The 126,594-nt window shown below is 43.7% G+C and overlaps 4 protein-coding genes and 1 non-coding gene across 13 annotated transcripts in view; 2 read left to right on the top strand and 3 right to left on the bottom strand.

The window, feature by feature from the left end:
- tnmd (tenomodulin) overlaps positions 1-10,244 on the top strand; it is a 44,849-nt gene extending 34,605 nt beyond the window's left edge. The window contains exons 5-7 of the mRNA XM_056291941.1: positions 4,065-4,224; positions 4,707-4,813; positions 9,449-10,244. Of these exons, the coding sequence (XP_056147916.1) occupies positions 4,065-4,224; positions 4,707-4,813; positions 9,449-9,658 (477 nt within the window). The 3' untranslated portion in view covers positions 9,659-10,244. The remainder of the gene's footprint in view (positions 1-4,064; positions 4,225-4,706; positions 4,814-9,448) is intronic.
- Positions 10,245-16,094: 5,850 nt separating this feature from the next.
- Positions 16,095-74,517, bottom strand: elf1 (E74-like ETS transcription factor 1). 3 transcript variants are annotated; one of them, XM_056278168.1, is made up of 10 exons: positions 74,274-74,517; positions 55,395-55,647; positions 32,509-32,892; positions 27,276-27,447; positions 26,220-26,324; positions 25,896-26,057; positions 25,641-25,724; positions 24,630-24,822; positions 24,006-24,368; positions 16,095-19,765 (listed from the first exon to the last, which is right to left on the bottom strand). In XM_056278168.1, exons 3-10 carry the CDS (start codon positions 32,578-32,580, stop codon positions 18,958-18,960), a joined length of 1,959 nt encoding a protein of 652 aa, XP_056134143.1. In that variant the 5' UTR covers positions 32,581-32,892; positions 55,395-55,647; positions 74,274-74,517; the 3' UTR covers positions 16,095-18,957. The 3 variants fall into 3 exon arrangements, with proteins under 3 accessions (XP_056134143.1, XP_056134221.1, XP_056134294.1); XM_056278246.1 differs by having other exon boundaries at positions 55,395-55,637; XM_056278319.1 differs by lacking the exons at positions 55,395-55,647; positions 74,274-74,517 and adding an exon at positions 54,135-54,460.
- A 188-nt stretch (positions 74,518-74,705) lies between these two features.
- Positions 74,706-82,848, top strand: ube2a (ubiquitin-conjugating enzyme E2A (RAD6 homolog)). Of its 7 annotated transcripts, none has more exons than XM_056278522.1 (7): positions 74,723-74,809; positions 75,807-75,899; positions 76,938-77,018; positions 77,256-77,281; positions 79,636-79,725; positions 81,368-81,456; positions 81,724-82,848. In XM_056278522.1, exons 2-7 carry the CDS (start codon positions 75,856-75,858, stop codon positions 81,850-81,852), a joined length of 459 nt encoding a protein of 152 aa, XP_056134497.1. In that variant the 5' UTR covers positions 74,723-74,809; positions 75,807-75,855; the 3' UTR covers positions 81,853-82,848. The 7 variants fall into 7 exon arrangements, with proteins under 7 accessions (XP_056134735.1, XP_056134497.1, XP_056134419.1 ...); XM_056278444.1 differs by lacking the exon at positions 74,723-74,809 and adding an exon at positions 74,832-74,850; XM_056278680.1 differs by lacking the exon at positions 74,723-74,809 and adding an exon at positions 75,308-75,494.
- On the bottom strand, positions 74,949-75,020 carry trnae-uuc (transfer RNA glutamic acid (anticodon UUC)). Its single transcript has one exon. It is a non-coding gene; the product is annotated as a tRNA-Glu (tRNA).
- Positions 82,849-82,909: 61 nt separating the features above from the next.
- On the bottom strand, positions 82,910-87,553 carry nkrf (NFKB repressing factor). Its single transcript, XM_056285543.1, has 3 exons — positions 86,913-87,553; positions 86,338-86,462; positions 82,910-85,896 (listed from the first exon to the last, which is right to left on the bottom strand). The coding sequence occupies exons 2-3, from the start codon at positions 86,444-86,446 to the stop codon at positions 83,630-83,632; spliced, it is 2,376 nt and encodes a 791-aa protein (XP_056141518.1). The 5' UTR covers positions 86,447-86,462; positions 86,913-87,553; the 3' UTR covers positions 82,910-83,629.
- Positions 87,554-126,594: the final 39,041 nt, after the last annotated feature.

Below are 126,594 nucleotides of genomic sequence, written 5' to 3'. Positions count from 1 at the left end.
TTCAAACCGAGCATCAGAATGGGGAAGAAAGGTGATTTAAGTGACTTTGAACGTGGCATGGTTGTTGGTGTCAGACGAGCTGGTCTGAGTATTTCAGAAACTGCTGATCTACTGGGATTTTCACGCACAACCATCTCTAGGGTTTACAGAGAATGGTCCGAAAAAGAGAAAATATCCAGTGAGCGGCAGTTCTGTGGGCGAAAATGCCTTGTTGATGCCAGAGGTCAGAGGAGAATGGCCAGACTGGTTCGAGCTGATAGAAAGGCAACAGTAACTCAAATAACCACTCATTACAACCGAGGTATGCAGAAGAGCATCTCTGAATGCACAACACGTCGAACCTTGAGGCAGATGGGCTACAGCAGCAGAAGACCACACCGGGTGCCACTCCTGTCAGCTAAGAACAGGAAACTGAGGCTACAATTCGCACAGGCTCACCAAAATTGGACAATAGAAGATTGGAAAAACGTTGCCTGGTCTGATGAGTCTCGATTTCTGCTGTGACATTCGGATGGTAGGGTCAGAATTTGGCGTCAACAACATAAAAGCATGGATCCATCCTGCCTTGTATCAATGGTTCAGGCTGGTGGTGGTGGTGTAATGGTGTGGGGGATATTTTCTTGGCACACTTTGGGCCCCTTAGTGCCAACTGAGCATCGTGTCAACGCCACAGCCTACCTGAGTATGGTGCTGACCATGTCTATCCCTTTATGACCACAGTGTTCCCATCTTCTGATGGCTACTTCCAGCAGGATAACGCGCCATGTCATAAAGCTTGAATCATCTCAGACTGGTTTCTTGAACATGACAATGAGTTCACTGTACTCAAATGGCCTCCAAAGTCACCAGATCTCAATCCAATAGAGCACCTTTGGGATGTGGTGGACCAGGAGATTCGCATCATGGATGTGCAGCCGACAAATCTGCAGCAACTGCGTGATGCTATCATGTCAATATGGACCAAACTCTCTGAGGAATGTTTCCAGTACCTTGTTGAATCTATGCCACGAAGGATTAAGGCAATTCTGAAGGCAAAAGGGGGTCCAACCCGGTACTAGCAAGGTGTACCTAATAAAGTGGCCGGTGAGTGTATACACAAGGAACTGACTCACTAAAACAAGTTACACCCATTCGCCAATGTCAATAAAAGGCTGTTTGTGTTCTAATAATACATCATTCGTCAATACTAAAAAAAAAACATGCGTGTAGATGCTGGAGGACTGTAATCATGTTATCTTCATGCTCGTCAACTGGCATTCATAAAACCCTGCTCCATGCTAAAATACTGACCTTTTCCTCTTTCCTTCAGGCGGTCTCCCCTGTAAGTTATTGGAGTCGTTCCTCAACTGTGAAGTCAAAGTCATGTTGCAAGCCCTGTGCCGTGACCTCCATTTTATTCTTAAGACTCGGTTGGCTTCAGTGGTTAAGAGGTCCAATTAGAGAGAGCTGTTTGTGTTTCATCAATTTGATTTTAATTTCTGCAGCTGTGGGAATGGAGAGCCGGGTAACTAATACCAGAGCATCCCCACGGCTGTACCACCATCCACAACAGCAGTCTCTGAGTCGTCGTTAGTTTTTTATGATCCAGCCTTGGCTTAAAAGGGCAAGAAACTGTGTCAAAAGCTTGGCTAAGCACAGGCACCACCTGGGCCCAGCCACAGCCTTTGATCGAGCAGAACATGTGTGAGTTATTTTGTCTCGGCAGGTCCTGACCATGTCACTATATAACAAACAAGAATCGGTACGTAGAGTAAATTCTAATATAACACAGAGTGACAAGCAGGGAGTAAGAGGGAGGGGACACGACCTAATATAAATGATTCTTGCTCCTGCTATAGCCCCAGGATTCTACATCAAGCTTAACTAATGTGCAATTAAGCTTTAGACTGGGAGAAAATCACCTTGTAAAAACATTTGTCAAGTGAACTGTTTCTCTGTTCTGTGTTGCTAATGAACAAGGGGATGGGAAGAGGGCTTCGTTTGCTTATGTATTTACATATACAGGAGAAAATAAATTTTTCTTCACTGTTAGGGGAGAGTATTACAATAGCTGCTTCATATATCTCTATTAGACAACACTGTCGTGCAGTCCCTATCATTAAACAATAATAGTTTACTTTACAGCTCATGAACTACGGTATCAACAAATTAAGCACACTGATAGTGCTGGGCACCGACCGAGGCATTGTGGGTGGGTGGGGGGTGGGGTGCAATGCTTTATTGTGTCTGTCACATTTAACGATATTGCAGACATACCCGGAGTAATGAAGACCACTTCTAAAGTCATTTAAAAGTCAAATCATCACTGTCTGTGAATTTCAATGATCTATCATAGAAGGACCAGCCTGGAGGCTTGAGAAGAGGGAACAGAAAGATAGGAGGAAGTCAGTGTAGAAGAAGTCAAGAGTCAGGAAGTTGCCAACTTCCCACTAGATGAAAAAAGAGGTGATAGATAAAAAAAATAGAGCTTCAGCTGCTCCACAGCTTAGAGAAGAGGGGTGCAAATTCAGGGTACAAGCTTGCACTTGGTGTGTGGCCTTAAACATTGGGTGTGGCCTTAAACATTGGTGTGGCCTCTGACGTGTGTGTGTGTGTGTGTGTGTGTGTGTGTGTGTGTGTGTGTGTGTGTGTGTGTGTGTGTGTGTGTGTGTGTGTGTGTGTGTGTGTGTGTGTGTAAAAGAGTTTGGAGACCAGGAAACAGCTCTCCAAACTTGGGGTACTACCCAAGTTTCTCTACATCCTGCAGAAATGGCATGATGGGATGCAATCCATAGTCCTTACGGCAGGACTCCAGTAAGAGTCCTTCAAGGTTGACATTGGGGCAAAGCAAGACTGTGTCTTGGCACTGGTCTTGTTCAATCCCCTCCTGTCAGCCATCACCCACCTCTTCCACCATGCCCTGGTGATGGAGAGATGGCGTTCACCTGGACTACCGCCTTGACAGAAGTCTATTCAACATCCGACAGCTCTTGACCCATACAAAGGCAAAAACCTGCCAAATCTTTGAGCTTCAATATGCAGATGAATGTGCTGTCTTGACACATAGCCCAGAGTTCATGCAGCATGCCTTAAACACACTTTCTGGCCTATGCAAGTCCTCTGGTCAGGTCAACATTAAAAAAACTGAAGTCATGTCATAACTCACTATACAGTCTCCTTAAGCCCCCAGCTTCCAAATCAATGGTGTTTCACTCAGAGTAGTAGACCAGTTCACCTATCTTGGCTCTACACTTTTCCTTTGACTCCACTCTGCTCTATGGGGCAGAAACTTGGACCCCATACAGACAGCATATCACAAACTTGGAGGCCTTCCACATCCAGTGGCTTCATCCTGGGATGATCAAGTCCCCCATACTAAGATTCTTTCCATGACCAACTCCACCTCCATGGAAGCAGCAATAGCTACAATATATCTTCGCTGGATAGGGCATACTGTCCGCATGCCTGACCACTGCCTACCCCACCAAACACTCTATGGGCAACTCAGCAATGCAAAATGAGCCGCTGGTGGACAAAAGAGGCTTTGTAAGGACTATACTTAATACCTCCTGAGGTGCTGCAACATAAACCCCATCCATCTTGAACCACTAGCCATCGATAGATCGGCCTGGCAGGTCACCTGTGCCAGGATGACTGAAAAAATACATTACACTAACCAACAGAGGAGGACTGAAAGACATGCCCAATGACACCAATGACACCAGAGGGCTGTCGGCATAACCCCAACATCTGGGCTCCCTTGCCCCACCTGTGGACGAGTGTGTGGCTCAAGCATTGGCCTCCGCAGCATCATGAAGTGGCATCAGCGTCAACGGCACTGGACTGCCCCCCCAGCAAGCATCATCATCGGACACGATGGACAGCTAAGAGAGAGAGAGAGTGTGTGTGTGTGTGTGTGTGTGTGCGTGCGTGTGTGCGTGCATGCGTGCGTGCGTGCATGCGTGTGTGCGTGCATGTGTGTGTGTGTGTGTTTGGGTTTGTATGTACATGGGTGAGTGCGCAAATATGTATATATATATATCTTTTTGTATGTGTACACGTGTTTGTTTTGTGTCCTCTGGCAGATGGGTGACACAGAGGGCATGGATGTGAGGGTGGAGGACTCCCAGGTGTGGGTGCCTGCAGAGGAGCCTATTGCAAGCACAACCTTCCTCCTCAATTCCAGGATTTGGGAGATCTGCCAAGAGCTGCCTATCCACTGGATCCATCCAGCCCCCTTGAGAGGTAAGGGCGTTGGGGCAGCTCTTCTTCTAAGTGAAGCCTATTAACATTCTGACTGGAGGACACAGAAGTCTATAGAGACTTGTACGCATTCATAACCATGTGAGAGGCCTGACTTGGCATTGTTCCTCGTTGTTGCTTAATATTTGAGAAAGATTGATTGTCATCTAGAGATTCTCTATTTACAATTTTGTTTTTACTTCTGGTACTAGTTAGAATCCACAGAAAATTGACCGTTTGTATTCTGCACTGCATCAAGACAGCAACACCATTGTTTGAGGGAGCATGAAAAAGCTCGCACTGAATTCTGAATTATCCTCCCCCACAATGTTAGTCATTGACATCAAGCCACAGGGAAGGAGAAAAAGGAAAGCCAATAAGAGATTTTTCATTATGGTTCAAACAATGGAGTGTTTGGTTAGTGTTGCAACAACATGTAGTGCATAAAAACATCTGATCTCTTTGCCAATGCAATGTTTTTTCAGATGCTGAGATGCAGGAGGGGGAGGAATGGGAGGCCACATCTGATACCCAGGTCACAGGAAAGCGCTCCACTCGCGACGTCATGGACCAGCTTCCCGTGAATGACTATGTGAGTACTATACCAAGCCAGCCAAGGACCACACTTGGATATAGAGCCGAGCCACTTCAATGGGCTCCGGCTGTGCTTAGACTCTTCCTGCATATAAATCACTCACTAATTAATGTTAAAACGGACATGGTGCACCAGAGGGCATAGCAACTGCTCTATATATCTGTGTAAGTAAGGCCAGTTCATTGAAGACTCCCTTAATGTCTCCTTGTTAATTGAGAGGAATATCCAAGACTTTCAAAGGCAGCACTTCTACACCCTAAGTTAATGCTTTTCCTGGCTTTTTGTCTGAGGCAGCAGGAAGCAGTGCACCAAGGTCACTTTTTACTGAAAAGAAATATTTGTTAATTATGCGGTAGTTTTCAAAAGCACATAAAAAGTTGTGGAAAGATCCAATGCCATGTTTTGGTGCAGTGCATGTAGACTATTCAGCGCTCTATAATGGATTATATCCTTGCCTCTTAGAGAAGCTCACATATTTACGTGCATTATACATGGAGAAGTGATACACTTACAAAGGTATCCAAAGACAAAAACATATCAATAGATGCATATGCAAAGACACCACACACATATGCAAACACACACACAAACATACAATTTTTTGGTGGGGGGGGGGGATTTTCCTCCCTTTTTCTCCCCAATTGTATCCGGCCAATTACCCCACTCTTCTGAGCCATCCTGGTCGCTGCTCCACCCCCTCTGCTGATCCGGAAAGGGCTCCAGACTACCACATGCCTCCTTCGATACACGTGGAGTCGCCAGCTGCTTCTTTTCACCTGACAGTGAGACGTTTCACCAGGGGGACATAGCACGTGGAAGGATCATGCTATTCCCCCCAGTTCTCATTCACCCCCAGAACAGGCGCCCCGACCGACCAGAATAGGTGCTGGTGCAGCGACCAGGACACATACCCATATCCAGCTTCCCACCCGCAGACACAGTCAATTGTGTCTGTAGGGATGCCCGACCAAGCCGGAGGTAACACGGGGACTCGAACCAGCAATCCCCATGTAAGTAATAGAATAGACTGCCACGACGCCTTACATAAAAATATTAACACACTCCCTCACTCAACCCAGACAGTTTTCTCAGTGGCCACTAAAGTAAAATTCAAGGATAATGAGTTAAGTTCTGTCTCCATCTCAGAGCTCTGAGAAACCAAAAGCAACATGCAGAGAAATGAGACACCTTATAATATTAACATTTATCAGGCTGGTCCCAGGGACACAGCCCATTCAACTTCTCAGTTGCACCAATGATCTCGGTCTCCTTCCTAATCTTCTGTGGCTGGGACTGCAATACTTGGCAATTAAACATACCGGGGGAGGAAAAACTCAGCTTGCCTTTTGATATGTTCTGCCTCTAACAGTTGAGTAATGCACCCCGCTGCCATCCATTCGTAGACCACATCCAGCCAGTGTTTATGAGTCCAGAGATAACAAAGGCCTTTGTGACCAAGCACAGGGCAGGCGGTCGACTGCAACTGAAGGTCTGAGCCCCTCACCCCTGCCAGTAGGAAGCCGAACGTGTTATCCATGACATTTCTTTCCTCAGGAGACACAACTCGAGCACATGGGCACACAAATCCAGATGCACACACCCACAACTCATTATACACAGGCAGCATACGTGTGCTCAACCTGAAAAATTGTGGAAAAAAATGTACGCACATTATCTCTCATTCCCAGTTTCTCTTACTTTATCTCTCGCTTTACTCGCTCTTTATCTGCCTCTTTCACACACATGCACACAAGCATCCCTTCACCTGATGTGCCGCGCCCTTTCATCTGTGTTTCACAGGTCGGAAACCTATTCCAGCAGAGCCTCTCCTCACAGTGCACCGGTGCACTTTTTTTTTTCCTGTGGATAATCATTAGAGTCCATGTGACAGAGAATGGCAGATATATAGGGATGACCTTTAGCCATGGCTGCCACATTGGAGCCTGGCATGTAGGGGAGGCGGCCCTGGAAATCTCCAACTGAATAACTATCATCTGACAGTGCTGGAGGAATGATACCACAGACCTTGACCCAAATAGCCAGGATGCGCTTCCAATATGTTTGGACCTTGCAGTAGAATAAGATTACACACACATACACACATGTAAACAGTTTTGGCAGTTGGTGTACACACACGAGTGTATGTGCATCAATGTTTGTTAGCGTATATATGCATGCAATGTGCATTAGGTTAAAGTTGGGACTTTAGATAAACCATGAATGCTCCACACAGGCAAATGACAGCCGGTATCAGGGTAAGGTCAAGTATGCAACATGGCTGTCCTTGCAGGATTGGAAATGGCATTTTCAGTAGCATCACCATACTGATAATTATTCCTATCCATGTGTGCACCGGGAGTTAGTTTACATGTCAGTTGCTGAGTACATCACACAATACATTTTTTTTAAGAGGGCAAATACAAAAACCTAAAGAATACACAGCAAGGTATGAAAACAGACATTTTGCCTCGGGTGTTTTATTATTTTGAAATCAGAACAACTAGGATGAGCTTGGCAACAAGATTTAATAACATATCCAGGCATGTACTTCAAAACCGTGAAAGGTGGTAATCAGTGTGTGTGAAATAACACCGACAAGTGTGGAAATTAAGGGAGTCATGCTTTGATTCGCTACATCTTATTGAATGACTGACGTTATCTACTCCGAAGACTCATTCATATCATATCCTATGCCTTGTATCATGCATGAACCTGTGTGTGTGTGGGGGTGTGTGCATGCATGCACGTATGTGTGTGCATGTATGATGATAGAATCAGATGCAGCAAAGGGGTAATGACTTTTACTCTTCATTATTGCTGCTTGTTTGTGAGTGACTGCCGGAGATTTCCCAAGGTGCACCATTTTTATTGCCAGAATATCCCACAAGAGATGAAAACTCAAAGCTAGAGTGATTAATATGTGCCCCCCGTTTTGAAAGGATGGCTTTGATTAATTGTCTTTAAGGTACAATGTTACCTATTAGCTGTTTGTTTTGATAAACACAACATCATTTTAATAAAATATTTTCTTCATTTTCCAGGCTGAAGATCAGGATTTTTGTAACATCGCATTTTGGGCTGCGGGGAGCATATAGTGTTAGTACTGGTCCATTGACAGCGCCTGTTCTGTTTTCCTAACAGATTTTTGCCTAGAAGCTGATGACCCCAAACTTGACTGAAATAATAAATCATTAATGCCCAACAGGATTTGTCAGCACAATAAATCAAAGCCATCATACATATCATATTTCGCTTCCTTTCTAGTGAGTGTGTGTTATAAGTGTGTAATTTTGCTCTATGTATCGTCCTCAGGGCAGTTGTCATGATTTGTTGTCTTTGCGTGTCATGCTGGTTGTGAAATTATTCATGGATGATTGTAATCAACCGCCAGCTGCAAAACAATGGAGGCAACGTCTGTAATGCCAGGCTATTATCTCGTATCTGTTTTGATCGGCTAGCCACTGCATCTACCTAAAACGAGTCGCTGCAAGCACCCCCTCCTTTTCCGTACTTAATGTAGGGGAGAACTTGGGGTCACAGCCCGGTTTTCCACTGGGTACAAACTGTAACATTTTTCTCCACCCGACAGATGACTTGTTTTGACCCAGCAAGTAGCTGATTCATGGTACACGCTAGGAAGAAATGTGGCAGCTCGCTCTAGATACGAGGGCTGGGTAGGCCAGCAACTCTTGCACCCAAGCTTTTCGGGGAGGGGACAGTGAGAGATTGTCTCAGTGGATTCACTTGCTGTGAGAGATTGAAATGTGGTAAAATGTGAACCGAGCATAGTCTCTGGTAGTCGCTGGGGCGAGTTAAGTGGCACTTCTCCGAACCCCATTTGGAGTTGCTCTTGATCAAATACAGGCACTCATCCCCAAGAGACCAAAGAGGGCATGAACCAACCGGCACAATGAAAAAATCCAAGGGCCATTAATTCTACCCAATTTACCTTTCGTTTTGGATTTCATTTGGCCCCTCTATAAATTCAGAGGCAGCCAATGAGAGCAAATGAAAGGATCCTTGTTTGGCAATCATTACTTTGCTAATTGCTTTAGGAATGTGCCATCCACTTCAAGTCAAGGTCAGAGGGAGGGCACAGAGACATGGAGAGCTCTAATTTGAATGCTCTAATGAAGGAGGGGTGGCCATTTTGGTGCAGAGTGTGGGCTGCAGCCGAGGGAGTAAAGAGGTCAGAGATGAAAGAAATAGTGCAATTATTCTAGTAACCGCCAACGTCGAGTCCCTCTGATTGAAGACGGACATAGCAGAGAGGCTGAGAATGCTGGGATCAGAGACGGAGCGCCATACGCGGCTAGTAACAGTGCTACCTCTGGCATAATGAAAAGGTCAAGGATAGCTATTATATCATGTTTTATGCTGCCGGAGTTTACATCAAGCAGGTCCACTTTCACCACTATCTCAATCTCTTTGTCACAGCCATCAACTTTTCCTGTGCATTTCTACAGACATCACTTCTGATCTTTTCCCTTCTGTTTAGCTTTTTCACATATTCTCCTCACTCCCAACCAAAGTAAGCTGATCAATTCACAGAATCAAATCATCACTGGGAGAACTGGTATGTGTCATGTGCGTGATTGTGACCCTGTCCTATCTTGTGTCCGATTTTTTTAGAGAGACATTGGGCTTGAACTGGATAATCGCCTGGATGAACAAGGCTATTGCTGCCAGTACTGTCGCCATGGTAACCGCGTCTGTCGCCGCTACCACGAACCCCTGGGAGGTTTCAACCCATGGCCATATTACTACCAAGGGGGGCGAGTCATCTGTCAAATCGTCATGCCCTGCAACTGGTGGATCGCCCGTATGCTGGGGAGGATCTAAGCTAACCACAAGTTGGGATGTTTGCTGTCTGGGTTCAACAATGTTTATGCCGTTGTTGATGCAATTTTCCCTGCAATCAATATTTCCAGACCACTTGTGATGCCAAAGCAACCCATTGCACACAATCATCATCCCATCTGAAAACAGGCTCACTTGTGGTTAGTCTGCTTTGATAGTCCAAATGGAGATTGTTGCATACTAATTATTTCATAAAAGGTATTGGATGTGTCAAAATGTCTTATGTGGAATGCTTATCTAGCCAGTTAATCTAGTTTGTACTCTGACCACTGGATGCAATTTAGTTTCTAGCAGTTATTGATAAATCTTTGGAAGAGAAATACATCAGTACTGTTTTTCAACACTGCTGTGTTTTCATGTTTTTCTGCCAAGGCTGAAAATTGGAACAGTTGGTTTAGCTTTTTTGTAGTGAATGAATTTCGAACCTGTGTGTCAACACCTCAGTCCCCTTTCTACCATCTGTTTAGAACGTATCGCATACATACAGTAGATATTATAGACATTTTGAAAAAATACACGTTTCTTCTTTGTTTTGATATCAGGTTAAGTAGTGTTATCATTAAAGATTCGTTGATTTAATTCAGTGGTTGCTGTTTGGTGTGATTACCATAGCTTCATGCTGCATTGTTTTCACTACGATTTCAAGCTGTAAAACGTCTTGAATAGTGCAGCATTTTATGCAGTTTTATCTTCACTTATTTCAGGAACAGTCTGTACGTGGTGAATAGGATTTAATCTGGAGCATGGCATCGCCAACTGTCAAGTTGAAATTTTTCCCTACAAGCGACAGACAAGCAAACGGGAAACATTCAAAACATAATTGATGTTCTGCCATCAAAAAAATAAAGCAGAGATATCAAGCAAAAAAACAAAAAAACAGACAAACACAATAGTGGCAGAATCAAAAGTGCACAGCATGTTTTGCATAACGATTTACTTTCCCATCCTCCATACGTTCCAATTTCTATCCAGTTCATTTCTACCCGAATTAGATTTGTTTTTCTTTGTCAGAAATTGTAGGAGTGATCTGTTATTTCCTTTTTAACACATGTAGGCAATTACTCTGTTCTCATAGTGCAAAACATGATGGTCATGATCAGACATGATGCCAGCACGTCAAAATTAATTCCCTGGAAGATTTGCTGAAAAGTTGCTTCATATCCTTCGACGACATGCCTCATATGCCTTTTTCCACTACTGGTTGGTTAATTTAGTACAAAACAGAAACTTAAGGGGGCGTTCAGGTGGCGTGGTGGTCTATTCCGTTGCCTAACAACACGGGGATCAACAGTTCGAATCCCCGTGTTACCTCCAGCTTGGTCGGGCGTCCCTACAGACACAATTGGCCGTGTCTGCGGGTGGGAAGCTGGATGTGGGTATGTGTCCTGGTCGCTGCACTAGCGCCTCCTCTGGTCGGTCGGTCAGGGTGCCTGTTCTGGGAGGGAACTAGCGTAATCCTCCCACGCATTACATCCCCCTGGTGAAACTCCTCACTGTCAGGTGAAAAGAAGCAGCTGGCGACTCCACATGTATGGGCGGAGACATGTGGTAGTCTGCAGCCCTCCCTGGATTGGCAGAGGGGGTGGAGCAGCGACCGGGACGGCTCGGAAGAGTGGGGTATTTGGCCGGAGAAAAGGAGTCGGGGGAAGAAAAAGAAAAATGGCAATTAAGTTTGACACAAATATAGTTAATGCAAAATATTATCCATGGTATATTACATAAAATGTTCCTATAGATGAAAAGTTTTTCGAATCTGTTGAAAAACGTCGACCTTGACCGTCTTCCTCTCTCTCGAGCGTGGAGAAGCGTCTTTGATTTTTTTGGGGGCCTGGATTCATGAAAGGTAACACACTGCAAAGTACATTCACTTAAACTGAGGACATTTGATAATGTCTGTGAAGGTGGAGGTGTTTTCTTCTTTTGCAGCATTTGAGTCTATGAAACAACTCATCATGGCACTAAAAACTTTATTGTGAGAGTTTTAATACACCGATATTTTGTCATGAAATTCTCCACAACGGCCGTTTGAAGACACCTTGCTCTTTATACATTTCTACACAAGTCGACACATCTCAACCTGCGTTCGATTGAATGTGTTTTTCATGTTTACCTACATGTTACATTTCGCAAAAGAAGGACACATAAATGATAACAGACATAATGCACCCCCTCACCAAACTCCCAAAGAATTGCCCATAAACTGTTTCCATCTCTCATCCACCAAGTCAAGCAACTTGGTATTTGATGAAATTCAAAGTCTTACTTTTTATGGGCAAAGCAATTCCTCACCTTTTAAAGGTGTTGTCATGCTGTGCCCAAAGGCCACTTATCAATGACGTCAATGACACCTTGCAATGATGCATCTTCTCTGAAAATGAGGGTAAATCTGTATCATAGCATGCGAATATTTCATGGATATGTTCCGAACTGGTAGAGCTCAGACCACAATCATACTGTAGTTTTTTAATCAATAATGTCAATGGCCTAAAGCAACATGTCAAGTGAAAAATAGTGGCATGAGTTAACAAAGGCAATAATTGCAAACATTCTTCAAATGAACTGACAAGTGTGCTGCCAAGCCCCTGAGGCGACTCTGAAAAGTTCATAAACTCAGTGTTGAAACAGATTTTGTTTCTGCCCATTTCTGCCCCCTATCGCATCAAACATTGAAATGTTTATTGACGCTGACACGTTCGGTAGGCCCTTGCTCTGGAGTATTGTCAATGGTAAGGTCAGGAAATGGTATATACTACCAGTTTTATAAGATGCTGTTAGTTGTTACAGCCTATCTGGCAAGGTCTCAGAGGACATTCGGCAGGCTTTTGTGTAAGTCATGAGGTAAATTGTCATGGGAGCCTTGAGAGTCATTTTGAATGGGACGGCTAGCCCTGACTGCTGGAGAGTTTGATACAGATTTTATGTCTCAGCTATAATATCTGAGAGCTTTCCATGCTTGTTGGGACTAGAGTTCAGTTTAACCCACAAAAGACAAACTCCAACATGGTTATCACAATTAAATCAAGGAATGAAAGTATCAGAGAACACTTGTTATTTTATAAGATTTACTCTCTGATATTTATACAATTTGCTGCCATTTGCACTATTGTATTCTAACCGAGTTGTGTACTGCACCACAAGGCGACATCGCTAACCGCTCGACTAAAGGGGCCAGTGAGTCTTTTGGCAGGTTACAGTAGTCACTCTCTACTGGAAGTGCGCCCTCGAGCTTCGTTAAACCCGCGCTCTGAAGAGACTTATGCGGATCTACACACTTCCGGATCCCCAACGCTGCCACCAATGTCCATCCATCCATTATCCGAACCACTTATCCTGCTCTCAGGGTCGTGGGGATGCTGGAGCCTATCCCAGCAGTCATTGGGCAGCAGGCGGGGAGACACCCTGGACAGGCCAACAGGCCATCACACAAGGCCAACACACACACACACACACACACACACACACACACACACACACACACACACACACACACACACACACACACACACACACACACACACACACACACACACCGAGGGACAATTTAGTAATGCCGATTCACCTGACCTATATGTCTTTGGACTGTGGGAGGAAACCGGAGCACCCGGAGGAAACCCACGCAGACACGGGGAGAACATGCAAACTCCACACGGAGGATGACCCGGGACGACCCCCCCGCTTGAACCCAGGACCTTCTTGCTGTGAGGCAACCGCGCTAACCACTGCACCCCTGTGCCACCACCGATGTAACTGAGCTATTTTCTCACCCAGTGCGGGATTCGATCCGGGGTTTATTGCACCACAAAGCGACATCACTAACCAGGTATAACATAGGCCATGCTTAGTGTGAGTACGCCCTAAGAAACAGTCAGTGATATCTCTAGCACCATTGAGGTCATCTTTAAGTTTGAAAAAAAATCAGATTTGATTTAAAAATTTGTAGATTTTAACAAAAGGCACAGTATCCAATGTATCGTATATTCCACACTGACCAAGTTAAATGTCAAGCAATTCAGTCATCAGCCATACCCTCTCTTTTAAAGCAGAACATCAGGATCTCATTTTAAAATCTTTGTTATTCACTGTCTAGGAAAAATTCCTCCAGCGCTTGTTTATCAGTGTGTTGATGAGGTAGGGATGAGAAAAAGAACGGTTGCGCTGCAGGATGTAAGTACAGACAATGTGTATTTGTAGGTTAGCATGGTTCAAAGGATATTGCCTCCCTGGCCTTAGGAATGGCCACTATCTCCAAAGTTCACCAGAGAATTAATTCCTTTTTGTTATTGCTTTAAAAATGCAGCAAAACTTTACCTCCAGCTGTTTATTTCCATTTCAAGTATTACTGATCCTCCCGTTTATGTCTATTCTTTGCTATTGTTGGGCTGGTGAGAGAGAAACCCTGAGTATAAGGAGTGTCTGTATTCAGCCGAGTGACTCGGAGAAACACATCTTTGAGCGTTAGTAAAAACTGTAGGCGGATTGCTTTAAAGACATGTAGTACTACTGCCATCTAGTGGAATATTGGGTATGTTGTTTCTGCAGGTATTAGTTTGCAATGCATGTGTGAACATTAGTATAACAGAGACAGACAGACAGACAGATAGACAGATAGATAGATCTAATTAATTTAACACAGAGACAGTATAGATAGAAGTTAAATTTCATTTTCGGCTTGCAGTATCTGAAAAGGATGTTTTAATTCGTTGAATAAAAACATTAGGGCAGACACCACAGAAATGACACAGCATAGGCCTATAAGCTAAAATTTGCTTCTATCTACATCTCTGTCTGACTGTCTGTTCAGTTTATTATTTTATTTAAACACAAAAATGTCAGATGTTGCAGGTTGGAGTGTGGATTTATGAGTCTGTTTGTAGGTCTCTATGCAATGCAGACAGCAAGATTAGATTTAAGCGCATCAACTCTTTTTCTGTGATGTTGCAGTCTGTCTGGTGACCCGGTGGTTAAATAATCCTTCTCTGTACCATTCCTGCAATGGGCTGGGGGCACAATAATGTCAGCCATCATCCTTCAACAGTTCCCACTGTGAGAGGCAGCATGGCACGGCAGTAAACAGTCGCGCTGTGTCACTGGCTGCAGGCGACACCGAAATAGTCCTCATCTCCCAAGGCTTAGCTATCACTCTTACTTCAGGGTCTGATTCACTAACCAAGGAATAGCAGCAGACTTTACAGCTGTGTAAGAAGCTTTTCATTATTTTTTTTTCAGTCCATTAAAGCCTCCATTTACCATATGGTGGACTTCCTTTGAACCACTGAACAGTAAAGGACTGTGTCTATTTAGATACATATTAAGCTTATTTGTTGCTCACTGAGTAGCTGTTGCTCTGATTTTAAACCAATTTTGCAAAGTAGGCTGATACTGGGCCTCCTTGACTGCCATTGTCACAAAATTTGTTCATCTGCAAAGAGTTGTAAAGTTTGCTTGTATAAAGTAGCTAGTGGTGGATGTTGCTGCCACTGAAATTCTGGCTGTGTGTGTGTGTGTGTGTGTGTGTGTGTATGTGTGTGTGTGTGTGTGTGTGTGTGTGTGTGTGTGTGTGTGTGTGTGTGTGTGCCCACCCTATGGTGGGGTTGGAATACTGTGGTACACAGCTGTTCATGTTGGTGTAGAGAGAGAAAGATAGGCACAGCAGGCAAGCCCAGCTGCCAGAAAGCTCTCTCAACAGACCTTTCCCACTACCCTCACCTTCTAACATGCACATGTACACACAGGTACAGACACACACACACACACACACACACGGCGGCTGTTCTCCACACACATACAAACAGACCAACACAGTGCACAAACACCCACATGTACACACTTACACACTCTCTTCTTTACTTGCTAGGGCATGGCGACAGACATGGCTATCTCCAGCTCTGGGTATGCCACATGCAAATGTATTCATCCACCCACAGCAACTGGAGGAAGGCAGTCCAATCAGTTTCTGGCCTGCTAACGGCTTCATTCCAGTTTTTTACTCTAGTTTTTCCCTCCCCTTTAAACTCTTATGTTGTAGATCATCTCCGCACACCAAACAAAACTTGAAAATATGCACCTGGCTCTTCAAAAGAAACAGCACCTCGGTGGCTTTTTCTGATCACTAAAGACATATTAACTCAGTTATCCAGAGAGGCCAGCTGTTTTTAGCATTTTTAGAAACTGTAAAACAACCTAACGTACTGCACTGAAATTCACGGGGGCAGGCGTTCCTTTGCATTTAGGAAGGCAGCCTGTCTGTTATCGTGGGATACATGTAAAAGTATATGAGTTAATTGGAGACTACTTGTTGACTCATCCTGACAAAGAAGATGTACAAGTAGTTCAATTTAAAAAGTGCTGTGGCATTCATCTGCCTTCTGTCACTTACTGTTCTTGCACAACAAAAAACAAGTTAAGCAGGGCATCCAGGTGGTGTAGCGGTTTATTCCATTGCCTACCAACATGGGGATCGCCGGTTCGAATCCCTGTGTTACCTTTGGCTTGGTTGGACATCCCTACAGACACAATTGGCTGTGTCTGCAGGTGGGAAGCCGGATGTGGGTATGTGTCCTGGTCGCTGCACTAGCGCCTCCTCTGGTCAGTCGGGGCACCTGTCTGGGGGGGAGGGGGAACTGGGGGGACTAGCGTGATCCTCCCACGTGCTACATCCCCCTGGTGAAACTCCTCACTGTCAGGTGAAAAGAAGCAGCTGGCGACTCCACATGTATCGGAGGAGGCATGTAGTAGTCTGCAGCCCTCCCCGGATTGGCAGAGGGGGTGGAGCAGCGACCGGGACGGCTCAGAGGAGTGGGGTAATTGGCCAGATACAATTGGGGAGAAAAAGGGGGGGAAATTCAAAAAAATAAAATACAAGTATGCAAGTTGGGCTGCATTTCATTAAAGAAAATGTCATTTCAATTATTACATCAATTTTATTTGAAAATCTATTCTATTTTCAGCATAGGGGAAGCCATTGACAACCAAAGATGATGGAAACAATAAAACATAATAGTCAGAAACAAACAGCGGACATACCTCAGCATCTAACAAACAACAGTTCTTTATGGTCAAGGCAGAATAGACACAAAAATATACACAACATAAAACTCTGTAACCACTGTCAAGAAAAAAAATTTGCTTAATCGGCACTACCGTGCAGTTTGATTTGAATGAAACAGGACAACACAACCCGGTGTAAATATCGATTGTCAAAATGTTTCTATTCGGATATACCTGTACAGCGCGTATACATTCAGATTGTCAATGCAGATATGGAGCCCATTGGCCGTCATAGGGGTTGTAAAGCAGCGTTTAACTCTTATCCTCAGGTGCTGGGCAGATGGAAGTCAGGTTGTCCAACTGTCTTCACTCTGCAGATATAGCCCAAGTGAAAATACAACCAATTTAGCCATGATAGCACTCACAATCAATATCGCTTCAGCACTGGCAGAACGTCTATGCCAATCACATGTATTGGCTGAAAGGTCCTTAACAAACTGGGACAGAGAATACAGAAAGAATAAACTCAACTGGCCAAAGAAAAGGAGAGAAGAGGAGAGGAGAGGAGAGGAGAGCACCAGAATGGCAAGTGCATCACAGAAAACCACATTGGTATCACATCAAATAGCTCCAAAAAAAAAGAAAAAAAAAAGACGTGATTTCCAAGAGATGCTTGGATTACTGTAGGATTATTAAACATGTACACATACAATGTACACATACGATTTAGTACACATGTATAATTCTACTACGTGGTGCCCACCCGCCTGACTGTTGTAAAAAAAAGCAAAGAGGTATGTCCGCTGAAGAGAGAAAAACCGTACATGTCGAAATCAAATGCACAGCATAGGATATTGACAAAGACATCAACAGGATAACCGCGCTGCACAACGGCTCCAGTTCGAAGCTGTGAAAATATGGAAGCTGCACTAATTACATGGAATGCTTTGAAAATAAAACGTTTCGGTCTTAAAAAAACAAAAACAAAGAAAGAAACTGCCAAATAAGCTTCCTGGTATTACTTTCATTTCCTTTGTAATGTTCCCTCGTGTTTACATATGTAAATAGATAAAAACAAATGTGCCTTTTTATACAGAATTTCGAAATTCAACAAATAAATAAATTCATTATGGCCTTATAATTGAATCTCAATTGTATATTATGTGCATATATATGTATATTCATATATATTCCATTTCATATAAACATGATTTAAACTGTGGAGATATAGGCCTCTGCAGCTGAGGCTGATAGAATCTATTTTATCTTTTGTACTCTCTTTCTCTCTCCATTTCTCCTGCCCTATCGCTCTCTGCTTTAGGTCTGCAGCTATATACAAACAGGTCTGATATTGGACTGTCCTTGGTGGACAGAAAATGCCCATTTCCATAGTAACACAGTGTTGCTGTTTTTTTAAGGCTAGAAGTAATGGAGGGGGGGGAAACACATACCTTATTGACAATGTGAAAATAACAAATAACAAATTCTGAAAAGTTGCAACTCTTTGTGTGGAAAAAAAAACAACAACAACAACATCCAATCCATTTGAACCTTTTTCCCAGACATCTCCAGAGAAGAGTCTTAAGCTGTTTGAACTTCCTATAAGGCACTCTTCAGTTTAGGTCAGAGGTGATTTTTCATCTGATTGGATGCCACGATACTGCACCCCTCAGCCCTGGGGAAAGAGGAACTCGAGTGTGGGTTAAGAAAAAAAGAAAATATGAAAAGAACAACCACATACCACACCGAGTTTACCGTAAGTCTCATTTCATTGCATCATTTGGCGTTCAGTCTGCTGTTTTTGGTTTGCTGCGTTCTCCTACTGGAGCCAAAGTCTGACACAAATCAGATGAGGTGTACAGGTAGGAAAATGACTAATCTGACTGGCACAGTTGGTATTTGGGGATCCCTGGTTTATCCAATGGCTGTTCTCCTCGAGTGGAAGGTTGTGTGTGTGTGTGTGTGTGTGTGTGTGTGTGTGTGTGTGTGTGTGTGTGTGTGTGTGTGTGTGTGTGTGTGTAAGGGTGTCTACAGAATGTAGTCTCTGGTCAATGATATCTTTGAAAAATTTAACATTCCCTTGACGGTCAAAATCAGGCACATGGTCAAAAAATATGTGAGTAAACAAAAACTATCTGTGGCCAAATTGGCCACCTTTTAAGAGCAACATAGCGCAAGATCCCTTAACTCAAAGATCAGATTACTCTGGAAGGAAAGGGAAACCTCTGAGTCTATGATCAAAACTGATGCTATTGTAATTTTCGTTTCACCATGTATGGAAATGTCCTGAAGCCCTAGGCCTCTGCGGGCTCTGTCTTTATCTGAATAAAGTTTGCCGGGAGCTGGATGGAGACTGGCAGCTCCTGAAGGCCCTTGATCCCCAGCTCAGGCTGCAGGGACATCTCCCCACGCACTTCAAGCTCCTCCACAGGGGTCAGGCCCTCACTGGGACTGCTGCTTTGGGAAAAATGTCCGTTAACTGTAGTCTCATTTGCAGCCTCGGGCTCCCGGCTTTGACTGGTATCAATGATCACAGTCCTATAATTCAGCTCGGCATCCCCTACCACCATCTCTTCCTTCTCAAAGGTACTTGCCACCAGTGACGGATCACTGTTGACCAGGGACTGGAAATAGTTGGGGTCCAGCATCTCCTCTTTGACCTGGAGCCCATGGAAGTCGCCGGACTTGAGCACAGTGGCTATTACGGTGCCAGGCTGCTGGGTCACCATGGTCTGACCATTAGCCGCATTGAGGGTGACCAGGTGGGGGAGACTGTTGAGACTGGAGGCAGAGGAGCTGAGGACTCCTGCTTGGGAGGTGTAGGAAGACGGGGAGGAGGTGGTGGGGGAACCAAGGCTGGTGACTAGAAGCTGCTGGCGGAGGCTATCCGGGAGGTTGCTGGTCCCATTTGTCAGAGAGGCCGTCTGGATGGTGAGCACGTCTTTACCACATGCTGCGGTGGAGGGAGCAGTGTGGAGGATGACCCGTGGGGGAGAGGAGTGGTTCGAGTCCCCATTGGCCAGAACAGTGGTGAGAGGCACAGACTGGAGTGAGCCAGAGGATGTTAAAACCATGGGAACTGAGGCAGGAATATTGATCGTCCTTAAAAGAGAAAACAGATCTTTTTAGATAACCCCAAAATATCAATTCATACCAGCATCCAGCTTAATCATCTTTTTACATTGTTGTCATACCTGAGTCATACATATGCAAAACGGAAATAGACCGATATAGTAAGTCATTTTAATGACAGCCATACAGAATTCCATTAAATCTGTACGGTTTATTCCACTCGATATGGAGTTATGATCCAAAATTCCCTCCTTGATACAGCAATGCACCAGTGAGGTTTGTGAGGTGAGAAGCAAGCAGGAGAAACTCAAAATCAAACACAAAATTCAAAAGCACTGAATAATGATTTCCAAAACAGGTCAAATTGTGTATCTTATTCTGAAAATGTATTTATGCATGCTCAGTAATCTAGGTAAGAAAACCACTGATATTCTGAAGATGAAATGTAGTTCAAACATATAGACCTATTTACTGTTTTGTGTTACCATCAAATGCATTACATAGCTGAAAAAATTATACTGTCATTATTTTCATTATCAGATGGCACAAGCATGAGGAGTTGAACCCAATGAATTATTTGCATTTTTTTTTTTTGACGACACGTCTAACCTGCCCTGTTTCTACCGACATATTTCCCACTAGGAGACGATCATTCTTATCTCACCAGAGTGTCATCTCACCGAGATTATTGTATCTGAGCCCTATCCGGTGTGGGGGTCCCACAACTTGCTTTCTCAAGGAGCCTCTGGTTCTACATCTCAAGGCCATCACGCCCCCTTAGCATCATTGTAGCCTTCTAAGGTGCCTCCGTTGATGGTTGCACGTGTCTCCGGGAGCAACATGGCTAGCCGGGCATTCATTAGGGGCTAGGTTATTTTTTCCGTCACTTTCTTCATCATTTCAGGATTGCACCTGCTAAGGCAAGTTTGGTTTAGGGTAATACCAACCTCCGTGCATCCCCTCTCCTCCCACAGTTAACTGATACACCCCCGGTCCCTCCATTAATTTACAGTCGTCCGGGTCCTGCCTCACGACTTCACCAATCCCCATGGGGAAACTCCTCTCTGCATTTAACCCATCCTAGCTCTGTAGCTAGGAGCAGTGGGCAGCCACTGTGCAGCGCCCGGGGACCAACTCCAGTTCTTCTTTCTATTGCCTTGCTCAGGGACACAGACAAAAGTATAAACCCTAACATGCATGTCTTTTTGATGGTGGGGGAAAGTGGAGCACCCGGACACAGCCCACCGCAGACACGGGGAGAACATGCAAACTCCACACAGAGGACGACCCGGGATGACCCCCAAGGATGGACAACGCCGGGGTTCAAACCCAGGACGTTCTTGCTGTGAGGCTAATCACTGGACCACCGTGTCACCCATGCCATTTTTGTTATGCTTAAGTACATTTCACTTAATATAGAGATGCATTGCCCCATTAACTGTCTACTTTAATGTGTTTTTCCCTATTGTTTTTCTTATCATTTTATAACAGTTTGAGATTTCTGTCAGTTTAAAAATGCTCTATGATTAAAATGTATTGTCATCATTATTTTTATTATATGTATTTCTGTCGCCTGTGTCTAGAGAGAAAATAATGATATACTGATGGACAGCTCTACAGAATTATTAGAAAAGTTTAAGTAATGACAGGGCTAAATTGAGTTTCTGGACGTCTGTATATTTTCTGGCTGAATACCGTTAGCACTGCCGCACTGTGCTTCAATATGTACGGTTGAAGCTATTTTGAGAGGAACAACTCAATGCATCTTATGCAAATTGAGTTCATAGCGAAGATATTAGCTCTTTATCTGTACACTTTACTGAGATTAAACAGATTTCATTTTGTTGTCCCTGTTTTTCACGCTCGATGGTGTTTTAAGCCAACGTACTCTTCCAGGCAGCACTGCATGGAAGGCACTCCCCGCCCCCTACAGTTTCAGCCAATCACAGCACTGGTGCTCAATGACATATGCTTCGAAATATAGCCAACACTAGTTGCTAGGGATTTTCTTTGCTGAACGGACACCTCAGCTAGCTAGCTAACTGTAAACAGATTGCAATGGTAGATTTTAGCTAACTATTTTAAGCCAAGGTTAGCTCAAATGCAGTCAATCTGTTCAAATAGCTGGCAGTGGTGCGCATTCAGTTTATGTTGGCATGTACTACTTTTAAACTTATCCGTGCAGGACAGAGTTTACTTAGTAATGGGCTAGCAGTTACAGTTAGTGCTAGCTAAGTTCCAGGCAGTCAATTCATTTTTTGGGTGGTTATGAGAGCAACTGAGTAGTGCTCTTGCTATGTAGTTAGGCATTAGCCTATGTCTCCCAGTCTGCTTATTTAAACAACTACAAGACAACCTACTTTTAAGTGAGCTGCACGAAGGCATGGTTGAGTGGGTGTCTTTCCAAAACTCCTTTAGGCATCCAGTTGTTGCTAGATAAGTTGTAAGACATCTAGACATAGCAGCTAAGTAAGTTAAAGCAAAACTGTCGCCAAAATGCAATCTAGGGTCTTTTTGTGAATGTACACGAGTCAAACTTTTGTTTAAAAGGATATTTACGTCAAACGCTGCACTTTTAAGATTGACGTTTGTTTGAGTCGAACTCCTTCACTGCAGAAGGAGGGAAAAAGTTGAAATCTAGCGCCAGTGCTGTGATTGGCTGAAACTGTAGGGGGCAGGGAGTGTCCTCCATGCAGCACTGCCTTGAAGAGTACGTTGGGGGCTTAAAACATCATCGAGCATTTTCACCTTATGCAGACATCAGAGCAACACTTTATCTCACTGCATTATTCCAGTAAATTGACCTGTCCAATGTATATTCCATCCATTATCCATACCGCTTATCCTGCTCTCAGGGTCGTGGGGATGCTGGAGCCTATCCCAGCAGTCATTGGGCGGCAGGCAGGGAGACACCCTGGGACAGGCCGCCAGTCCATCACAGGGCCGACACACACACACACACACACACACACACACACACACACACACACACACACACACACACACACACACACACACACACACACACACACACATTCACACCTAGGGACAATCTAATATGGCCTATTCACCTGATCTACATGTCTTTGGACTGTGGGAGAAAACTGGAGCACCCGCAGTAAACCCACACAGACATGGGGAGAACATGCAAACTCCACACAGAGGATGACCCAAGACGACCCCCAAGGTTGGACTACCCCGGGGCTCAAAACCAGGACCTTCTTAATGTGAATCGACTGCACTAGCCACTGTGCCACCGTGACGCATACTAGTAGTAGTAGTAGTAGTAGTAGTATCAGCATAGTACATATTAGAGTATTTACACAGATGTATTATATACTCATATTGTTTATACTTTTCCATCAATTAATACATTGAAATAAAGCCAAAGTTTACATTTATCTAGTGACTACATAGTCGTTTTGTTTTTTTTTGGGGGGGGGGTTGGGCTGAGGAGATCCGTATTCAGAAATGTTACGTGCTGATAGCAAACATCACTATTCACAGCCCAGGGACATCACCAAATCAGTGGCAGCACAGTGAGAACTATAACACACCTATGGGGATGGGCTGTTTTTCTCTCAATTACTGAAAAGCTGTCTTTTCCTAGATGCAAGGTTTACACAGAGAAAAGATCTTTGCCATTTAATACAAGGCTGACAGAGAGAAACTGAGTCACTCTGACACTGGACTCTCCATGACGCACATGTATGGGCGTGTGTTTGTGTGAAAGTTTGTGTATTAGTGTGCGCATGCTATGCCACACTGTGTTTTATCATATATGTGAGAGGATCCCAAACCTTTTCATGTCTCACACACACACACACACACACACACACACACACACACACAAACCCCAATAAATATGCACCATACAGTAGATGGTTTTACCCCTCCAATCTGAATACATTTTGTTGTTTGTTTACTGTAGGACAAGAGGTAACAGTGGAGAGAAGGAAATTACTGATTATTACACCCCTTCTACATTTGCCAATTGTGCTAACCTCCACTACAAATCAGCTACAACATTAAAATCAGTAAGTAAATCAGCTAAGAAATTCCCTAACATTACTGAGAACCCACTGTAAGTGCCTGGGTCCACGTTTTTCAATGACTACCTCATACTCATAAATACAGAAAATTGTATTCAGACAAAAATGTGCATTCCTCTGAAAAAAATACAAGAAATCCCATGATTCGGAAAGTGTACATAGACACAAGTCTGTGCATTACTTTCCAGGTCGCATGATCCTCTTGCTTCATCTCTCACCTCATAGTTTGTGCTGAAGCCGACATGGCCGCCCCCTGATGAGGCTGCAACATGTGAACCGTCTGAAGAAGCTGCTCTGACTGGTCACCATTGGCTTCGTAGTACAGACCTTCATTGCATGGCTCTTTCTTCACCTGCTTCAACGACACGGGGTGTTGACCATGGGACTTCCCGTGCCCTCTGGAGCTTCCACGAACCACTGATCGCCCGTGGCTGGAGGATCTCTGGTTCCCGTACCCAGCATTGGTGTCAGAGGCTGGGTCTTCATCCTCGATTACCACCAGGTCCGATGGCATCTCCTTGAACTGGTAGACGAGCCGCTGCCCTTCCACCTTCGCCAGGATACCTCTCTGGTAGTAGTACCTGCAGGAAAGTGTGGATACAGAGCTAATACATTATATAAGCTAACATGATGAAATTATTATAGACCCCTCTCTTCCAGTGTTCAGTTACTATAACAGTATATGGTTATGAACCTATCTGTGTGTCTACATACGTGTATGTGTCAGCAGGGTTCAGTGCTGAAGCTAATGGAAGCTAATGTGCATATGAATAGTTCTTATGATGTGGTAATGAAGTCTTTCGCTTGTTGGAAGGGAGAGCCTCTAGACATGAGCCTGTTACCTGAGAGCTCTTCCCATGGTCTCGTAGTTCATGTCAGGCTTGTTCTTGTGTTTGCCCCAAAGCTTGGACACAGCCTTGGAGTCCACCAGTTTAAAGATACCTTTCTCCCGTTGAGTCCACTTGATATATTTGGGACATGTGTTTTTATCCTGCAGTAAAGCCAGGAGGAATTCCCACAGGTAGATGGTGTTGCCTACAATTTAGGGGAGAATAGATCAAATCACATTTTATATATGCAAGCCTATTAGAATTCTACTGCGAAGCCTCAGGGTGCCGCTATGAACCTCTATAATTTATCTAGCATTTCAGACCGTTAATTAATAAACGCAACATGTCAACAATGCAATTATACCTGGCACTGTTCTTATTCTTATAACCTAAATAAATCAGTTTTCCTTGTGTGTCTGTTTTTGATTGTGTGTGTGTGTGTGTGTGTGTGTGTGTGTGTGTGTGTGTGTGTGTGTGTGTGTGTGTGTGTGTGTGTGTGTGTGTGTGTGTGTGTGTATGTACACATTTGAGAGTGTGTGCACTTGGGCAGCAAATTTATTACATGGGGCTTGGCAGCAGATTATTCTTGTTTGCTAGACGCTTTGGTCAGAAGTGGTTAAAAACAGCAACCCTTCCAGCAGCCACTCATGTCCCAGACATCATGACAGGGTGATGTATATGTGTGCAGTTGAACCGCCTGTCGCCAGTCCCCTGCCCCCACCCCACTGTGTCTTGTTCTCTATGGCACAAAGACGGGTCACATCCAGAAGAACCACTGTGGTTAGATCGGTAGTGCATCAATGTGCCTTCCGGCGCATAATCACTTCTATTTCCCTGTGAAACGCAGCACTCTGAGAGAACCTCATCAATTAACTTACCCGGAATGCACTCCTGTTGGACTGTAGGGGTTAAGGGCTTGCTGTTTGCATGCCCCCACGAGAGGAAACATAGAGGGTGCACAGGGGGGAGGAAAGACCTCGCTTTTCGTTGTCTCAGAGAAGCACACTAGTTAGTAAGGCTCACCTTTGCCCTCTTTGCTCTTCTTCCTGAGTGGCAGGTTCGGAGTGGTGATTGGAGAGCAGGGACGCACTGCCCGTGGCTTGCGCACTGTGACAGGAAATGAAGCACAGGGCATTTTGGGGTCAAGGGTCACCTTCAAAACACCCAATTACCTGCATCGCTGTTAACCACAGAAAACATAATTCCACTGGTACAGAAGATAAAATTGTTGTGTTCTAACAATGCCACCCATAGGTGAAAAAAAAATGGTTGAATCACCTTTGTTTTTTTTCTGGGGCTTGGAGGGACTCTTTTGGGGAATCTCATCCATGGATGAGGTGTCCTCATCCAGGGACACCTCGAGGCAACTGTTGTCTATCTGGTCAGGTCTCAGTGGGATGTAACTCAGGTCTGACTCAAGCAGAGTGCCATAGGCGTGAACTGAAATTTAAAAAAAAAAAAACATGTAACCAAACCTGTGAATGTCTTCGATGAATGTCTCTCATAACGTAACTGTTGCAATACCTCAACAACAAAGTAAGACCAAAACTGCTGTATTCCTCATTGCCTCTGATGAACAAACAGTAAAAAAAAGAGACTTACTCATGCGTTTCTCATCCAAAATGTTGTTTGGTGACTCCATATTAAGAAGAGCTGCTGCAGCCTCATTGGTCTCCATGCTATCCTCTGTGCCAGAGACTGGTGTTTCTATTAGGCAGATTAGATCCATGTGGTGACAATTATACAGGCTGTGTTGTGGAGGCTTGAGAAAAAAAAAATCATCCTATTCATGAATAGATATACATTGCCTAGTTCAGCATTTGTTGGCTGCAACTAACTGGCTAGCACTGCTACTGGATTTTCTTTATGCCCGTTAACATTACAAGTTTGCCGTCTCACAAATCTGTTGACAGTGGTGACAAACCCTTATATAAAAGTCAAGGCAGACTAACAGGAAAGGTAGACAAAGCCACAACACAAAAGTGAAGATGTTGACATTTGGTCCATAGCTGACCTGTGACAAAATGTGAGCGCTACTGGCATGCCTTTCCTGCAAAGTCCTGCCTGTGTGTATCTGTTCTGAGTTAAGTGTGCTGCCCATTAATTTTTTTTCCCTTTTTCTTCCCAATTGTATCCGGCCAATTACCCCACTCTTCCGAGCCATCCCGGTCGCTGCTCCACCCCTTCTGCCAATCCGGGGAGGCCTGCAGACTACCACATGCCTCCTCCAATACATGTGGAGTCGCCAGCCGCTTTTCACCTGACAGTGAGGCGTTTCACCAGGGGAATGTAGCACGGGGGAGGATCACACTATTCCCCCCAGTTCCCCCTCCCCCTCTGAACAGGTGCCCCGACCGACCAGAGGAAGTGCTACTGCAGTGACCAGGACACATATCCACATCCGGCTTCCCACCCGCAGACACAGCCAATTGTGTCTGTAGGGACGCCCGACCAAGCCGGAGGTAACATGGGGATTCGAACCAGTGATCCCCGTGTTGGTAGGCAATGGAATAAACCACTACACTACCCAGATGCCCTGCCCATTAATATTAAACGTACTGTTTGTACATTACTGAACACATGCCGTTCGCCTTTATCAACAATTAAGAAAACAATGCTGTGATTAACTGTAGCCTCCCATTTTCTCTCCTTCCTCACCTGAAAGGTCCACATCCCCCACAAGGATGGGCTCCTCCACCACATGAAGGCTGGTGTCCACCATGATGCCATTAGCCACCTCGTCAGACTCCAGACCTGAATAGACCTGCATCAGGTCAGCTGCGGGCACCTGCTCCACGATGACTGCTGGGAACACTGACGGGTCATCCAGCTGAACAGAGAGGGGCACCCACAAAAGACGCCGAACCGGAGAAAGGTATTAGATATTGGAACACAGGTAAACTCTGTGTGTGTGTGTGTGTGTGTGTGTGTGTGTGTGTGTGTGTGTGTGTGTGTGTGTGTGTGTGTGTGTGTGTGTGTGTGTGTGTGTTCAGCTATATTTGTGAGGACTAATTTAACTTTGGAATCATAAGAGGGAGAGCGTTTTTGCAAAGCGGTGGCATTTTGGCTAGTCTTCTGTTCTTCAGGGGTCTATTTTGGGTTTAGGGTTAAGAAAAGCCATGTATTTCTGATGGCTAAGGTTAGGGTTAAGGGCTAGGGAATGAGTTTAGCCAATGAGGGTCCTCGCATATATAGGACAACAAATGTGTGTGTGTGTGTGTGTGTGTGTGTGTGTGTGTGTGTGTGTGTGTGTGTGTGTGTGTGTGTGTGTGTGTGTAACTGTCCAGAAATACATAAATAAGTATATCTCAATTTTCAAAAGAAAAAACAAAACGTTTGCCAGACAATACCAGAAACATAAAAAAATACCACAATCAGACTCTCTAGTTCCGTATTATAAACTGATTTGAACGGTCCCTCTTCTTTTCATTTTCCTGTAAGCTATTGTATATTCATACCCACTCTTGTCGAAGGAGATCTCATTTCAGCACGGTCCACTGAGACCGACTTGAGGAGGCAGGAATCAGCTGTTTGATTAGGGCCCTGCTTCTCCTGAGAGGCTAATCCTATGCTAAGAGATTATATAAACCCAAATGAATGTTAACAGATAATCAAAAAATTCAGATGAGCAACGCCCCCCTACCACGACATCGACACCCCCCCCCCTTCTTATCATGCCCCCATCTTGCTCTGGCACTTCCAGCCTGGCCTTCTCATTTCAAGCATGGAATTGCCTCATACAGGAAGGAGCAGGGCAATGGAGGAAATTACCATAGCTTGGGCCAAACCGATTGGGAACAACATGAGAGCTATTGAAGAACACAGCATACCTGACAGATCCTCCAGCACAGACAGTGTGGAGTGCCCATTGAGTAGATATTACAGATTCAGTACAAATAGCCTACAGAATCAAGCTTAGTTCTTTGAATAAGTGAGTCTCAGGACGCTTCTGCAGCAAACAAATTCTTCCTCATCTACCAGGACGTTTTATTTTCCTGGCTCCAGCAAGTTTATCGAACCATTTTCCATTCATCCGTTTTCTAACATTCGAAAAGTATGGCAACACAAAATAAGCATGCAAGTGGAACGAACTAAAAAAACAGTTGGTAAAAGACATGAAAAGGTCTATCTTCCATCTGTTTCCCCTCTGCATATGACAAAAAGAAAAGATTCAGAACTAGCATTTTGATGCCATTTATTCACACAGTGGAATGGATATGGGTTTCTATGCAGAAGGGCATTAGCAAAAACTACTAAACCAATGGATTACCAAGAGATGGCAGCAGACTACGCTTCAAAGGTTTCCTGTTACTGCAGAAATGGTACGAACCAGCAGATGACGCTGCTCCTTTCCTGCAGGGTTTATGCTGCTTGGATGTGTTTCATGACTATATCAAAGCTAAACATATAAAATGTATATACTATGTGATGACAAAAAAGCTGCTGCAGTTCCACAGCAGAGCACACTGCTACTGTAAGAATACTGCAACAGCTATGATACAAAGCAGGCAATCCTCCCCAAATAAGGGGTAAAATAGCCACTTTTCTATGCAAAACATAAAAAAATATAGAATACATTGTTAGCAAGGCAACTGATGGTCTTACAAGAGGATGTCTTACTAGGAAAAAGGGCTACAGAAAAATATTGTAAGCCTAGAAGGATGATTATTTTGGATAAAGGCTTATCTGTCTCTTCACACAAGTCTCCATTGTTGGTTTGAACCCCCTGGAGCATTCCAGGTGTCTGGGCCTTGAGCCGTGGGGGTGGGAGGAAGCGCCAATAAAGTCCAAGGCTACACTCACAGTTTGTTACACTTTAACTGGGAAATTAATTAACAGACAGACAGAGCTTGGCCCATTATTTCTACACTGTGTGAGATGGTTACATCTCCTGAGCAACGCTAAACGGTGTTAACCAAGTAGGAGTTTAATAAAAGTATGATTTATATTTACATCCTACCTTGATACTGAATTTCTGAGTTTTAAGCTAGATAGTTAAATGGGATGAGTACCAAATCATGGAAGATCAACACAAAAGTATTTCTGTGGTATCAGCAAACGCTGCTGAGAGAAAACATGAGGCCTCTCGGGGCACATGAAAATTGTGGCTTTTGCTTTGACCGTGGAAACTATCAACATCTCATTGACATCCACAGTATGTTTCTCGATTATCAGAGCCTGTTGCAGACATGTTATTAGATAGCTCTGAAAGGGCACCATATCTCCCCATGTCTGGGATTATTGATGCCCGTTGTCCTTGTGTGTGTGTGTGTGTGTGTGTGTGTGTGTGTGTGTGTGTGTGTGTGTGTGTGTGTGTGTGTGTGTGTGTGTGTGCATCAAGGCATTTGGACTATCATTTCAGTCTGTTTAATTCCCTAGGTCTGCATGCTCCTCTCCTCTCTTCTCCCCCTCCCCTTTCTTCTCAACCACACACATACACACAGACTGCATCCCACAGAGTCTGCTGACAGAGCAGAAGACGTCTGAAGTTTTGTCTCCGCAGTTGTTTTTTTGTAACAAGACTCTGTTTTTGCTGTGAACAAACTGGTCTCGCGTTATTGTATAAACTAGGTGACGTTTTGACCAGCTAAAGGAAGGCTGCAATGTGTAAGGCAACAACTCTGACAACGAAAAAACTTGACTTAGGATGTTTTGAAGAACAATACAATGCAACATATTAGACATTTTGCTGTGTAAAACCTATGCTATGCAACAAAATGCGATTATTTGCATTGTTTATGCAACAATCCTGAAGATTTACATACAAAAAAATGTCACCTTTGATAAGTTCTATTTGCATTTAAGACAATAGTTAACGCACTAATATCCAAATGATCAATGCTTCACTAGTTGCTCGTTCTGATGATTCTTGACAGGTAGGACTTTCATGCAAATAACATGTTAAGGTGTCTATTGGTTTCAGTCTTCAACATGACAGCTAAATACAGAAAAAGAAGATAGGTTTCAGGAGGAAGCAAAAATGGCGTGGCGAAAAGGTAGATATTGCAGAACAAGTTCTTAAAAGACCTTTGTCAACAGATGTTACAACATCAATAACTAATACCCCGGTTCAGCCCTGTTTTTGTGCAGGATGTAGCAGCACTGGATCTCTGTGATCTGAATGGCTCAAACACCCCTGCAGTTTCCACAGCGTCCATATGTGTTCGCAAAATTACACAAAACAATGATATTCAGGACTGTAGCTTTGGGTTTTTGTACAACTGGATATCTGTTTACTATGGGTGTGAATGCATCTTCCTGTTTGTTGTCTCGAATACTGTTTGGTAGAGAAACAGGGGAGATAAGAATCAGGCCCCATTTGCATTTTTGACTTCCCTGTTCCAGCAATGAAAGGGACACCATCTAAGCAGTTCCCCTACACCCCCACTCATTTCTGCTTTACCAGCCCGGCTACCCATTTGAATAAAGCCATCAATACACTCTTAATATCCTCCTAATTGTATTTTTGAGGGAAGTGCGGTGGCCTACGGCATAAGAGGACCTCTAAACACAGCTATGAAAGGAATATGTCAAATGCATTTTTCCCCAGTGCGAGAAAGGAAAAGTTACTCATCTCCACTTAATACATTCAAAATAAGGAAATAATGACTTTTTTTTTCTTTAATTTCTAACAAAAAGGGCATGTATGCCTCTTTCCAGGTCTTCCCTCCATTGTTTAGTCAGGTTTAAACTATCGTTCAATGTTGTAGCTCCTCATAGTTCCAGCACAAACATTATTATGCAGTCATGGTTTGATAGTATGCCAAGTCGCGTTAAGCTAAGGTTGGGTTAAGGCTAGCAAAGGTTCCCCCATGCTTCAATGGATTCATCATGTCCAAAACAGATTTTTACCACAACTGAGCAAAACAAAACGCTGAATCTGACAAGGTCAGCAACACACTCAAATGTCATTCCCAAGATATTACTGGGCATTTCGAGGACTTGGTAAATAACAGCATAATGATAATTGCCTGCGTAGGTGGCAAGAGGAACAATATTGCTGTCCTGGAACAATGCCGGTCCCCTTGGTAGAATTATCCCATCACCTCCAAACAGCTTGGCAACTGGTCTTTCAAGTTAGGCCTGAACCGGTGCTATTCAGGGATCCAGTGACAACTCGTCACTCTAGATACACACACACACACACACACACACACACACACACACACACACACACACACACACACACACACACACACACACACACACACACACACACACACACACACACACACACAGATACGCCTAAATGCACTCACACATTTACTCTCACACTCGAACCTGCTCCACTGGACTCAGACAAGGATGTGGGGTTGAGATAACAGCTCACCTGGCTGGGCAATGAGGCCCAGACAGACACCGGCACTCATGCACATACACACAGTAACCTTTGTGTCATGAACATATTTCATGTCCAGGCCCCACCCTCTCCTCCCACACACAGCAACATAGTATTAACTCAAGGTCTGGTCTCATTTTTTCCATCTTTACTCCGCTGTCAGACTGCACTCCAGTTCCCAAATCTCCTGTCTGCTTCAAACCCCCCATACCCATGCCTTTGTAACCACACCTTCCAAACTACTGCATCTTCAGAATTAAACATCAACTGCTCTGACCCGAAACTAATTCTGTCCCACTATCCACGCTGTTTACACAAGTTTGTTTCCCTTGCTTTGAAAAGTCTACATTAATCAACAGGATGTCGTTGAGAAATGGGTGTTTGAGAAAGATGAGTGGTACTGAACTGGTCCAAAGGTCTTTTTCATTAAATGAGCCCTTTGCTTACAGTAGAGTGTAAACTACAAATCCAGTGATGTAAAAAAACAGAAGAAAACATATAACAAAATTAGTTAGAACTGAATAGTCAGTATTTCTTTACTGTTATAGGTACCTGGTTGATTTCGTCCATCCCATTGCTGGCAAATTCAAACACCAGCTCGCTGGGCTGTACTGCAGTCGTCATGGCGGCAGAGGTCAGAGGTCGAAGAGCAGACTAAGATAACTCCGGTCTCTTAGTCCACCTCCTTCTCTGCACAAGACCAAGCCACCGAAAGAGGTAGTAGCTCAGTTCAACCACACAAAACGGCTTCCCTTTATGAATGTCTGCCGATCTGACTCAGCTCTGTTGTCTGTACTGGGTTTGTGGTGCAGGGTGGCTCAGAAAGAGGCCACGCCGAGCTGCGTTTCAGAGGAGTGCTGTGGCCCAGGTGGAAGCAGCCTCGCCGACCCTCTCTGACACGGAGCCTGGGTCCCGCTGCACCTGGAACATCTACACCTGGTGGAGAGAGGACAAATTGGATCAGTTTCACTATGAGAACAGAGGGAGGATGTCTGTTGTGGTGGGAGGGTGGGAAGAGAGAGGGGAAAGAGAGAGCGAGAGAGAGAGACAGACAGACAGACAAAGAGAGACAGACAGACAGACAAAGAGAGAGAGATTCTTTGCAGAAAGGGCTTGCAATTTTGTTTTTGAGGCCAACTTAATGCAAATAGAGTGCATGTGTAGGTGTGTGTGTGTGGAGGGGATCAGAATTCAAATTATCTAAGAAGTTATGTGGCTGGAGGCTGTGCAGAGTTATCAGAGTTATTCGGGAGCTATCTAGCTCTGATTCTGAGAATGCCACTGGTTCCACTGGAGAAGTCAGATCGCTGGCTCATTCTTGGCTCAAAGTGTCTAAACCATCTCCCTGTCTGCCTGACAAGCCCATGCACTAGCATTCAAACACAAGAGTCAAGACCATGGAAAAAATTCCCTCGTACTCTCCAAAAATAATCTCCAGCATGTGTTCTCAGCTTCTGTGTGACTCCATTTCTGTGAGCGCCACAGATGTTTTATTTCTTTGTATTGATGCCTCATTTTAAATACCAATCTGAATACCAAATATCACAGCCGTGACATTGAAATATCAGAGACATTTGCGGAAGTATTCATACCTAAAAGCCCCTCTGACATCTTAAACTACTTGGTGGAGGAGATAAAGAATGAATGGATATGATGCAAAATGTTCAAGACAAACCAAAAGTAAAACAAAAATCTAAACTGACCTCTATAAAAAGGTTAGCATAGCATATGGTAAAGAGTGTCCCAAAACACCTAATGGTTTGATTCTGGCACCATTTTTGTTGTTGTTGTTTTTTGTTTGCTTTTTTGTTTTATTTTTACAAAGGCAGTCAGTATTATCTTGTCTGACTACTGTGGGCTGTCATTGAGACCCAATGTTGTTGTTTTGGGGGGGGGGTTCAATTATTGTGAGCTTAATACATTCTACATTGACACACTGTATATAAATATTAAATACCTTTACTTCCTCTGCCTACTTAAGTAAGCTATTCCTCTTCATAGAGGTATATTATGTCATGTGTGTAATGTGACTCATCCAGGTCAATATCCTTGTCCATGCAGATTTCTTGGGTTTCCAAACACAATAAAGAAACAAATGAATGGCTGAAACTGATTTATCTCAGTAGCTTTAGCCCCTCTCACTCCTTGACTATGGGCCCTGGGTGTAGGAAATCTCACCAAACATCAACACACACACACACACACACACACACACACACACACACACACACACACACACACACACACAAAACATCCCCCAGATATTAGCCCTGTTCAGTCGTCTGATCATAAATCATAAGGCCCAAGACGTACAAACCATTGACACTGTTTTAATGATCACATGAGTGGGTGCTGAGATGGGTAGGGGGGTCTCAAAGACCCCCACACAAACGTATAGATACAGCGCACACATGGGATGGTGGATGTGGGACGGTGCTCCCCTTACCCCTCTGTGCAAGCCCTCAGGGAAATACTGTGATGGCAGGGGGCGGGAAAGAGAAGAGAAGCTGAAGGTCATGCATTCATGTGCATGTGTGTGTTGTACTGTGTGTTAGTGTGTGCATATTTGTGAATGTGAATGTGAGTGTGTGTGTGTGTGTGTGTGTATGCATGTTTGTGTGTGTGTGAATGCTTGTGTGTGTCAAGGGATGTCACAGCTAAAGCATACCAAAAGGTAGGTAGCAGGAAGGGCTGAATGGCACATGCACACACACACACACCACACCACACCACATCCTTTTCTCTCAATATACCAGAGAATTGGCAGCAATAAATAAGGGAAGAGATGGCAATGTTTATCAGACCCCCTCCCTTTTCCCCACTGCTGCAGGGTGGGGCGTATTTGCTTTAATATGCCTGTGTGACTGACGAAGTTGCATTCCAGACCCAATTGTGTTTCAGAGGGGGCGTCACAGATGAGAAGGTGGAAGAGGAGGAGAGTATGTGTCTGTCTGTGTCTTGTGTGTGTGTGTGTGTGTGTGTGTGTGTGTGTGTGTGTGTGTGTGTGTGTGTGTGTGTGTGTGTGTGTGTGTGTGTGTGTGTGTGTGTGTGTGTGTGTGTGTGTGTGAAGTCAAATCAAGTCAATTTTATTTGTATAGCCCAATATCACAAATTACAAATTTGCCTCAAGGGGCTTTTAGAGCAATACAACATCCTGTCCTTAGACCCTCGCAGGAACAACTCTCTAAAGAACAACTCCCTAAAAAAAACTTCAACTAGGAAAAAAAAATAGGAAGAATCCTCAGGGAGAGTTACAGAGGAGGGATTGCTCTCCCAAGACAGGCGCACGTGTGCGTGTGTGTGTGTGTGTGTGTGTGTGTGTGTGTGTGTGTGTGTGTGTACTTGTACTTGTGTGTGTGTGTGTGTGTGTGTGTGTGTGTGTGTGTGTGTGTGTACTTGTACTTCCATCTTTGTGAGGACCAATTTGAGTTTTTAACCATCAGACTGAGGACATTTTGGCCAGTCCTCACTTCTTTAAAGGTCTGTTTTAGGGTTAGGACTTGGGTTTTAGGGTTAAGGTTAGAATTAGGATTAGGTTAAGGTTAAGGTTAGGGTTAGGGTTAGAGTTGTAGTTCTGATAGTTAAGGTTAGGGTTAACGGCTAGGGAACGAAAGCAGGCAATGAGGGGTCCTCACAAAAATACAAGTACAAACATATGTATGTGTGTGTGTGTGTGTGCAAGGGAGAGAGACAGAGAAAGAGAAAGAGACAGAGACAGACAGAGACAGAGACAGAGACAGACAGACAGAGAGCGGGGGTGGACTGTGGCACTGGGGGCACACAGGGCTCACTGAATCTTCTGATTGAAAGAAAACAGTAACGTGTGGTCTGGGCCTGGAGAGCATCACTCAGGGACAAAAAATATAGGAGGCACAAAAGAGAAAAGAGCTGAGGGCTTGTCTTTCGTTCCAACTGACCCTATATACCCCCCCTGCAACCCCCCCCCCCCGTTACTGCCTTCTCTACTCTTTCCTCCCTTCCTTGATAGCGTCCTCGCTCACCTCTGCCACAGCTGGACACTGCCATCTGGAGCACTTCAGCGCCTCCCTGCCCTGGCATATTTCTCAGATGAGTGAGACCGCCCATACCCAAGCTGAGAGGGGGCTATGCAGAGAGTTGCAATGGGAGAAGATATTCAGACCACATGTCTCCTCTGCTTGTTAAGTGACTCTCCACAAGCAGAGTTGCACAGACCACACACACACACACACACACATGCATATGCACACGCACGCATGCACATACACACACACACACACACACACACACACACACACACACACACACACACACACACACACAGAAGACCCACTTCATCAACTCTCTGTGAAGCAGGACCAAAAGACCCCATATGGGATGAAGTAAACATCCAAAGGTCTGGATCATGTGGGAGGGCTCTAAATGGCTCTGCCAGCCATGCTGCCTCCGTCTGGACATTAGGGGACAAATAACCCCCAATAAACCCCTCTGGATCACCACACCCCAAAGCATCTGAGCTCCCTTTTCGTATTTCAGTTGCCATGCTCTCAAGAATCTCAGTTAGCTTCATTGACCCAAAGCTGTTAGAGAGCCGATATACGCTTGTGAGCTCATAGGCAGGGCTGTGGGTAAATGATGAGCAAATCACTGTATCTAATCTTTTCTGGTTTACCGGATGACAGGAAACGGGCTGTTATCTAATCAATCTGAATCAAAATAGAACTACATGGACTCTCAAGCTGTTCTTTCTCTCTCTCGCTCTCTCTCTAACTTTCTCACTCTGACTGATACAATAGATGTATGTATATCTGTATGTATATTTATGTTTGGCACATGTGTGTCGTGTGGTCAACTTTTTATGTTGTTTTCATACTGGAATCCATCAGTGGCCATCAGTGACAGTACTGGTGTGCATGGACTTGTGTGTGTGTGTGTGTGTGTGTGTGTGTGTGTGTGTGTGTGTGTGTGTGTGTGTGTGTGTGTGTGTGTGTGTGTGTGTGTGTGTGTGTGTGTGTGTGTGTGTGTGTGTGTGTGTGTGTGTAAATACATCCCTTCTGTCAGTGCTTCATTGATCTGACTGGCCCAGTTGGCACAGTGCTAATAGCAGAGATAGATACAACAACAGCATCTTAGCCATTAGCCAGTACTAGCCTGAACATTATCCTAAAGCAAATGACAACAGCTACTTTGTAACAGCACAGACGCTTGGGCTGTGACTACACTTGGCTCGGTCAGCCTAAGAGTCAAGAGGAGGAGGAGGAGGAAAAGAGGGCAGGGTTGAGAAAGACTGCAAGGGTGGGTCTCTGATGGTGAGCTTGTCAATGCATAATACTCCACAGAATGAAAAGACTGCCTGCAACTGTCTGGGTGGGGCCTTGTTGAACAGACTTGGGTATTTTACTCTGGTTACCAGCCATTACTGCTCCGCCATGGCTCATGTCACATGATGAGGGTGATGTGACTCTTTCTCTCCCTCCTCCTACCTCTGGCAATCATGCCTGGCTATAGTAGACAGAGTATGAAACAAACATGGCCCTACTCCGCCCCTACAACATGATGACGGCCAGTCGCAATAACAACCAATTAGAGTCAGAATTCATGAACAAATGCAGCATTCCCAGAAGGCCCTACTTCCCCCGCTTTAGTCTCCTCAGCTGAGCTCATTGTTGACCATGAAAGGAGGTAATTTAAGACAATTGAATGACTACGCAATGAGTCACCCTACATGCGGTGAGCGCAAACATTGTAGGATACGAGCAAAGGACCAGGGCAAACTCTACTTATCTGCCATTTTCAGCTCAGGTTACAGAAATGCAGATCCTCATTGGCTCACGTAATTGTTCAACAGTGTGCTACTGTGGCTGTGACATAGCTATTGCAGCACTCAAGGATGGGTGTTACTTGGTCTAGCACTAATTCACTGTGTCCTTAAATGAGTGAGATCACGGCCCCAGTACTGTCAGCATTTCATGGAGAGAGATTTTGGACGAAGGAAAATCTCAGAATAGCACTGACCTGATGAATACTTCGGGGGGGAAAAAAGACAAAAAAGCACAGAGGGGGCACTGTGGAGGTCTTTCCTGACGGGCAGGGAGAGTGGGTGGCATTCCTGGCATTTCTGAACATGCATGGTTTTCCCCCGACACAGAGACAAATGGGGAAGACGGGACTTGTATGAATTGCAGAGGGCATAAATCAAGAGTCCCTACCACACTAAATACCAGCAAAGGTTAGAAAAACTGATACTCCTATAGAATTTCCCACTCATCTCATAGGCCTGAAGGATACACACTTAGGTAATTGAGGCCTCAGTACTTACAAAAAAAAAAAACTTCAGCCTGAAATGATTAATGCAAATGTTATCCTCAACTCAACTGAACAGGGCTAGGAGTCAAACACCAACCTGCAAGTTGGCAGAAAAGGCCCAGGTCAACAACTCTTTTATGTGGTCACTGGTGTCAGCACAAATGTGCTGTTTTTGCAGGATCCTCTGGGTTCCTGTAAAGGAAATGACTCAGTGATATGAGGCGTGAGTTAAATTCTGGAGCCCAATGATAGTCCACATGGATATCAAGAGGATCCTGGTCATCATTTCTGGACCACAGTTCCCATTTGGGCATATTTTGGCACTACTGGTGTTTTAAAAGAACAACAATATGTAAGTAAAACAACCACAGGGGAGAAAAGTTATTCTAGACAAAAGCTCTCTGAATATGATGACGGAAAGTGTTAGAAAAGTTTCTTCAGAAACACCTGTAGTATCAACACTAATATCTTACTGTCATAACCAACCAGCATGTTCCCCTTTAAGCAGAATGAGACAATAAATCTCTGTTCGACCCTAGCAAGCAAAATCATAGAATTTCCACTTAACTCCACTTCCGCTTGCCACTTAATTTGAAACAATACCAAGCATTAGTACTGTTCCACTTAATCTGCAAGCAAAATGTTGACTATGAATTATACAAGGCAGAAAAGGTCATAGTCCTCAGTGGTGTTTGCTAATTCAACAGTGGTAGAGGAAAGCAATTAAGGAGTTGCTTCAACACAAAACAAGAACACACAAAGATGTGGTTTTCACCACTGCCAAAGTAGGCTATAAAACAAAGTCTGCACGACATAAAAACTGTCAATGTACTGCACATTTTCTCTATAGTCCCAATTTAACTCACCTAGTGTTGCACAATGTGGCATGTCTCACCATGTTTAAACTCCAGTTCAGCTTTTTTTTTGAGGGATAAGAGACTGCCATATGTGTGATCTCGAGACCATACCATGCATGTGGACAAATATTGGCAAAAATTAGTAGAAAAGTGTTCATAGACATCCCCAAGTCGCACACAGCTGCCGTGTGCAGGGAGGAGAGCAAGGCATCAGAAAAACCATCAGCAGAACACACTGCTTCTAAAGCCAACATTGACGTCTGTCTATTACACTGGGAGGCTGTGCTGGCGTGCCAGAGCCGAATGAAGACAGAAAGAAAAACGTCACCTCAAGCACAGGCTCTCCGAGGGAGAAAGGAATTTAATCTCATCTCTCGCGAGCCTTGTACTTTTCCACTCCAGCCTAAGCCTTTGGGAGGAAGACCCATACCTTCCTGTGACAAGGGTTGCTTGTGCTGGACCATTAATAAATCTTGGCCTAGATTCTCATAAGTATTTTTCAGTGGAAATGAGACACTAGCTTTGATGGGATTATAGGGTGACCAGGGCTGGATGTAACTGCAATGTCCTCACTGCTACAAGTTCAGCAAGGTCCCAAGAGACCAAATTCCAGTTCCCTTTCGGTGAGGCATTCCTTCTATTATGTAACAAGCATGTTTCCGTCAAGCACCTCATTGACTGTTGACTGTCTTTTAAGACTTTTAAGATGCCATTTGTCACCTCAGTTCATATTAAGCTTGCGAGTAAGGGCCTCCAACAGAAATAGCAATAGTGCCAAACAGAAGTGATACAGTTGAGAAAAGGGTAGAACAAACACCCACAAACTGACCTGTGAATCTTGCATTGACAGGAAAAGCATCACTGAGCAGTGGGTTTCTGCAGCTTCCTGTCTGTTAAACCACAGTGAGATGAAAATGTCTTGCTCAGTGTAAGAGTGGAAAGTTCTTTCTACTCCCCCTCTTTCCTTTTGACTCATGGAGTGAGTCCTCATCATTTTTACTCTCCTACATATGACTCTGTCTCTGTTACGCTTCACATTTGGTGATTTGTACATAAATAATACTATAATTTGTTGCATTAATAAGCCTCCCCCAGGCACATGCTAGTTTTTTTATTTTATATTATATATATGCCTGTCCAGGGTGTCTCCCCGCCTGCCGCCCGGTGACTGCTGGAATAGGCTCCAGCATCCCCGTGACCCTGAGAGCAGGATAAGCAGTTCAGCTAATGGATGGATGGATTTTTTTTTATTACTATTATTATTATTATTATTATTTTAAAGATACAGGCTACAAGCTAAGCATTTCGTAATGAATAGTCAGTTTGTTGATGCTAAACTCCAACAGAGCCAAATGAGCCTCTCAAAGCCACATCTGCCATATTTGCAGACACCGCATCCCTGCAAGTGACATGAAAGATGCAAACATGGACAACCATACTATTCCTGTCAGAACTGGTGCCTCCCCACCCACAACCACCGCAGGGGCCCATGAATGGTTTTACACTATTTCTAAGAATCTACAAGGTTCCAGCAATACAATGTTCACGTTTAGCACCATTTGTAAATGGTGTTAACAGATACAAATAGGGTGTTGGGTCGAATGGCATTCCACAGAGACACTGACAATATTAAGGAGAGCGATTTCCCTAAAGTAAATAGAAAACATGCATTGCAGTGCAGAAAAGTCCACCTGTAGCATTAAATGTAGGGCTGGGCAATATTGCCAAAATCAAATATGATATCTTAAACTGATTACCTTGATACTGATAATGCAACTTGATTGATTGATTGATTGATTGATTGATTGATTGATTGATTGATTGATTGATTGAATGTGAACTTTGGGGATGACTTTTGGTGTTTTCTTGAAAAAGAATCTCATCAATAATGTGGATATGTTGATCAAGCAGGTAGAGGTATCCATCGTTCATTTCACTCAGGTTAAACAATCTAAATAGATCAAAAAAACTGTATCACTTTCCTGCTATGCAGCCTTTAAGACCAGGAAAATACAACTTTTAAGCTATATCGTGATACGGCAATAACTGAAATACCAGACGATATCTAGTCTTGTATGATTTTGATCCATCCATCCATCCATTATCCAAACCGCTTATCTTTACTCAGGGTTGCGGGGATGCTGGAGCCTATCCCAGCAATCACAGGGCTGCAGGCGGGGAGACACCCTGGACAGGTCGCCAGACCATCACTAGGCTTATTGAAGAATAACCACGAAGCTTTGTAACGCTATAGTTACAAACAAGTAGTACTCGCCATAAAAATATAAAAGGCAAATGGTGGACGGCAGGTTTCCGACTGATAAACAATACAAAATGGACGAACCATGTGACGACCAGGAAAATTTCTACTTCCAGTGAAACCACCATAACATACAAACCTGTCATCAAAAGACCGATTAAAATTAAAGCAATATTAGACTCAAGAAAATTAACCCCTGAGAACTAGATGAGAAGGAATATATTATTTTCTTTAAGACCAACAACTCGACATCGGAAAGCCCCACCCTCCTTACATATATCAAATTGAAGGCCGGGTCTGGAACTTTTCAATAAACCATAAAACAAATTAAACATGAAATAAGACATGGCAAAACCAAATACATGTAAGACCAAAGCAATATACAGACCTGCTTAAATAGTTACTAAGGTTATAACTCGCTAATTACAAAAACATAGCATTTCACCCAGCATAGTTGATTTTGATAATATATCAATATATTGTCCAGCTCAAATTAAATGTTTTGACTCAGTAAGAACAACTGCTCAGCCTCTATATTTACTCACACAAAAACAGATCATCGTATAAGATTAATTCAGCCTTTAGGGCATCCAGGTAGCATGGCAGTCTATTCCGTTGCCTACCAACATGGGGATTGCCAGTTTGAATCCCATGTTACATCTGGCTTGGTCAAGCGTCCCTACAGACACAGTTGGCCGTGTCTGTGGGTGGGAAACCGGATGTGGGTATGTGTCCTGGTCGCTGCAATAGCGCCTCCTCTGGTCGGTCGGGCTGCCTGTTCAGGGGGGAGGGGGAACTGGGGGGGAATAGAGTGCTCTTCCCACGCGCTACGCCCCCCTGGCGAAACTCTACACTGTCTGGTGAAAAGAAGCGGCTGGCGACTCCACATGTATCAGAGGAGGCATGTGGTAGTCTGCAGTCCTCCCCGGATCGGCAGAGGGGGTGGAGCAGCGACCAGGACGGCTCAGAAAATAGGGTAATTTGCCAAGTACAATGGGGGAGAAAAAGGAAGAAAAAAAAAGATAAATTCAGATCTTATTAAACTGAAAAAAGAAAAAAATTGAGTTGATAAATTATTAATGCCTTAATAGGTGGGCATGGGTTCCAAATCTATGTTCCATCAAAGGGAAACATGTCCTAACTCATATGAGTGTGTCATAACTACCCTACTCCCACATGTAAGCCCCTGGATAGAGCCTATTTGTCAGAACAATTCACAGCAGCCCATTTCTACTATGAGGCAACAGGCCACACACCAAAGATAGAGAGAACCATTTGAGTTGTGAAAACAGGACAGGAAATTGCAGCAAAAAAAGACCATCTCGAAAAGGTCTTGAAGTAGGCTATCCTCGGTCCATTTTTCCAAACATTTTTGAACATGCTCTTACTTTTAACTGGTTTACATTTCACTCTCCCACTTCAGACAAATACCTGCCATGAACAGGCCGCAGACACAGTCCTCGTTATTGATTCACTTGCTCCCATTAAAACATCTTAATACGGCAATCTGATGGCTTTTCTTCATTTTTTTCAATTCAATTCTCTCTCTGAACATTACTTTGTCATTTCAAAACCCTCATGCCTGTCAGTTGACTGGCCAATCACATGTCCCCTCTGGTGTGGTGTTAACGCCTATGGCAGTCTACGGTGTTCTATGTATATATCACTGTGTATATATCTGAAGATTGTTGTGTTGTAGTGTTGTTATTCTATGTTAAGAACACTGAGACAGCCATGAAACCAGAGTAAATTTCCATGTATGTGCAAACCTACATGGCCAATAAACATGATTCTGATTCTGATCTTGATGTATGGTTGGTCTTAGTGTCAGCTTGTCTCATCACCATGGTAACTGACCTGTCAGAGTCTTGGGGATGATGGGAGTCCAGGATATGTAATGTTCAATTACAGAACATTGACTCTGGCTCTCGTTCACACATGAGCCCGGCCCTTAAAATTGAGGGAAAGTATAGGGGTTAAGGGGCATGTGTGAATTAGGTTTTGCAAAGGCAACTGAAAATTGTCTATAGCCAACGGACCAGTGTTATAGGTCAGCAAGTGGTTTTTAGCAACAACAACAAAAAAAACGCACATCCATAGCAGGGGGAGGGCTGTATGGTCATGCACCTATTCTAGTTCAAAGGTAACAAGTGTGGTTTGTAAAACGGCTATTGTCGGCCATCTGTTCTCAGTGATGATTGGGAGTGTTTTCTAAGTTATGGACTTTTACATCTAACATCAACAGCATGAAACCTGCAAGGTGAACCTGTCTGAATTGTTCATTAATCCTCCCTTTACTTGTCTTGTGACTCTTTTCAGTCTCAACTACGATATCATGATGTTTTATTTCAATCTTAAAAAACAGGCAAATGGCAAGGGCATCCAAGCTTGTACCAGGCACGTTTCTTTTTCTGTAGTTATCTTTGACTGCCCTGCCGATCCCTTTCTCTCCGACATAGTTGAAATGCTTCTTTTTTTGACTCTCCTGTTGTTTTGGCTGCCAGGTGGGAACAATTTTATGCATGACCAGAGAGGAAAAGCATAAGTCTCCATTTTATTCACCATGCAAACTCACAAAAACATTTGTTTCCTCGTGAAGAAAAACGAAACATTGACAACTGACTAGAAATCATATTACTGTGGTGAAATAATCTTCTGTAAACTGTAAATGAATGAACCAAATGTCTATTTGTGTGTACTGGTGATTTTTATACAATTCTACAATGCTGTATATACCTGGTTGTGTAATGGCACCACTCCTACTACCTAACCGACACACCCATCTCAGATGTGTTGACATACATACCAATACTGACACGTCACAGCACAGGTTAACTGGCAATTGAAAGGAAGAATCCTGCCACAAAATACCAGCATAACACACTAACAACACACACTCCATCAACCAACACTGGACAAAAACAAGGCCAGGCCATGACATTCCTGATACTTCTCATCGTACAAGCCTCTGTGCCAAAAATGTGGTCTGACTTTAACAACTGATAACAACCAAGCTGCAAGATCCAGGTTATAAAAATTCACCTTGCAGCAAATGTTTATCACAGGGAGATTATATTACATGAGGAACAAACTTCAAGATGTTTGTTGCCCAGTGCTCCGCTGCAATGCACAGGGGGGTAGAAAACAGTCTGATAGCACACCAGGCACCAGGCATATGTGATTGAGATGGAGCCCTGAAAGCTCTGGGCTTCATCTGTGAGTCAACGTTGGAAATCGGGACCCGGCTGCTCCAGAGAAAGCTGCATACCGAACAGGTCTGGACACAAGCAGGCTGATGTGTCCACCCATAGTCAGGCATGCAGCAATGTGCAAAGGCAACACGCCTACACATTGTGAGGAATAAGACTGTAGCTGAGGTTCAATCACGTAGCTCATCTTCACCCATCTCATTATATAACCTGGGGTCGAGCAACAATTCACAACTGTACCCTCAAATGCACTCCTGACTTTGTAGTGATCCACCAAAACCCACTGTGTATTGTCGAGCTAACAATGTCTCAAAAGTATTGTATTTGTTGTGTTTGCCGCTGAGATGTTTCAGCAGCTGGAGGTGCTAAAATTACTGTCAAACAACTTCATTTGTGGACTTTGGCAAATGTGCAGGTAGGGCTGCGCGATATGATGATATATATCGTGTGACCATAGAAAATGTCTATCCTTTTATATTAAGCTCTATCATTTATTTCATTGTGTCGCAAACCAGACTCTTTACGGCAATATTTTTCATTATTTGGATGACCCTTTCCACTCTTTGCACAGCACGGACGTAGGTAGGAAATTTGCATGAAGGCGATACAAACAAACATGGAGGACAGTGAATGTAAAGCAGAATGGGGTAATTCCGAACAGAAGGACTCCGACCAGCCAGGACAAAACGAGGAGCTTGTACCTAAAAGAGGGGCTACTTCTATCGTATGGACATTGTTTGGGTATGAAAAGTCTGACACGGACCAGAAAACCGCACTTTGCAAAATATGCCGCATGCCGGTCCCCGCAACAGGCTCAAACACAACTAGCCTCTTTTACTACCTACGCAACTGTAGTTGAATAGTGTTTTCTATTTGCCTTTTTATATCTTATACATTAATATTTTATGTTTTGTTACATGCTTAACTGAAAATTTGCACAAAGGTTTTAAATAAAAGGGGAAAAATAATCCAGTATGAGTAAAGTACCTTTTATTTTTCGAGTATATAATTCAAAATGTAATAAGAAATAGGCTTTTCCATGTGGTCATTTTATATAAACTATTTATTCACTGAATTTTCGGGAAATGTGCTATATCGTGATATGTATCGTTATTATGATATGAATGACCTATATATTGATATGAGATTTTGGTCAATCACACAGCCTTATGTGCAGGTTAAAATTATACAAATTCACTTCTCACAGATAGTGTTAGCCTCTGAGCCTCTACAAGAGAGCTTATTTGATTTCACACAATCGGGTACTAGACTAGTGGGGTATTATGTCTCCTTGGTCGGTATTTCTATCTAATCTTGATGCCAGTAAATGGGTATCTCATTCCTGAACCTAAAGGCAGAAGTGGCGAGTTACTACATTTATTGGCATCAGGCACACATGTACGTCATGGAAGGGCACTAATAAAATCCGTTTGCATCTCAAGTAGTTTCAAGGCTATGTGACTGAACAATGAGGCCTTGAATACCATCTGTGCCATCATGGGAAATGTTTTGGAATTCACCTACCACCTAGCTTGTCATTTCTGTTTACCCGTTAAGGCCTCTGCACACCGAGTGTGAACATTTTTAATGTGCTGAAATTTGCCACACTGAAAAACAAAACCTCATATCACATTTTGTCCATTAGCTTTACACGACAAGTCCGAAAACGTCGTCCATCATAAATGTTTTCGGAACAGTTTTGATTTTCCGCATTTTCTCACATTCGTAAATAAGCTCTCGAGATTTTTTTTTTTTTTAGAATTGTTGGACCACAATGACGGATATAAAAAAAAAGAAGTACATGAGAAATTCAGGGTTAGTTTGCAAAGGCCTTCAGAAAATAGTTTTCTTACACCTGGGAAGCCATACGAGGAAAAGCAAGGATACGGTTTTTTTTGTGAGCTTTACCACTCTTTACCACTATAGAATATCTAGGCTTTATTTTACCAAAGCCCGTTATACATGCAAAACGTAAAAATAAAAAAGACTGCGTTTAAGACATCAGCAGTTGCATCAATCAAATGGTAGTTCCTCTAATTTGGGGTGCTGTTGGAGTCTGTCCAGGAGGGAGAGGGACAGCCTGCACAGGTAAATATTTGAAAATGCTTTATGAAATAGATTGTTTATGATAGCTTAGTGATGGGGAAGTCACAGAGCTCACTGGTGGAGCAGGCGAGGAGGACTCTGATCTACCAGTTTAAGAGACAAGACAGTCTAAGCATTGTTATTTGACATGATGTTGATTCTTAACCCAAATTAAGATCCAGAAGGTACCTCATCAATACTTGCCAAATTTAATAATAAGGTTAAAAAATTTGATTGATCCCCCCCCCCCCAAAAGCTTTTATATGATGGAGTATACAACTATCAGCTTCACACCAACCTTTGTACTGCATGAGTGCTACTTTGAATGAGGAGAGCCAACAAGCATTTCTCAAGAGGGGTCGGGCGGGGGGGGGGGGGGTTGTTCTGATGAGAATCACAATGCAAAAACGCATAGGTAAACAAGGAGTGGTTGTTGCTTAGCAACAAGCAGCAGGAGAGGGCTTGTAAAGTCAACTGGGTGAAATGAGACAGAGAGCAGGTGGGCCTTATTCACCGTGGCGAGGCCTGTATGTTTGAGAAGAGCATGCCTGATAAGTACATCCGTACTGCAAGTGTTCATGACACCTTTCCTTTAGTTTGCTAAATTGCTCCTCTCTGTGCAGGAAGCTGCTGTCCCTGGGTGGCGGTGGCAGACAATTAAGGAACAAGCACGAATAGATTTTAAAATAAGATTGCGCAAGTGGGGACTTTCCCATTATCTGAAAGAAAAGCAACAGCAGTAATTTAACTGCTACTACTACAATTCATATAAGTACAAGAACAATACCGATAATAAGACTAATAAAGCAATGAAGTACTTTTCTGTACAAAGGTACTAATGTGATAAAGGTGTACACTAATGACATATGGTTCCCAGTAACATGATCTCAGACACTTTAGGTGACAATTTAAGGCTATGAGGAAAGTGAAATGAGTGTTTTGGTGTGAATGGTGCAGAACTAATGAGCAGGACTCCTGCAGAGATAGTCATTACGCTAAAGGTGAGCAAGAGGTACAAGTTCTTTTGTGCATCAACTTGTGTGTGTGTGTGTGTGTGTGTGTGTGTGTCTGTGTGTGTGCGTGTGCGTGTGCGTGTGTGTGTTAGATAAGAGGTTCAGGTTGGGATTGAAGAATAGGATTAATATCAGGTTAAAAAAGAAGTGAGACAAAAATCCCTACATATCTCGACTATCACTATGACTGCATTAATACCTATACCTGTATGTTTGCTCTAAATGGTCATTTTAGACAAAAGAGAGTCATGTACATATAAGGTGCTGCATATTCTGTAACATGTGACACCTGAAATGCGGAAATTATCATTTAATTCATTTCATACCCTGTGCAAAAGTCAGTGTCTCTCTGGAAGACATGAGTCTACCTGTGTTATCATCCTAATTCTTATCAAGACTGCAAATAGATAGCCTGGGAGTCACTCTCAGCCAGTGCCGAAAATTACATTATGATGGAGTTATGATGTTTATTTTCTTTCCACGTTCCTTTTTAACATTGATAAGGTTTCAGCAGCATGGTCTTCAAAATTCAGAGAAGATAATTTTGTCTTTCTAAAAACTTTTTTAGCCAAAACCTTTTTTTCCTAATTACATTTTACTGCAAAAGGGAGACCTGACAAAAACAGAATAATGAACTAAGTTCCTCTAAATACCACCGTCTCTGTTTCACACTAGGACATTCTGTCAAACCAAACTGTGCTTTTTTCAGTCACCAGACCACCAACAACACATGTAACCGAAGATCATGCTGAGCTAAACGTCATGTCTTTCCCACAGCTCATTCATTCTCCCGTTTATCAGCCAACTCAAAAGGCATGGAGAAAAGGGTGGTGCGAGGAAAACAGTTAAATAACATTCGAATGATATCAGAGCAAACTATGAGGGGAAAGGAGGCAAGAAAAGCCATTTGAGAATATTTTGGCTTGTCTTTGGTTAAAAACACTCCTCTGACAGAGGGGTTCAACAGAGAGTCTCGCTGGTAAAGTAATGGTGGGCATGGCCAGTTTTCCATATGACTGCCTGCTAAAGTCTCCTCCAGACACAAACACCATTACAGCTGGGCGTCTGGGACAAAACCATGTGGAGAATGCATTTCCATCTGTGCCTGGTACAAAATGCCTCGCCATATCACATGGCACTAATTTGAATTAAATATGATTTATTCATTGTAAGTGGTGTGCAAGGAACCACTTATCAAAAATGTAAAGCTTATCAAAAATATTGACTGCTGTGTGAGTGTCCCAATCCCTCTTTTCGGACCCTATTTTTTGAAACATGTTACCTCATACAGGGTGGAACCAATGTAACTGGAAAGAAAAACATGATGCTGTGAACATGTTTGGAAGCCACAGGATTTACTAGTGCTTAGCCATGGCTGGGTGAGACACGCACCATTCTCCAACTCCAGATTTTATCACAAGAGGTTATAAATTACCTTTTGTCAAATACTGGCTGAACCCCACAGTAGCCTGTATTGGAAATTTTTATGAGGTTCTGCATACTAGTTTTATCTGGCACATAATAAACTTGAGCCTAAAATCTGCCCCCACCCACACAGGCGGAGTGTGAAACTCTTCTAAGATGAACCTTTATCGGGACAACTGATCGAGTCTCCACCGAGAGCATTTTACTTATGATGTCATTGAGCTAAGAAGCAATTCATGGTTACACAAACTGCATTCTGTCCTGTCTCAGCAGTATTACCATATGAACTTCATTAGCGATGCCTCGGCCTCCAGTTTTTCACCATCTACTAGCTGCCCCTGAATCACATCGTGATCGGCACCTTCTTCTACAGAGTAACAAGTAAATTTAGCTACTGTAGAAAAAAATATTTGTGCAGCACATAGCATTTACTTTTCTTGCAAAATCAGCATGACACATTGGTGTTTAGGTTGGCGTTATGTTAAGTACACAATGTATCGTGATGGATTGAGGCTACTTAAAATTGGCACAAATTGCTGCAACTTTTGAAGGCAGGTTTTTGCAAATGCTTGCCTTTAACAGCACCTTTCTCAGGGACTAGAATCCATGCCCTGAGCGACCTGATGTTATTGCATAACCAGAGTGTTATCAAAAGGTGTGACCTGATATTCCACATAAAAGCTCTCGTCTTTATTCATGACGTACTTGTCTTTCAGCCATTTCTGCCTACAGGGCTGAAATGAGTTGACTACACCTGCCCACTCCTGGGGGCTTCTGCAACTAGAGAGTGGGAGAAGAAATAGTGGGGGCAGCAGGGTTCAGGGTCAGAGACTTAGCGATAATGGAGGACTTGGAGTAAAAGAAAAGGTTAATGTGATAAATGTCTAGATGAGGCTAAGTTGAAATGTGTTATGTGAGCAACTTCATGGCTTTTGGGTATAGGTTGCATCCAGTGTCATTCCTTTGGTTCGTTAAGTATTTACAACAGCATCAAACACAGCAACAGTTATTTTCAGTAATTAACCTTCAACCAGACACAAGAAGAGTTATCATTGAAATCAGCTTGAAATCAGTGTTTGGTTGTTCTTAAAACTGACATACACATGGCTGTCCATCACAAATTATTTAGTAGCTACCACTTATTTAGATTACGTACAAGTACCACTGAAGTAGTACTTGTAAAATATATATATATATATATATATATATATATATATATATATATATATATATATATATTTAAAAAGTGTTGCCTTAATCCAACCAACCAAACCATTCAAAGCACTGGAATGCGGTCTTTCTTGAAAACAAAACAGATCGCTCACTTCAGCTAAGTTCGTTAAAAGTAATGACGTAACCCCTTCAGGACATCAACCAAGATTAGGATCATCGCTGCTAATGTGATTGAAATCGAGATGAATCTCGTTCTTTAGGAGAAATCCTTCCATTTTTTGGGTTCTGGGGTAGACTGCAGCTCCCAGCTCCCAACTCTGGTTTCACATGTACCTCAAAACAATTGGCTACCAGTCCCAGCATGTTCTTTGTATGAGATAGTTGCAACATTGGGAACAGGTTGCTCAATGTACTTTTTTAACCTTTATTTATCCAGGGAGGGTTTGGTAAGCACGCACGCACTTTTTAAGCATTGCCTTGTCATCCAATCAGCTACACATACACACCTAGGACCAGTCCAGCCACTGAGATCTGGAGCAGTTGGACTCCAGTGCTTTGCTCAGTGGCACCTCAGCAGCAGAACCCAAGGAGGATGTTATTCATTTCCTCTAATATAATTTTCCCAGTAGCTCATGGAGTTTAAATTTCAACATTTAGAAAGAAAAAAAAACACAACTATTTCTTCAACCCTAGCCTTCAGTCAACTCTAAATGGAGACTGCTATGTAAATGGAAAAGGCTATATATAAAGAAATAGAGAGAGTGACATGGAAACATAATGCAAATCCCCCTGGGACAGCATGAAAGTGACCAGCCAAGCAGCACAGCAAAAACAGGACAGGGACATAATAAACCCTCTTGACATGGCTAATGAGTGTGACAGAAAGCACAGCAAAGCGAGACGAATGCTGTCATAATCCTGTGATAAAATTTTCGTCTTAGTCAATTAAAATTTGATCATGGTGGACTACTTTGCAATTCTTCAATAACTATAAGACCAGTGGTTCTGTGTCCTGCTCATTTGAGGGGTTGATGAGCTGGAACTGAAAGGTGCAGATTCAGTTAACTGAGCACTAATTTACAGGTTTGAGATTATTTATCAACGAGACTTTAAACGTCTGATAGTTTACAGCCCAATGACAAAAGTACTGTGGGAGCCACAGCCCTCCCTTGAATTACCAAAACAAATGGTTCAAGCGAGCCTATTCTCGGAAAACCTCCTGAGGGCTAAACAACTGATTCCTCACACAGACAACATAATCTTACAAGCGAGTGTACTTCACATGTTATCACTGCCGACTGAAACTATCATCAGATGCAGCTGTAGTTAGATGGCTCGTATCATTAGGCAGGTTCCCACCCTGAAACCAAACAGGGCTAGTTAGGGTTTACGCATTATTTACGACACTTACTTTCCACAAGACAAAAATGAAGCCTTTGTCTTTTTATTTCTGCATCTTGTTGACAACAGATATGATTTGTCAGTAAAGAAACCATGTTTTCTTTTGATGCTGTGATTAAACTATTTTAAACTGTTATTAAAGTCAGATCAAAATTGACACAATCTTCTCTAAAATAATTTGTTACTTCAATCGTCTTGCATTTTGTCCTGTCTCTTTCTAATGAAACAAATATAAGTATAAAAGCTAGAGTTCTGTTTTTCTGTTCCTCTTTTTAAAGGAGCTCACTCAATTTCAGCTTCTTTCAGCTAGCCTTTTATTTCTGGTACTCATGTCATCAGCTATTCATTTAAATACAGCCTATCAGATCGAATCATCAAACTATGAGGCACCGCCCACCCTCACCGCTAGTCATTGCTTCTACTTGTCAATCAAAGGTCATCTTATGAATATTAATGAGGACAAGACTGCCTGCAGTTCTTGAGACAATTGAGAACAGTTATGGATAAAAGTATTTAAAAAAAAAACCACAACTCCTTTAACTCCTCCTTCACCTGGGCCTGGCCTAATGATCTAATTACAGGCTAAGACATGCTAACATTGTATTGAAAGAGCAGCAAACCTGACACTACTGTCAAGCCCGCCTTTCTTTTTTTTTCTGTGTCCTCAGTAGGGAGGACACAACGCCTCTCCAAACAGCCTCTTAAATACGCAGTACCAATGTGTTTATCTCATTACCATGTGCTCCCCTGGTGTGGATCTTATGGCCAAAGCTGAAACCTCTGTAGCTCAAGGGCCTCATTTACAATCCAAATCAGGGTGGGCACCTGGTATGATTAGAAAGTTGGGCCAAATGCAAACCCTACTATCGGACACGACGACACTACAAAGCAACTGAACTGGGTCTTGATGAAAAAAATACATGTTTTAAACACACTGGTAAACAAAAATGTTCTTCCATGTTAGTCTAATTGATCTGAAACCAACAGCAGTATAACAATTTATCTTAAGGCATCAAAATATTCACTACAATTCTGTAGTATAATCTGTCCCCAATTCCCTGTTTCAGGCCCTAATACCATTTGACAGCATAGCCTACATCACTACAAAATTTTGAACACCATTCTGATGAGATCATCAACTACTTAAGGCATTTGGCAAACAACAAGATGAAAAAGTCCAACCAAACCAGGATGAAAATGGTGGGACTGGTTCAGGATATTTTTCTAGGTCATCTCTACTACTTGGTGCTGTGTAGTACAGAAGCACCATTTGAAGATTCAATAAAAAGTGGGTGTGATGTATGCATGTTGCTTAAACTGTGCCTATGTTTGTTCAGTGATATGTACACGGTGTCTTGTGTGGACCACAAATTTGACAGTGTGGAGTGGATTTCTGGTGAAACAGGAAGCATGCTTTTATCTCTGTTGCACTGAGCGACTTTTAGAAGCAGAAATGCAACAACAGCGCGTTGAGCAGAAAAAATTTAACTCCTTGATAGTAAACTGGTGAAGAGGGATTAAGTAAATGAGCAGGGCAAGAGGCAGCAAATTACTCTGGTTTACTTTTTCCTGTGAATGACAATGGAAATCTACTGGCCGTTGACATTACAAGATGAACAACATTCTGCAGCAGTGGTGAACTGAAAAGATTTTGACGTATCAATAATACCTGCCTGACTCCATACAAATACTGGTTTTCATCAAGCATGAGAAGCATTTAGCCTTTTTTATGAAATGGATATCAAACAGATCTCAATATCAATAGATATCAGTTAGACCTCACAAGCAACTGTGAGATCTAATTGATATGAAAGGCAATTACTGGTATTGCTACACAGTAAAATACACATGTGGGCTTGGTCAGGGGGCTTGCAAAACATTGTTCCCTCCCATGGTACAACACACCATATAAGGGAATGATTCATATGAGAAACACAACAATCAGACATATCACCTAAAGAAAATTCTAACATGTAAAATATCCGTTTCCACAACATAAACATGAAATGGCAATCCATTTACAGGGTATTATTTCAAATAACGACCAATGAAATATGTAGCAACTGTATTTCATAACAGACAAGTATGATACACACATTTCAGCTTATATTTCTTTTAGTCAAGGCTTAAGATCTGAAAACTACACAATCAATGCCTTATAAATACCGTCAAGCTGGTTCAATGAAAAGTAACTAATCCAATCAAAGGAACAAACTCACTCATTTAAAGCTTAACTTTATCAACCATGTGGCCTGTTAAAATTTTCAGATGAACACAACTTAATTTGTCATATGTGCCACCAATAAATTACATAAGAAGTTCAAGCCTAGGATGTACATTATGGTGACAAAGACTTTATTAGCTGCCTCTTACAAGGTACTTCTGCGTCATTCAACTGAAGCCACTTGTTTCCACTTGACATCAACCAACAAAAAAAGGTCTAATATGAAAAGATCAGTTCATCACAAACCTCAAAGATACGGCATTCGGGTATCAGGATCCATAATCGCAGCAGTGCAAGAGTCAGATCTCAGAAACCAGTTAAAAAATAAGAACAAAAATTAGAGAACAAAACTGAAAATAATCCAAGGTAGGTCTCCAAAGTGCAGAAGGGACAGAGCCATCTAAAGGTGCAGACCACTGCCCTGCCCAACGCCTCTCACTAGCTTACAATACAGCAAAACTTAAGAGGCCAAAAAACAAAAAAACAAAAAAAGAGAACGCAATGGCTGTGGGTTTGAAACAGAAAAAAGGAGAAGTGTAGTGAAGCAACTTGTCCTCTCCCTATGAGTCACGCAGCACCGCCACCATTGGTAGAAGAGCCCCAGGGCACAGTGCTTGTACTTGGCCAATCAGAGTTTAGGAACGGCCCTACATGCAACTCCTTTCAGGTGAGCTCTGCCATGGTTGGGGATTGGCTGGGGAACTTGATGGGGGAGGGAGATCACAAAAGAGGTCCAGCCAGCAGGCCACACCTCGAGCAGGGTGAAAGACGATAGACGGGTTTCTCGTGCGGAGGAGGGGTGCTGCTGAGAGGCAAAATTACAGTTGGACAGGTAAGCATTTGCTTGAGACTTTGACCAGACAATAAGGATCAATCAGTCTACAGCAAATAAAAAATGCATCTGGTAGATAGGCTGAGAGCAGAGTTGAGTCCTGAAAGAAACTCCCATTTTCTTGTAAGCCTTATTTGAAGCACACTTGCATATCATGTCATATCCTATCAGAGGTTTGGAATGTGTCGTGTATCTTTTTAGCAGTGTGAATCTTTTGAGCAGTTAGGGAGCTGATGTCTTGGGAAAATCCTTCAAACAGAAACTTCCTTAATACAACCTTTGTGTTCAACCACAGTGAGCAGAACAAAGAAAAGAGATTATAAAGTCCAATAAAGTAACCTCAACTGACAGCACTGAGGTATGTTAGCTTAGCAGCTGCTCTTTGCAGCTCCTACTCCTCTATTTCAAGATTCAACCAAGGTGATACATGGATTCCCATATATATAGGGACTTTTCTGGATTAACTTTCACTCAAATGATCAAGGGACAGATGATCAGTGTTTGGAGAGCTTAACTAGCCTTGCAAGCGTGTTCATGTCAAGTCGCCACGCACGGCTCAACGTGAAATAAACACAATTACCATACGAGTTGACTGACAAATGCTTCAAATTAAAATAGCGGTCTAGTCCATTGTCTACCAACACAAGGATCGGCAGTACGAATCCCCAGGTTACCTCTGGCTTGGTTGGGTGCCCCACAGACACAATTGGCCGTATCTGTGGGTGGGAAGCCAGTTGTGGGTATGTGTCCTGGTCACTGCACGAGCAACTCCTCTGGTCGGTCTGGGCGTCTGTTCAGGGGGGAGGGGGAACTGGGATGAATAGCGTGATCCTCCCACACAGTATGTCCCCCTGGTGAAACACCTCACTCTCAGGTGAAAAGAAAAGGCTGGAAACTCCGCCTGTATTGGAGGAGGCCTGTGGTAGTCTGCAGCCCTCCCCGGGTCAGCAGAGGGGAGGAAAAAAAACAAAAACAAAAAGTTTAAGCTTTAAAATGTCACCAGCAAAAACATGCAAAACATTTTATGTCTATGGACTTTTATTTAGAAATATCGACATGTTCATATGTTTTACTCTTGAACAAAGTCTTTTCACCATTAGTTGTGAGGACGAGAAGACTCATTCAGTGACGATACTGGTATAATGTGTTTATTTCTTTTATCGTAATTGACATGGCTGCACAAAGAGCAATGTTAATGGGTTGATAATTAATGGGCATTCCAATTACTCCTGAAAAATCATGTTGTCTCTGAGGGGAGGGCAAAGAGACAGCACTTCTAGAGATGTCGTTATGCATGCTCAATAATACAGGTAAGAAAATCAAAGAAAGAAAGTCGAATCAGTTCATCTGGACACAACATTTGAGAGAAATGTTTCATCACTCATCTAAGTGACCTCTTCAGTCTAAACTGACTGCAGGTATCACCACCCTTATAAACAATACAGTTGCACAATGACTGAAACTAACGACCAGTTTCATATAGAAATATGGGCGTGAGCATTGTTACAATGGCCAAGTGTACTAGTCACAGAGGATTTTGGACTGTTTGCAATCATAGCATTGTAAGATGGTGACAGATGTACTCTTACCCCCCCCCTTCCAGTTCAGGGATGGTCGTTCCCTCTTCACATAGATGGCCTCTTTGACTCCCTGTTCAAATCAGCATTCCTCCCTATCAAGGATGTGCACATCCTCATCCTTGAAAGAGTGGCTGTCTACACAGTGCACCAGCCAATCAGAGAGAGGAGAAGGACAACAGCTGCCTAAGCGTAAACCAGTGGTGATTCCATGTATGGCGGGAGTGTCGGAACAGTTGAGACGCGTATTTTCCAAACATTGCATCGCAGTTGCTTTCAAACCCCAAAACACGCTGCGCCAGAAATTGGTCCACCCCAAGGATCAGGTCCTCCAGCACAAACAGGGCAATACTTCTAGAGGTGGTAGGGCTTAAGGATACTTTAGTTAATGTTTTTTTTTCCAACACAAGGGTCTGAGCCTGGTTGCAGGGCAGTCTGTCTAACTAATAGCCCCCCCTTTGAACCTCAATTTAGGAGCCACTGACACCTTATGAGGGCATCATCCCACATCACCTCTGACCTTAGTGCCATGGACTGCATAACGTGTATGGATCATGAGAAGAGAGCGAGCCAACGCTTTATAAGCATCTGTATCAGAAATGCCAAAAAACAGGAAGTGGTGGTCTGTGGTAAATAGCGTACATTTCAGTTTGTATGCACCCTTGAGTGTGTCCTGCCACATAAATATGTGTGTGTGTGTGTGTGTGTGTGTGTGTGTGTGTGTGTGTGTGTGTGTGTGTGTGTGTGTGTGTGTGTGTGTGTGTGTGTGCGCGCGCGTTCCGGTTTGAAAGAAAAATAGAAGGAGACTTGTGTTTTGTGCTTAGCAGATAAATGTGAAATTGCAGTTCATAAATATTGCACATCACAGAGTTTGGGGGTAAATTCACAATTGTGTTTTTCTATAAATAATTGAAAAATCAATATAGTGAAATTACACGTAATTGTGTTGCATTAAGTAGGCAAAAGTGAGTTGGAGAGAGCTCTCAGGGTCACATTAATTCTGCATGACCAGGGTGAGATCAAATTCAGCATAGCATATAAATGCATTTTTTATCAACCTTGCTATGAGGGGCAAAGTTACACCAAATAAAGTCTATTCATCAATTCCCCTGTATGCATGGTGCACAGAGGCATCAGTTCAGTTCCTGGGATATAAGCCAGAAATCCTAATGCACTGTAATACTACAAATTCCAGGGCATTTAAACACATACCAAAATGCAAACAAATTGTATGCATTACAAATTATTACAAATAACCATCAGGCTTTGCTTTTGACAGTCACACCATCTCGAGGGCTAAAAAAAATTCCATGGGTGTGTAAGAACAAAGTTTGTAGGTATGAACAACTGATGAATGAGGCCCAATGTCTGTGTCAAAGATAATCAGTTACAGGGCAGTTGTTGGAGCTTCCTGGAGAGTTTCAGCATCATCACATTCCTGTAAATGGGGATTTATCAATTAGCTTTCATTTATGCATTGAACGCTGTGTGTGTGTGTGTGTGTGTGTGTGTGTGTGTGTGTGTGTGTGTGTGTGTGTGTGTGTGTGTGTGTGTGTGTGTGTGTTTAACAGAAAAGTGTGTGGATGAGACTGATCTCACTAGGCAAACTATATGACCACTATCAAACAGTTCCTGAAAAAGTTAGGTCCATTACCCTAATCTTTCAGTTAATACCATTGTTTCCTTGGCCTCTCGTTGGGTTATTGTTAATCTCAAAAAAGAGAGATGGAAATCACCCCCCCCCCCGGCCATGAATGCATTAACACAGACTACTTGCATTGAGACAAGAGCCAATCAAATACTAGACGTGAATGGAAAAAAAAATTGCTCTCTGCTGATGACAGTTTACAACAGTGACGGTAAACAGCAAGCTTATTTTTATAGTTGTGGAGAACTTCTGTAAATTTTCGGTATGTTTCTTCTAAAGCTATCAACCTGGCTTTTTTGGATTGTGTGTAAACATCCATATCATAATGTGTGGTGATAACTGGCTCTCCCAGGCAGCAGAAAGTATGTTATGGAGAGCTAATAAACAAATGAGAGAACCCTGAGCTTGTGACTGGCTATGAGAGCGTGTCACAACTCTCTCCGGCGGTGTTAACGGATACTAAAGGGTGCATTAATTCCACTCTCAGTCAGTATCCAAGTCAGATAGCATTGTCCTTTTGGCAGCTATGTTGACATCGAGTGGCCTAGTGGCTATAAAGAGACTGCAGAGCAAATGTTCCCAGGTTTTAACTCCACAACGGCCATTGTGTCCATCAACAAGGACACATAGTGTCATAGACAACTATTGTGTGACTTTGTTGTGAACAGAACAATACGGGATTATCGTCTTGAGTTTGCAGTTGGCCTAGTATTGAATGCACATTTTCAATTGAGTAGTTAATGTTTCCTCCCATTCTCTTTCTGGCTATTGCACATTGCTGACCTCAGATATGCTCACACTACAAAATTTTGTGCCAATAACTTCATACATGCATGAAACTGTAAGAGTGACAGTAATGAGCATGAGAGAAAATCTGACTTAAATCTGAAGATTTGTTGTAAATCTAAAAAAAAAAAACTTGTTTGGGACAGGTACATCAGCATTAAAATTGTGGAATGTGCACCTGCCATAAGAGGGAATAGTGTTGAGGGTACAGAAAAAAATTTTTTTTTCAATTTTCTAATCAATGAGTATTGAGATGTTAAATAAAAGCAAATCACAATATCTATAAACAACAACAACAAAATATTGCCTTAAAACAGAATGTATTCTAAGATGTACACACTCAACCGCTGCCCTCCAAAATCCATGGAGATAGGCAGATTGTACAGCCAAACATGAGACTGATGTGAGTTTGTGAGCGAGTGAATTAGAAACCAGGTTCACGAGGTGCTTTGCATCTGAAAACTGTTTGCTCTGTTGAGGTGTCCTCAAGCAAGACACTGAACGATACCTACTGGCTCACTGATTGAAAGTCACAGAAAGAGGATAAGATCATCAGCTAGCTGCCTGAAATATGCAAAATGCTCCCATACTGACATTTAACTGTAAGCCACATACAGCACAGCAAGAAAAAAAAAAGCCCAAAGTTACTTATAGTATTGTGGAAATAATACTAACTACCCTACTGGTCTTAAATTAATTTCAAATTTTAAAGTGAGCAGTGGCATCAATTCAAATACCTTCCCTGTACAGCCTAATTTGTAATTGATATGCTTTTGATTGACTTAACAAGCTAATTCTAACTGTGACATTGAACAGAATATAGTCACATTAAAATATGTTTGTACAACCAATATTTTCCCTCATTTATAATTAAAACTGTGCAAACCTTGACTAAGTGCTGAAGTTAGTGTTTTGTGTTTTTTTTTTTTGGTTTTTTTTCCCATGTTGGAAACCTACTGGCTTGAGTTGTCAAAATTACAAAGATTCTTCAAATCTTCCATTTCTTCCAATTTCTAAGTAAAATCATTGGAAAAAGCCATTTTCCTGCAGCTGGAATACTTCTTGGCACTAAACAACTGCTTTGATGTCTTCCAGTCAGGATTTCAACCACATGACAGCACTGAGACTGCTCTTGCAGACAGTGGCAGAATCTCAGTCCTAGTATTATTGGATCTCAGTGCTGCGTTTGACAAAGTCAACTATAACATATTACTGGACTGACTGGAAAACTGGGTGGGACTTTCTGGCACAGCACTAAACTGGTTTAGATCCTACATAAAAGACAGGGACTACTTTATATCTATAGGTAATTGCAAATCTAAGCAGACAAAAATGACCTGTGGAGTTCCCCAAGGCTCCATGCTGGGACCTCTTCTGCTTAACATCCATATGCTCCCACTAGTTCAGAGTATGGAAAACAAAATAATATATATATATATATATATATATATATATATATATATATATATATATATATTACTATAATTATGCAGCTGACACACAGACTAACATAACCATATCACCAGGGGACTATAATCCCATACAAGTGCTGAGTAAGGGCATTGAGCAAATCAATGATTGAATGTCTCAGAATTTTCTTCAATTAAACAAAGATACAACTGAAGTAATTGTTTTTGGAGCCAAGTGAGAATGATTAAAATTCAGTGCACAACTACAATTGGTAATGTCAAAAATCACAAGCCAAACCAGAAATCTTGGTGAAGTCATGGAATCAGACCTGAATTTCAATAGCTACAATAAGTTAATTACAAAGTCAGCATAGCATCACCTGAAGAATATGTCAAGAATTAAAGATTTATGTCTCAGCAGGATTTGGAGAAACTTGCCCAGTAGTCGACTCGGCTACTGCTATGGCATCTTTACAGGTCTTTAAAAAAACAAAAACAAAAAAATTATCAAACAGCTGCAGCTGATACAGAATGCTGCTGCTCAAGTCCTTACTAAGACCAAAAAAGTGGATCACATCACTCCAGTTCTGAGGTCTGTAGACTGGCTTCCTGTCTGTCAAAGAACTGATTTTAAATTACTGCTCTTGGTTTATAAAGCACTGAAGGGTTTAAGGCTAAAAATACATTTCCGATTTTCTGCTAGGCTATGAACCATCCAGACCTCTCAGATTGTCTGAGACAGGTCTGCTTTCTGTACCCAAAGTTAAAACTAAACATGGAGAACCAGCTTTCAGTTTTTATGCACCACATATCTGGAACACACTCCCAGAAAACTGCAGGTCTGCTGAAACTCTCTGTTCTTTTAAATCAAGGCTGAAGACCTTCCTGTTTACCGCTGCCTTTTATTAAACCAAATTTGAAACTTCTGATTATCATCTTACATTGTACTGTAACTTTTAATCTCCTGTTTTATCTCTTAGCTTTTTTTCTTTTTATTTGTATTTAAATGCCTTTTTCTTGCTTAATGTTGCTTTTAAATTGTCTTAATGCTTTTATGTTTTATGTAAAGCACATTAAATTGCCGTGTTGCTGAAATGTGCTATACAAATAAATTTGCCTTGCCTTGCCTTCAGTCTGCTGAAAAGGAGAAAGAAAAAAAGCAAATACATCTTCAAAAAAAAAAATGATGTGAAGCTGAAACTGTCAGCAGGGCCCAGTCATTTTGGTCTTAAAGTAGACCTCTGCTGGTATTTGCTCCATTTAAATTGATTAAATGGATACCCAATATTTCTGATTCTGATTCTGATTAACAAACAAATTCAACTCTCTTAAGTCTGGATTAGTAAGGCTTTATGGCATTACTTCAAAAAAACAATACCATTAAAGGCTTCTTTTCTTTCATTAGGTCACCGATTTACATGAGTTGAGACAACTGAATTCATTTTTAATTATTTTGACATGCTGTAATTACTCACCTGACACAGACATTACATCAAATTTTTATAAGAAAATTGCTAAAACATGTTATTTTTACAATGCTCTTTTCTGGGGCTGGTCCATTGACTATGAATGGAATTGGAGCTTGCACATCATATTTAAAGTAATACTCACGCTTCTGAAACCAAGAAATATTCCTATAGCCCAAGAAAATAGCCGTCAACATTGGCCTTCCATTGCTTATCAACGGAGAAGCTTATTAAAAGAGTTGTTTGATTACGACAAGCAACTGAGCCTTTGGTCTCTTTTTATAGCTGTGAGAAAGACATGTTGACAACCTCAAATTTAGGATAAACTGCTGAGGATCATAAAAGACCCACCAGTGCCATTTTATGGCAGATTTTCACATTAACACAGCAAATGAAACCTATTTGCAGTTATTCTCTCATAAGACTTCATAACCTTCCCCCATTATCTTCTGTAATATGATACAGAACTTCACACAGATTCACACAACACATTAAATCCAAGTTCTGAGGAGGGACAATAAAAATAAAGATGCTTGTGTTTTAAATTAAACATATCACTGGGGTAAAATTACATCCAGCCCACAATGAACAAACTCAAAAAAATCCATACTAAACTTTGTGGGTCAAAGTTTAGTATGGGTCATTATTACAGTGCATGTTCTTGCCTTATCACCATAATGGTGTATTAACTATAGCAAATCAGCCTTGACGTAAGAGGCCATAGTCATGTGACCTGCTGACATACTGAAGGGACACACCTTTCCTTTGCAACCATAAGAAAAAAAACGGCCAACACTCACAATAGAGCAAAGCCACAAAGTCGCTGTTTTCTGTAGAATGTCCATAATAAAAAGGCAGAGTACAGCAATACTTTGCATCAAGAAACTGGTGTGGTTCGGGTCTGAATGAATGAAAAGTATGAAAGCAGAAGAACCCACATAAACTGATTTTACTCTGCTTTCCTTTCTATCCTTAAATCCCTTATGTTGAAACGGGTGAATCACATTTTGCCTTGCATTATACTGTAATAAACTCAGCTGTCCAGGCAGCCCCAGAAAACACCTAGTCTAAGTCTGGCAGCATTTATGCTTGTAGCAGGTTAGTTAAGTAATTTAATTGGTTATAAATGCTACAATGCTACCAGATCAAAAAATCCATGCATAGCCAAGTGATTATCTAGGCCTGAAAGCTAAAATTGTGGGTCAAAGTTTGGTATGGGTCAAAGTCAAACTATCATTATGTAGTTTAGTGCTTACTGCGTTTCTAATGTTTTTCCAGCCTCCAATCCTCTGACCCACTTCATCTCTGTATCCCTTTTTTTTTTTCAGTTGACAGCTGAGATCACTCAATCTGAATACCACTGACTCAAGGGCTCATAGAGACACTGGTGAACAGCTTTACAAAACGAAATCTTAACCTTGAGGATTTGAGAAATGGGAATCTTTGGAGGACCGTAAGGCAACCATTGATATTGCTTGAAGGTCAGCTGATGGCTGCTCCCACTTACTCAGAATACAAGGAGGCCTTGTCTTTATGCATGCTCAATAATCAAGGTAAGAAACTCAAGGAAAGAAAGTCGAATCAGTTCATTTAGACACAATGTTTATTGAGAGAAATGTTTCTTCACTCATCTAAGTGACGTTTTCAGTCTCAGCTGACTGCTGGTATCCCCACCCTTATAAACAATATAGTGGCATAATGACCGAAACCAACCATCAGTTTCATATACAAATTGCCGTGAGCATTAACTAGAGTTACAATGTCCATGTGTAAATAAACTTTAATATATAAATATGAATCGGTTTGACATAATTAATATAGCAGCAAGTAGCGCCAGGCACAAAGAACCCTGCCCCTGAACTTTAACAACAGTACCGATCATCAAAACAATGAAACCCATAGCAATGCAGAGAAATATAACTTTGATAGAAGGCTAAACATTTGCTGTGAAAGCAAACCTCCAAAATTTAATCTGGACCGCTTCCCACCTTTCCTGAACGTTTCACCTCCTCCGAACATATCATTAATACTTTTTCTTAACCAAGGTTCCCACAAGTGCATGCAAAATCCCAAAAATTGAATTATAGTTCTGAACTTGTTTTCCGCAACATGCATGTCCTCCTCCACCACTGGGGAATGGTTGCAATCACAGCACTGAAAATGGCGACAGATGTACTCTTAGTCCCCCGACTCGGTTCAGGGATTGTCATTCCCTCTTCACATAGATGGCCTCTTTGACTCCCCGTTCAAACTAGCATAGGATCGGGTCCCCTGGCACAAACACAGCAATATAGTATATGCTGTTAAGTGCCAGGAGGATTGCCGTGACTTGTACATTGGGGAAACCAAACAGACTCTGGCCAAGAGGATGGCAAAACACAGACGAGCTAACATGTCAGGCCAGGACTCCGCAATCTACATCCATCCACAGGCCAGTGGCCACTCTTTCAAAGATGATGATGTGCATAGGGAGAAACACTTGTTTGAGATGAGTGATGAAATGTTTCTCTCAATAAACGTTGTGTCCAGATGAACTGATTCAACTTTCTTTCTTTGACAAGGAGGACTTAATTTGAGAAGCCAGTTCACAGGAATAATGGGCACCCCACAAGAGACAGGGATTAAAGCCAATGAAAGGGCATCTAGCCATTCTAATTAACCCTACTGAGATTAACAGAAAAAAACACTCAAAAGGCTTCAGGGACACAGAGGTGGTGATGAAAGCTACCAAGGAAAGGATATCTAAATACTGGACCAGTGCTTAGATGTAAAACTCTGCCAGATGGGTGAGGGTAATCTCAGCTGGTGCAGTGTTCTTACAACAGAAACAGACAATCGCGTCTGGTTGGCTTGATTCTTACACTATCTAATATTGCCAGACAGAACTTGTTAAGGGGGTTTACACAACTAAGGGTACTGTGAAAACACTGGCATCCTCAGACAGTGACCATCCTGGGCTGAGCCAGAGTCTGAGACCACTTGCAGCGCTGACTGAGCATGACTACAACCATACAGAACTAGTGTGTAGATGCTAGAGCTGGGCAATATGAAAGAATATACGAAAGCCACTTTATTCGACATTGTATTCGTACAACGAATTTTATTCTTACAATGAATGTGTTCTCTGCATTTAAGCCATCCTATTGTATAGGAGCAGTGGGCAGCTGCAGCACCCGGGGATCAACTCCAGTTCTTCTTTCCATTGCCTTGGTCAGGGGCACAGAGTATTACATGATATCGATATCGTGACATGAGACTAGATATCATCTGGGATTTTGGCTATTGTGATATAACTTATATGTTGTCCTTCCTGGTCTTTAAGGCTGCATTGCAGTAAAGTGATACAACCTTCTGATCTTATTAGACTGTTTTAACCGAGTGAAATGAACAATGAATGTCTCTGCCTGCTTGGTTATCATATCCACATTACTAATGATCTTTTTTTTAACTATTTTTGAATGTAAATTCTGTGGAATTTAGTTTTCCTACTGCAAAATAAATTCTCAAAGTCGGCACTTGGAGAGTGAACACTTCAGTTCGCTGTAATCTTGCAACTGTGGGCACGGGGAGACCAGTGGCGTACAGTAGTTCTGATGGACTGGCTACTCGAATGTAAAGGAGCAATTCTTTTTATATAGTGAAGAGTAATCTACATAGGATGTAATTTAAATTCACTGGGTTGTATCAATTTCATTCATGATAGCATGATAGACTTACTGGCTCCAACAGCAATATGAAAACAACGTTAATGAATTTACATTAGTTACCATCAGGTTTTACAGTCTAGGAGGCATTTTGGATTAAAGCATGCTAGCGGGCTTTTTCCAGTAGCAAATACTGAGGTGCAGCCACAGTCCAGCCTCAGTGGGACAAATGTTCTGGGCATGACCCTCTCTCAACAGTTACTGGGGACATATATTTGATGTATTCTCGCATTATCTGTAAACAGACCATAACCCCTGATTTTCACACAGCCATCTTTAAATACCACCCCCTGTAAGGTCATAACTTTGCAGGCGAATGCTCCAGCATTTGCTTCATTGCTAGCTCACAGACTTATTCTTTTTAACTGGAAATCAAATAAAGCCCCATCATTTTTGCAGTGGTTAAGGGAGGTGCTGTCCTGTCTACCTTTAGAAACGCTTCGATATAAAATATGTAAAACCCGCAAAAACTTTCCGTTGACCTGGAGTCCTCAGACCTTTTGAAGGTTTTCTCTTTCATTGAATATACTTTTTACCTGGTTGTAACTACAATATTTACACGGATGTATGTGTATACTTTTATACTGGCTTCAAAAACATAGTTATCATGTGGAATTGGAATAAGAAGTCCTTGCATAGTCCTTTTTTTCTCCTTCTTCAGCCTTGGGGGAGGGGGGGGTTCTACATATTTTTTTTTTATTTGGTTATTCATGTATTACAATAACTTCAAAATCAGAAAATAAAAGTTTTTAAAAAACACCATCAGGTTTGGCTTGAGACATAGAATGGTGCTCATTGCATCAACAAGAGTAGTTAGCATATAGAAAAGGTGATTATCTCACAAGACGATGAGAGAGAAAAAGTCCTCTAGGAAGTAATTATCAAGTGACAGATAACACAATAAGGTTCATAGTAAGTAAGCACATATGCAGCGAGGTACTCAGAACGTGGTGCCTTCCTGTCTGAAGGAAAGCCCTTCGTAATAATTATACCCTTCATTATAACTATGATATAATTATAATGAAGGTTAAAAATACACGTCTACAGTAAATATCTTATGAAAGCACCAATAATTATCCCCAAAATGTTGTCACATTTATTACATCAAGGTATGAAAAAAAATTGCGAAATTTGATTTTGTCAACATCGCCTAGCCCAAGTAGATGCTTAACATCACAGACCATGGCAGACAATGCAAAATACTGCAGGATAATGTAGAGCTGCATCATTCCCTTTTAACAGAGAATGATTCGCTTACCATAATTCTTAAACCAAAAATCATACATGACCAACTAGCTCTTCAGTTCATCGTCACTTGCTACACTGACAAATCCAGAAAGTCAGACACATGCATGTTATTAATATATCTTATGAGCGGTTTGACCAGCACAGTCATCCAACCAAGCAAGCAACGTAACTCCTTGGTTTAAAGCAGTGCACAGTTTTTTTTTTTTTTTTTTTTTTTTTTTTTAGATAAGCAGGGCTTATCTTAGCAGATGTCAAAGTAAGGTTCCTTGGATAAGGCCTACAGCTGACAAATACAGTGGATATAGAAAGTCAACACACCCCTGTTAAAATGACAGGATTTTTGTAATGTAAAAAAATTAAACCAAGATAAATCATGTCAGAACTGTTTCCACTTTTTTTAAATTGAAATTGAAACCTATTAAAATAAAGTGGGAAAACAATCAGAAGCATTGTAGGATAAAAAAAAACTTACAATAACCTGGTTGCATAAGTAAGTGTGCATACCCTTTTATAATTGGGGATGTGGCTGTGTTCTGAATTAACCAGTCACATTCAAACTCATGTTAAATAGCAGTTAGTTTACACCTGCCATCAATTAAAGTGACTGTGATTGAACCCAAATAAAGTTCAGCTGTCCCTGTTGGATTTCCCTGACATCTTCTTATTTGCATCCAACTGGTCCACAAAGATCTTAAAAAGCATGAAAGGGATCTCATTGTTGAAAGGTATCGATCAGGAGAGGGGTACAAGAGATTTTCCAAGGCATTAGATACACCATGGAACACAGTGAAGACAATCATCAATGAGTGGAGAAAATATGGCACAGCAGTGACTTTACCAAGAACAGGACGTCCCTCTAAAATTGATGAGAAGACAAGGAGAAAACTGGTCAGGGAGGCCGCCAAGAGGCCTACAGGAACATTAAAGCAGCTGCAGGACATTCTGGTAAGAACTGGTTGGTCCCTACATGTGACAACAACCTCCTGTATTCTTCACATGTCTGGGCTATGGGGTAAGATGGCAAGAAATCCTAAAAGTAAAATAAAACAAAACAAAATAAAAAGAGCCTCTTCACATGAAAAAAACATCCAAGCCTGGCTAAATTTTGCAAAAAGCTACACCCAGTCTCCCAAAACCATGTGGAAAAATGTGTTATGGTCTGATAAGACCAAGGTTGAACTTTTTGGCCATAATTTCAAAAGGTATGTTTGGTACAAAAACAACACAGCACATCACCAAAAGATCACCATACCCACGGTGAAGCATGGTAGTGGCAGCATCAGGCTTTGGGGCTGCTTTTCTTTAGCTGGAACTGGGGCTTTACTTAAGGTGGAGGGACTCATTACTAGCTTCAACTACCAGCCGATTTTGGCATAAAACCTTCAGCCATCTGCTAGGAAGATGAAAATGAATTTCACCTTTCAGCACAACAACAAACCCAAGCATACATCCAAATCAACAAAGGAACGGCTTCACCAAAAGAAGATCAACGTTTTGGGACGGCCCGGCCAGAGTCCAGAACTGAATCCAATTTAAAATCCATGGGGTGACCTGAAAAGGGCTGTGCACAGGAGATGCCCTCTCAATTTGACGGCTCTACAACATTTTTGCAAGGAGGAGTGGGAAAATGTTGCCAAATCGAGAGACAAAAAGACTGAGTACTGTAATAAAATAAGTACTAGTTTAGAGGTGTGCACACTTATGCAAGCATATAATTGTTTTTTTTCCCCTAAAATGTATCTGATTATTTTTCACTTTATTTTTATAGGTTACAATAAAAAAAAAAGTAGGGAAAAACTGACATGATTTATCTTGCTTTCATTGTACACACACACACACACACACACACACACACACACACACACACACACACACACACACACACACACACACACACACACACACAGAGCAAGTCGTTTAACACTGAAAACACACAGCAAGGCCAACAATCCAGATGGTCCACATCACACCTCTGTGGGCATAATAAGCTACCAGCAGTCAAGAAGCAGCAGGAATCATTTCCCTCTCTGACACCCAGGACCAACGTTACTATGAAGCTATGAAGTATTTACACTAACAGATTGTGGTATATATGTACATCGACCCCAGTGTACTCACCAACAGCCAGCAGTGTACTAGCAAATATCCCTAGTTTGTCCAAGGCTCATTTATACAATTTTCTGAAGGCTTGCAAAGCATATTGTTAATATAAAGCCTATTGTATGTATGTATTTAAATTATTCAGATATCATGCCCTGCGGGGTACAGTATGTCACTCGGGTATTTATGACAAAGCTTACTGATGGTGATGGCAGAGAGGGATCCTTCACCGTGGACTGGATGAAATGCTGCGAACTGAAAACTGTTATGGTTAAGATATTGTTGCAACTGCTTCATTTTGCTGAGACTGACATTAGGAAGGGTCACTTACTTTCTTTGAGAGAGCGCTGGCTGCTTAAAACAAAGCAACACCGGCTAAAGTGAAACAAATTAAAAAACTTTCCCAAAACATGAATAACCTTGCTGGCACTGAGATCATTATACTCATGGATCTGACAGAGGCACTTGTTTTTCTTTCTGCGAAGAGCTGCTATTTTGTAAGGTGATTTGCACCAAAGCCAAAAACATAACTCAATATAACCCAAGCCAAAAATTCTAAACACAAATACCTGTCTGATAAACAATGGAACTACTATTCTCATTACCTACAAATCAGAATGTTCCTTAACGGTCATCATTAGTATACGTGAGTGATGTGGTTTCAACCAAGTATACGCACATCCAAAAAAATATTAAGGTGCAAAACAAAAATTGCAAAACTGGAATGAAGGAGCAAGGTCTGCACACTAAATTGTTCCCAAAAGCTAATTTTAAGATTTCAACATTGCCACTGGAGTAGATACAATACAAAACTGATCCTCAATGTGAGCCAATGCGAATGTTTGATTTGGTCCTTTCAGTATGGCGAGTTTCACCAAAAATAATATCTACAATAAAAATGACATCACAGCAAAAGTACCAAAGAACACAAAGGGTGTTTCTAACAATCAGTTCTAATGAAGGCCGAAACAAGTGACTTCACCAGCACACTGGGGTCTGCGTCACTGCAACACAGAAAGTAGATTTATGGAGAAACTGAGGCTACAGGTGGATGAAGTGTGCAAGTCACATGCTTGTGAATGTGAGCGGCAGCACTGAGACGGAATGAGGTTACAAGTGGAATTTCCCTTGTCTCTCTTTTCTACATTACGTCCTCTCTAGTACCAAGGCTTCAGTGCTGCAGCCTACCGATCAAAGACATCTAAGGACGTGAAACTTAGGTGACAGGGCTTTGGGGTGTTGAAACAGTCGCACAAAAATAAGGAAGTTTACAAAAAGCAGTTCCCCTACTGTGTTTCAAAAGAAACAGGCACAGATAGATATTAGCTAAAATAAAGGAGAAGTTCATTTTGTTTCTTTTTTCACAGGTCTGTTCCTTCATTTAAGCAACTCATTGACATTTCAGTCACCTCATTCAGAGCATATGAACATTGCCATCTTGTGGTTATTTATAAGGTGCCAAATTATACTAACTGACACAGAAAAGAGTGGGCCAGGTGGAAAACCGATGTTATATGGCTCTTTCAGCCCAAAACACAATGCAATGCTCTTTCCAAGCTAGCTAAAGGATGTCCACATGTGGCCAGTTTAAACTACAGGGTTAACAGCATCATTTAACCAAAAGGCAACCATCTTTTTGCAAATACACCGATGTGTCATCAATACAAAAATGTCACATCACTTGTCAATATTCCAAAATCTCATTACAGTTGAGAAACGAGGAAGTTAAGCTATTCTTTGGGGGGGGGGGGTGATAGCATACTTGAAAAAGAAAACTGCCCTTTTATTCCTTCACTTGTCTCTTGCAAGGCCACTATGAAAGCTGTTTTTCCATTGTGAAGTTCAAGTGGTGCTCCCTTCACAGCATAAAAGCTCAGTCCTTCTTCTTGTGCAGTCAAATCAATATCCAGAAGGCCATTAGGGCAGCTGGATGGATCCAAAGCAATGTAAGAAGAGCCTCAGCCTGAGGTCTGGACATTGATAGGAGCCCTCACCAATAAGTGGAGCACAGCACAGCAATGCTCTCCATTGTCTGTGGTCATCGTCACACTCCTCAGCTGCTCAGACTGCTGATGGTGACATCACTGTCACACGATAAGTACCAGGAATTTCATTAGCCTCTACCACAGTTTTCTGTTCCCAGTGTGCACAAACACATGCAAATCTACAGCAACCATATGATATTACATGTATACTCATTCTGCACTGCTCATACAGGCTTTATCTTTCAAAATACCTTCTCTCAGGGGGCTCCTTCCTCTTAGAGGTTCAATCAGAGAGGGTTAACCATCTGTGACTATAAAGCAACTATGAAATAAAGGAAATGTGCCGATGCTCCTAATGCGAGTGTTTAAGCAAGACAAACCCTGCACTGCAGACATATATATATATATATATATATATATATATATATATACACTGCTCAAAAAAATAAAGGGAACACATAAGCAATGCAATGTAGCTCCAAGTCAATCACACTTTTGAGATATCAACCTGTCCAGTTAGGAAGCAACACTGATTTGTGACTCAATTTCACCTGTTGGTAAATTGTCTAATTTCCACCAGGTGGAAATTAGACAATTTGCAAGACAACCCCTATAAAAGGAATGGATTTGCAGGTGGTGGCCACAGACCATTTGCCTGTCCTCATCTTTTCTGGCCGATCTTTGGTTAGTTTTTCATTTTGCAAGTGCCCTCACCACTAGAGGTGGCATGAGGCGGTATCTGCAACCTACAGAAGTTGCTCAGGTAGTGCAGCTCATCCAGGATGGCACATCAATGCGTGCTGTGGCAAGAAGATTTGATGTGTCTCCCAGCACAGTGTCCAGAGCATGGAGGAGGTACCAGGAGACAGGCCAGTACACCAGGAGACGTGGAGGGGGCCGCAGGAGGACAACAACCCCGCAGCAGGACCGCTATCTGGTCCTTTGTGCAAGGAGGAACAGGAGGAGCACTGCCGGAGCCCTACAAAACGACCTTCAACAGGCCACTAATGTGCAGGTTTCTGCTCAAACAGTGAGAAACAGAATGCATGAGGATGGTATGAGGGCCCGACGTCCACAATTGGGGCCTGTGCTCACAGCCCAACACCGTGCAGCCCGATTGACCTTTGCCAGAGAACATCTTGGTTGGCAGATTCGCCATTGGCGCCCTGTGCTCTTCAGATGAGAGCAGGTTCACACTAAACACATGTGACAGACGTGAGAGAGTCTGGAGACGCTGTGGAGAACGTTCTGCTGCCTGCAACATCCTCCAGCATGACCAGTTTGGCGGTGGGTCAGTGATGGTCTGGGGAGGCATATCCTTGGAGGGCCGCACAGACCTCTACGTGCTAGCCAGAGGTACCGTGACTGCCATTAGGTACCGGGATGAGATCCTCAGACCCATTGTCAGACCATATGCTGGTGCAGTGGGCCCTGGGTTCCTGCTCATGCATGACAATGCTCGTCCTCATGTGGCCAGAGTGTGTCAGCAGTTCCTGTATGTCGAGGGCATTGATGCTATGGACTGGCCTGCACGTTCCCCAGACCTGAATCCAATCGAGCACCTCTGGGACATCATGTCTCGTACCATCCGCCAACGCGATGTCGCACCACAGACTGTCCAGGAGTTGACCGATGCCCTGATCCAGGTCTGGGAGGAGATCCCTCAGGAGACCATCCGTCGTCTCATCAGGAGCATGCCCAGACGTTGTAGGGAGTGCATACAGGCACGTGGAGGCCACACACACTACTGAGCCTCATTTTGAATCGTCTTGAAGAATTTCCACAGAAGTTGGATCAGCCTATGTTCTCATTTTCCACTTTGATTTTGAGTATGATTCTGAATCCAGACCTTAATGGGCTAATGATTTTGATTTCCATTGATCATTCTTAGGTTATTTTGCTCTAAACACATTCCTCTGTCTAATGACTAAGATTTTCAGCTGAAATATTTCATTCATCGAGGTCTATATTGTGTTTTTAGGTGTTCCCTTTATTTTTTTGAGCAGTATATATATATATATATATATATATATATATATATACATATAGTTGTTAGTTAGTTAGTTAGTTAAAAGCTCTTAGCCTAGATAATTGGTTTCAGTGAAGTTTCCAATTATCTGTCTGCCTCTGGAGTGGTGTGTGAGAAAGGAAGAAGGGGGGGTAGTAAAGGGTCCACGGGTTCAGCTGGTCTTGTCTCTATTGGGCTGGACAGGCAAAAGCCCCTACACTTCTCCCCTTCTCACTGCGTCATGGCCACCACAGTCCACCAATCAGAGTCTTTTTGTGCATCCCATGAGACAAGCATCTTCACCCAAAAATGTAAACATCTGGCAAACATTTAGACTCACCACAGAAAAGGGTTTATCAACTATTTGAGAGAACACTATTTTGTTAAACATTGTAGGCATATATTTATAGACGTGAGGGCAACGATCACATGCAATAGCAGATGCATGGGCAATATTGACAAAAACAAATATCATAACATTTTTGACCAAATACCTCCATATGGATAATGTGGCGATAATTTGGGGATGACTACTGGTGCTTTCATAAAGATATTTACATGCAATTAAATTTTGAGAAACGGCCATTATGTGGTATGTGCCTTTATGCATGCTCAATCCAGGTGAGGAAATCACAGAAAGTTGCACCAGATCATCTGGATATGTGGTATGTGGTTGTATTAGTAATGCGGATATGATGACCAGGCAGGCAGAGGCATTCATTGGTCATTTCACTCAGCTAAAACAGTCTAAAAAGCTCAGAGGGTTGCATCACTTTACTGTAACACTGTCTTTAAGACCAAGGGAAGGACAACATATTACCGTACCCACAATCCCTAACAATATCTAGTCTCATATCAAAATATAGATATCATATTGATATATTGCCCAACTCCAGTAGAATCTTAGAAAAAGATGAATACCACTATACATTCCTTAATGATTTTTCTCAAACCTAAAACATCTGTTGACATCTGTGAATACAATCAGCTCTCTCCCCAAAGCATAAAACAACAGTGTTTTCATAAATAACAACAGCCTGTGTACAATCTTGCACAAGTTTGGAAGTATGAAAAGATCATATTAAAACATTGTCTAGATTTAAATGGCCAGTAGCATTCAACACACACACACACACACACACACACACACACACACACACACACACACACACACACACACACACACACACACACACACACACAAGATGCCACTGAATTCACACAGTAATTCTGTCACATGCCATCCGTGGTGGCGCCACCGTAGCAAGAGCAAGGCTGTGCAGGAGGGAGCGTAGCAGACTGTTCACATCATGAGTTTAGTGATACCGAGTCGTGACACCGTCAAACTTTTCTGCGAGTTATCTCATACTAGAAGAAGGCTAAAACAAATTACTTTGCCATTCTAAATGTTGCTGCCCATATTTGGGTTCCAATTTCTTGATAAGAGTAGGCTAATCGTAAAAAAAAAATCAATAAAGGCCCATGAATAAAAATGTTTTACTTTAACGCCCCCAACCCGGAAATGAATTATTCATGAAGTTCATATAATGTGCCCTGCGAATGTGAAAGAACACAATGTCTGCCAAATGTTTAAAAATGACAAGATGTCTATGTGGACTCACCCGCGTATAAGTTGACATCAAGTGCGTTCGCTCGCTTAATGCGTGGAAGCGGCTGTCGTCGCGAAACACGTCCGCATTTTTAGATGTGTACAAAATCAATCCTTGGTCCCTCTTTACCGTGAGTCAGAGACATGGACACCATAGCGCAATCCATTGGCCAACTACCCCGCACTTTTCGTGTGCCTGACAGAAGGCTGTACTTTTCCCCTTCGACTAGCGCTGATGCTCGGGGAATTCCTAGCAGTCACATTTTCCTGGGAAATGATTGGCTAGAGTTTTGCTGTTACTGGAAGGCGAGCCAGAAAAGTCAAGACAAATAGGGCAGTTCACAGGTTCTTTAATTTAACATTATCTCTTGACAGCTGCCGCTACCCCGATGGAAAATGCAAGCGATGATGGACCGGGTTATTGTTGGACTGTCTGTTGCATGGCTACAGTAATAACCTAAGGGTACTTGCAGACGTTCTGTGTGATGGGCGGCTTCGTACCGGGCGGGGCCTGGTTGTTGTGGAACTAATGACCATCAGGTTTTCCTAGTCAGTCGTCTTGTTAAGTTCTACGTAGTAATAATTTCTAAGTATGGCTGACCTTTATTAGTAGCTATTCTGTAATTGATTATGACTGATGTTGATTAATGCGTGTTATCAATGTACAGTAGGATGGGAAAAATCTTAGTTCCCATACCGGGAGTCGAACCCGGGCCGCCTGGGTGAAAACCAGGAATCCTAACCGCTAGACCATATGGGACTGACATATACACTGCAGTAGTAGGTAAACTTATACTGTTAGCGCGAAGAAAAAAAATGTTTTTTTTGTTTTGCTTTTTGTACTTCTGTCAATTCTAGTTAATATCAAGTATCGACAAAATAATAATGTTACTCGGGCTACTCAATTTGGCCGGTGTTGGGTTTTTTTTGCTATACTCTGCAAATAATCACCATCTAGTGGTCATCCAATGTGCCTGCAAAATACTACAATATGTCCCCCTAGAAGTAGAAAAAAAACCCTAATCGTTGACAACTCGTATTTCCATTGGTTTTATCATGTTCTTGGTTGTCTCTGAGAAGGAATATACAGCGTTAAAATAGTATTGATGCGACGTAGAAAGAAAATGTACTTCAGGAAAATAAGGCCTTTATGAAAACATTTGGACGATCCCAGGAACCTTTGACGGCCTCCAGATAAGGGTGCTAAACACATGACGTAACTTCTGCTGGAACGGTACAAGTGTAGAGACGGGGATACGTTTTGAAAAACAGTCTTATTTTGAAATCATATCGGTCTGAAAATCATTGCTCAAAGTGGAAGCCTCTCTTAAATTGTAATTGTAATTGAGCTTCTTATTTCCGTTCATATATTTTTATTATGCGCTGCAACTTTGTGTATGTGACGGTGAAACTCCTCTGTTGGCTAAGGTGGTAGCACCCTATATCGCTTGAGAACGCTGGAAGCAGCCAAATATTTGACAAACTGGCAACCGCTAGCAGGCTGGGTTTTGAAGAAAATATAACACCAAAACGTATTCTTTCACAGATTGCCCGATTAGGTTTATGAAAACGACTTGGGTTTTAGCGTGAGGAAAATGTCGACTCCAGCAAGACGCCGTTTAATGAGAGATTTTAAACGGTAAGCAAAGAGAAAACAAATGAGCGAGTCGCAGCTAACATTAGCAAGCTAGGGTCAGTTGACGTTGTGTAAACTACACCGCGTAAAGTATAGCGTTAACTACCGACATACCTACTGTTGTGGCTCCCAATGGTGTGTTTGTCTTTACTACAAAGACAAACACGTTTGATAAGAAACATTTAATCGACAATGGAGAATGACGTTAAGTTCTCAACATTAACTAATGTTAGCTGTCTGTTTTACGCTAGCGTTAGCCGGTGTAGGTATTCGTGGGGAATGCTATTAACGTCTGCTATTCCATTTAACACAAGGCTAATTATTTTTGCCAACACTCAACCGTCATTTCGAGTTATGTTCTTATTGAACATTTAGTTTTGACGCCAACTACTTGGACCAATCTGTATCGCTAGGTGAACACAATGTTATTGGACGAATAGTTGGCTCTGGTGTGTATTGTGACGTTTTATATCAAACGTACACCATAGGTTTAATCTACTTTGCTTGCATACAGTAGGCCCGAGTGATCCATTCATTTCCTTGCCGTCTCGATATTTCATATTCTTGCATGTGTCGTCCTCTGAACTCCGATAATACCCGGTTTGTGCAGATTTGAACATTAAAGGCTTTACCTCTCCACACACGTGCTCGTGGTGTCGTGCTGACTTTATTTGAATCCTTTTAAAAGGCGAAATCCATGGATTCCGGGATTAAATGTTTAATAAATAAAGTTCCAGTGTTTTATCGAAGTTGTCATTAATACACTTTGTTGGGTCATTTGAACATTTCGACGTGCTCAAGATGGTACTTCATGTGTATTGATACTTTGGTTGTAGTTTTTATTCATTCATTCGTTTGCTTATGAACCATAGCAAACACCTCGCTTAAACACACTGCGTTTAGAATGTATAGTTAAAGACTTGGTACTGTCTAACCAGCCTCTGCTCTGTCCACAGTCATATTCGGTGCTTTTGACTTCTAAACATTTTTCCTGTGCTCATGATCCTTTTAAGATGCTCCCTAATGATTGTATGTTCTCAGGCTGCAAGAAGATCCTCCAGCTGGGGTTAGCGGGGCCCCATCAGAGAACAATATCATGGTATGGAATGCTGTCATTTTTGGGTAAGTACAGTTGATTTAATTACAAACAAACAAATAAAGTTTGACGAATGCATTGTCAATCAGTTGTCAATTCATAGATACATGTTTTTGGACTTGAGGTTCAATCAATAAATTGGTTTATATGTTTTCACAATGTAGTTCATGTGAATTGGTATGAGATTTGCTACTATGCAGTAGGATATTTTAAGATTGAGCTTTGCAATTTAAAAGCTGTTGTGTTTCTCGTATTTATTTTAGACCAGAAGGAACACCTTTTGAAGATGGTAAGTTCTCTCAAAAGTTGAGTGATTGCAACCCTTAATTCCCAAATAACCTGTGCCAACTAAGTTGTATTGTTATTATTAAACATTTGCTCAACCTTGGTACAGTACAACAATCATCTGGAAAACATTGCAGACTACACCTTTTTTTTGTCCATCTGAATGTTAAAGGTGCTATATGCAAGATTCCAAACATTAATATAGCAACAAACAACTATTTGCTATGTAAAGAGATAATGGAGGTAATGGTGTGCTGATCAGAGAATGAAGTCACACTCCCTTTGTGTGTGTTGTAATCCGAGTTTCTCTGTGCTTTGCTTTGGAAGCTGGTCCGTCTGTGTGTGCATGTTAGTGAATGTGAGGTAGGTGAGGTAGCTAGTAATAGCAGGACAGCTAGCAAAAAAAAACACTTAAGAGTTGATTGCGAATAATTACGTTACATGAGTTTAGGTTACTCACCGGATTGACGAAATAACTCCTTACCAAGCTGAATACATTACTAATGTTAGTAGAATAACTATACTGTAAAAATCAATATTCCAAATGAACGAAATCGTAGCCAAGAACATGAAGGTAGGGGGGAGGTTTGATTTGGTTTGGTCTGACGCTGGCGCCGAATATTGTATATAACACGGCGTATGCAGTTATGTTATTCTGATTGATGCCTTTCAGGTAGTGGCTTGTTTGTGAAGCAGTTAAGGGATATTGAATCATGGCTGAGCTGCATCTTATGAATGGTAAAACCCAAGAGTTTGTTAGTCCAATGGCATGTGCAGAAAATTTTGAATCGGTTTTTAAAAGAGGTGCCAGTCTTAAAATTTGGAGTATCCTTTACAGTACAACTGCAGCATATACGTAGTTGTGCAATCAAGAGCAGGAGACACAATTTGGTTAATTAATGCAAATGACTATTGGGATATAATGGAATAAGGAATTCATTTAAAGTCATATAGAATTAAAAAAAATTGTGCCTCTTTGCAATCCCTTTTTGCTATATGGTAGTTATGGTTGAGTGGGTTGAGGAGAGCCTGGAGAGGTGGAGGTATATACTGGAGAGAAGAAGAATGAAAGTCAGTAGGAGCAAGACGAAATACCTATGTGTGAATGAGAGGGAGGACAGTGGAATGGTCAGGATGCAAGGAGTGGAGGTGATGAAGGCATATGAGTTTAAATACTTGGGGTCAACTGTCCAAAGTAACAGGGAGTGCAGGAGAGAGGTGAAGAAGAGCGTGCAGGCAGGGTTGGAGTGGGTGGAGAAGAGTGTCAGGAGTGATTTGTGACAGAAGGGTACCAGTAAGAGTTAAAGGGAAGGTTTACAAGGTGGTTGTGAGACCAGCTATGTTATATGGTTTGGAGACAGTGGCACTGACGAAAATACAGGAGGCGGAGCTGGAGGTGGCAGAGTTGAAGATGCTAAAATTTTCACTGGGCGTGACGAAGAAGGACAGGATTAGGATTGATTATATTAGAGGGACCGCTCAAGTTGGACGGTTTGGAGACAAAGCAAGAGAGGCAAGATTGAGATGGCTTGGACGTGTGTGGAGGAGAGATGCTGGGTATATTGGGAGATGGATGCTGAATATGGAGCTGCCAGGGAAAAGGAAAAGAGGAAGGCCAAGAGGAGGTTTATGGATGTGGTGAGGGAAGACATGCAGGTGGCTGGTGTGACAGAGGAAGATGCAGAAGACAGGAAGAAATGGAAACAGATGATCCGCTGTGGCGACCCCTAACGGGAGCAGCCGAAAGTAGTAGTAGTTATGGTTGAGTAATGAAATATCTAGAAACAATATCAGGCGCTGTAATTGTAGGGGCTCTTTAAAAATTCTAGCAATGCTGATCTGAGACCAATGAGGTTTATCATGAAGTGTTTCTTGCTATGTGACCACTGACACAATTGGCCTTATTTATTTATCTATTTATTTATTTGTTTGTTTATTTTTAGCTTTTGACAACTGGGTGCTAACAGATTCGCCCTTGTGTTGGCCATGACAAATTTTCACATCTTCATGTAATTGCATTGGTTTTATGCTATGTTTTCATACAAGACAACACATAGTGGTCCACATACTGTAAGAAAGCCTTGTGTTAGGTCTGAACAATTTGCTATATATCCCCCATTATCTGTTTCACCCCTTCTGGTCTCTTGATTGTTAAGTTAGTATTCCACGGGTCATTGGTGTGTTGATGATGGGAAGGTTCATGTTCACAAAATATTCATACAACACTTATAAGGAAAAGCATAATAGCTAACAGAGTGAAACTTCCCTTGGGTGTCTCCATGTCATCAAGTTTGGTATATTGTACATACTAAAGCCATATATTGTGATCAGCATTCTGTTGTCATTTCTTATCCATAGGAACCTTCAAGCTCACCATTGAATTCACAGAGGAGTATCCAAATAAACCTCCAACAGTGCGTTTTGTATCCAAAATGTTTCATCCAAATGGTTAGTATTTGCATTCCTGGGATATTTTCAGTATATTATGTAAGAATATCCTCACACTTACAGGCATAGCTGGCGCTTGTGCCATAAACCTACATCAGGTGACAAGGAAGTAAAGGAGAGCAGATAATGACTGCTGTGGTCACTTAACGATTAGCAGTTAAAGCTGGGAACCACTAGAAGTCCTAATCAACTGGGGAAAAGTCAGCTGAAGTTCATGGATTACAGTTGTAGATGTGCACACCGGTTACAACTGCAGTCGTAGAGGTGCAGTGGGCAATGAGCCATTGGGCACAGACTTGTCCAGATTCCAGTCACAAAAATCAAACATATTTGATATAATCGTAAAAGCATTGACTAGTCAGAGGCTCGATTAGGAGTTGAGCAATAATCTTAAACCTTAGATCAGATAACGTGCCAAATGTCCTGCTTTTAAAAATCAGTCATCATGGCCAAATCTGGGTTATAATAAGCCTCTGCATCTTCTGCTGTGTTCCCAGATTAAAGTAATGTAATGGTTGTTTATGCCCAAGCCAGCTAGCTGTGGACTTATACGTGGAGAGCAACAGCATCATACGAGAATCTAGCTATACTCTTTCGATATGGATCATTGCTACCTTTATCCTTTGAGATTGGGCAACGGATCTTATTGTAACACCCAGCAAAACGATATACAATTTCATAAAGTTGAATGTCATTTGCTGTCTTACGTTCAACAACAATTTGTGTGTACTATAGTTACCTAGTAGATAGCCATTCCTGCACTACATATGTTTCCAGTATTGTTGCTCCTCTTATCATATTTTACCCACCTGTTCTTCAGAGTATAGGTTGAGCCTGAACGTATATCAGGGGTACGATGGACATAATCTTTAGGAGAGAGGCTCTTTTCCAAACCAAAAAAAAAGAGACCAACATGCCCTTTCTGAACACATTTTTTAACATTGGGAGTTTGAGTCACAACCGAAAATAGGTGTGGTTTTATGAATTCAAAGCTATTGGCTACTGTCTTCCTGGGTGGGTGGATCCATGTCAAATGTCACCACGCTACTGCTCATGTCCGCCGACATGTTAACTGACCGATAAACGTCGATTAATATCACAATTCGGTGAGTATTTTGACTTAATGACTCAAAATCTGTTACAGACAACAATAACACACAGGTACGTGGATATAAAGTTTTTATTTTAGGGTTTTAAACATGAGCGGTAGCGCGGTGACGTTTGACATGGATCCAGTTATCCACAGCTCTCATATGTAGTATAGAGGGCTGTGTAACCCTATATGCAAATTGACTGGTGTCTACGTATCCACCGGCACAACTTGTCATTGGACACCATCTGCAGTCAATCACAGATCTCTCTCAAGTGGCCGCAGATGCGCTGTTTTGACCGCTGAATGTCTCCGTGGTCACATTCCAACTCGGAACATAGCCTATCAATAGGAATTTTCAGATTTTGATGTCAGTATCACTTTAAGAGTTGAATAAGACCTTTTAAGATTGGAAGAAATATTGCTAAAAAAAATTTTTACAATATACTTTTAATAGAATATTTGATGTAAAATGCCAGTGGTTACATTTGCTCAGTTCTTTTGTACCTGAATCAGCTGTTTTGTAATCTTGTTTTATACACTCTGTTACAGTGTATGCAGATGGAAGCATATGTTTAGACATTCTTCAGAATCGTTGGAGTCCAACTTATGATGTTTCTTCAATTTTAACTTCAATACAGGTATTCCCGACATTTGTTGATATAGATATACAGCAGACACTGGTTTATGAGGGCATTCCATGACAAATGACCAGTTTTTAATTTTGTGAACAAGTCACATATACTTCCCTTACATTTTCTTTTACCGTCATGCCCTAGTAGATCAAGCTATCGGATGATTTTGTGCATGTGAAAGTTGTTTATTCCTCAGTTGATTGAAATCTGTGATAATGTAATAAAGCTACTATAAAACCATCCTCACTGCTGTTCTTTTCACTCAATATTTAGTCTTTATTGGATGAGCCAAACCCAAACAGCCCAGCCAACAGCCAGGCAGCCCAACTGTACCAAGAGAACAAGCGAGAGTATGAGAAGAGGGTTTCTGCTATCGTCGAACAGAGCTGGCGTGACTGTTGACCCCTGTGATTGTTCACTAAGTATGAACAATGTCCAGCCCGAAATCAAAAGAAACTACAGATCATGAAATCAGAAATAAGATGACACATCTTATAAGTCTCATATCTCTGTCCCCATGCTATTGCTAAGTGTGTATGCTGTTGTGGTGTGGCATTCCCTCTTGGAGTGCTGTTGTTGGGCAATTGCGTATGTTTGTTAAAGTAAATGTACCTTGTTATATCTGGGTTACTTGTTACATGCCCCACCCTCTTGATTACTTTTTATCAAAAGGTTAGCCCAAGTTTATCATCTGTCACTTTTGTACTTGTTGATATGGGTGTTTCGCTCACCACCAAATAAGTCAGTTGAATGATATGGTGTTGATAATTAGGTGTTCTTGCTGTGGGGATCCACAGACTGCATATATTTCAATGGAATAGCATTAATGGGCATGTTTTCCTTGTGGGGGTTTTTTTTCCTTTTTTTCTTTTTGCCTTTGAGAGGGAATAGCATGATGGGTAAGAACAAGAGAAATGTGCTTCAGGATAAAACATTAACCTGGCATTAACATCTCTTCCTCTAACAAGTTGTCACTCAATCAGCACTTTTTGGGTATGTCAGACTAGAGTACCAGTCGTTGTTTCAAATCTACACTTAAAAGCCATTACTTTGATTCAGATGTTAGGAAAAAAATGAACATGCACGTCTCAAGATTCATCAAGGCTCTGTAGCAGGTCAAGTGTGAGAGAAATGGACATTATGCACCCTTTCACAGCATACACTTGCATCATGTGCAGAACTTCACAATGCTGACAATATACCAAGATGTTGGAGTAATGCTATGCTAATTTCAAGTCTTTACTTATCAGCCTTCATAAAGACTAAGCTGGTAATACTGTCTGAACATGTTTGCTAATGTGTCATTTTCCAAGGCACTACTTTCAGAATATAAAACTTTGCACTGGTAACCCATGTAACAAATTGTACATTTTCTTATTGTAAATAAAATAAATATGTGTCAGTTATTTTTGGCCTTTTAAGTTCATCAGAAACATGCATCTCAGTCATTTTAGGCTGTGAATGGTTTTAATTTATTCAGTTATTACAGCTGTGAAAACAAGCAGACAAGATTACTGTATCCACATAAACCAATACATCTGACATTTAACAAAGATCACAGCTTAACACACTTTTTTCATGTGAAGGTTGTATTTCCACTCATGATGCCAACGTTAACTTTTAGAATCATCTGCAGCTATGACAGCAAACATTGCAAGTAGTCCTGTGGAAGAAATATTTATCAATACAGTGCAACTGGTATGAGCAGATCAGATGTTGCCGTGCTGTCTGATGTGTCGGTGTCCATGACATGAAGCCATAATTGGAAAAAGATGCACATTCAGCCCAGTTCATTTTGTAGCCAAGTTAACACTTAAGGAAAAAGTGAATTTTGACAACAAACACCTCATTTTAATTAAGAATTAACAAACATTATCAGGACAAGATAGGATAGCACAAAGCACACAAAATCTTGTGTGAGTGAACCAAACGGGACTTGCGGAATGGAAGGAACAAAAGATGTTAAAAAAATGACTTCTTATCCAAAAGCCCCTGCTGATGCTAAATATACTTATAACTATATTTTAATGGCAAAGGAATGCAGAAACCATTGAAGTGTGTCCCAAAAATGACCTACTGATGTACATTTGTCTCACAAAAGTATTAACAATACTTTTTATACTTGTGTTTTCTGTTCTTAGGTCCAAGCCAGTGAGTTTTTGAGAGCTCTGCATGCAAATCAGTGAGAGGCCTGAGGTTTTACCAGCTCATAACGTCCCACCTGCCCCTCTTGTAACAGCTGACCAATGAGCTGGTCTTTATGTACTTTACGACTGACGACAAGAAACCGTTGCCTGCCCTGTCCATACGACTTGCTCCGCAGGCCATATTTTTGAGAGATCTGATGTATCTGCTTGCGTTCATCATTGGTGAGATCAGTAGAGAAGCGCAAATCATCCTGACGCTCTGAACTGGCATAGTTTCGGATGATTTCCTCAATGTCACGCTTGCTGAGCTGATTTCCAGGCTTATCCATGTCCATCCCCAGTCCTTCTCTGGAGAACTGTTCCTTGACTTTAATTGGCTCTGCAATGCCGTCCCCATCTCGACCTAAACCGCCACCCTTCCAGCCCATCTTGCGGAGCAGTTGGTTTCCAATGTTGTCCTCTTTAATCTCTTGCTTTGTAGCCTCCTCGCCAGAGCGAGCCAAGATCTGGTAACGAGATATAGCGTCAGTGTGACCCTCCTTCCTGAGGTTGGATTTCACCACAGCCTGTGTCTGTCTCAATGTGGCTAAAGCCTCTTCTGCTGCAATGTGTTTCACACTTTTCTTAGGCCCGATACCCGCTGCCACATACTGGCCCTCGAGGTAAACTTCACACCTCCATCGATGGTCAGGTAACACCGTGAACTTGTAATCAGCAGCTACTTTATTAAACTGAGCAGTGTCATTAATAATACATATGGCATTATCAGAGTTTTCCAGTATCACCAACTCACTCAAGTGCTTTTTCCTAGTACCCTGTTGTCCAAAGCGGCCACTAGAAGAATCTGATTGATAATTTCCTCTGGAATAATGTGATTGTTGTTGTTGCTGCTGCTGCTGCTGCTGCTGTTGTTGCTGCCGTGCTGCCTGGTTCATGCGAAGTTTCCTCACTGCCTCTTCAGCTGCTGCATGCTTTGAACTCTTCTTAGTGCCTCTAGCCTGCGCTACCAGCTCACCCTGCAAGAAAACACTACATAGCCACATACTGCTGTTTGGCACTATGTCAAACTTGTAGTCAATCTTCATACGATTAAAGGCGGCAGAGTTGTTTAGTATGCAGATGGCATCGTGAGCGTTGTCTACAACTACAAACTCAGTCCAGTGTTTTCTTTTGTCTGGCTCATATTGGCCCTTTGAGCTGGGTGTCGGTTTATCCTCCGGATTGCGAAGTGCAGGCAAGAAGGCTGGGGTAGGGCTATGCATCTGACATACCACAAGGTCATTGACAATTGACTGTCTATATTTGCGCTGCACAATACGGACCTCAACTGGTTTCAAAAAGAGTTTGACAGCCTGTTCAGAGGCACGGTCTCTGGCCCCATTTTTGCTGCCAGAGTAGCCAGTGGCAAGATATACACACTGACATCTCAGTTCACAGGCATAGCCATCTGTCGGTACTTTCCTGTTCTTCGGCAGGTCGGCTTGAGGAATATCTTTCAGGTTGACATAAATATACTCAGGGTTGGTCTTGCAGGCTTGGATGCTGCGGCTCAACATGAAATTGTAGTTTGGCGAGTCTGTTCCAGTCATGAACATGGGGTCTCTGAAAGACACAGCCAGTGCAGATGCCACATTGGTGATCAGCCTCTGCTTCTCCTCCAGGGTTGCCTGAGATATGGGGAGAGGCTGCGACGAAGACCCTGACGGAAAGGCAGGATTGCTCCTGCCTGGGCTGTTGTAAACTCTGCTGAAAGGCCTGCTGGAGGAGGGCCTGTCCTGATGACTACCGTAGCTTAAGCCCTGCCGTCCTGAATCCCAGCCACCTGATCTTTTCCCTCCTCCATATCCATCAAACCTGCTGGGCTGTGAGTAGGAATCTGCATTCCGAGAGCTGTGTGCTTCATATTTGGCTGTGTAGTCCTGTTGGGTTTTTGCCATGAAGTTTGAGGCGGATGCCCTGCCTCCATAACCAAAGCCACTTGTACTACCTGAGGATATGCCTCTGTCTCTTTCCCTGTCTCTTTCCCTATAGGAACCCCAAGAGTCAGAACCGTATGACTGCCCTCTGTCAAAAGCAGGTCGTGTAGAGGAGGAGCCTTGGCTTCTACTGCTGCTGTATGAAGTGTGTTCAGACTCCCACTGTCTTACAGCATAGGTCTCACTCCTCCTGCGCTCCTTATCATTTTCTTTCTCGTCAGTGCCAGACCCTCCACTGCTACCACCACTGACAAAGTGCACGGGCTCAAATCGCGGTTTGGAACCAAATTTTGATACAGGCATCTTCCTCATTGGCTCTCCTCCTACAATTAACAACACAATGGTAAGTGTTAGAGTCCATAGAATCTGTAATATGACTTTAAATATGTAATATATCTTTATTATTGCAGTCAAAGCAGGCCTGAAGCATGCACGCTGTATATACAGTATTGTACGTATACATGCACATTCTGTCATGTCCACCTACCTTATGTATACAAGTAACCTGCTAACATTTATTCCAGCGTCTTTGCACTCTGCACCATGTACTATTTTCTTCCTGTTTCACCTGTATATAGTCATTCCTTGAATATATTCATTGAGACTGTTGTGCTGTTATTCTATGCAAATACAGTGAAAGTCACTAAACTGGAGTCGCCAACATGGCCAAATAAAGATGATTCTGATTAAACCTTCAGACACACCCACAATGAATGTAAAGCTTAAGAGTAGAACCACCGTAGGAAACCTATTAAAATACTCACTGCCATCCGATGAATTAGGTCTCTTTTTAGCTTCAAAACTTGGTATCGGGTCAAAGGAGGGCATTTCGCCTATGTCAGTCCCTTCTGCCATCACCAGCACCTTCCACATCAGATTCGGGCCATACCTATAATTAGGGCATAGTTTGTTAGATCCAGATGACATGAAATTAAATGCATTCATACTGCCAATACAGAATCAAGCAGAGTATAGCGAGCTACAAAATGAGTTAACAAGCAATGCTTCCAGTTCAAGCGGTGACTATTTCTGGGAAAACCACCATCCCACGCCAACAAGACAGCTTATCAATATCATTTGCCAATACGTTTAACGTTAGGGTTCAATTGCCTAAATGTGTTAAACGTGTTTTTTCCATCAAAAATGACGAGGTAGCCGCGAATGAAACCTGAATTTGTGGCGCCCACCAAAACGAGGCCTAACTAGCTATGAAAGTGACGCAGTGGGCCGAAAAGCCAATTGGTTCTTTCATTTCTCGGCAATGTTTTGTCAACAGAGACTGAGAAACATATGCAAACGTTCAGTGAATGCGTAAAAAAAACATGTCTTGGATCCTTACCTTAAGGCATAGACCCTGGTCCGGCTAGTCTTTCTGTACTGGTTGAGCTTAAAATTAAACTATGCGGTTGTTTCTGTGAGCAGTCGGCTACTATTAGCTTGCTAACAAGCGCCCAGGCGCTAGCTTTAGCGTTAGCTTAAGTTAGCCGTGTTAGCAGCGTCAAGCCCGCCCTCGGCGACGAGTCAACAGCGTTGCTTATTTACTTCTCTATGTCTGTCAGCAGCGAGTCAAAGCCGATACGAACTTTCGCATGCTATGTGGTTATAACAGAGACGTACTGTCGAAATATAATACGGAACGTCTTGGAAGCTTCAAACATCTCGTCAACTTCGCAAAAGCGTCCATTTTCTGTCCAACTAACTACGAGAATCATGGCGCCCGACAGCGCACCAGCCCATGATGCTTTGCTCGGCGTTTCAATTGCTCACATCTCAGTGTCTGCACGTAACCTCAGCTATAACCGAGCATCACCTTACAACTCAGCTGTCGATTGCCACTCAAGGTTGTTGTTTTTTTTTAAATCAGAGAACAATTTCGCCAAATTATAATCAGGGATCGATTTGAGAGATGATGCAAGGGGATGCCACACACGCTCGGTTAAAACAATCTTGACAAAAAACAAGCCTCTGTAAAAGTATCCCCCTCCCCTTTCCATGCCCTTTAGATTAGTGGCGCTGTACATTTTGTGGTGAGCTGTCGTGAAAGGAGGCAAGAGACATAGATCTCATTTTAATGGCAACCCCCATGTACCATACACCGCACGACCCCGGTAGTGCGCTTTTATTTTGCCCCCAAAATGTTTGCCGACAAATGGCTTTCCCCCGAGGTCACAGTTAAAAACATCAGTCTTACGGTCCTAAAGTCAGTCAGTCAGTAAAATGGTCGTCCAGTCAGCAAAATGGTCGTCCACCCAGTCCGAGTCGAACCCCCCAAACAGAAAAACATCACAACAATAACGACAACATGAACTATCGCAATATAACTCGAACATTAACAGTCCCATGAGCCCCTGTGCTCCCCCAGTGCAGCTACTACTACTACTACTACTACTACTACTACGTTCGGCTGCCCCCGTTAGGGGTCGCCACAGCGGATCATGTTTCAATTTCTTCCTGTCCTCTGCATCGTCCTCTGTCACACCAGCCACCTGCATGTCCTCCCTTACCACATCCATAAACCTCCTCTTTGGCCTTCCTCTTTTCTTGTTCCCTGACAGCTCCATATTCAGCATCCTTCTCCCAATATAACCAGCATCGTCCACACATGTCCAAGCCATCTCAATCTTGCATCTCTTGCTTTGTCAGTAAAAGCGACCGCTTCCTACGGTCGCTATAATCAATGCGTTTACATGCACAGTTAAGTCGAGCCACGGTTATAGCTCGATTATGCCATGTAATTGGACTATTGTCGTTGTCCTTGTATACAAGAACTGGGAGAGAATCGATTTATTGACGGAAGTAAGTCCAACCCCGGTACGGTAGGTGGCGATATGCCCCCTTCAGCTGGTTGCTTTTTTTTTTTCTTCCAATTTTCCCCCTTTTTCTCCCCAATTGTATATGGCCAATTACTCCGCTCTTTTGAGCCGTCCCAGTCGCTGCTCCACCCCCTCTGCCGATCCGGTGGGTGCCCCGACCGACCAGAGGAGGCGCTAGTGCAGCGACCAGGACAAATACCCAGATCCGACTTCCCCCCCGCAGACGTCAGACCAAGCCAGAGGTAACACGGGGATTCGACCTGGCGACAAAGAATTTAAGACAAGAGCGGACACTCGGTCGTTTTTCTGTAACAGCCTGAAGAGGGCGCTGACGTGGCGATTCCGCCATTGTGGACTGAAATTGGAGAAATCTCAAGGCCAGTCAGTCAGCATTAAGACTAACGCCAAACAGCCGCGGATTCCACGGAAATAAAAAATCGAAAACTGTTCAGCTATTAACTGTCAGAACTATCCGACATCATCTCCAGAGCTTGCCTTTCACCGGTTCCCCAAAGATCCTCACAGGTAATTTTTTGAACTTCACAAAAGTGTATAAATTGAAGTTTTACTGGACTTGTCAAAGGGTTAGCTTGTGGAAAGGAAGGTTACCGCCTATTCTGACAACTTACTAAAAACATAAATATAATAAAACCAGACAATGCACAGTGTTTGATAATAAATTCCTCAAAACCGTTATTTCTGTTTAAAACTGGGTTGCTAATTTTGACAATAGCCCTGCAATTCCCCCTCAAGGGGGGGGGGTGCAGTATTACCTGAGCTAGCTAGCTAGTGCTAGCTTAGCTGTGGTCCAGGTCGTGTGCCAGCTAACTTTGTAACATAAAGTTAGTTATCAACATGGCAGTGGCGTTGATTACACGCTAATGTTCCATGTAAACAGTTCATATTGAAGTTGTCATATACTTATATAGCTATGGCCTTGTTTTACAGGTGTGCTAGGTGGGTGCAGAACCTGCACAATGCAAGCCTCATGAGGATAAGCTCTTGAGGGGCTCCATGAGAGCCGCAGGGTGTGCAGTAGGTATTTTCACCCTAACCAGTTCAAGAAGCCAGTTGATGTGTATGTATAAACTGATTAAATATTGTTACACACTCAAGTTAAAAACATATTGAAATGTATGTATTTAGAGTACATGTAATTCCTGTAATGTTATTTATTGTCTTGTAGCCATGCTGGGTTGAATTGGGATGCAGTGCCAACAATAGTCCATGCACCAAACCCACCACCCCCACTGGAATCAGGGAGAAAGCCACCAAAAAAGAGACAGGATTTACCACCAAAGAAAAGTAATTTTGTCATTGTGTAGTTGTATTAATGTTTAAATTATTCTTATGTTAATCATATTATCCATTTAAGAAATTGCAGTCTTATAGTCCCTTTTTAATCATTTGAATTCACTTTGTAAAATGTACTCAGTGCATATTTGAGCTATTGTATTTTCTTTTTCATTGTTTTGTTAATGGCCGTAATTATGACTACTTAATTTCCATTCGGGGACCAGTGAAGTTTAACTTAAGTTTGTTTTTGTGTTTCAGGCAGACAGTCATGAATCTATCCCTGTCTTACCTGGAGACAGTGTCACTGCACCTGACACTGCCTGACCAGCGCCCTCCTCACCACTATTATCCCAGCCATCCCAGCATGAATCTGCTGCCAAGGAGAGGGAGAGAGCCTTGGAGAATAAAATTAGGAGCCTACAGACAAAGGTGTGCAGGCTGAGGTTTATGAAGGAGAGGAAGGGAGGGAAGGAGGTTAGTAAAGAATCAGTGTTGAAGAAGATGCAGCAACTCCTACCAGCCAAGTCCTATTCATTCTTCAGCACACAGATGCGCCTGAGTCAGCATAAGGCTCCTGGTTTCCGCTGGACCATCCAGGACAAAGCCTTTTTCCTGTTGCTGCTCCATGCTAATCCGAAATGTTACAGGCTACTTTTCAAAATGATCTCAGTGCCATCTGTCTGTACCCTGCGGAGGCTTATGAAAACCACAGATTTCAAGCCTGGCTTAAACCGAAACATTCTGGCTACTATGAAGAAGGTTGCAGAGACCATGATGCCCATAGACAAGGTCTGCACTATCATCACAGATGAAATGTCTCTGAAACAGTCAGTTCACTACAACGAGTCTGATGACAGGATTGATGGATGTGAGGGTTTTGGCAATGATCAGCGCACTCCATATATCGCCAACTATGCCTCTGCATTCATGGTACGAGGGCTGTTCCGGAAGTGGAAGAAGCTGTTTGGATACTGTTTCACCAGTGGGCCCATACCACATACCCGTCTTCAATCATTTCTGCTAGTGGCAGTCTGGGAGTTGAGAGCAGCAGGGTTGGCGTGCATGGTTTTCATCTGTGACCAGGGTGCTGGTAACCGAGCAATGCTTGCTCGTCTTGGAGTCACAAAAGAGAGGCCATACTTCCATGGCGATGATGCCAGGGTATTCTGTCTTTGGGATCCACCACACTTGATCAAGAACATATACAACAATTGGCACAACCATGGGTTCTCACTGGATGACGTCCGCATCACCTGGGGCATTCTGGAGGATCTCTTTGCTCATGACTCCAAACAGGACATTCAAATGTGTTGCCGTCTCTCCAGAAAGCATGTTTATCTACCCCCGTTTGTTTCCATGAGAGTCAGGTTTGCTACTCAGGTCCTGAGCCACTCAGTTGCTGTGGGGATAAAAACCTTGGCAGAGGTCAAACAGCTCGCTGGTCAAACACACAGGAACTACATGGCAGCTGCCACATTCTGTGAGAACTTTGATGGCATGTTCAACTGTTTCAACTCAAAGCAGCTCAAGGACTCCAACAAGCTTCGATCTGCTATCTCAGAGATGACCAGTGTATGGAGTGGCTCCCCCGCCTGAAGCATATTGGTGCCTGCCCTGCAGCCAAGCAGATCCCATGTGTTGAGGGGTGGCAGCACAACATCATCTGCCTGAAGATGATCTGGGGTGATCTCCGTGAACGACATCATGTGTCATACCTTTTGACCAATCGCCTGAATCAAGACTGCCTTGAGAATGCCTACTCAAACATAAAGGGTATGTACTATAACATATAATGTAATGTGATGTGATATAATATAATAGATTATATTTTATTATGGTTGTGTGTGTTTTTTCAGGGCATGGTGGTCACCGTGACAGCCCTGACTCTGTACAGTCTGAGTGTGAATACCGGGCTCTGGCTACTGGTCTGATGTTCAACAACTTGGAGAAGACCAACTGTGAGGAGGACCTTGACACCTTCCCGCTGCTGATCGGCACATACACCTCCCAGGAGAGTAACCAGGTCTTCATCAACACTGAGCTGATCAGGGAAGAGCACAGCTATGCCAGGGAGACTTCTGATGGTAGAGCAGCCGAGGAATGCATCCTGTGTGTAGATCCAGCAGTTACAAGTGTCGTGGATTTTCCTTTATTCTTTAATGGGCTCTTGCCACAGCAACGTCTGGGGAGAATAATCATCGGACAAATATTGGAGCAAACAGAGAATCTTAAATGCATCTGCAGGTGGAGAGACATAAGGCTACACGGAGGTTCGTCTGTGAGGATATGCTCTGCCCCTAAGCTGGAGATAGTGTTTTTTTATAGAACAGTCCGTCGCGTCATACACTGTGTTTCCTGCATCAACTAAGGTGTAATCTTACAAAGGAATGCAGGAAACATCTATGTTAATCACATTCTGTGCGTCGTGAGTGTCTGTAAGTTGTTTACACTTATCTTTGCTGTACCAGGCCGTTCCTGGGATGCGGCAACGGGGAGGAAAGCATGATAACAGTTGCTATGTGGCCCCATGGAAGGTACGCATGAGAACAATGGGTATGTGTGTCTGCAGTGAGTGAGAGGTTTCATACACACAGAGAAGTGGAAAACTACAGAGTACATACGGAGTGCATATGGAGTACATTTTGTAGTCCACACAAGTGACTCAGGAGTCAAAGGTGACCAGGTGGAGGAGCCAATAGACTGGTCAGATACTGACAGCATGGGCATTCTTGGTAAGTTATCTTTGGTACCTATTTACTTTTACAGTACTTTGATGGAGAAGTTACTCTGAATAAATGTTTTACACCATATGCATTACAAAATATCCTATGTGTTTTATTACCCATCAAGAAGCGCCAATGGACTGCCCCATCTCTCCCCCTCCCCCCCTAATAAACCTCAGAGTGTGAATCGAGTGGTCAGGGAGAGTGCTCCGCTGCAGCCATGATCAGCTATCCAGGATATCAGGTGACAGGAGTAGCATGTCAGGAAGAAAAGGCTTAGGTGCTGAACTAAGTTATATGAGAAATTATGAAGTTGGACTCTTTGGTGTTAATAAATTCACACTGTCGGAGCAATCATCTGTTTTGCAAACATCAGTTTGCAAAACAGGCCTGTGGGGGGGGGGGGTTATTTACCAGTAGCATGCAAGTTGTGAGTGAGCAAAAATGCATGTCAGGGAGAGTGCTCAGCTACAGCCAAAAGCAGATATCCAGGATATGATGTGTCAGTAGTGGCATGTCTAGACAATTCTCACCTGAGAGGAGCACCCTGAGGAACCTCTACAGTAGGGCTATTCAACTTAGGCCCTGTTGTTGGTGCTATTGTTCAATTAACTGCCAAGAAGAAAACCGTATTTTGACTCTAGGGCTCTGCTCTTACCATATTTATGAATGTTGATATAACTTACGATTGTATTTGTCATCATAAAAGGACCAATTTTATTTGTAAAAGATAAGCTAAATTTTAACTTGAGAATTGTATGTATTTTGTTCTTTCAGAGCAGTGACGCTGTGCTGCAGTCCTATGTTAGTCCTCTTGAGGGTGTCCTTCCACAGTGTGTGCTGGACCTGCTGAGTGTGATGGCACCACCGATATCAGCGTCTGGAATGGATCATGATGGCAATGTACTGATTTATACAGCTGGGTATATAGGCAGTAAGGTTGTACAGAAGTGTAGTACCAGTGGTCACTGCGAAGAGTGTAACATCTGGACCACAGATGTCCCTGATGAGCCACGGTACAAATTTCTAAGCTACCAACAGCACACTGATCTCAACCTAGGAGAGAAGGGCCTTAAAGTGCCAAGCCTGGCACTGGTTGATCTAATCACAGCCCTGGAAAGTAACTTCAGAAAGAACATCATGTCAGTTATCGACTGAGATGGCCTGGGGGGGGGGGGTATTTACCAGTAGCATGCAGGTTGTGAGTGAGTGCAACAGAGTGGTGTGTGACAGGAAGAAGTGCCAAGAGGTACTCATCTACATGGTCAAGTTGTTCTTACACATCAGAATCCATCACATCCTGTGGGAGGAAAACCACCGTATCTCTCAGCCAAACCAGAAGAGAAACAGAAAATTTCTCAAAATCAGTCATCAATAGAGATAGATAGGTTTTTTTTATCTGTGCAAGAACATTACAGACAATACCAAGTGAACAATAAACACATAACAAACATTTAAGGAGATGACACTAAGACAGGATGTCAAGAGATAGATAGATTTTATTGTCATTGCATTAAAATGAAATGTAAATAATGTAATCAAAATTAAATGTAAGTTTCAATGTAAAATGAAATGTAAATTTGTGTTTCCAATGACAAATATGAATAATAATACCAAATGAACATATATCTAACATTTCGGTCTTGAGGTGAATTATTTATTTCTTCTTGAATTTTGAGTGTTATCTTCAGTGTCTGCAGAACTGCAAATGCACTTCTTTCCATTTATGATTTTGATCTATTTGCATCCACAGTTCAGTTTTTTGTTTTTTTTTTGAGTATCCGGTACTGTTCACACATGCATAGTGAAAGTGTTGGCAGCAGTCTGTGCACTTGATCATTTTGCGAAAGCTAGGCCTTCTGCAGTACAGACATTTGATTTCTTCAGCCAGGTGGGGGTCTTTGCAGCGGCAGATAAATTCTGGAAGGAGGTGGTCCATGAAGAAGACTTCAGCCTTGGGAACATTTTCAAGAAGAAAACACTCATCTCGCTTTAGCTGGCAAATGATGCTGCTTGTCTTTGGTCCACATCATAAAGAGATGTTTTTTGTTTTTTGTTTCTTTTTTGTATCAGTCCGTGGTTCAATAATTGCAATGTCATAAAAGTGAGATCGTAATAGCGGAAATTAGGCCTTGATGTTTGTTTGTTTTTTAATAATCTCAACATAGCTAGAATCAAAGCCCTTCTATGCTATTACGAATTCTATGAAGATCATTTAAGTGGTTTATCTCCTCATAATATCTGCTAGAATCCATCAGCGCCGCACAGCTGCGGTCGTTGCAGAGCAACATAAACAATCAACTTTCAGTCCAAAATGGCGGCGGCCCGGCTCAGCCGTGGAGTGCAAGTGTTACATGGACGAACCAATGGAGCGTCCGCCCTTGTGTCTAAGCTCTTTGCCGGCGATCCCGTGTTGGTAGGCAACGCTACGCTACCCGGACGCACAGCTAATTGCTTTTTTTTTTATTGAACAAAACATATAAAGAAAATATTACATCACAATAGGACAAAAAGTAGTTACAAAAATATAAATTATTTCAAAATTAAAATTTACGTATCCATAAAAAAGACAAAATAAAAAAGGTCGAGATACAGGATTTAAGTTAAATTATATTCTTCACATAGTCTTCTGACAGCTAATTGCTATTGGCCCTTTTTCCAGTTGACCTATTGCGTCACATACCAAGCAAGCGACAAACAAGTTAGCAAGCGGCTCAAGTCCTATTTAAAGAATACTACCTCTATTTGGAATATATTTCCACATTATATATTTTCAAAACTTGGTGGTCTTAATTTTATTATTCTTTGTAATTATAATGTTGATAAAATCCCTGTTCCAAATTTTTCATTTGGAACAACAAATATATACTTTATAAAAACAAATCTTTGTTTTTGCAGAAGTGGTATGACAAAAAAATAATGTTGGTGGGTCAGCTCTTAGACAAGGAGAGTCTTTTACTGAATTCAAAGAGTTTGTGGGAGTGCAGGAATGAGGAGACGGAGATCGAGTCGAGTCAATTCCGTTTACTCGCCACACAAAACAACACCTATACAGCACAATCCCTCGTGGCAACCAGCTAACCGCTAGGCTGCTGCAAACCTGGCTCCCCGGAAACCCCAAGCAATGCCCACGTCAGCACTCTAAAATGTCTGCCTTAAAGGAGCAGCAGCCCTTGGTGAATCTACCCTCAAATGTGTATTACCACAACTTCAACTTTAAATTTAACCTTGCTGTCTCACCTAAAGAATATGCTGTCATTTTTGATGCTGTTTCTGCTGAAGTTTGTATGCTCTTTAAAAAAAATTCCTCTGTGGCTTTAGATGACTCTCCATTGTTGAATGCAGCTAACACTCCAGTTGGCAAAATCTGTTTTGCTGTATATCATAAAAATATTAAAGGAGCTATTCGTGCATCGTTCCAACAAGATATAGTCTCTGTACCATATGTCATTTCTCATTGGAGTAAATTTATTACTAATATCTGTTGGAAAAAGGTTTGGATGCTACCACATACATTTTTGATAAATAAAATAAAAGAGGTTTCCTTGAAATTATTACACAGGTTTTACCCAACGAGTCAGTACCTGAGAAGATTTGTAAAAACAATGAACTCCTGTTGTTCTTTGTGCAAAACTCAAATAGAGACGATCACACACTTATTGTGCAAAACTCAAATGGAGACGATCACACACTTATTTTGGGACTGCACCTTTTCCAGAAAACTTTGGAAGGAGCTAAATGCTTTTATTGTATCTATATCTGTAATATTTTTTCCCTTAAATTGGAATATGTATAGTTTGGTTTCCATGACACAAATAGTGAAAGTAACAATAAGTTTTACTTAATAAATCTTTTTTTTGTTTTTTGTTTTTTTTGCAAAATTTCACATCCATAAAAGTCGATTCTTAATTAATAAACTATTATCTCCTGCGTTAATTATAGAAATTGAGAAATATATCTCTACCATTTCCAGAAGCACAAACAGAAAAGCAGTCAAAACATATTGTAACGTGCATGGATAAGTAGACGAGTCTTACCCTTTAGTCGAGCGGTTAGCGATGTGTTGGTAAATAAGGGTTTACCGCTTTAAGAGCAAGATCTGGGGTCGGACTCTGATTGGTTGGTAGGGAGGGGTGAATGAGGAAGTTGTTGTTGTGTGGCGCGAACGGTATTGGGAGCTCCGCGCAAGTGAAAGGAAATATTATTACTAAGAACTGTGATATATTGGACCTATGTCAACGTTTTGTGCAGCTGTGAAGAAGGATTAAATGTGTTTCCAAAGAAAGAAGACGGTGTCCTCGCCATTTTCAGACGAAGTGAACTATTGAACTGTGTTGGGTTGTACTCCGAAGTTTAGCTAGCTAGCACCAGGCAGCGACGGACAGCGCCAGCGAACTTCGGCCCTGGATCCGAAATAAATTCGGTTCCCCTGTATCTTCCGGCGAAGGTAGTCAGAAGACGGAGACAGGAAAAGTAACAGATGTCTCCCGCGGGGCGGGCGATTCGGGTTCACGTCTCGGTCGCGGCAGTTCCTGTGGTTGCCCTCCGACTTCGCTACATTGGTGTCAGAAGTGGGAGGGTAGGACCGTAAGGCCATCGGAAGTGTATGCGCCCAGAGGCGTGAATGAGCTGATATGCTTAAGCGCGGGGACGCGCTTCCCGAAGGAGGGGGATAATGTAACGTGCATGGATAAGTAGACACGCTGGGCGACGGGTCTGACCCTTTAGTCGAGCGGTTAGCGATGTCTCCCGCGGTGCGGCCGATACGGGTTCGCGTCCCGACCGCGGCGGTTCCTGTGGTTGCCCCCCGAATTTGCCACATTGGTGTCAGAAGTGGGATGGTGAGACCGTGAGGTTATCGGAAGCGCGTGCGCCCAGAGGCGTGAGGGAGCTGATATGCTGAAACGCGGGGACGCGCTTCCAGAAGGAGGGGGATAATGTAACGTGCATGGATAAGTAGACACGTTGGCCGACGGGTCGGACCCTTAAGTCGACTGGTTAACGTTGTCGCTTGCGGTGTGGGAGCCACGGGTTCCCAGACTGCGCCCCGAATTCGCTACAATATGCTTGTTTACATTATAAAATTTTCACTTATGTACACTGTAAATTTACCCACTGGCAAAAGTGCTTTGTTTTTGTTCAACATCATCATCATTATTATTGTTAATACTACAGTTCATTCACTTTCTGTATTTACTTTTGTTATGACCATCGAATGTAAAGGTGCAAGGTTATTTATAGTTGATTAGTCTGATGATTATATATATATATATATATATATATATATATATATATATATATATATATATATATATATATATATGTACAATGTTCCAGTATCGTTTGTATTCTTTTCAATAAAACAGAAAAAAATAGCAAGCAACGGGGTATCCGGGTAGCGTAGCGGTCTATTCCGTTGCCTATCGACACAGGGATCGCCGGTTCGAATCCACGTGTTACCTTCCGCTTGGTCGGGTGTCCCTACAGACAAAATTGGCCGTGTCTTCGGGTGGGAAGTCGGATGTGGGTAAGAGTGGGGTAATTGACCAAATACAATGAACAATTGGGGAGAAAAAGGGAAAAATACAAAAAAAGCTTAGCAAGCGGCAAGCGGGTTCCATATCGAGTGGTGAAAACATGGACAACTTTACAGCGCTGTACATTTCATACGTACTCTACTACTTTAGGTACAAATGAGATGCACGCTATCTGTTGTATTATGTTTATATTGATATTCATGTTACCCTCTTGCACCACTAGGCGGTGCTATGTTAATATGCTGTTTCCTGTTTTGACTCAAAGGAGAGTGATGGCTGCCTACATAATCCTTGAGTTAAGTAAACGTCCTTTCTAATCCGACCTGCCTTTTCGTGATTGTGCACCATCCAACACTTACAAACTGGCGGCGAGTGAAGCCGAAGATTGTTTTTATGCTTTTTGACTGATTTTTTCTGAAAATAGCTGTGAATGTGCCTTCTGCCGCGATGTTCCTGCCTTGCCCGGGCGAACCTGCAATGTCATTCAATGCATGGCTACGGATGTTCAACAATTACTTACTGGTGATCAATGAAACTGGAAATGCTTGGCCTGAGGCTCACAAGAGAGCTGTTCTGCTACATTGTCTAGGCACTGAAGGACAACAGATTTTTTACACATTACCAGATACGGGTGAGACATTTTCTTCTGCTGTTACTGCCTTACAGGCTTACTTTACACCTAAGACTAACGTCGTCGAATGGCATATTTTCAGGAAGCGGACACAGGCACCGCATGAGACTATTCTACAATACGTTGCTGCTTTGCGTGAACTGGCTACTAAATGTGACTTTGCTGATAAATTGGATGAGATGGTCCGTGACCAGTTAATTGAGCATGTAGTTAGCCAGCGTATAAGAGAGAGACTGCTACTTGAACCTGATCTAACGCTAGATAAGGCTATCACTATAGCAACACATATTGACTCTGCTACTGAACAAGCTAAAGCAATGGCACCAGACCACAATGTCCCAGTACGGGCTGTACAGTCAAGGTCGCGTGCCTTTAAGAAGCGAGACAGACAGCCCTCCCACTCAGCTGAGCCACCTGCTACTTCACAGCCTGCATCACCCCACTCCTGCTTCAGATGTGGCTCTTACAGTCACTTGGCTAACTCTCCACAATGCCCAGCTGCAAATGCCACTTGCAACGCATGCCACAATGTAGGACACTTTGCTCATGTCTGCAGATCTGCTCAGACCCAGTCTGTGCATAAGGTTGAACTCCCTGAACTGACAGTGCTCTACTTAGATGATGCTGACTATGCTCCAGAGAAGATTCTGTGCAATGTACATATCCACACACCAACGACTCCTGCCCAGGAAATTGAACTAGTTGTGGATACAGGTTCAGCAGTATCCATAGTGCCACACTCTACCTACGACAAGTACTTCAGTACCACACATCTGTCTGCACCTGCTGTTCGCCTTGTGTCTTGCATACCTGTTCTGGGATGCCTACAGGCTCAAGTGAGTAGAGATGACATCACTGCCCCTGCCACATTCTTTGTAGTGGATAAAGGAACTCCACTGCTCGGGATGGACCTGATGACTGCTCTACACCTCTGTATTAGTGGAAATACCGTCCTTCCCTCTTCTGCTCCAGCTACATCTGCTCTGGTGATGACCACTGCTCTCACCGCTCCTACTGCTCCTGCCATCGGCTGTGCAAAGGAATTTGTGCATCAAGTTAAGCCTCGTTCTGCACCCCTACAACCAGTACCTCCGCCAGATGGCCCATGGAAAAAGCTAGGTCTTGACATAGTAGGGCCTTTTGAGACAGCTGTGCCCGCCTGCCGTTATGCTATTACGCTGATGGACTACTACTCCAAGTGGCCTATATTCTGCCACCCCTATACGCCCTGCATAAGCTGGCAGAGAGACAGCTCCTCCTCCAATCACCACGCTGAAGAGGGTGCTTAGTTCCACTCCGTTTAATGGTTGACTGGAAGTAGGGTAAAACTACAAGAGACACAACGCAACAAACATACAAAGTTCAATAATCAATAAAAATGACTACGACATGATATATGAGTTTCACGTGTGTTACTGCTATGCAATTTCTAGCATACACCTTATTATTGACCAACTAAGGTGAGTATTTTGGCTAAACTGATGACAATGGATTATCATTACATTTACATTACATTACAGTCATTTAGCTGACGCTTTTATCCAAAGCGACTTACAATAAGTACATTTAACGTAGGAAATCAGGAGAAGTACTGGTCATCGGAGGTCATAAGTGCATCTAAACAAGCATCTAAGAGCAAAACCAGTGCTAAAGTAAAAGTGCAAGAAAGAGATTTTTTTCTTAAATGAGTGAATACAATAAGTGCTAAGAACAAGTAACAGGGTAGTAGTTCTTAAAGAGGTGAGTTTTCAACCTGCGCCGAAGGATGGGCAGCGACTCCGCTGTCCTGACATCAGTGGGGAGTTCATTCCACCACTGTCGGGCCAGGACAGAAAAGAGCCGTGACCGGGTCGATCGGCAGCAAGGGCCTCTGAGCAACGAGGCAACCAGGCATCCCCAGGCAGCAGAGCGAAGTGGCCGGGTGGGGGTGTAGAGCTTGACCATGGCCTGGAGATAGGAAGGAGCTGTTCCTTTCATGGCCCTGTAGGCTAGCACCAGAGTCTTAAACTGGATGCGAGCAGCTACTGGGAGCCAGTGTAGGGACATGAGAAGGGGAGTTGTGTGAGAGAACTTATGGCAGTTGAACACCAGACGAGCTGCAGCTTTCTGAACAAGCTCCAGAGGTCTGATGGCCAACACCAAGGCGCCAGCAAGGAGGGAGTTGCCATAGTCCAGCCGGGAGATGACCAGAGCCTGGATGAGCACCTGTACCATCTCGTCGGTGAGGAATGGGTGAATCCTCCTAATGTAATAAAGGAGAATTCTGCAGGAGCGAGAAACCGATGCAACGTTTTCAGCAAATGACAGTTGGTCGCCCAGGATCACACCCAGATTCCTCACAGTCCGAGTTGGCATCACCACGGTGTTGTCAATGGTGATAGCCAGGTCTCGGTGCGGGGCAACCTTTCCCCGGGAGGAACACCAGCTCTGTCTTGTCCAGATTGAGCATCAGGTGGTGTGTCGCCATCCACTCCGAGATGTCAGTCAAGCACGCAGCAATGCGTGTCTCTACTTGTGTGTCAGAGGGAGGAAAGGACAAGATCAGCTGGGTGTCATCGGCATAACAATGGTAAGAGAAGTCATGCGAGCGAATAACAGAACCCAGGGATGTCGTGTACAGGGAGAAAAGGAGAGGACCCAGAACCGAACCCTGTGGAACGCCTGTAGTCGGTCTGTGAGGCTCTGACACAGATTCCCTCCATGTCATCTGGTAGGAGCGACCCATCAGGTAGGTTGCAAACATCACATCCAATTAATTCGCTAGCGTTAGCATTCACTAAAAACGGCACATGTAATATGAACTCATACAATAAAATGCGAAATATTTACATCAAGCCAAACTAATATGACTAACAAATGCTTATGTTGAGAATACTAACATACCGACAGTGCATCTAAACGCATGAAATGTATTTAGAGAATAGCGATATCGTGATCAAAACGTCTCGGGGCTTTATCAGGTTTTCTGTTGACTACTGCACTTCCTGTATTGTTGATGTGGTGCTGGTGACGTCATCAGTGAACAGAAGACTCTTAAAGAGATGGTACACATTAACTAATACTGACAGCACAGCCTGAGTTGGCCTTTTCCCACACTGCAACTGCTGATGTAATACAGTTTCTTACAAAGCATCGTTATAGACAATGGAGCTCAATTCACGTTGGCAGCCTTTGCTGAGTTTCTTGAGAAAAGGGGCATCCTCCACAATCGGGTATCAGGCTACTATCCGGTGGCCAACAGCGCCGTTGAACGTTTCCACTGTGTTCTGAAGAGCTGCATCCAGACTGTAATCCAGCAGTCTCGGCCATGGAAAGAGGCTCTGTTGGATTGGCTACAAGTCTACAGGGCCACTCCACACGCCACCACTGCCGTCTCACCACATGAACTGCTTTATGACAGAAGAATGCGTACTAAACTGGACATACTGCCCCTACAACCCACTTTGACGGCACAGGGTGACTCTGTGCACAGAATGGTCCAAGAAAAACAGGCCAAGATGAAGCGCTACACTGACTCCAAACGTGGCACCCACGCACCTCTCTTTCAGGAGGGAGAGAGGGTTAGGATAAGAATACCTCACCCCGTTCCCAAAGCACACCCGAGATTCAGTGGACCAGTCACTGTGGAAAAGAATGTAGGCACAAGCACCTTCTTGCTTAGCGATGGAAGAAAATTGAATGCATCCCACCTGGCTCCCTTCCCTGCTACAGCTGAGTATGAACCTGTCAATAATCCTGCTCCAAAATCACATCACTCGCACACTCCCCACATCCAGCCACATGCAAGAAACAAGCCTAGTTGGCATAAGGACTATGTCCCATACTGAAAGTTTGACTGTAAGTTTAAGCCATTGGATCGCTAGAAAAAGGCATAGGAAAGAGAAAAAAAATGATATTACAAGCAAGCCTGTTATAAGGGAAACATACTGTTGACAAATCTTTATTTGATGTATACTCTGGTTTTGAAGAATTTACCATGGCCTAGAGAGAAAGATAGTATCAGAAAAAAAGGTAAATGAAACGTAATGTTATTGTAGGATTAGAGATGTTAAGGTATATTGTTTACATACCATTAAGTGTTTTGTTACTGTTGCCTAATGTTAGTCATTGGAAAATAATAAGCAATGATTACAGAAGCTTACTGATGCTGGTTTGGAAGTAACATTCTTTTACAGAGAGAGGAGATGTTGTGTTCTGTTTATATTGATATTCATGTTACCCCCTTGCACCACTAGAGCCCTTTTCCACCAACAGGGAACGGGTTCGGTGCTGGTTCGCAAACCCTTTTTTTGAACGGTTCAGAGCATTTCGACCAAAAATAAATTGGCTGCGAACCCGAAAAGTTAGTTAAGAACCGGCACCAAAAAATAGCAGGTTTTTCAGCGTGAACCGTGACGACATCAATGGGCGCGTGACATTCCAGAGGAAAAAGAGAGGAGATAGCCTAACGGTAGATAATGGCAAAATCGGTAGATAACGAGGGTGCACAGTGGTCAGCTAAGGAAACTTAGTGTTTGGTTGTTATCTGGGCATCTCTCGAGTTTCAGGAAAAACTAGAGAGTAGCACGAGAAAGAGTAAGCTTTATGGCGAATTAGTAGAAGAGATGGCCAAGAATGGGTTCACTCGAACGCAAGAACAAATTATCAACAAATTAAAAAAAACTGTCAGCTTAACTGTAATGTCTTTTCATGCTGCCGAGTTCTCTATCAAAAACCTTGGAGTGCTTCTTCAAGATCTCCCGTAGGGGGCCTGTGTCTCCGTCATTAACCAGGAACACATCCTGCCAGTTCAGTCTGAGCTTTTTCAGCCATCTGTGGCCTAGCAGGGCTGGACGGTTTCCTTTAATGTTGTAGTAAAGCTGACAGCTCCAACCCCCACGTTACTGGCATCGGTGTCCATAATGAAGGACTGTTGGTCGTCGGGGTAGTCTAGGACTGTGGCTTCGGTGAGAGCCGCCTTGAATCAGGTGATGGCTGCAGCACAGGCATTGTCCCAGTAAAATGGCCGGACCTTGTCGGTCAAGCAGTGGAGTGGACTGGCGATAGTGGCGAAGTCCCCGACAAAACAGCAGTATGACACCAGGCTCAGAAAACTTCACAAGCTCGCCGACGTTAGCAGGGGTTGGCCAAACTCAGATGGCAACCACCTTAGCTGGGTCGATAGCCACACCATGCTCACTGACTATGTGGCCCAAGAACTTAGACTCCCTCTTCAGCAGGTGACACTTGACAGGCTTCAGCTGCAGCCTGGCCTGACGGATGGCAGTGTGGACCTCACACAGGTTGGACAGGGCTCCTTCAAAGTTTCTGGCATGTACTAGGATGTCATCGAGGTACACGATGCAATGGCTCTGGGACACATCCATCAACATCCTCTCCATCAGCCGTTCAAATGTAGCCGGTGCATTACAGAGCCCGAACAGTATGATGCGGAACTGCCACATAACCTGCCCGATGGTGAAGGCGATCTTCGTTCTTGCGTCAGGGGACAGCTCCACCTGCCAGTAGCCACTGCGTAGGTCGAGGGAGCTGCACCAGCTGGAGCCTGTGATGTGATCGAGGGTGCCATCGAACTGAGGGAATGGGTAAAGAGTCCTTTTTGGTGACAGCATTAAGGCAACGATAGTGCACACAGAACCGCCACCCACCATTTTTCTTCCCCACCAAGATAGCTGGAGCCGCCTACGTACTGTCGGAGGGCTCAATCACCCCAGCAGCAACCATCTCCCGGATTTTGTCTTCCACCACCTGTCATTTAGCAAGGGCCAGCTGATGGGGCTGCAGGCAGATGGGCTGGGCAGTTCCAGTCTTGATGGTATGCTGAACCAGCCCAGTCTGCCTGCAGTCTTCATCTCTAGCAGCGAAGATGTCTGTGAAGTCATCGAGGACATGCTTCCACTGGTGGCGTTGCTGTGGGTCAAGGCCATTGCTGCTACATTGCCACAAGTCATGTATGGCCTCAGTCATCCCAGCGGGGGGTAGGACAGCAGACTCAACGGGCAGTGCCAAGGCAAGTGGGGATGATGCAGGGCCACTGGTGGTGGGTGTGCTGGCAACCGGCTTGAATGGTAGTCTGGGTTGCTGGGGCAACGAAGCAAATGGGCTCTGTGCCTGCAGGGCAGTGGCTGCTTGGTATCTGACTCACTGGTCGTTGGGTCTGTCCCTTTCCGGACCAGACTGAAGTGCCACAGTCTTCGTACCAAGGGTTATGGTTGCCCCTGGCACATTAACATGGGCCTTCCAGTGGGTCAATAGGTCAAGGCCGATGATGCACAGGTTCCGGATGTTGGCAAGCCAGAACTCGTACGCCAGCTCCTGGTCTCCGGCCCAGACTCGCAGCAACTTTCTCCCTCTCATTCCAGCCTTTTCCCCAGTCACCATCATCAGCTGGGTGTTGGTAGTAGTCCATGGGCCAGACGATATTTCGGTACACTCAAGGTGGCAAAACTTACTTATAATTTTTGAAAGGATCCATGTCTGTAGATGATATTTTGGTATGATAACCATTCCTGAGTGGCAGCTGTATCACAGTTATCAGCTCATGAAGTTAACCACCCGCTAAACTAAATTGCATTTTAGACGCTGGTGCATATCCTGGTTTAGCCTCATGGTCAGGACATTTTTCAATGTTCTATAATATTGTCTTTGGTATCATTTTAAAGGGGACCTTCTTAGCTTTCATTCAAGCCCTGTTGTGGATATTTCTCACAAATATAGAGGTCACTTGAGCTCTTCAACCCGTCAATAACACACATCTTTCTGCAATGTTCGCCTAAACTATATACTTTCTTTTAGCCCTGTGGCATCTAGGAATATCAGGGACACAAAACACAAAAACTGGAATACTCACAGGACTGTAAAGATTCAGAAAATGTATAATATACCCATACTATTTCATTGTGTGAGGTGATTGTGAGCCTTAAATGAGAACTAGACCAAAGCCAGTTAGGTCACAAACTGGTCTCTATACATTTGTTTAAATACACAATCAAAATACATGATAAAAAGGAATACCATAGTGAGGTAATGAACTATTTTAATATTTTAAACAACATTGACATTTACATATACTTAGTCAATGATACATGTAATCCCATATCATTAGTGGGTATATGTAATGGTAATGGGTAGGGTAATGGGTATATGTGAATATGGTTACATTATTGTTATCAAGCTCTGGGTAACCAAGTCCAGAATCAACATCCTGTGCATCAATAGACTACTACCACAGTAATACCATCAGAATCATCACACTGTCATTCATCAAACTGCTCGTTTCTCTCATCATCTGACTCCCCAAGTTCAAAGTCCAGTTTTGGACCATCCTGCTGTTTTTGGTTACTGCAGGTCTGTAACCTGCACATGTCTGTGCATGGAAGTCCATTTGACAGGCACATGCAGCTTGGCATTTTGCATGAATGCACACACTTGCATGTTAGCATTTCCAAGACCACATCTGGTGCAGGTGGGGAGCGCATCCAGTAAATGGCCAGCTTGCCTTCATCGTCTGTCCATCCATACTCAGTAGGGCTTGGCACCACAGGGTTAGCCTGCAGACAGCACTTCCATATTGCTGCCTGATAGTTGGCTCGTTGAACATGCATAAAGAGACAGTCTCTACATGGTGGCAGCTGGCTGGACTCAACCTCTCCCCTTTTGGTGCAGAAGAGCTGGTAACGCAGTTTGTTCACCTCAGCAGTGCTGCTATTAGCAACATACATCCGACAGGTGAACTGCTCAATTTTCTGGAACAGCTCATCACTCACATTCCATGTCTGTCCCAGTTGACTAAAAGTCTCTTGGCAGGAAGTGTGCTTTCTCACTATCTTCAGGGCATTCAGCTTCCCTCGACCAGCGAATGCACTGACAGTGTCGCAGCCTGTGAAGGCATGTAAGCCAATTAGGCTGTCACAGATGCTGTCTCCAAGTGAACTTGCCAGTTTGGTGATGTCGACAAACCGTGTGCGGTTCTGAGTCCCACACTTCTGGTAGATGGGACAGGTGATGTCCTTCTGGAAGCCAAGACAAAGCACCATGACATCAGTGTCCTCAGCTGTGATGATAACTGACTTTGAGCCCGCATTTGCTGCATGCAATGCATGCAGGAGCAGACGGGTGTCAGCTTCTTCATGTGTGGAGTGCAGTTCTGCTGCTTCCTCACACCCATCTTCTGTCAACTTGTAGCAGGTTTCCTCACAGGTCATGTACAACACCTTGCCATGCAGCATAGCTCTGTATCGTGGGAGTTTCCACTCTTCCACCAGAAACTTGATGAGACTGGTCTTGTTGGAGGAACTGCACAGAAATTTTCTCCACTGCTGGACGTGGTGTCCCCCTGCAAGATTCTTGTACTGGAGAGTGATGTCTCCACCCCAGTTCAGTCGTTCAGCATCTTTGATCGAAGTCTGGTGATAGACATCAAAAACAACATCAATCCTCCCACTCTGTGCTCCCTCATGGAGGACCTGGGTCAAGGCTGACTCTGCCACCTGTGCAAAGGTTTTGTTGTTGCCATTCATTTTTTGGACCAGGCTCATCCCATCAATGATGGAAGTAGATGGGATTGGGATGTCTTCTGCAGGAGATACATTCTTTTCAAGCTCTCTGGCAAGTGCAGCCTTGTTTGTTTTTCGTAAGGACCCATCAGCATTTGCCAGTGCCCATGGTAGTGGGCCCAATGGGTAGGCAAGGACATCCTTCAGATTCACCTTCCTGCTTTCAGCCACCAGGATCATGTGACTGAAAAGGTTTCTATCTGCCTTCAGAACCACATCCTGTGCTTTCTTTCCATGAGCTTGTTTTGTGCTGACATTGGAGAATGTTTTCAGACTTTGCTTGGTCATCTTGTCGTGGAATTTCACAGGTGGTGGGTCTGCATCTAACCTTGTTTGCTGGAATGCTTGGTAGGCCTCTTCTCCTTTCTCAAGAGCTCTCAAGAGATCTATGGTCACATCAGGTGGAGCCATGTTGCCAGTGGAGAGGCTAACCAAATCAATCTCATCAGGGGACATAGGATTGAGCCAGTTATTCTCCATAAGGTCCATGAGAGACTGGACATCTGCTTCATCTCTCTTGATCCTTGGACTCTGTAGATCTGGATGAGACCATTTGCACCTGCCTTGACCTGTCAGGTCTCTCAGCTGTCTGAGGTACATGCTTCTATACTCAGCTGTGAGATAATATTTGGTCACAGCTCCTGGATTCAAGCTGAATCCCTTTGTCCCTCCAGCTGTTTGGGTGTCTTTGTTCACCGTTTCTTCTATAGCTTGGTCAACAGGGATTCGGCCAAAGGGATTGGTGGAGCCCAGTTGGGCTGAGAAGCCTCCTTCCATGAATTCTGTGTACACATCTGGGTGTGTGATGGGCAGCTCAGACATCTGGGCGTAGTAGTAGGGGAGGTAGCGTGCATAATTCATCCTGTCATAAGCAAAGCACCATGGGATCATTGCTGGAATGCTAGCCAAGTGTAGCATCCAGTCTCCCTCTCTGGATGCTCGGATGAGCCCCAACAAGATTTCAACCATGTCCAAATAGGACATCCAGAAGTTCGAGAGGCTGCCGTTTCCACCTCTAAGGAACTCACGGTAGACTTCAAATAGATCCATGATGCGTGTACAAGAACTGTTCTCGAGGACCTCCTTCAAAGCATGTTGTGAGACTTCTTTCCCAAGGCTGTCAATGGTCTTCAGTGTCTCATTCAGGTGAACCATGTCATTCCTGTAAGTTTCTTCCAACCAGGACAGGAAACCATTCAAGGTCAGTCGCATGAGAGCCTCATACAGGAGCTTGTGTAGTCGCACTGCCCTGTTGTACTTGCGGCCATCCATAACACCAGCAATTGAGCCTTCTGCAATCATGCCAGACTCAATGCAGAGGTCTTTGAGTCCAGCATCTTGGAAACGCGTTCCTTTTATTGCCAGCAGTGTGCAGATGATGTGGAATACCCCAAGCCTAACGATGATATCATGGAACTTGTCATGGTGTTTCCATGTGATCTCGACAGCCTTCGCATACAGGGCTTGGTCAAAGACACAGACAATCTTCCTCAGGCCTAAGCACTGCATGGTGCTCAGTGACTGGTTAAGCACTTCGTTGACAGTAGACATTTGTGTCGCTGGAGCATTGATGGTAGGCAGATAGCCTATATTGTCGGGGATGACCGTCATCTCTCCTCGAGTCAGGATGTTGAAGCCTGTCCAGCTGCTGACTGACTGTTCTTCTTGTTGTGACATGCGTGCTAGGACCCAAAGAAGGTTTTTCTCTCTGGCAAGCTTAGTATTGGCTGCAGTATCGGCATCTGACTTTTTGCTTTGTGGTGGCCCTACCCGTTGTCCAGCATTGTAAGTTGGTAACATTGGTGGGGGTCCATCAATGCTTCTCTTCTTTGTTTTGGGAACAGTGGGCATGGGTTGGACAGGAAGTGGGTTGACTGGCTTTGCTTGCACAGCAATCCCATTGACTCTGTGAGATGTTCCCTCACCACTGACAGTTTCTTCAAGACGGTCGATATTGTCCCAGGCTAAAGTTGTGAATATGCCAGGATGGATGTTAGCTGGAAGGGCAGTGCCACTCCCTGATGATGAGAGTTTCTGGAGACACAGGGCAGTGTTGATCTCTTCCATCTGTGAATAGGACACACTGTGACCAAGTCGGTTGAGGATGTTTATCAACTCTACATTTCCTGTCAACGATTTGACACTGAATGGCAGAACAATGTGCTTGGAAGGCTTGGTATTTCCACATGTCACTGCATATACTATGTCATGGCCAAATGACTGCAGAAGGCACTGCACTCTCTGTGATGCATGATCAGGATCATTTGAGCCTGTGAGTAGAGAGTACAGGAAGATAATGAGCGACTCTGGAATGGTAGGACATTCTGCTTCTGGTTTGACTTCAGGCGGCCAGGTTTGAGGAACATCTTGACTTTTAATGTCTGCTCTCAATTTGATGGCTGCTTTGGCTATAACATCTTGTGCACTGACACTTTTCAGGGTCTGCAGCTCCCTTTTGAGAGACTGATTTTCTTTGGCAAGTTCCCTCATGGACAAGTTATCGGGATAGAGGAGGAATTTTCCTTTCTCATCAGGGAATATCTGCAAGGCTCCAGCAAACTCACTCTCCAGGTTTCACCTTATGTGCTTCTTGGTTGATTCCTTGACTTGGGCAATGCCTTGGGAGTTCATTGAAGCTACCAGTCTAGAAGAGAGATCAGTCATTGTCATCACTTGAGGATTGCCAAAAAGCTCCATCCTGATGAAGAGGAACAGCTCATTGTATGCCTTATTCACAGCAGCTTCATACTGGGCTGCATCATCATCATCTTCATTGCTGGCAACCTCTCCTTTGGAAACCTCTTCTTTGGTGTAAAGTCTATAGCATGACCTGTGGTAGTGCCCTTCAGCTGCTACAAGGTCTCTACTCACAATGGCAAGGATTCTGCTGTCCCTTTTCTTTGTGGCTGCACTCCTGATCTTTGCATCAGCTCACAGTTCTCGACACTGCACCAGTACTTCTCTCATATTCTGTCTCTTGGAATATTTGCTGTTTTTCTGACAAAATATGCACTCTGCATCATAAGTCCTAGATGTACTTGGAGCATGTCGAGCTACTCTCTTAGATTGTTTCTCTTCAGCAGAGACACAACTTTTCTTTTCTTTTGCAAGGAGGCCATCAAGAATTTGCTTCATAGTGAAGATACTGCGACACTTTCTGTGGTAGTAGATTGCTGGAATCTGTCCCTCAGGAATGTCTTTTGCCAGTTTCAAAACTGGTGCATGATTTCGTATCTGAGCTGCCCTGAGCAGAGTTCTCCATGAGTCGACACTTTGTAGTGAAACCAGCTTATCTGTATCATCAGAACAGTGGATAATGCACTCCACCCGTGGGCGCTTTGGTATTGGGTAAAAACTTGCTTGTTCACCAGTGGCCATATTCAGTCAGTTTTCACCTGCCACATACAAACAAATACATGTAACTTAGGTGTATAAACACTACTAAAACAAAGTTTACTTTGCTTCACCAGCGTCATATTACCATTATTTATCTTACATAGCCACAAATAGATACATTACCTAGTTGCTATGCAACAGCTGTATTTTGTCCACATGAGGCCGCTAAAATCAACACAAGATGAAAGTTCCTCGTAGCCACTTTAACTAATCATATTAACATATACATTAAAAGAACATGCTAACATTATGGGAAATTAGCTTACAATCTTCTCCAGAGTGAGACAAGAAGATAGATACCAGTTTCCTCTATATGTGTTTAGTAGAAAGCTATCTGGCTGCACGTTAGCCTAGCTTAGCACAATGAATGGAAGTACACAGTACTGGTTATCCTTGGTTGTTGGCCAACTAAGAACTGTCCCAGAGTTTAAGCTAGGCTAATCAGTACCAGGGGTGTTGAAATGCTATATTTGTAAAAATCTGGGCAAATACACAATCGTGAGAGGCACAGAAACAGGTTTCCTGAAAGAAAAATGAAATAGCTGCTCATTTGGAAAGGTTATCATGTATTATTTTACTTCTGTTAGTGTACCAAATAAAATGGCACCAGTGAAGTTGTGTCACCTTGGGTGATATCGATATCTGGTCTGACCCATGGACTAACTGGCTTTGGTCTAGTTAGTTTCTTAGTAATAATGCCCTTCTAATTTAAGGTTCACAATCACCTCACACAATGAAATAGTATGGGTATATTACACATTTCCTGAATCTTTACAGTCCTGTGAGTATTCCAGTTTTTGTGTTTTGTGTCCCTGATATTCCTAGATGCCACAGGGCTAAAAGAAAGTATATAGTTTAGGCGACAGAAAGATGTGTGTTATTGACGGGTTGAAGAGCTCAAGTGACCTCTATATTTGTGAGAAATATCCACAACAGGGCTTGAATGAAAGCTAAGAAGGTCCCCTTTAAAACGATACCAAAAAATATTATAGAACATTGAAAAATGTCCTGACCATGAGGCTAAACCAGGATATGCACCAGCGTCTAAAATGCAATTTACTTTAGGGGGTGGTTAACTTCATGAGCTGATAACTGTGATACAGCTGCCATTCAGGAATGGTTATCATACCAAAATATAATCTACAGACATGGATCCTTTCAAAAATTATAAGTAAGTTTTGCCACCTTGAGTGTACCGAAATAGGACATTTTGGGCTCTGGCCCATGGACTATAGGGGACCATGCCAATGGTCCACAGGATCGACCGTCCTCGAGATGGCAGTCCGAATATAATCCCTTAGTGTGACCTAGGCGCAGGGCCGGATCATGACATTAATGGGCTCTAGGCCTCGCCTCCGTTTTTGCCCCCACACCCCACCAACATGAAAAGTAAATGCAATATAACAGACAGCTGACGAATATGGACGGAACACGCACAGAGTGCAATAACATAATCAATCAATCAATCAATCAACGATTGATTGATTGATTGATTGATTGATTTGTAGTAGTAGTAGTATAGGCTAGTTAAATAAGTATAATTCATTATAATTAAATAAGTATTCAATACAATAGGCTACAGTTAATACCACGTAATGCCCGGTAGGTTGCTTGTGTGAGGAAATAATAGGCTACTGAGTGCTGCACTCTTGATTTAATACGTCCACCAGAGGGAGACAGCTTGGGAAAGGAAGTGTGAAATATCTCAAATGCTTTCCTGTGTTCAAATGCTGCTGAACAATATGTCATTTAATAAAATATTATCTTTTTTAAAACCAAAAACCTCTTGACTGTGCCTCATCATCTATCTGTCGTTGACCGGTGATCTCGAAAATCCCTGTTTAACGTGTGTTGTCCCGACGAAGGAGCTTGTCAACAGTAACGAAAAGCTTCCTTGAAGCTCGTTACTTAGACTATATTTATTTATTTTTGACATGTTGACTTCGGTGACACACATACGAAATGTTAATGGAATACAACAGACGGCTGGCGAATAAGGCCAGAGCACGCACAAAATGCAATAATTGAATAAGTCATAAATAGCTAAATAATCAGTAGGCAGCAATTAATTCCGGTAATTGATCATGCCTTACCTGTTTGACAGTAGATCACAAAAGCCTCCGACGTGTCTTGCTAATGCAGAAATTCCTCGACAACGTCATCAAATGACAGGGATGACGTAAATGTGTTCTCAATTACAAATAAACTAATGGCATTCGATCTTTTCTGGCCCATTGTTGATCTCAGATGATTCTTCATCCGTTTCAGAACTGAGAAAGATCTTTCCCCTGAGCAGTTTGACACTGGGATGCACAGGTACATTCTCAGACAAATGTCAACGTTGGGGAAAGAATTAGACAGGCTGAGATCTCTCATCTTCTTCAACATCTCGCGGGCAGATGTAACATTGTTTCCGAGAATGGACTTAAAATTGCATAATTCGTCTGCGAGACCCCTTTCAAAGTCCTGTGGATGAATGCGCATCACCTCACCGGTGGCTTTGGTTAACTCCGCAAGGCTTAAAGAGTTCACTTGTGATATGAATCCAAATTTTAAGTCCAGTGCTTCGTAAGCTTCGTTACGTCTCCGCAATTCCTCGGTAAGGCGATCACAGATTGTGAAGTGAGTTTCCACGATGTTGCCGGATCTCCAAACATTCGCTTCTTTGTTTTTGTCCGCTTGGAGTCGGCCCTGTAGCTGTCAGTCGCTGTTAAACTTTTCGCTTCTTCCTCGAAACTGTCAAAGTTCCATCTGATGGCGGAAACAGTGGCGATGAGTGCCCTGAACAGCTGGCTAATGACGCTCAACTTGATCTGTACATTCTTTAGTGTTTTGCTTGCTGCATTAATCCTTTGCAGGATTGTGTCCCACAATACAACTGTAAACTACTAATAAGACACTTTAGTCCCTAGCTAATGGGTCTGACCCTTTAGCCGAGCGGTTAGTGACGTCGCCTTGTGGTGCAGTACACCCCGTATCGAACCCCGCACCGGGAAAGAAAATAACCGGTTACACAATCATAACAGCAGTCTCTAAGGGGTCCATGGTTCCAGCTAACTTGTAAGCCTCAAGTTGTGTAATTTTGGGAGTTTTCTCGTCTTTAGCAATTTCAGTCAGGGCTTCCTGAATTGGTTTATAGCAGAAGCGTAGCACTTTGGTCGCATCTGCTCTTGCTGACCACCGAGTGGCAGACAGACTTTTCAGTTTGGACCGCCACGCTGTACAGGTTCTTGTAGCATGGCCCATCGGTGAATAGAAACTGACAATAAATTGTACAAACTGTACAAAATCAAAAGAGGAAAAAAAAGAAAAAAGGAAAGAAACCGCATCGAAGCAACACTCAGCGGCACAAGATCCAATTAAATTGAGTGAATGAGCAGAACAGCTTTGAGGTGATCAGCCGAATTTTCATGTTCACACAAACGGGAAGTGGCATTTTTCCAGGCATTATACCCGGATGTGAGGGCATCGGATTTCTTGCTGAATAGTTTACAAACGTAACAGAACACGTCACCGGTAGATTGCGAGTAAACAAGCCACTCTAGCTAGTGTCCTGAAAAGTGTTCATTTTTAGTTGCCTTTTCTTGTCGCCATAAATACGCTCTGATGCGCCAAAATCTCCAATGTTCTGCTCCGGATTTTTCCGGCTGAAATATTCTTTTATTCCTTCGTTAATGTCTGTCCATTGAGCAGGGTCACTGCCGTAGCCCGTCAACTGCAAGGTCACGTCTTCTTGGTCGCAGGCGATAGAATTTTCCTCATCCAGGGTAAGGGTTGACTCCGGCACTGTTATTGCTACCAGGGGGCGTTGAGGCGGGAGCACTTTCAGGCCTTGGAGGTGTTGAGACCGGTGCTGGAGTCAAATATTTTTCAAATGCTCCTCTTTGGCGTTCAGCCTCTGCTTCTTGTTTTCTTTTTTACGCTTTGCTGCACCTGACTGCATTCTGTAGCTCGTTTCCCAAATTAAGCGCGGATCTGCGTGGATGCTGTTTCTCTGCTGTAACTGCCATTAACAGTTCGAGGTTAAACGCAAATCCGGTATGGCATTCTGGGAGATGGCGTTCTTAGAGTTAGATTGAACGATACCACGGTTTCATTTGCGTTATTTCTTTTTATGGCATTGTAGAGCCGAAGGAACGGAGAAGACCGTAGGTTCACACTTTAGCCGTGTAGGCATAATAATTATTCTGATTGATAGACATATGTTTATTTGGCGTGTAAGTGTCATGGGAAGTGTTGATGTTAAAAATGCTACTAATAAAACAATAATAATGAAAATAATAATAATCATCATCATCATTTTAAAATATTGTAACGTGCATGGATAAGTACGCACGTACGGGTCGGACCCTTTAGTCGAGCAGTTAGCGATGTCCCCCGCGGTGCGGGAGATACAGGTTCGCGTCCTGGCTGTGGCGATTCGAATCCCAAAGGAAGGGGGCAATGTAACGATCACGGATGAATAGGCTTGCTTAGCCCTTGGCTAACGGGTCGGACCCTTTAGTCGAGTGGTTAACGTTGTCGCCCAGGGTGCAGGAAATACGAGTGCGCGCCCCGGATGTGGCGGTCCTCTCCGTCGGATGCGCTTCCCGAAGGAGGGGGAGGGGGGTAATGTAACGATCACGGACAAATAGGCTCGGTAGCGCTTGGCTAACGGGTCGGACCCTTTGTCGACTTGTTAACGCTGTCGCCCGCGGTGCGGGAAATCCGAGTTCGCGTCCCGGCGATGACGGTCCGGCCGGGCTGCCCCCCGAATTCGCTACATTGGTGTCAGAAATGGGACGCGCGAACCAGTCGACTAAAGGGTCCGACCCGTCGGCCAACGTGTCTACTTATCCATGCACGTTACACTATCCCCCTCCTTCGGGAAGCGCGTCCCCGCATATCAGCTCCCTCGCGCCTCTGGGCGCACGCGCTTCCGATGACCTCATGGTCGCACCATCCCACTTCTGACACCAATGTAGCGAATTCCTGCGGTGCGGGCGACACGGGTTCGCTTCCCGGCCATGGCAGTTTCTGTGGTTGCGTTGTCCCCCGAATTCGCTACAATATGTTGTATTTCCCCCTTCCCCAAAAATGTTGGGCCCCCTCGGAAATTTGGGGCCTGGGCCTTGTCGGCCTTGCGTAGGCGGCCAACCAGCATGCATCGGCCTTGAAGGGGGGTTGGAGACTGGAGTGGTGGTCCCTTCACTAGACCACTCTGCCGCTGTTTTCCCGTTGTTTCTAAGTGACGAAATGTTTCTCTCAATGAGCATCGTGTCCAGATGAATTTATTCAACTTTCTGTGATTTCCTTACCTGGATTATTGAGTATGCATAAATACAGGTTGTAGTGTAATGATCTGTGCCCTCTGGCTATGTTAACTTATAACATTAATAAAGCAAGGGCGACTTCTCTCGTGCTGGGTGTTTATTCACCGACCGGATTCCGACTGACGTTGTTACGTACATCACGTGACTTTGTTGTGGCGCTACGGAAAGCCGTAAGGGACATTAGCAAATCAAATATTACTAGCAAATATTACATTGTGGTGGGAATGAGGAAAAACACATGAGACCAAGGCGAGTTTGATGTTTATTCCTCAACTCCAAAAACCAACTAAAGCAGGAACAACCCTGCCCCGGCGAGCCCGGGAACGTAAACCAAGCCCCCAGCTCACAGTCCTGCTGGGTGAGAGGCATAGCCCCTAGTGTCCGCCACACAGCCCCCCCCCTCCCCCCGAACACCCAGAAGGGACTCCTGGAAAGAAACTTAGTGTCTTACTGGAGGCTTAAGCAGCCTGCCATAACGGCTGCGCCGTCCCTCAGCCGAAACAGTAGGTGAAACACAGTCCAAAGCCGGCTGAGAAGCAGAACGCTGAACCCGTGAAGACACTGCCGGGGTCCTGGAAGGAGGACGACCCCGACGGGGAACCTGGGCCGGAAACACAACTTCGCCTGCCACCCTGTGCGCCGGTTTAAGCCTATCAAGCGTGACACGCTCCTTACGCCCACCCATATCTAGCACAAAACCCTTAGGACCCGTCTCAAGAACCCAAAATGGGCCATCGTATGGGGGTTGGAGGGGTGAGCGGTGAGCATCATGCCGTACAAAAACAAAACGAGCCGACATGAGCTCCGCAGGCACGAACGACCGTGGAAAACAGTGTTGAACGGGGCCTGGAACCCGAGTGCTGTCGGACAAAAAAGGATAAACGGCCGGACGGGGTCGAGGAGCGGAACTCCCAGGCAAAAATTCCCCAGGGACGCGGAGTGGCTGACCGAGCACCAGCTCAGCGGGTGACGCGTCGAGGTCCTCCTTAGGAGCCGAACGCAACCCGAGCATAACCCCAGGTAAACGATCTACCCAGTTTCCATCCGAGAGCGCAGCGCGCAGCGCTGCCTTGAGCGACCGGTGAAAACGTTCACACAACCCGTTAGCCTGAGGGTGATACGCGGTAGTGCGGTGTACCTGCACACCCAAGGATCGCGCAAGTGCCGACCAGAGCTCTGACACGAACTGGGGGCCCCTGTCTGAGGTGATATCTGACGGAGTGCCGAAACGGGCGACCCAGGAGGAAAGAAAAGCGCGTGCAACATCCGAGGATGTTTTGGAGGATAGAGGGACAGCCTCTGGCCACCTGGTGGTCCGATCTACCATTGTGAGCAGGTGCGTAAAACCCTGTGAAGAAGGTAGAGGGCCCACCAGGTCCACATGCACGTGGTCGAAACGTCTGGCCGGGATCGGAAACGGCTCGAGGGGCGATTTAGTGTGCTGGTGGACCTTAGCGCGCTGGCACGCTACACATGCAGCTGCCCACCCCTTGACGTCCTTGCGGAGGCCAGGCCAGACGAACTTGGAACCGACCAACTTCACCGATGCCTGAACTCCAGGGTGCGAGAGGGAGTGAATCGAATCTAAAACTCGACGGCGCCAGGCCACTGGAACAACGGGGCGGGGACGGCCGGTGGAGACATCGCAGAGGAGGGCAGGACTGCCTTCTTGCATCACAGCGTCCTCTAGCTTGAGACCGGTACGCGTTGACCTAAGGGCAAGGACGTCCGGGTCACTGGGCTGGTCGGCAGCCATAGCGGAGAAATCCACACCGAGGTGCACAGGACACACAAGCACACGCGACAGACAATCAGCAACAGGGTTGGACTTCCCGGCCACATGCTGAATGTCCGTTGTGAACTCGGAGATCGCCGCTAGGTGGCGCTGTTGACGAGCAGACCACGGCTCAGTCACCTTGGACATGGCAAAAGTCAGCGGCTTATGATCCACATAAGCCGTGAATGGGCGACCCTCCAGCAGGAAGCGGAAATGCCGGGTTGCAAGGTGCAGTGCCAGCAACTCCCGGTCAAAAACGCTGTACTTGCGCTCGCTATCTCGCAGTTTGCGGCTAAAAAATGCGAGTGGCTGCCACGCATTCGCCACACGCTGTTCAACCACAGCCCCCACGGCTATGTCAGACGCATCGGTTGTTAAAGCTATGGACGCCGTGGGTGTGGGATGGGCGAGGAGGGCAGCGTTAGCCAGGGCGCACTTAGCTCCGTCAAAGGCCTGGACCTGTTCGGGAGTCCAGTCGACAGGGTCGTTAGCCTTCTTAAGCCGCAGGGCTTCGTAAAGTGGCTGAAGGAGGTGGGCAGCGCGAGGGAGGAAACGGTTATAGAAATTCACCATTCCCAAGAATTCCTGCAATGCCTTAACAGAGACCGGGCGGGGAAATTCCGCCACCGCTTGTACCTTAGAAGGCAACGGGACCGCGCCTTGCGGCGAAATGCGGTGACCCAAGAAGTCAATCACCGGCAGTCCAAACTGACACTTGGCCGGGTTGACTATCAGGCCGTGTTCGTCCAGACGACGGAAAACCTGTTTCAGGTGCGCCAGGTGCTCGTCAGCTGACGGACTGGCCACTAATATGTCGTCGAGATAAACGAACACGAAATCAAGGTCACGCAACACCGAGTCCATGAGCCTCTGAAAGGTTTGCGCTGCCCCCTTCAAGCCAAAAGGCATGCGCATGAACTCAAAAAGCCCAAACGGGGTGATCACTGCGGTCTTCGGCACGTCCTCTGCGCGCACGGGAACCTGATGATAGCCGCGCACCAGGTCCACCTTAGAGAAAATAGTGGTACCTGCCAGGCGCATGGAAAAGTCCTGTATGTGTGGGATGGGATAGCGGTCATTGGCGGTGACGTTGTTCAGGCGGCGAAAATCGCCGCAAGGGCGCCACGACCCATCCGCCTTGGGCACCATGTGAAGCGGCGAGGCCCACGGGCTGTTGGAACGCCTCACTATACCGAGACGCTCCATGATGGCGAACTCCTCCTTGGCTGTAACCAATTTTACCGCGTCGAGGCGCCGCGCGCGCGCAAAAACGGGAGGTCCCAGAGTGGGAATGAAATGTTCTACCCCGTGTTTAGTAACCGCGGTGGAAAAGGCAGGTGTAGTCACCGATGGAAAATCCGCCAGCAAACGCTGAAAAACATCCCCTAATGCTAAAAAGTTAGCGTGTGTTAACGGCCCGGCTCCCCCTGTCTCGCACGGAACAGTGGCGAAAGACACAGCATCAATTAAACGGCGGTTTGCAACATCAACCAGCAGACCATTAGCACACAGAAAATCCGCGCCGATAATAGGAACAGTAATGGCGGCCACTACAAAGTCCCACTCAAAATGGCGCCCGTGGAAGCAAACAGTCACCAACCTTGTGCCAAACGTCGCAATGGACGAACCGTTAGCTGCACTTAACTGTGGGCCGCCGCCTTCGGCCGACCTGTCTGTCTTAGCAGGAGGGAGTAGGCTCTTTTGCGAGCCTGAGTCCACCAGAAACCGTCTTCCTGACATCGTGTCCTTAATGAAGAGCAGCTCACTACGTCCGCCAGCGCCCACAGCTGCTACTGAGCGCTGGCCCTGGAGTTTCCCGCCGTCTCAAACGTGCACGGAGGGACGCAGCGCCTCGCCTTGCCGCCGAACCGCTGGTGGAAGAAACAGAGGCCTCTCCCGCGCCGTCTCCGGGCAGTCACTCCAGCCACCACTGCCGGGTCCGCGTCCTCCGACGTCGGCTGCAGAGGCTCCGATGCCACACTCTGCACAGAGAACCGTCTGGTAGCCAGCAGGACCCGATCGGCCTCCTCAGCCAAACCTCGGCAGTCACCAGCGGCCAGACACGGGGAGTTAGCCAAAGCCGCGCGCACAGGAGACGGGAGCTGGCGCAAAAAAACGTGCGGGAAAAGGAACCCACCTTTGTCTGAGCCTAGCAGCGACAGCATATTGTCCATGAGATCCACAGCCGTCCCGTCGCCCAAACCGGATAGGGAAAGGATTCTATCTGCCCTCTCTGCGGCAGATAGGCTGTACCTCCGGAGCAGAAGATGTTTGAGGGCGACGTATTTATCGTGTTGCGGAGGGGCGCGCAACAGCTGCATGGCCCGGCTGGTCCAGCGCAGCGACGACCAGATAGTATCTGGAGTCGTCCGCGGAGATTCCACGCAGGTGGAACAGCGCCTCGACATGCTGGAACCACGAGGCCGGGTCGCTCTTCCAGAACTCTGGGAGCTTCACAGCCGCGGCGAGAACGGCCGGCTGTGAGAGTTGGGGCGGCGTGGCCGAAGTGGATTCACACACATCTTCTACTCCAAACATGTTCAATTCGGGGTCACCAATGTGGCAGGAATGAGGAAAAACACATGAGACCAAGGCGAGTTTGATGTTTATTCCTCAACTCCAAAAACCAACTAAAGCAGGAACAACCCTGCCCCGGCGAGCCCGGGAACGTAAACCACGCCCCCAGCTCACAGTCCTGCTGGGTGAGAGGCATAGCCCCTAGTGTCCGCCACAACATCTCCCTTTTTCTGAAAAGTGCTGCTTTCTCTGCAGAGATACAGACCACGTTGAGCACGTTTATAAGCGAATACAATCTTAATAAGAAAGAATATGAAAGTGGAACTCTTATATAACTGGACTGCAACAAAGTAGTGTAAAACATTTCCTTCACTGTCTAAATGTGACACCGTAATAACATTTCATCTTTTTTTTTTTCATTTCATTACTGGTAACTGCAAACAGCAGGTAGGTACACAAGGTAAGTGAACGCTGTAAATATTTCTTTTCAAAACATAGCAGGTATAGTACAGGTTGGTGTAAAATTCTCTCTTTTTTTAACATTCATAAGTCAAGGATTTGTCTTGGTTTGATCGTGCGACCTGACCTCGTGGTGTAACCAGGCTGTGTGTCTGGTTGTCGTTGATTGTTCGTGTCTGGAGGTTCAGCATGCTCTTGCTGATGGGCTTGTGTGTTGTTGTTAGCGCTGGTAACAGTCTGCTGTGAAGTGTGTGTGTGTGTAGTGTGAGTGTTCACTCTGCTTTGTCGCAGGTGTTGACGGTTGCGTTGGTAGATCTGACCTTCTTTGGTTTTGATGTGGTAGCTCCTGTCTGTGTTCGCTGGTCTTTCCACAGTTGCAGGTCTCCAGGATCCATCCTCCTGCCGGAAGCGGATTGGTGTACCTGCGGGCAGGTGGGGCAGAGGTTTGGCTGTTCGGTTGTAGTATGCCTGCTGGCGCTGTTGACATACCTCTCTCCTTTTGTGAACATCCTCCTGACTGGCGATCTGTGGCTGCAGGTGTTTTGCTGTTGATGGGAGAATGGACCGCAGCCTCCGACTCATCAGTAGCTGTGCCGGTGATTTCAGGTTGTCCACCGGTGTGTTGCGATACTCCAGTAAGCTCATGTAGGGGTCTTTGTTCTCAGCTTTGGCTTTGTCCAGGATGCGTTTGGCCGTCTGGACAGTCTTCTCGGAGAGGCCGTTGCTCTGTGGGTAGTGGGGGCTTGTGGTGGTGTGTGAGAAACCCCATGTCTGTGAGAAGTTGCGGAACTCACCAGAGCTGTAGCACGGACCGTTGTCGCTGATGATAGTCTCGGGGATTCCGTGTCGAGCCATTGCTGCTTTCAGCTTCATGATGACGGCAGATGAGGTGCAGCTGTAAAGTCTCTCTAGCTCGAAGAATCTGGAGTAGTAGTCCACAGTGACTATGAAGTCCTGTGAGTTCCATGTGAATAGGTCTGTGCCTATCACTTGCCACGGCCGCTCGGGTATGGCGTGTGACATCATTGGTTCCTTTGCATTTGCGCTGCGCCGTTCTTGGCATATGCTGCAGTCTGCTACCGCATCCTCGATCTGTTTCCCCATGCCAGGCCAGAACAGTAAGTCTCTTGCTCGGCATTTGCTTTTTTCCACGCCAAGGTGGCTGGCATGGATGCGCTGTATCATGTCCTTGCGAAGCTTTTGGGGGACAATGATTCTCTCACCTTTGAACAGGATACCGTCCATTTCTGAGATTTCTGCTCTGTGGTTCCAGTATTCCTGGATGCTGGGCGGGCACTTTTTCTTTGTGTCTGGCCAGCCAGTGAGTGTGGCTCGTCTGAGTGCGGTGAGCTGTGGATCTTGTGCTGTTTCCTGCTTGATTTCTGTGAGTCTTGTGTCGCTCACAGGGATGTTGCTGAGGACTGTGTGCACTTGGGCCTCCATCCCTTCCTGTAGGTCACTGTCGTGGTGTTCTATTGACTTGCGTGACAGTGTGTCGGCCACCGGTATGTCCTTACCGGGGCGGTGGATGATTTGGATGTCGTATTTTTGGCGCGCCAGGATCATCCGTTGCAGCCGGGGTGGTGCTGCTGCCAGTGGCTTTTTTTAGTATTGCCTCCAGAGGCTTGTGGTCTGACTCCACAATCACTTTTCGTCCGTACATGTACTCGTGGAACCTCTTGCAGCCGAAGACCACAGCGTAGAGCTCCTTCTCTATCTGTGCGTAGTGTTCTTCAGTGCTGTTGAGTGACTTGGACGCATAGGCAATTGGTTTGCCATCTTGGAGCATGACAGCCCCAAGGCCACTTTTGGATGCATCCACTTGGAGTCGCAGCTCTTTCTGCGGGTCGAAATATGAGAGTACTGGACCTGGGTGCTGTGTAATGAGATTCTTCATCTCTTGGAACGCCTTGTCGTGGACTGCATCCCACACAAACTCACTGTCCTGTTTCAGAAGCTGTCTGAGGGGTGAGTTTATCTGTGAGAGGTGTGGAGCGAATCTGGCGAGGTAGTTGATCATGCCGAGGACTGTCTCCAGCTCTGCTTTGTTCTGTGGGGGTTGCATGTCCTTGACCGCCTTCACCTTGTGTGGGTCTGGTTTGATGCCTTCGTGTGAGAGCGTGTGGCCGAAGTAGCGTACCTCGGACACGCATATGTGACACTTGTCGGGGTTGAGCCTCACCCCTCGCTCCCTTGTGCGCTTCAGCATCGCTCTGAGACGCTGGTCATGTTCCTCTTTAGTCTTGCCGAACACTAGTATGTCGTCCACTATGGCCGTCACACCGTCCAATCCTTCATATGTTTCATCCACGCGTCTCTGGAACTCGTCTTGAGCGGACACGATTCCGAATGGCAGTCTGAGGAAACAATACCTGCCAAACACTGTGTTAAATGTCGTCAACATTGAGGATTCAGTGCTCAGTTTGATGGCCCAATAGCCTGACCGCGCGTCTAACACGCTAAAGTACTCAGCTCCAGCGAGCTTTGTGGTGGCGTCCTCCAGCGTGGGGAGGGGGTAGTGAGGTCGTTGTATCACTTTGTTAAGAGCTCTGGGGTCTAAACACACTCTAAGTTTGCCTGTCTTTGGCTTCTCAACAATGACGAGTGCGTTCACCCATTCTGTGGGTTCTGTTACCTTACAGATTATGCCGCCTTTCTCCATGCTGTCAAGCTCGTCCCTCAGTTTGCTGCGTAGGGCGATGGGGATTCTGCGTGGCGGGCAGACGACCGGCGTTGCATCTGGTGTGACGCGGAAGGTGCACTCGCCTGGGAACTCTCCTATTCCCTGGAAAACATCTGCATACTCATCCATTATGCTCTGTGATGTGACATTGTTTTCCTCGCTCACAGCCATCACTATTTTTACCAAGTTTAGGTCACGGCATGTTTTCATTGCCATGACTGGTGGGGCGTTTGTGTCAATGACGTAGAAGTCCAGCATCATTGCATTGTCTCTGTACTTACATTTGAGTTTGCATGTGCCTTTCACGCTCAGCGCGCCTCCTCCATATTCAGTGAGTCTGTGTATTGCTGGTTTCAGTGTCACATTTTTGAACAGCGCCAGGAACAGGTTGGTGGGAATAGTATTGGCCTGTGCCCCAGTGTCTAGTTTAAACTTTACCTTCTGTGGAGGTGTGCCAATTCCAACCTCTACGTAAGCCTGCTCGTTGCTTTTTCTGTTGTTCTCTATTGAGATGCAGTCTATGTACAGCTCTGTCTGTTCTCCCACAGCGGTGCTCTCCACTGTAATGTTGTCGAAGTACAGTTCTTCCTGCTCTCTGTCAGTGGTGTACTCTTCTGGGTTCTCTCCGACGGCATGTACTGTGCCGCGGTAGTACTTTGTCTGTCCCTGGGAGCTAGACTTGCATACTTTGATTGAGTTTCTTGCATTTAATGCATTGTTTACCCTTAGCTGGGCAAGTGGCTTTAGCGCCGTGTAGCCCTCCACAATAGCTACACGCCCTGGCGGCGGTGCTAACGTTACCCTCCCTTTGTCTGAAGTTAGCGTTAGCTGCTTTGGGTGCGTTTGGTTTGTAAGTCTTTCTGCCTATTGCGTGCACCGTTTCATGTGTGCTGCCCTGGCCCATAAACTTTAGCTGTTGCTTTGCTAGCTCGTGTGAGCGGGCTACATCTATAGCTTTTTCTAGCGTTAGCTCAGCTCCCTGGCTAAGTAGCTTTTCTCTCACTCTGGGTGAGTTGGTGGCAAACACGATGCAGTCCCTGACCATCTCGTCGGCATTTGGGTAGCCACAGTCTTTGACTAGGAGCTTTAGCTCAGTTACAAATCGTTCGAAGGATTCACTCTCTCCCTGCATCTTTTCATGAAATTTATATCTGGCATAAATCGGGTTTGCTTTGGGGGTGATGTACTCAGTGTACTTATCGTAGTACGTTTCTAGCTTCTTGGCTTGTTCTCCGCTGAGTGTCCAAGTGTTGTGCACATCGCGCCCTTTTTCCCCTATCCAGAGCAGGAGGTAGCTGCATTTCTCCTCTTCGTTCTTCCCGCGCAGGGGGCCCTTGAACATTAGCTCCGTTGTTTGTCGAAATCGTCTCCATGCTTCAGGTAAGTTCGCCGATTCCCAGTCCATCCGTGGAGCTGGAACGCCGTACGAATCCATATTGGGTGTTTAAACTCCGCTACTCTGACACCATGTAATGTTCTGTGCCCTCTGGCTATGTTAACTTATAACATTAATAAAGCAAGGACGACTTCTCTCGTGCTGGGTGTTTATTCACCGACCGGATTCCGACTGACGTTGTTACGTACATCACGTGACTTTGTTGTGGCGTTACGGAAAGCCGTAAGGGACATTAGCAAATCAAATATTACTAGCAAATATTACAGTAGTAGGTTGTCTACCTTACTGCAGTAGGAAAGAGGAGTCATTTGTGTTTTAACAACATTTCGCTTATGATTTATTAATCCAGAAAGTTCGAATCTGTGAATGAGTGCATGAATTGGAAATCCGTAGGCACGGATTTTGAGTACAGATTTACACGTGGGTCTTTTTTTTTCTCAGCTGACCCTAGGGGAGCTCTGTAGTATTAAGAAAATCTTTCATGGTTAAGAATATGTAGGCCTATGGCTACAGTTTAAAACCTAGGCCAAATTGTGTTGTTGTTGGTTTTTTGGTTTTTTTTTTTGGCATTCCTCCACCATCTGCCCACCAGGTGTCACCTACCAGATCCTAACACAACCCTTGAATTTTCTTTCTTTTTTTTTTTACAAATTTATATCATGTAAATAAACAGGACTGTTTCCATCATCCTCCATCCTGCAGATCTCTCCTCCAGCACACCAAAGGCTCCAATTCACCATCCTCCTTCAGAAAAGCCTTTAAACCTTTCTTGTGTTCTTGATATTTTTGTTCCTCCCCTGACCTCTCCCTTGTTTTGATAAGTTTTCCCCCTGACATCTCTCTTGCTTCATGTATTTGACGTAGCCGACCTTTTTATTAATTTCATAAACCTTATGTCGTTATTACCCTCGTTATATTATTTTATCGCTCACATATTCTTTTTATTCTTTTTATCTTGTATTCTGAAAAGACTCTTGGAGTAAAGCCTACTTTGAAAAGCAGCCTATGATTATTAAGCAGTCGCCAAGTGATTATTACTTATGACCCTGCAGTGGCGTAAATCCATAATCAGTTATACAGGTTCATAAGGATTACTTGTGCAAATTAAGGAGACCACGTGCACAGGTGTACAAGTTAGTCCCTAGTTTGTTTCCTCTTCAGTTTAGACACTCAGTGACTAAAGAAAAGGAAGCATCAATTCAAAAACTCCCTCCAAGTTAAAGCAGGGGTGAGGCTAGCCAAGAATTTACTTGGCTTTCCTCAGCATATGTCTGTCAGATACTTCACATGGCTGTGCCTGGCTTGACTTAGTCTACCCTCAAAGGAAAGGGTGTAGTTAGGAATGGTGATGGCCTTGCTCACCACATGCATACCAAGTTTTCACTTTGGCTTGTCTGGCTCTTGTCCATAACTTCATGGTCTAACTCTCCCAAAGCCGTCTGTAGTCTGTTTTTACTACACGAGCCCAAGCTGTCAAGTCACAATGCACAGTGCAAATATAAATTAAGTAAATCTCAGATAAAACAAATGCATAATTTCACTATACACAAACACAATGTCTGGATTCTTTCCTTCTTGGACTAGACAAGATGCTTAAATCACTACCTGCTCTATTAAAGTCAAGTCTTTTAGCATGCCCTAAAATTGGTCACTAACCCTGCTTCTGGAGAGCTACTGTCCTGCCGGTTTTCACTCCAACCCTAATGTAACGCACCTGATTCTACTGATTACCTACTTAACAAGACCTTGATTAATTGAATCAGGTGTGTTAAATTAGGGTTGGAGTGAAAACCGGCAGGACAGTCGCTCTCCAGGTTGGTGACCACTGAGGCCTAAACTATAGTCTCAGGGGACTTTCCATTCAAATTTAGACATCTATATCAGTTAAAGCACACATCTTTGTCATGAACAATGATGGGTTGTTTA

Source organism: Lampris incognitus, chromosome 1, assembly GCF_029633865.1.
Source record: "Lampris incognitus isolate fLamInc1 chromosome 1, fLamInc1.hap2, whole genome shotgun sequence".
Lineage (NCBI taxonomy): Eukaryota > Metazoa > Chordata > Actinopteri > Lampriformes > Lampridae > Lampris > Lampris incognitus.
Note: the sequence above shows the minus strand (reverse complement) of the source record. Positions and strands in the feature narration are given on the sequence as shown.

What these genes read in the sequence shown, in the direction of transcription:
- elf1 (XM_056278168.1), bottom strand. Translation starts at nt 32,580, where the DNA reads ATGACGACTGCAGTACAGCCCAGCGAGCTGGTGTTTGAATTTGCCAGC. An exon ending in GCCCCAGAAAAAAAACAAAG is followed by an intron (nt 25,725 to 25,895) that starts GTGATTCAACCA and finishes TTCCTGTCACAG; the next exon opens with TGCGCAAGCCACGGGCAGTG. An exon ending in GAAGAGCAAAGAGGGCAAAG is followed by an intron (nt 24,823 to 25,640) that starts GTGAGCCTTACT and finishes CCTAAATTGTAG; the next exon opens with GCAACACCATCTACCTGTGG.
- ube2a (XM_056278522.1), top strand. Translation starts at nt 75,856, where the DNA reads ATGTCGACTCCAGCAAGACGCCGTTTAATGAGAGATTTTAAACG. An exon ending in TTAATGAGAGATTTTAAACG is followed by an intron (nt 75,900 to 76,937) that starts GTAAGCAAAGAG and finishes GTATGTTCTCAG; the next exon opens with GCTGCAAGAAGATCCTCCAG. An exon ending in CAATTTTAACTTCAATACAG is followed by an intron (nt 81,457 to 81,723) that starts GTATTCCCGACA and finishes CTCAATATTTAG; the next exon opens with TCTTTATTGGATGAGCCAAA.
- nkrf (XM_056285543.1), bottom strand. Translation starts at nt 86,446, where the DNA reads ATGTGGAAGGTGCTGGTGATGGCAGAAGGGACTGACATAGGCGAAATG. An exon ending in ACCTAATTCATCGGATGGCA is followed by an intron (nt 85,897 to 86,337) that starts GTGAGTATTTTA and finishes TGTTAATTGTAG; the next exon opens with GAGGAGAGCCAATGAGGAAG.